The sequence below is a fragment of the Hibiscus syriacus genome, unplaced genomic scaffold, assembly GCF_006381635.1.
Source record: "Hibiscus syriacus cultivar Baekdansim isolate YM2019G1 unplaced genomic scaffold, ASM638163v2 tig00111280_pilon, whole genome shotgun sequence".
Classification (NCBI taxonomy): Eukaryota; Viridiplantae; Streptophyta; class Magnoliopsida; order Malvales; family Malvaceae; genus Hibiscus; species Hibiscus syriacus.
The window spans coordinates 312,638-456,816 of record NW_024063046.1 but is presented as its reverse complement, the minus strand read 5'-3'; the positions used below and the strand labels follow the sequence as shown (position 1 = coordinate 456,816).

The window sequence follows — 144,179 nt, the reverse complement described above, 5'->3', positions numbered from 1 at the left end:
ACAATCAATTTCAACTCTAATACGAAGATAATCTCCCATCCTGCCTTCCCCGGACCGATCATCTATTGCAATGGTCTTTTCAATCTTGTTTCCAATTTTTTCCACCGTCTCCTGCCGCATCAGTCCCAAAGGGAGTTCATAGATTCTCACCCATACTACTAGTTGCTGGAAATCGAACACCTCCAAACTTAATGTGGAATCGAAATATGTTATTGCCAGAAGATTCCCTTCGAAACTCCAGGGCGTACGCTTGAGAATAGCTTGCTTGTCACTTAGGGTCTTGAACTTGAACAAAAACATATTTGCTTTCAAGATGCTGGAATCCAGAAGCCTTCTATTGCCCCATATAGTTCTGAAAACTCGCAATCTACCTTCTTGTAGCCGATGATTTTAGCAACTACCCACTTGTCCATCTTCATGAGATCATCCTCAGAAATGACTCTCGACGGGGAGATATCCTCCGATTTTTCCTCTGTAAAATTCAGTTGTTGCATCATATGTACTACTTCTTCTAATATTATGAGATCAAGCAGAGCGGTTGTGGATTTTTGGTTGGAGGTAAAAATTGTTTGAAGATACACGTATAACAGAACACGGCAACAAGTTTCCAAAGCTAGAGCAAAATACTTCTCTTTGTGAAAGTGTGAAAGGTGTAACATCTCTATCTTCCTTAGACATAGTCTCCTCTCATGACTCGGTTTCCAACCAATTTGAACAATTTTTCCAGCCTTTGGCTTTTTCTGATATCCGTGTTTCTCACCAACTTCCTTCAGCTCTTTTATCCAACATGTAAAAAACTCCATCATATCAGTAGTTCCTTTTTCGTGTAAGAACCATCTATCCCGTACATCTTTTAGCATTTTGCCGACTTTGTGCACAGTGTGTCTGCTGCTTCTATAGAGATCCTGTTGCAAGATACACAAGATCCCTAAATTCCTGCTACACTCGTTCCAGCTGGCTGCTTCCACTACCAGTACAGAACCACGATCTGTCATACCACGATAAATCAGAACATCCTCGGATACTCCCCTTTTTCCTCGATACCAAGGTTTCAACCCTTTCCCGCCTTGAAATATCTCTTTATCAGTCTTCCTATCAGTATTTCCAGCATATTTCCCCGTACCTGAAGTCTCCCAAAACCCATCCCCATCCTTCCTATAAGATTTAGAAAATCCTCCTTCGAGAACTGGGCTTCTACCTTTTTCCTTTTCTCTTATGTAATATCCCTACCACCCCTATTCAACTTTGGAAACCGTAACTCCCATTCACAAACATAGTACGTTGGCAGCCCTAAGAATCTTCATTTTCTCTCTCAACAAAGATCCTCGTAACTCCTTCCCTATCTTTGTCTTTGTGAGTTGAATATTTCCTTCCTAAATACTCTTTCCACGTTCTTTTTGGCACCTTGGGCAGCGAGACCTTTTGACACCAAAAAGGAAACACCAGGAAGAGCCATACTACAACATCTTTTAGAATCATCCTATTATTGTACCTCCCTGATATTCCATATCCTCTCTTGGAATGTGTGCTTCTCATATATTCCTCATTCCCTCTATCGAAAACCTCGCTATTCTCCCAGCCCGAACTCCGCCTTACACGGTGGTTGTACTCTAAAAATTTCAAAAAATACCAAGTTTTGGCCTTTGAACTGAAGCACTTCAAAGATATCCTTCCCTTATTGCACATACGAGGCCATTTCTTACTCACTATCTTCCTCATATCTCTCTCCAATCCAACCTTAAAGAATTTTCCATTATGAGGACTCTTTTGAGTGTTCACTATATCCACCACACCTCTCTTAAACACTCTTCGGTGCCGACGCCCTTTAAGGAGATTCTGTAAAACACATAAATCAAGTAACTAACACCAATAGAATCAAATGACTCTTACCTTCAACTTTTTCACGAAGGATGATGAACTATAAGGACATTGGACGAAGAACTCTCGACCCAAACCAAGATCCTTGACACCACCGTTTAAATCCAACAGTTTGGAGATCCATCACGAGATCTTGATGACCTTGTTTCCATGGATTAACATGGAGGAGACCAGTAAAAACCGACGAGGACACCCACAAAGAATGAAGACCTCTAGAGAGAAGGGAGAGGATATTCTCTCACTAGAAACGCTACGTTGCCACCAGTAGTTGTGGCTTAGACCTCTATTTGTTGTATAAATGGGACTAAAATCTTGATGGTTAACCAATTTTATCTTACCTTAACATCTGATACGACGAAAGGTGTGGGTTACCTTTATAACACCTTAACCTTGTATGGACTTAAGGTGGGCCACCGAAATGACTATTATTATAAAAAATTTCAAATAATTATAAACAATTAAAATTTTATGAATTTAAAAATTATAAAATAAAATAATAATGTTAACAATCAATAATCTAAAAAATAATATAGATAATATTAATATTTGTAAAATTATTCAAATGGTCTTATTATAAAATATATGAAAATATTTGTTAGAATTAAATAATATTATTTTGAAGTTTAATTATTTTTAGTTTTATAGTGAAGTAAATATATTAAATAAATAAAATTAACTTTTTAAAAGCATCTCTTTTAGTAAGGGACTTAGGCTACTAAAACCATCTCTTAAAATTGATCCGTAAATTTTGAGATTCGAAAAATCTCGATAAAAATAAATATATTTTTTTGAAATATCTCACACAAAGCATACTCTAAAATTCATATCGCATTCTTACATTAGATCTTCTTATCTTAAAATAAATTTGTTCATAGATCGGGTTGAGAAAATAATATTTGTTTATAATATTTTTAACCATTGACAACGCACACACACCTTTCATATCATTTACTAAAATCCAAAACCTTGATGATAACAATACTCTTTTAACCACAAAAACTATTTAATATATTTAAATTTAAATTTTTGAGTTAATTACATCATATGTCCTCAAAGTATGCCCATCATTTTAAATTGGTCCCTAAACTTTTAAATATTCTAATTTTATCTCCAAACTATTACTATCATTCTAAATTATTCCTTAAATTTTTGAACATTTCAATTTCATCCCCAAACTATAACTTTCATTCTAAATTAGTCCCCAAACTTTTTAAACATTCCAATTTCATCCCAAACCATACGTATATACTAATCACATCCCGTGTCAATAAAACCGGTGGGCCAAGTTAGATTTTATATGTTTGAAAAAACAAAATTTATGTTAAATTAGGGTTGGAACTAATTACATATTGGATGAAATTAGGATGAAATTGGAATATTCAAAAAGTTTAGGGACTAATTTAGAAAGAGGGTCATAGTGTAGGGATGAAATTGAAATGTCAAATGTTTAAAGACTAGTTTAGAATGATAGTCAAAGTTTGGGGATGAAATTAAATACTCAAAAGTTTAAAGACCAATTTAAAATGAGGGTTATAATTTGGGACATATGATGCTATTAACTCTTATTTTCTTTTTATGAAATAAACTTCAATATGAATAAATGGCAGAAGCAGAAGGTGGGGCAAGTCTCTCCATCCTCCGATCAAATTTCTTGCCTTGATTTGCATTAATGTTGGCATATTCTTAGCCTTCTTACCGGATCAAAGACCCCAATAATTCATTTTATATCTTTTTAAACAAATAATCAATCATACACTATTACTTCATCTATTATATTATAAGTCAAGCCAACTCAATCATAGAATAAACCAAAATTCTTAAATACAATTATTTTAATACATGTACAAGATTAAGACCAAGCAATTGATATCGTTTAAACAAGTCTCAAGGTCAAGTTTTTATGTATGTAGAAAATCTCCGTTGGATGGTTCACTTATCAAAATCAGGTATACGACTCGAGTCAGTACATATTAGTCAAAGAATAACCTTGAGAACTGAAATGGCTACAAAAAAAACTAAGTGTGGATAAATATAAAATAATTATTTTTATTTTTTTCAAAAAAAATTTGAAATAAAAAAAATCCACCCACGTATTTAGTATGTCAAATTCGTGGCACCTAATGAGTGCATGTAAAGAAATATTAATAAATATGTCCCATTCTTCTACATGTATAAATAAACTACGCATGAAGCTGCACTAATGTCTCAACAAAGCATTTCACCCATGGCGTCCACTTGCGATGGTTCTTTTAGGGAAGAACGAGACACTTTCGGCCCCATTAGTGTCCCTTCTGATAAGTTCGTTTTCTCCTTCTCGTCGGATCTTCTTCTTTTTCTTCTTCTTTAACGACTGACAGTGTTAATTGCTGTTGTTGTAGATTATGGGGAGCACAAACTCAGAGATCGTTACAGAATTTCAATATTGGAGGTCCGCGAGAACGGATGCCCGAACCTATCATCCGTGCATTTGGCATCCTCAAGAAATGTGCATCCAAGGTGAACATGGAGTACGGTCTTGATCCGTCTATCGGAAAAGCCATAATGGACGCGGCACAAGAAGTAGCCGAAGGAAAACTCAACGACCACTTTCCTCTTGTTGTCTGGCAAACCGGAAGTGGTACTCAGAGTAACATGAATGCCAATGAGGTAAACATGGATCGTGTATGAATTTTTAGACCGAAAACACATCAATATAAATTTTATCGTAAAAACCGTAATTTTTGTCTTGAAACTTTGAAAATTTCCTAGGTTATTGCAAACAGAGCAGCTGAGATTCTGGGACATAAACGTGGTGAAAAGTTTTTACATCCTAATGATCACGTCAACAAATCTCAATCTTCCAACGATACATTTCCAACCGTAAGTAAAAGTTAACTGATCTATTTTATCGATTTCTGATCTTTCAGATTAGATTTAATTCGATTCAAGTTAATTTAAAAAACCAGAAATCTCTTTCTAGGATCCAAATCTAAAATCAGCCAAAAACCCATTTCCTACCACTACATTTATGGCCATATTAATTTTTTTGAACCAACTAAGCCTCTCTCTTTTCATGGTGAAATGAAGAAAATTTAACGTAAAAAGGGTGAAAAAGAGTGGAGATGATGAGACATAAGATGGACCGACATCCATAATGGATAATTTTCAATATTCATAAATCCAATAGGGTGAATTTGGACAAGGCAATACCTGCCCTACCTTTCTCCATTATTACCACCAATGAAGCTCATGATTCATGGTGGAGAGGGACTAGTGTCTTTTTCTTCTTATGTTCTTTGAACTTTAAAAAGAAAATGAAAATGAACGAGTGGCTTAGATTTAACAAGTAAAGCCGACACGGGTTTCAATTGAAAGTCAATTTTGATTTTCATAAATAATGTAAAAAAAATTGTGGAAAAGTTGGTGTGCTCGTCAGGATGAATAGAAGAAGAAGTATTAAATTTTTTCTGAAAATTTTAAATTAACTTTAATATAAAAAATATCTAAATTATATGTATTTTTTATTTAAATATTTAATTTTTTTCGGTTAATCCAAGTACTAATATTACAACATTATCATTTTATATGTTTCGGTCGTAACCGTTGTAAAAATATCCCGTTAAATTAAGTGATATTTTTATATTTATATAATTTTGAAAAAAATATTTAAAATAAGAAAAGCTTAAAATTATATATTTAAAAAAAACCCAAAATGTTCTCAAATCTTAAAAAAATCTAAAACTTTGACAACTATAATTTCAATCATTATGTCCACGCTGACCACCGTCAATTGTCGTTGTTGCCATCGATCGAACCTCCACCTGATGGCAAGACGAACTCAATCACTCATAACCCAAAAACTCATAGCGAAATTAGATACTAGGAAGTTTTAGGAGTTTGGAGTTTTGTTTGTTTTGATTTTTTTAATTTTAGAGAAATTAGAGTTTTTTAAAATATTAATCTTTTATTTAAATAAAATTTTCAAAATTATTTGAATATGACATGTGTCACTTAATAAACTTTTTTAACATATGTTATAGCAGAGACACTTAAAATGATAACGTTTGTAACTTTAGGCACCTAGATTGGCTGGAAAAAAAAGTTTAGGTACCTAAATGAGTAAAATGATATAGTTTGAATATTTTATTTTATTAAGCCTTTAAATTATTATATTTTATAGATTTTTTTATATTTTTATTAGTAATATTTCCTTTACCTCAAGAATAGGTGTGTAAATGAATCCGTTTGAAAGAACAAGTATGTGTTCATGTTCGTTTATTAATTTTTAAAGGTGTTTATGTTTGGTTAATGTTCTTTTAATTTTTTAATATAATATTTATGTTCGTTTTTTTTTGAAGATATTCATGTTCATTCGTTTAACGTTAATGAACATGTTCGTTTAACGCTTGCGAACATGTTCCTTTAAGGTTCGTTTATATGTTTGGGAACATGTTCATTTGCAAGCTAAAATGATAAAATTACGTTACTAGTGCTTAAACACTTTAAGCTTCATAGTTTAAACTCTAAATTTCACAATGTGTTCAATTTAATCCCTACATTTACCAATATTTAAAATGTAAAAAATGAAATAAAAAAGTAAACGAGTTTGTTAATAAACACAAACGAACGACCCGATAAACGAGCTTGTCCATGAACATAAACGAATGACCTGATAAACGAGCTTGTTCGTGAACATAAACGAATGACCTGATAAAGGAGCTTGTACGTGAACATAAATGAACGAACACATCGATATTCATGTTCGTTCGTTTATTAAATGAACATAATTTTTTTGTTCGTACTTGGTTATTTAGCTTAATAAATGAATGTTATACAAACTACAAATAATTCACCGAACGTTCTGTTCATTTACAACCCTACTCAAAAATTTTAAAAGTTATTCCCGTAAGATAAGATATTGCGTCTATCCATGATGATCACTCTAACATGCTATATCTTCTTTTTTTCCGGGTTCTTTTTGTCAAGGATCATGGTATGTCTCACGCCTATTTAATATGTTTATCTTACTTTTATATATACATTTTGCTTTTCCAGGTAATGCACATTGCAGCAGCAATGGAAATAAACACAAGATTAATACCTGACTTAAAGAATTTGCATTCTACTCTTCAATCAAAGGTTTTGCACATTCCCTTACTATATTAACTTATTATAAACTGAATTATTAACTTATTGTGTTGTTATTTATTTATTTTGGACAGTCTAATGAATTCAAGGATATTGTTAAAATTGGTCGCACTCACACTCAAGATGCCACACCTTTGACTCTTGGACAGAGTTTAGTGGCTATGTTACACAGGCAAGTTCTTCTTTTACCCTACTTTGGATTCGAATCTAATTCGATTTGTTCGGTTCAATCATTTTATTTCGAATTAAACTGAATTCAGATAAACATATTTAATATTAATGCATCTAATTTATACTCGATTTAATCTAATACATAGAAATATATTAATATTTATTTTGGGGTTGGATTGTAGGTAAAATATGGAATCGATAGAGTTTCCGGTACCCTGCCACGATTATATCAGGTTAGTCATTGTTTTTTCTTTTTTCGAATAGTCTAGAATGATTATAAAATAATATATTCATAATATATATAAACGAATGCTTGATATATGACAGCTTGCGCAAGGTGGTACCGCCGTAGGGACAGGATTGAATACAAAGAAAGGGTATGTTTTGTTATGTTTTAAGATCCGGTTGGACCCAACTACGTTAAATTAAAATTCGTGTATCATATTTTATATCGAATAAAATTTATACATAATTTTAAAAATATCACAACGCAAGAGTGTGTAATGGTAAGAACAATCTCAGGTTTGATGTAAAAATAGCTGCTGCAGTAGCTGAGGAAACAAAGTTGCCATTCGTTACAGCAGAAAATAAGTTCGAAGCTCTGGTTAAGTCTCTCAACTTCTTTTATTTTTTTAGAAAAAATCTTATCTGACGTATTTTTATATTCGACATTCACATTCAAAATCGAATAAACATCTTTTCAGGCTGCACATGACGCCATTGTTGAAGCTAGTGGAGCTTTGAATACTTTAGCTGCATCATTCATGAAGATTGCAAATGACATTCGTTTCCTGGGGAGGTTATTTTTTTTAATATTTTTCATAATTTTTTGGGACTAAAATAACATTTAACCCTATTTTTTTTAAAAAAAAATTTATTTTTGTTGTTTAGCAAAATTATTCTGATGGTTTCAACAATCTTAATCTTCCTTATCCAGTGGTCCTCGATGTGGGATTGGTGAGCTTATTCTTCCTGAAAATGAGCCTGGCAGCAGTATTATGCCTGTATAATTCTCATTTTATACATCGATTTATTAAAACGAATATGAATATGATATGATAGGCTACAAATAAAATAATTCATAAAATTTAATTTTCTTTTTTCAGGGAAAGGTGAATCCTACCCAATGTGAGGCCCTTACTATGGTATGTGGCCAGGTCATGGGCAACCATGTGGCTATCACAGTGGGTGGATCAAATGGTCACTTTGAACTCAACGTGTTCAAGCCATTGATGGCTAATGCACTCTTACATGTACGTTGTCGTTGTTGTTTTTTTCTCTCGTAATAATCCATTCTTATTTTCATGTATCCGACATACATGAATGTCGGATACTCGTCCGTACTTCGGATATTACTGCGAAAGAATTTGCGATTTAACAGCTTTTCTTTTCTTTTTATTGGTATCAGTCCATAAGGTTGCTGGGTGATGCAGCTGCTTCCTTTGAGAAGAACTGTGTGAAGGGAATTCAAGCTAACAAGGAAAGAATTTCGAAATTACTGCATGAGGTCTGTTTCCTTTTAATGTTAAACTTTGATTAGAGATGATAATAAGTAATGTGAATTCTGATAACATTTCGATTTGAATATTACGATGCAGTCTCTAATGCTTGTGACATCCTTGAATCCCGTAAGTTTTCGTATTCTTGTTGTTCATATCAAATAAGACTCTTTGTAATTCGAATCGAATTTCTAATCGGTTGTTGAATCTTTGTGTTTGTAGAAAATTGGGTACGATAATGCTGCAAAAGTTGCCAAGACAGCACACAAGAAGGCTGCTCCTTGAAGGAGGCGGCCACCACGAAGCTCGGTGTGCTGACACAAGAAGAATTTGAAAGTCTTGTGGTGCCTGAAAAAATGATCGGTCCATCTGATTGAACTCTTAGATTTCATTCGAACCCGTTTTTCTCAATCGGTCCATGTTCTGATTTAAGAAAATCGAATTGATCGAGTTTTTTATTGTTATTGTAATTTTTTTAAGTATTTTATGTACTAAGAGAATAATCTTTTAATCGATGAATAATGAAAATATCTATATTAGAAATCAATCCATTCTATAATTAATAGATGAAGAATTAAAACTTAAATACATGTTATTTTAACGTATATTATATAAGTCCAAATGACTCCTTTCCTAATTAAAAATAAATATTTAATAATAAAGACTTTATTTTCTATTTTCTATAAATGAATTTTATTTTTAATTTAATGCATCTAAAAGTTTACTTAAAAATACTTAAATATACACTAAATTAAAGTAATAAGCTTTAAGCATCTATAAATAATTATCTTTAAATTAAAAACAAAATATCTTATTAAAAATTCATTTATAATCAAGTCACAACATGACATGGTCCAAACAGTAAAAAAGTGCGCTAAAGGTATATATTTTCACAAAAATATAGGGCGTAAATGAATTGTGATTTAACATATAATGTTGTTTTTATATTCGTTTATTTATTTTTGAAGTATTCGTGCTTGATTCATTTAACGCTCGCGAACATAAATATATTCATCAACATGTTTGTGTAACGTTCGTCAACATATTCGTTTATATAATTTGAGTTCCCTTCTCAACTAACACTCTATTTTCATCCTTTTATTTGCAAGTCAAAAATAAATGTAAAATTATATCACTAGTCTTTATGTTCTTTAGGCTTAACGGTTTGAACTACAAAGTCCACCTTGTATTCAATTTAGTTTATACCTTCATCAATATTTAAAATGTAAAAAAAAATGAAATGAAAAAAAATAACCGAGTAAACGAGCTTAAATGAGTTCATAAAAGAGCTTATAAAAGAGTCAATTAATAAGTTTGTTCGTGAATATAAATGAACCCAACATACATATGTTCGTGTTCATTCGTTTACTAAATAAACATAAAAATTTTGTTTATACTCATTTATTTAACTACATAAACGAACGTTATACGAACGATTCACAAACAGTTCATCAAATGTTCCGTTCAATTACACCCGTACGAAAGCATAACATAATCTAAATACACACGAACAACACCAAGCCAAAAAAAAAAACAAACGAACAACAACAAGCCAAACCGATCAACAAAGGGACCAGAAAAAAAAAACACAATGAAACAAAGATAAATAGCAAATTATAATAGTAATTCAAGATAATAAAATATCCGTTCCTTCCTTATTATATGTCATGCAGTACGTTGATGAGTACATATATAGTTTCTTTTCTATTACAACACAAATGAAAGTTGACTTGGAAGGATTTCATACAAATGAAGCATTTATTTTAGTAAGGTTTTTGACCGATAAAATTGCCTGGAGGAGCATAGTTGCAACCGATGAAAGTTCCGCCATTGTTGCACCTCACCTTAGCACAACCGAGGCGAACAGAGTCACGCCAAACCACTTGAGTGTAATGCCCGCAGACCTTTTCCGGTGCACAACTGTTGGAATTGTAATCGTAGTCGGCCCTCTCATCAACCCACAATCGTACAGCATCGGTGCCAGAGAGGTCGACACTACTCCCAGCTAGGTTCTCACCGTATTGTCCACCGCCACCGGAGTGCACAAGGTTGCAATCGGCGATGCGTTGATTAGCATAGTCCCGTGCAAAGCCAGCAACGGTCTCATCCCAAGTCATAGGACCGACATTGACGGCGGATCGAGCCTCGTTGTGAGCGTTGAGGTAGTCTTGTGGTGAGTCTTGGGCATGGGAGGGAAGTATCAAGGTAAAGGCGAAGAGGCAAGTAAGAGCTAAGGAAGAAAACTCCATATGTTTGATTGGATAAGAATAATTGCAATGTAAATATGTTTATGGGATGATTTTTATGCATCTTTGAGGGATGTATTTATAGACATTATTAGTTTGGCAGCTGAATGTTCAAACTATACAACTACTTGTCAAGAATTGTTTTGTGAATTTTCTATAGAATAAAACCAAAGAATTTTAGAGTTGTAGCTTCGAAGTAATTCATAATTTACCAAAATAATAATAATAAGGGTAAAGTACACAAATGGTCCTCCAACTATAGAGTGTTGTTTTATTGAGTCCCCTGACTATTAAAAATTACGAAATGGTCCTTTGACTATAAGGTATTGTTTTGTTGAGTCCCCTGAATATTAAAAGTTATAAAATGATTGTCCAACTATTCATATGTTCTAAACTCGTCCCTTACATTTAAAAAATTGACGGTGATATGACCTGAATGTTAACCTACTGACCGGGATATGATAAATTTTGATCTCAGAATCTCAAACGACTATCATATCTTAGTCAGCATGTTAACGTCCGACTCAAATGACCGCCAATTTTTTAACGAAAAATGATGAGTTTGGAACATACGAATAGTCGGTGACCATTTTATAACTTTTAATAGTCGAAGACTCAACAAAACAACACACTATAATCGGGAGATCATTTACGTACTTTACCCTAATAACAATAAAACTCATATTTGCAATATATATATATATATATGTGTGTGTGTGTGTTCTTGATAAATGAAAAAGAGAAAAGAAGAAGAATAAAAAAGTATTGGAAGAAATATAAAGAAATGAAAAGAGTCGAGATTGACCCTCAAGACACCATCGTCGTCAATCGACTAAATTTATTACCTTTAACTAATAAAATAAGTTTACAATTAAGCCAATATGATATGAGTTTATCTCTTAAGATTTCAAGATACTTTCTCTTTCAAAAATACATTTTACCATATATACAATTAAATAAATATATATATATATATATATATATATATATATATATATATATATATATGTTCCACTTTAAATGGATTTATGATTGTGGATGCTCAATGTGTTAATGAAATACACACTTAGATAAAAAAACTAATTCACAGAAACATTTTGTCAAACAGTTGGTGTGCGTACAGAAACATCAATATTTCAATTAAAACTAATCCTGATCAAATGCTAAATCCATAAATTTGATTCATTAAATTCGAAAAAACATAATTCCTAATCAGAATATAAATCAAAATAGATCAAACACTCAAATTTTGAACAAAAAATTCAAGAACAGTAAACACATCAAGTGAAGTCTTTTTCACTAAAAAAACCACATAGGAAAGTCAACATACCAGTACCAGAGATAGATTGATGGAAGATTACACCTGCAAAGGCCGAGCATATGATATTGATATCAAGCAGTACAAGTTCCCAAGTTGCAATAGCAAGAGCTAAGAGGCCAGAGGGCTAGAGTTCGAAAGTAGTAGGTTTAGTATTTTGGACTTTAAACTAAATTGAAACGAAATAGACAAGGTCCGTTTTATAGCCTTTTTTGTTACTGTTTAGAAGTAAAACAGTTTGCACATTTTATTTGATGAATGAAATTCAATGACTGCAGTTGGGATTTTATGTTCTTTACGCCCCCTCAATACATGTTGTCCTGGGCTAAGGCCCAGGTGGCACAGGTATTGGGGCCAGCCTTGGAGATGAGCTAAAGAAGGTGATAGAGGGAGAGTCCAAGAGAGTCTCCTTTCTTCCAACCATATATGGTGATATATATACATATTCTTAGTGTTGGTGGCAAGCTTAGGGTGATGATGATTATTTATAGATTGAAATGACAAATAAATTTGAGTGCTAGATAAAAGATTTAGATCTAATAAATCACGAGTCTCCAGTGATCATGTCATATGATCGTAACTGGTCGGAGAATTAAAATTTTAAAAGTTTCGAAGAATTCCAGAAAAATGACTACAAAGATATGACTCGAGAAAAAGATTAGAAAGAGATACAACATTTATTAAGAAAAGTAATATCGATCCATTGCTGAAACATAATTTTAGCTATCTCTATAATAAAAGCTCGGCCTGATAAAGCTAAAGGATTTTGGGTTCAATAAGTTATATCAAATTTATAATATTTAAGGGAAAAGATTATTGGTAAGGGGAATTTTGACGTCTGTTTTGAGAATTCTACTTCTTCCTTATTTCTCTTCTTGCATTTCTTTTCTGTAATTACTTTGGATCTTGTTGGTATAGCGATCGTCTTTCGGTTGGGCCCGAAATTGAGCTTCGACTTGAACAAATGGATTAGGAGTCGCCACCGATCATTTATTTTAAAAAAAATGGGTTGATCAGATACCTTATTTCTTACCGGATCTGCGTCTTACCAAAGATGTGTCGGATTCGGGAGTCAATTACAGGCAAAGAAGGGTTAGCACCCTTGAACTGCCCTTTCGGTACTACGTAATTTCCATTTGTCTTTAGTTAAGAAAATTGTAATTTAAATTAAAATGTACATATGATCCAAATTATTTACTAATTAGTTATCTAATCATTAATCATACTTAGCTCAAACATGCCTAATTTAAATATGTATCAACATTATCAAATTTTAACTGAGGCCAAAGGAGTTATAATTATCAAATTTCCAAATTTTTCTTAAGTTAATTATAAGAATAAGAGTGTCTAGGTGTCAAATTAATCGGTTAACAAGATTAAAAATATTAATAAAAGAATTACAATAAACAAAATTAATGCATTGACAACCAAACTATGGAGATGGAATTCAACACGTTAATCAACCTAAATCTAGCACATTGATTCACAGTTCACTAACCACGAGATAAAAAATTATTAAGTCATGCCACATTCCAAGCAAGGAAATCGGGATGCTCAATGCACTTTTCACACCAAGTTTGATTCAATTGAAGAAAATTAATAATTTGATGACACAAATTCATCTTGCTAAGAAGTCAGATACATGGAATTCAATGGTGATCAGCAAATCCAGGGATTAAATAGCATTAAGCGCTATATTACACGGCAACATGACATTAATTAAGTCTAATTACGAGACCAAATTGAATTCATTCTAAAAACGGAAGGATCTGGCACATTGTTTCCCAGAAAAAGAAAACAACACGCGGGTTAAAAGACTCTAAGGGGGTGTTTGGTTGGCCGGGAATATCATTCCCGGTAATATTTTATTACCAATAGTAGATTTTTTGGGGTATATTACCGGGAATGTCATTACCTCCCTTCCCTTAGGTATTGTAACATTACCAGCGTTTTGGACTAAAATGCCCTTAAATTTTTATTTTTTTTCAAAAATATCATTCTTCTGTCATTGAATAATAAAAATTCTACGAAGGTTAAATTACAAATTTATCCTTAAATTATTTTAGATTTACAAAAAAAAGTCTATAATTAAAAGTTTATATGAAGTTCAGGGGTTAAATTTTTTTTACCCTTTCATTAAACCTTTTTTATATTTTTTATTTTGTAAAAAAAAAGTATATAAATATTATGAATTTATTTTTTTAAAGAAAATATAAATTTTACAATTTGTAATATTATAAAATATAATAAGGACAATTTGGTCAAATATGCATTCCAACAATCTTTTATTCCTTTAACCAAACACAGTAATCTTACATTCCTGCTAAACCAACCAAACACAAAATACATTCCCATTAATCCTATTCCCTGGTAATCTTTTATTCCCTCTGGTAATCTTACATTCCGTGAACCAAACGCACCCTAAATGAATCGGGTAACATCTAAATGGGTTTATTATAAGTTATTTTAAAACCCAATTTCACTTTTGTCTAATTTCTAAGATTTCAGCTATCTCCCCCCTTTCAAATGCTTTGGTATTTTCAGTTGGGTTGCTTTCTAATTGTTGTAGCGAGCCTGTTACAAACAAAAAAAATGACATATAAATATGAAATATTTATAATAATTTTATATATTATATAATATAATGAATTTAAATCAAATGAAATTTGGTGTCTTCAGCTGCCCTCTTTGTCTTTTTTCGTGGAACGAAAAAATAGGACAAAGATAAAAAGACACAAATTTTCGTTCAGTGGAGTAAAAAATTAATTTCAATTAAGAATAACTCCATGTCGAATTATGTTTGGGAGGACTCATTCATCGCGAAGTAGAGTCCACCTTGAGATGATATGAGACTGAGGCCGTAATTCAGTATCGAAATGTGGCTTCTCGTTGCCAAATTGTAGTCAACTGCAGTCTTCTTCTCGGTTTAAAGACCTGGTTTGAAAATTCGACTGGAAAATAATTCTTGACTTCACCAAGTGGTTGATAGGCACTCAAGTGAATAGATCGAACTCGAAAGGTCTTCGTGACAGATAGCTTTTCTCGACTTAAGTTATACTGCAACCGATGTGCCTTGAGCTGAGCGTAATGACTTGAAGGTTTTGTGTTTCAAGAGAAACATTTCAAAGGTTTTTGTGTTTCAAGAGAAACTGTCTCGAGAGAGATGAAATTGTTTAATGGAAAACAGATTCAAATATTTTGTTTCAAGGGAAACTGTCTCAAGAGAGACAAAATTTAGTTCTAAAAGAAACTATCTCAAGAGAGACGAATTTGTTTCAAGGAAAACAGATTCAGAGATTTTGTTTCAAGAGAAACTGTCTCAGAGAGACAAAATTTGTTTTACGAGAAATGTCTCAAGAGAGACAAAAATAGAAAATGTCTCAAGAGAGGCGACATTTGTTCAAGGAAACAGATTCAGAGATTGTTTCAAGAGAAACGGTCTCAAGAGAGAAAATTTGTTTACGAGAAAATGTCTCAAGAGAGACAAAATTTAGTCTAAAAGAAACTGTCTCAAGAGAAACAAAATTTGTTTAAAGGAAAATAGATTCAAAGATTTTGTTTCAAGGGAAACTGTCTCGAGAGAAAACAATTTGTTTTAAGAGAAGTCGTCTCGAGAGAGACAAATTTATTTTAAGAGAACTATCTCAAGAGAGACAACACTTTATTTTGGTAAATTAGTCTTAAGCGAGACGACCCCTTGTTTCGAGAGAAACAATCTCAAAGGTGATCGATAATTGCTTGTTCATGCATGTTGAAGAATCCTTTCAGAAGCTCTAATCATTGACTTAAGGAAGTCAAATCTGGATGACATGTTTGTTGTGACACTAAATCACTTCATCGGGCATGATATCATTATTTGTGAAGTTGAAATCGTGGATGGCTCATTTGTTGTGAAATTGAGCTTTTAATTGGATGTCCTTCGTTGTGAAGTTAAAAATAAGAAACTGTCTCAAGAGAGACGACATTTGTTTCAAGGAAAACAGATTCAGAGATTTTGTTTCAAGAGAAACTATCTCAAGAGAGACAAAATTTGTTTTACGAGAAAATGTCTCAAGAGAGACAAAATTTATTTCTAAAAGAAACTGTCTCAAGAGAGACGAAATTTGTTAAAGGAAAACAGATTCAAAGATTTTGTTTCAAGGGAAACTGTCTCGAGAGAAACAAAATTTATTTTAAGAGAAATCGTTTCAGAGAGACAAAATTTGTTTTAAGAGAAACTGTCTCAAGAGAGACAAAACTTTATTTTGAGTAAATTAGTCTTAAGCGAGACGACCCCTTGTTTCGAGAGAAACAATCTCAAAGGTGATCGATAATCTGCTTGTTCATGCATGTTGAAGAAATCCTTTTAGAAGCTCTAATCGTTGACTTAAGGAAGTCAAATCTGTGGATGACATGTTATTGTGACACTAAATCATTCATCGGGCACGATATCCTTCTTCGTGAAGTTGAAATCATGGATGGTCATTTGTTGTGAAATTGAGCTTTTAATTGGATGTCCTTCGTTGTGAAGTTAAATCCACACATGTAAATTGCATCTCTGTCTAGTTCAATATCTTCGCTGGGAAGTTGAAATTGACTCTAACATGAATCTGTAAAATTATGCACAATATGTGATGCTATGGATGCAATGCTCTTATGTATGTCTAAAATGTATATGAAATATGTTAGGGTTTGGAGAGAAATCTCAATCTTTGGTTGTCAGTCTGATGACTCTTGATTCTGAATCTGAATTTCTGATTCTTGATCTTGGATTCTTCAACATGCTTAATATGATGTTCAGAATGTTGATCTGTGAAGGGAATTGCGTGAGCAGTCTTCATTCTCTCAGTTTGTCTTCATTTCCAACGGGGTGTATCTTGTAAACCTCAACCTAAGACAATTTATTTTCCTTTCCTTATCAATTTTGCCCTAAAAATGGCTTCCTTTGCCCCAGCTTCAATCTTGAGCTTCGGAGGGATATTTTTTTAATTCTAAGACATACTTTCAGAGAACTTATCTTGTTTAAAAATGCTTTTCTCCTTTGACTTTTCAAAATTTTGAAAAATATACTCCTTCTAGGTTTCACAATTGAAGCAAATCATAAACATGAGTTCATTGGATATCAAAAGAATCAAATGCTCTTTAATCTTTGATAGTTGCAAACCTTTGACAAATGTCAAGATCAAAAAGTTGGTTTAGAGGGGGTTATTAAGGTTGGTTCATCGATTCGGTCATCGTGAAGATCATGACATACCCTTCTTTCTTGATTTGGCATTTTGATCGGAGGTGAACAAAATGACACAACTAGCATAATCAATGGCTTGGCCTTTCAGAACACTTATATTTCAGTTTTTGAAATCTTCCATTGTCAAGTTTAAGCTCTTCTAACAAAGGTAGTGCAGAAATATCGGTCTAAAAATGAAATTCTTGAGTGTTCGTGTGAATTTAACTATAACAGGTGTTCCTTAACTCCCTTAGTCTTTTTACCGAAACTCCTTATTTAAATAAATTAATTCGCCATTGTCTGGCTAGCTGAATCCATAAAGCCTGTACGTTTAACCAATGCTCCGGAGGGACATCTCAACATATAATATCTTTATCAGGTTAGCTGAATCTTATCCATAAAGCCGGGGCGTTTAACCAATTGCCTTAGAGGGACAACTCAAACTTTATTGTATAGTATAATCACCTTATCAAGCTAGCTGAATATTATCCATAAAGTCGGGGCGTTAACCAATTGCTCTAGAGGGACAACTCAAGCTTTATTGTATATATATAATATTATAATGTGGGTATACGGGCCAATTTCTTAAGTTTGTTAAGAAGAACCTATTATAGTCTAGGTGTTTTGAAAGTTAGAAAATTCATCGTTAGAGTTCAATTCCCAAGCAACTGACCTAAACTAGGTTCACCTACTTACCATTCCATCTGAGAAGATCTGATCATCATTGAACGTCATTAATAGAAGTATAAACCAATTAGTTTGCAATCTCATGTGCTAGTTGCCCCATTATGTGCTCCTACACATACATGGATACTAAACCTTTGATTGACTCTTCATGAGAAGAGAAACTAACTCGGTCCTGTAAGAGAAGAGCATGTAGTCTGATGTATCTTTTAAATTAGACCAAGGGGTCTTTGTTTTGCAGGGTTGAATCTTGTCATTTGTTAAAGATTTACAACCTCAATTATTAAACATCTTTTAATTAAGGTGATATTCAAGGAATTCAATATCAAAATTTGCTCATTTCCTTAGAAGGAAAAATTTTATTTAAAATGTTTGAACATCAAGTGACTTTAAAAATAAGAAGAACAAAACAAAAATAATTTCAAACAAGATGAGAACACAACAAAACTCCTGATGGATGCCCCAATCAATTCGATCAGAATGCCCCATTACACATTGAAAGTCAATGCCCTAAATCGATCAGATATTGGACCTTACGTTTCAATGCCCCACAATTCTCAGTGGTGTGCCCTGTGCTCCCAATATGATAGTTGCATATGGCGTTAATATCATGGCCTTCAGGATATGGGGCCTCTCTAGGTTTGGATTGAACTGGAGTCACAAGATTATTCTCAACTAGCGTTGGGAGCAATCCTCATATGTCATTGGGATTGGACTGATGCGAGTCTTTTTATGGAAGACATTATGAGGTCTAATCCCTAGATTAGTCATGTAATATTCCCTTTCATTCCCTGGTTCTTTCTGAGTTTGTTTAGAAGTACCGGATGGTACAGCTGCAGTGGCTGAGATCGTAACACCTCTGTTAGCGTAGTAGGTATTGACATTGTTGATATCTCGCTCTTTGTTCCTCATGGGAGGCTTCTCACTGGAGTCACTTCCCTCAATTTTTCCTGTTTTATAGCTAGCTCGATCATCTCACCAGCCATAACCAGATCTGAGAAAGTTCCCAATGTAATTGCCACCAAGTGCCCAAAGTAAGGTGTCTTCAGGGTCTGTACAAATAGCTTCTGGTTTCCTTTTCATCCAAAGGTGGATGAACTTGCACAGCCAAATCCCTCCTTGTGCGTATTGTCGAAAACTTTAATTGTGTTTTTCTCCAAGCTTTGTAGCATAACCCGGTCAGGTCTCATATCATTGATATGCTTGTACTATTCTAAGGAAGACTTGGCTAAGTCTTTTTATGTCTTGATATGAGTTCGGCTGAGCTGGTTGTACTACCGGATAGCTGAACCGGACAAGCTCTTGAAAGCAGTGAATCAGGAGTTGGTTATTTTCCCATATCCCGTCATCTTCCGACATAAAAGTAATGTGGGTTGAGGGAAAGCTATTCCATCGAACTTCTCGAACTCAGGGACCTTAACTTTGGTGGAAGCACCAAATCTGGAACCAGGCTCAGTTCCATACGTCTACTCCAAATAATCATGGTCCCCTTGGACCATCTTCATCTATCTTCTAACATCTTGATATTTTCTTTATCTTCTTTGCCTTATCCCCCTCGTCAAATCGGGATATGATAGTCTTGGATGATTATCAGTGTTGGTTGCGGAAGCTTGTATTTGCACCAGATATGGCTTTCCACTTGATAGCAAATGAGTCCACTTGTAATACGGGTGATCCCAGGTGAGACAACCACTTGTGGGATTGGTGGTATAGTGACTCTTTCAGATGAACTTCCCTAGTATACTGGCTTGTTGGAGACCCGATAACTTGGCCATAATTTGATCGACCAAGGACCTGGTTCTTCTTGATGGACTCCAGGGTATTTTGACTGTTCTGAGTCATCTTATCCTCCAGTTCTTTCTGCAGTTTTGCCATATTCTCTTCGAATTATATGATTCTAGCCTTCATTCGCCTATTTTTTAAGCGGGAAGTTATGCGGATGGGGTGTGTCCAACGCTTGAGGTGGTGTATCCAGATTTATTCCTTTATTTTGAAGCATTATTTCGTTAGTTAATGCGAATGCAAAGAAAATAACAGAATGCAAAATATTTCTAAATGCATGATACATGAAACATCCGAGGCATTGATCCCAAAAATGTGTTTGTTATTATGAATAATCTTTTTTGGGGACAAAATTGTTTTATGTTAGGATTTTCGGAAGCTCGAATCGACAACTAGAACGGTTTGTAAAGAGGGGTCAGAACGGTTTTATGTTTAGAGAGTAAGGAGATTGAAAGATAGAGAATTGCACATCGATTTATAGTGGTTCGACTTTCTCAACCAAAGTCTATGTCCACTACCTTAGCTCCTCATCAAGGATTTTCCAACAAATTCACTAATTTGTTCTTTCTTTTGAGGATAAAGAGTAACCTTACAAACTCCTTAGTTTTTCCGGGCTAAACTATAACATTTCCCTAGCTTTTACACTGGATTAGCTAGAACATTTCCCCTTTACAAAAGGATAAGAAATGAAACAAGAAAACCACTCTAAGGTATGTGTTTACAAGAATTAATCTCACAAGAACAAAATATTTATAAGAGAAAGATGAAATAAGAATGAAAACTCTTCTCTTGTGTTTGATTGCTTGGATGGTTGTTCTCATCATTCTTCAAGTGTCCTTAGCTTGTATTTATAGCTTGGAATGTGTTTGAAGTCGTATATAGTTGTTGGGGATCTTTTGGAGCCATTTGGGGATGAGAATCAATTAATAAAATAGCTTGGAGCGTGGGGGGAATCGGTACCCCCTCATAGGGAATCGATTCCCTCTGGACAATCTGGAATTTTTGGCTTTGAAACGGTTCGAAATACTTTGTAAAATTGTTTTGAAATTATTTTAACATTAAAACTTAATTTTACACTTGAGTAAGGATTAAAAATGACATTTAAAAGATTTGGAGTAATATTTTGATATTCGAATAATTATATCGAATATACTTAGAAAATCTTTTGTAAAATCTTAAAATTCATTTAACTTAATTTGTTATATCGAAATATCAAAATGTTTTCAATAATCTCCCCTTTTTGATATAACAAAACATTTTAGTAATTTTAAGATTTTGAAATCAAGTTTAAAAATTACACTTTGAAAAATTACCCCTCCTCACTCTAACACTCCTCCCTCTTATTACTTCTCCCCCCTTTTTGATAAATCAAAAAGATTTTAAAATGTTTTAAACAAGGTTTTGAAAAGCATAGCCAATTGATTATAACTATAGCTTAAGCTGTTAAGATCAGAGATTAAGAGAAAAGTTAGCCATTAGTTTCATAATCCAATTGTTGAATTTAAGATCAAATGCATAAAGTTTAAAAAAAATGTTATGCAAAACACTTTTTGATATTAATTGTTAGAGAGATATCATTTTCATTTAAACCACATGCATAAACATTCAAATTTAGGTCAAAAATTAAAATTTGTAAAATCAAATTATTTGAAAATTTTGATATCAATTGTTAGAGATATATCATTTGCATTAAAACCAATTTTGACCAAAATTTTATTATGATGAACTAAAATTATAAAAATCATTAAAATTTAAAATGTTCATCACAACCAATTTTTTTAACATAATGAGATTAAAAACAATGCATAATCATTTAAAATCAAACTCATGCATGCTTAAAATCAACGAGCAACCAAATAACCAAAATTAAAAGCATTAAGCTTAGAGGTTACCCATTCCTTTTTTTCATGTGTGGCTAGAATATCTTGAATATTATCACTTTCATCACCATTTCTCCACACACCTACAAGAGACATTTAAGTAGATTTTGGTATCCAAATTGTTTGGATCCTTGAACGTTAGTTTCAATGCCTCTTGTTCCTTTAGAAATCCACACTTGTCTAATTTTAAAACGTTTTCCTTTCTTCAAAGGACAAGTATGTTCCATATGACCATGATAATGGCAATGTGAGCATTTTGCCATATTTAAACATAATAGGTTGTTTTTAGAAATTAATTCTTTTTCTTTTATTAAGCTTTCAAGATTAACTCCTAACTCAAAATTTTCTTTTTCTAAATCATTTATTTTGATTTTTGAAAGCTCTAAATTATTTTTCAAAATTTCATTTTGATTTTCAAAATCAACTTTTGCTTTCAAAATCAAATTATCTTTAATTTTGAGTTTTGAAATTAATTTTGTATATTTGGAATTCATGGTCTCGAATTCTTCTTGAGTGGTCATGAGGCATAAGTTGACTACTTCATCTTCATCATTGGAATCATCTTCATCGCTCCAAGATGCAACAAATGCCTTCTTCCCCTTTTCTTTAAAGAGGACATTCATACTTGACATGCCCCTTTTTTGACAATTGAGCAAACCGAGGGACTCTTCTTCTTGGTTGATTCATGTTTCACTTCCTTGGAAATCATGAATCTCTTGAGTTCCCTCAAGAGATTGACCATCTCTTCTTCTTGTTCATCATTATCTTCATCCACCTCATCACTTGAATCTTGATAGCTTTCATTGGTGGATTTGAAGGCAATGCCTACCTCCTCATTCTTCTTATTCTTCTTTTTTTCTTCTCTTCCCTTTCTTCATCTTCTTTCACCATCATCTAATGAGTGAAAAGGGAGCCAATTAGCTCATCGAGAGTGAGAGACTTTAGGTTTCTTGCTTCGATAATGTTTTAGATTGCCACTCCTTTGGAAGAGAGTAGATCATCTTCCTCACAAGCTTCTCATTTGGGATTACTTCTTCATATCCCTTGAGACCGTTGAAAATCACGAAAAATCTATCCGTCATAGCTTTGATGTCTTCATCGAGTTTCATCTTGAAGTTCTCATAGCTATGGTTGAGAAGACTTTTCTTTGATTCCCTCACTTCGTTGGTTCCTTCATGAGTAACTTGGAGCTTATCCCAAATCTATTTGGCACTGGAACAAGATGATATTCTTCCATATTCATTTGGGCCTAAAGCACATAATAGAATATGTATAGCCTTAGAATTAAGCTGAAAATTTCTCTGCTCTTCTCTACTCCAATCATTGTACTTGCCGGGTGGAGAGGAGTAACCATCTATAATTGAGCTCCAAGCTCCTAGATTGTAGGATTGAATAAAGTACACCATTATTCTTCCAATGTGCATAATTTGCTCCATTGAAGAAGGGTGGCTTGTTGACCGGTTGTGAATCCATAATAGGGTATTCTTCAATAATAAGCACCGGAGGAAAAAGTCATTTCTTTGTCGGTGGATCGGGAATTGGTAGAGCTTATTCGAGGATAGTCTCAAGGTGGTTAAACCTTCTTAACGAGTAAGGCTCTGATACCAATTGCTAGGATTTTCGGAAGCTCGAATCGACAACCGGAACGGTTTGCAAAGAGGGGTCGGAACGGTTTTGTGTTTAGGGAGTAAAGAGATTGAAAGATAGAGAATTGTACAGCGATTTATAGTTGTTCGACTTTCTCAACTAAAGTCTACGTACACTACCTTAGCTCCTCACCAAGGATTTTCCAACAAATTCATTAATTTGTTTTTTTTAGGATAAAGAGTAACCTTATAAACTCCCTAGTTTTTCTGGGCTAAATTAGAAACTTTCCCTAGCTTTTACACGGGATTAGCTAGAACATTTCCCCTTTACAAAAGGATAAGAAATGTAAACAAGAAAACCTCTCTAAGGTAGATGTTTACAAGAATTAAGCTCACAAGAACAAAATATTTACAAGAGAAAAATAAAATAAGAATGAAAAACTCTTCTTGTGTTTGATTGCTTGGATGGTTGTTCTCATCATTCTTCAAGTGTTCTTAGCTTGTATTTATAGCTTGGAATGTGTTTGAAGTCGTATATAGCTGTTGGAGATGTTTTGGAGCCGTTTAGAGAGGATAATCAATTAATAAAATAGCTTGGAGCGTGGGGGGAATCGGTACCCCCTCATAGGGAATCGATTCCCTCTGGACAATCTGGAATTTTTGGCTTTAAAACGGTTCGAAATACTTTGTAAAATTGTTTTGAAATTATTTTAACATTAAAACTTAATTTTACACTTGAGTAAGGATTAAAAATGACATTTGAAAGATTTGGAGTAATATTTTAATATTCGAATAATTATATCGAATATACTTAGAAAATCTTTTGTAAAATCTTAAAATTCATTTAACTTAATTTGTTATATCGAAATATCAAAATGTTTTCAACAATCTCCCCCTTTTTGATATAACAAAACATTTTAGTAATTTTAAAATTTTGAAACCAAGTTTGAAAAATTACTCTTTGAAAAATTACTCCCCCTTACTCTATCATTCCTCCCTCTTATTACTTCTCCCCCCTTTTTGTTAAATCAAAAAGATTTTAAAATGTTTTAAACAAGGTTTTGAAAAGCATAGCCAATTGATTATAACTATAGCTTAAGCTGTTAAGATCAGAGATTAAGAGAAAAGTTAGTCATTAGTTCTATAATCCAATTGTTGAATTTAAGATCATATGCATAAAGTTTTCAAAAAAAATGTTATGCAAAAAAATATTTATAGCAATTGTTAGAGAGATATCATTTTCATTTAAACCACATGCATAAACATTCAAATTTAGGTCAAAAATTAAAATTTGTAAAATCAAAGTATTTGAAAATTTTGATATCAATTGTTAGAGATATATCATTTGCATTAAAACCAATTTTGACCAAAATTTTATTATGATGAACTAAAAATTATAAAAAAATCATTAAAATTTAAAATGTTCATCACAACCAATTTTTTTTAACATACATGAGATTAAAAACAATGAATAATCATTTAAAATAAAAAATCATGCATGCTTAAAATCAAATGAGCAACCAAATAACCAAAATTAAAAGCATTAAGCTTAAAGGTTACCCATTACTTTTTTTCATGTGTGGCTAGAGCATCTTGAATATCATCACTTTCATCACCATTGCTCCCACACACCTAAAAGAGACATTTAAGTAGATTTTGGTATCCAAATTGTTTTGGATCCTTGAACGTTAGTTTCAATGCCTCTTGTTCCTTTAGAAATCCACACTTGTCTAATTTTAAAACGTTTTCCTTTCTTCAAAGGACAAGTATGTTCCATATGACCATGATAATGGCAATGTGAGCATTTTGCCATATTTAAACATAATAGGTTGTTTTTAGAAATTAATTCTTTTTCTTTTATTAAGCTTTCAAGCTTAACTCCTAACTCAAAATTTTCTTTTTCTAAATCATTTATTTTGATTTTTGAAAGCTCTAAATTATTTTTCAAAATTTCATTTTGGTTTTCAAAATCAACTTTTGCTTTCAAAATCAAATTATCTTTAATTTTGAGTTTTGAAATTAATTTTGTATATTTGGAATTCATGGTCTCGAATCCTTCTTGAGTGGTCATGAGGCATAGGTTAACTACTTCATCTTCATCATTGGAAACAAATGTCTTCTTCTCCTTTTTTCTTTAGAAGAGGCATTCATACTTGACATGCCCCTTTTTTGACAATTGAAGCAAACCGGGGACTCTCTTCTTGGTTGATTCATGTTCACTTCTTGGAAATCATGAATCTCTTGAGTTCCTTCAAGAGATTGATCTTCTTCTTGTTCATCATCATCTTCATCCACCTCATCACTTGAATCTTGATAGCTTTCATTGGTGGATTTGAAGGCAATGCCTACCTCCTCATTCTTTTTTTCTTCTCTTTCCTTTCTTCATCTTCTTTCACCATCATCTAATGAGTTAGAAGTGAACCAATTTGCTCGTCGAGAGTGAGAGACTTTAGGTTTCTTGCTTCAATAATGGTTGTCTTCTTCGATTTCCACTCATTTGGAAGAGAGTAGATCATCCTCCTCACAAGCTTCTCATTTGGGATTACTTCTTCATATCCCTTGAGACCGTTGAAAATCACGGAAAATCTATTCGTCATAGCTTTGATGTCTTCATCGAGTTTCATCTTGAAGTTCTCGTAGCTATGGTTGAGAAGACTTTTCTTTGATTCCATCACTTCGTTGGTTCCTTCATGAGTAACTTGGAGCTTATCCCAAATCTATTTGGCACTGGAACAAGATGATATCTTCCATATTTGGGCCTAAAGCACATAATAGAATATGTATAGCCTTAGAATTAAGCTGAAAATTTCTCTGCTCTTCTCTACTCCAATCGTTGTACTTGCCGGGTGGAGAGGAGTAACCATCCATGATTGAGTTCCAAGCTCCTAGATTGTAGGATTGAATAAAGTACATCATCTTATTCTTCCAATGTGCATAATTTTCTCCATTGAAGAATGGTGGCTTGTTGACCGGTTGTGAATCCATAATAGGATATTCTTCAAGATAATAAGCACCGGAGGAAAAAGTCATTTCTTTGTCGGTTGCGTCAGAAATTAGTAGAGCTTCTTTGAGGATCGTCTCAAGGTGGTTAAACCTTCTTAATGAGTTAGGCTCTGATAAAAAGTCATTCTTTGTCGGTTTGCGTCAGAAATAGTAGAGCTTCTTTGAGGATCGTCTCAAGGTGGTTAAACCTTCTTAATGAGTTAGGCTCTGATACCAATTGTTAGGATTTTCGGAAGCTCGAATCGACAACAGGAACGGTTTGCATAGAGGGGCCGGAACGGTTTTGTGTTTAGGGAGTAAGGAGATTGAAAGATAGAGAATTGCACAGCGATTTATAGTTGTTCGACTTTCTCAACTAAAGTCTACGTCCACTACCTTAGCTCCTCACCAAGGATTTTCTAATAAATTCACTAATTTGTTCTTTCTTTTGAGGATAAAGAGTAACCTTACAAACTCCCTAGTTTTTCCAATCTAAACTAGAACCTTTCCCTAGCTTTTACACGGGATTAACTAAAACATTTCCCTTTACAAAAGGATAAGAAATGTAAACAAGAAAACCTCTCTAAGGTAGATGTTTACAAGAATTAAGCTCACAAAAAAAATATTTACAAAGAAAGATGAAATAAGAATGAAAAACTCTTCTCTTGTGTTTGATTGCTTGGATAGTTGTTCTCATAATTCTTCAAGTGTTCTTAGCTTGTATTTATAGCTTGGAATGTGTTTGAAGTCGTATATAGATGTTGGAGATGTTTTGGAGCTATTTAGAGAGGAGAATCAATTAATAAAACAGCTTGGAGCGTGGGGGGAATCGGTACCCCCTCATAGAGAATCGGTACCCCCTCATAGGGAATCGATTCCCTCTGGACAATCTGGAATTTTTTGCTTTGAAACGGTTCGAAATACTTTGTAAAATTGTTTTGAAATTATTTTAACATTAAAACTTAATTTTACACTTGAGTAAGGATTAAAAATGACATTTGAAATATTTGGAGTAATATTTTGATATTTGAATAATTATATCGAATATACTTAGAAAATCTTTTGTAAAATCTTAAAATTCATTTAACTTAATGTTATATCGAAATATCAAAATGTTTCAACAATCTTTTAAGAGACAAAAATATCATGACAGCTTCTGACATGTTGACCAGTCTTCTGCCTTCGTCTGTCACTGGTTGAATAACCTGTCGAACCGCTCCGGCTTCTCTGGATGAACCGTGCAAATGTTGAGTTACTTTTTGTACTAGCCCAAGAAGTCTCGAATGACTGTATCTTGGGCATTTATCTTTTGTTGAGCCTATTCCCAACGAATACGTCATTGAATCCCTTAAATGATAGGAACTATGTGAAGTCCATTTGTCTGTTTCTTGAATTCGTCAACAATGGTCTCCAATTTCAGCTATCGTTTTGTTATTGTTGTCTTTGAAGGGACTCCCAAGATCAGTGACCTTCATCTTGCCCCTGCAACCTCTGCCAGTCAATTCTTCCAAGATAGACTTTCATTGTGCTTGATGTAGACTCGATTCATTCTAAGTCCTTTATAACGCAGCAGAGTGATATACTCTTCAACTGTGGGCGTTACGTCTTCTGAATTGAATGTGACACATAGTCGCTTGTAGACTGTCCTCTGTATTTTCATCTCTTGTATTACAACCCCTTTGTCCATTAATGCATATTATTCATGTTTAACAAACATGTTTTTGGTGGATCAACACATCTTTTAAATGATGCGAATTATGAAAACAAAATAAAAGAGAAAAATAAAAAGAGTTAGTGAGGTAAATCAAAACAATAATAAAAATGAAAAATCCTAACCCACATGATATCTACCCCACATGCTTATTATTCCTACCCGGACATGATCTCTATCCCGCATGCTAATTTCAAACAAATCTTAACCTCATATTTGTCTAGTTCGTATGCTTTGAATGGAAAGTAAAGCAGAAATAAATCAGTCATCCTAAGGTTTGAAATGAGGTTTTAGGGTGGGCTCTAATTCTCCATAGTCTCCCGGTTTAGGTTCTAAAAAAACGGTACCCGAGTTCTCCTTGCCGATGCCCCCTTGGGCTTGCCAGACCCTTAATCCTAAACCCATCACAGGCTTGTGTGGACTAAGTTAAACTCGAGATGACACATTCCCTTATGCCCGCACGGTGAATAAATTCACACGAAGACATAAGGTATATGAATCTCGAAGGCTACTTGCTAGGCCCGCACGGTGAATAAATTCACACGAAGACGTCGCTTTCACCCCATTTAAATAGGGTTCAGAGCTCGGGTATAGAGCCTGAGATGAAAAACGAGTTTGGAAGACTGAAATCATTAGAAAACGGTTAGTACAACTATTTACTTGAAAACATAATCAAAAGTAAGCAATAAGGATCGAAATGTTACCTTAAAATTAAACTTACCCTTTTCGTTAAAAAGACAACTGGAAATTACCTTAGCCTGACTCACTTACCGTCCCCAGGGAAGTCGCCAAGCTATCGCGACTGTCTTTCGGTTGGGCCCAAAATTGAGCTTCGACTTGAACAAATGGATTAGGAGTCGCCACCGATCATTTATTTTAAAAAAAATGGGTTGATCGGATACCTTATTTCTTATCGGGTTTGCGTCTTACCAAAGATGTGTTGGATTCGGGAGTCGGTTACAGTCAAGGAAGGGTTAGCACCCTTGAACTGTCATTTAGGTACTACGTAATTTTCACTTGTCTTTAGTTAAGAAAATTGCAATTTAAATTAAAAGGTAACATATGATCCAAATTATTTACTAATTAGTTATCTAATCATTAATCAATACTTAGCTCAAACACGCCTAATTTAAACATGTATCAACATTATTATTCAAATTTTTAACTGAGGCCAAAGGAGATATAATTATCAAATTTCCAAATTTTTTCTTAAGTTTAATTATAAATAAGAATAAGAGTGTCTAGGTGTCAAAATTAATCGGTTAACAAGATTAAAAATTTATTAATAAAAGAATTACAATTAAACAAAATTAATGCATTGACAACCAAAACTATGGAGATGGAATTCAAACACGTTAATCAATCTAAATCTAGACACGTTGATTCACAGTTCACTAACCACAAGATAAAAAATTATTAAGTCAGGCACATTCCAAGCAAGGAAATCGGGATGCTCAATGCACTTTTCACACCAAGTTTGATTCAATTGAAGACAATTAATAATTTGATGACACAAATTCATCTTGCTAAGAAGTCATATACATGGAATTCAATCGCGATCAACAAATCCAGATTAAATAACATTAGCGCTATATTACACGGCAACATGACATTAATTAAGGCTAATTACGAGATCCAAATTGAATTCATTCTAAAAACGAAAGGATCTGACACATTGTTTCCCAGAAAAAGAAAACAACACGCGGGTTAAAAGACTCTAAATGAATCGGGTAACATCTAAATGGGTTTATTATAAGTTATTTTTAAAACCTAATTTCACTTCTGTCTAATTTCTAAGATTTCAGCTATCTCCCCCCTTTCAAATGCTTTGGTATTTTCAGACATAGCTGGAAAATCAGTTTTCACAAACGATTGATGACCACCGTCGTCGGTGACTGGAAATTTACAAAGTTCGTCCTTTTAAACGTTTTAAAGCCTGAACTACAAATCTAAAGTTGGTTTTTCAAGTAATCAAAGCAGAATCCAGTAGATCTAACAAAAAGATTACGTTTTTTACTTTCTTTAAACATAGAGATCCTTTATCGGATGCTAGCTTGCTCGGAGTTTAAAGGTTTGTTCGCCGTTTTAATACTTTGATTCTCCTTTCGCAGACTTTCCTTCTCACAATCGTATGTTTTTTCTTTTTTTTTTTTTTTCAGCTCGAAACTTTTTGCTCGTATTTCATATCATTTCTGTGTACAATGGGGTGTTGAGTACATCATTTTATAGTAAAATAATTTGCTATTTTTAGAGTCTGATTCGGACTCAATTATTTCATTTTTCAGTGTTTTATTTACACTAGAATGCTTCTTGACGCCTTGTTTGTTATTTGTGGCCGAGTAAAACAGCGATGATTGTGGGTTGTTGGGGCGAGACGTGCGGCATTGTGGAAGGTTCACGAGATGGAAGCTTCGACTGAGGAAACGACACACTAGGGTTTGGCTTGGAGCGATTCGGGTAGGGTTCCACGTGGGCTGCTCCAGCGGATGCGAGTCCAGGTTCCAAGTTGGTCACCAGACGGGTCTACTACTGGGCCCCTTTTCGTTTGGGCTGCTTTGTAATTGTTGTATCGGGCCTGTTACAAACAAAAAAAGATAACATATAAATATGAATATTATATAATATAATGAATTTAAATCAGATGAAATTTGGTGTCTGGTTTGAGAAACTCCATCCAAAAAGAAGACAGAGCCTCCATTGAAGCCTTCACTATCTTTTCAAATGGATGTCATCTTCGAAACCCAAAGTGGCAAAGCATTTTCCATTGAAGTTGATTTCTTCGATACAGTTCTTGAAATCAAAGGGAAAGTGCAGAAATACGAGGGAACACCTGTAGATAATCAAACCCTAATCTTCAATGGCCAAGTCCTTCAAAACGAACGTGACGTCGAGTACTGTGAAATCCTACAATACTCACGCATTCAACTACGAGTGGCTCCTGCTTCGGATATTAAAAATAAACAACAACGACGAAGTTCATCGCCGTTGAAGGAAGTGCAACTCAACGCAGATACCCCGTTGTCGGAATCCTCGTTCCCTTTTGAAATCGACGACCACGACATGGCTTTACTTATTTCAACTGATGCCGAGTTGCGAGGTATTATGTCACCAGGGAACTACACGGTGACGGAGAATAACAATGTGGATGTGAACATCAAGAAGTCGTCGAACTCGGAAACCTCAGTCCCTCTTGAAATTGATGACTAAGACATCAAGGTTGTGCTTCAATCGAGTGGTGCCGAGTTGCATGGTGATATGTCACCAGGGGACTGCATGCTGACGGAGAATGACAATGTCGATGTGAACATCAAGAAGTAGTCGGAAACCTCGGTCCCTCTTGAAATCGAAGATACGACATCGAGGTTTTAGTTAAATCAATTGGTGTTGAGTTGCATGGTGATATGTCACCAGGGGAGTGCCTGCTGACAGAGAATAACAATGTCGATGTGAACATCAAGAAGTCATTGGAAACCTTGGTCCCTCTTGAAATCGAAGGCTTCGACGTCAGGTTTTACTTCAATTGAGTGGTGCCGAGTTACATGATGATATGTCACCAGGGACTGCTTGCTGACAGAGAATGAAAATGTCGATATGAACATCAAGAAGTCATCGGAAACCTCGATCCATCTCGAAATCGACAAGAGCGACAACGTTTTACTTCAATCGAGTGGTGCCGAGTTGCAAGGTGATATGTCACCAGGGGACTGCATGCTGGCCGAGAAGAACAATGTCAATGTCAATGTCAATGTGACTATCAAGAAGCCGCCGTTGCCACCGCGTTCGAGGAAGGTGTCACCAACTGCGGCTGCCTTGACGGGAGCGGCAATGGCTACTAGAGGTTCGAAGAAGATGAAGCTGTGGGTGTTGCCGATGTATGGGACGAAGAAGATACCTGTGGCGATGAATGCGAATGATAACGTTGGGGAGCTGAGGAAAGAGCTGCAAAAGTTGCAGAAAAAGCTGCATTTTGATTTATCAGAAGAAGGGTATTTTTTCATTCATAAACAGAATGTGATGGAGGATGATCGGTCGTTTAAGTGGCATCAAGTTGTCGAAGGTGATACCATTGAGATCTTTAATGATAGAGTTACTGATGGACCATGTGATTAGGGTTATGATGAGAATGCTTTATCATGTGAGGGAATGATATTGAAATACTTTTAGAAATAAATTTACCCTATAAGTATGAATGAAAAAATACACTTCTGATAAATCAAAATGCAGCGTCCCAACGTTATCATTCGCATTATTGCCACCGGTATCTTCTTCGTCCCGTACATCGGCAACACCCACAGCTTCATCTTCTTTGAACCTCTAGCAGCCGTTGCTGCTCCCGTCACCGCAACCACAGTCAGTGACGTCTTCCCCGAACACGGAGCGGCTTCTTGATAGTCACATTGACATTGTTATTCTCCGTCAGCTTGCAGTCCCATGGTGACATATCATCTTGCAACTCGGCATCACTCGTTTGAAGTAAAACCTCGATGACATAGTCTTCGACTTATAATTTATTTTAAGGGCACATGCGTTTGATATAATTATAAAGTAGTATTTATTTATAATTTTTAAAGTACTGTTAAATAAATTCTTTTGAAGAAATGAAACATGCAATTGAGATTTTAAAGAAAATTTTGTTCTCTTCCAATTCTCAAAATTTTGTCCTAATTAATCTAGATCGAGGCGTATGTCACACATTAATTTTAATAAATAAATCTTTTAATAAATTTTTTTATATACACAAAAATTATAACGAACTTTCAGACATCAATTTCCGCATAAATCCATAATGTGCAGATCTCCATTAAAGGTTGAATGTGTTGCCTACTTGTTTGGGCACACGTCCCAAAAACATGCATAGGTAGGATCAAAACTCTTCGGTGGCAATCCCTTTGATTACTTTTCTGAGTAAACTAAACAAATGGTCACTAATGTTTAGTAATTTTCTATTTTTCTCATTGAAGTTTCAAAAGTAATAAATTGATCACTAACATTACTGTTTTATAACAAAATGGTCACTCCACCGTCATTCTTGTTTAATTGATGATGTGGCAACATTAACAAAATGGTAAATATTTATTTTTACTCCTAAACTACTGCTAAAACATCAAATAGGTCATTGAACAATGATTTTATATTTAACTTATCCCAAAAACTTTCTAATTTAAAAAAAAAACTTAAATTATAATTATATTTAATTAAATTTAAAAAATTAAAACACTAAAAAAATTAAAAATTAAAAATATTAAAAAGTGATGAGTTTATAAGAAAATAAATAGTAAATATATTTTTATTCCTTTAAATAACCTCAATTTATCGAAGATTTTCAGATACCCTCGAGGAGAATAAACTAGCTACAATTGCGACAGCAACTCTCATAACAAGAAAAAAATCTCATCTTGCTCTCAGATAATGAAATCAATTCCCCCTTTGCTCTCGTGGTGAAAGATTGCAGCATTCACTCAACACACTGCCACCAACCATGATAAACACTAAGCTAGATGCATCACTAGTCATCACTGGTTACTTTATAGCAAAGGTATTTCGAGTTTTCTGTCACTCACCCAGCAACCGTGACATAAGTGATGGTGAAGATACCATGATATTATTCTAAATAGCGCACCACAACTGCCCAAATTGGGGTTAATTATAATTTTTTATTTTTTAAAAAAATTAAAAAGATTTTAAGATAAATTAGATATAAAGTTATTGTTCAATTACCTATTTGATGTTTTAATAGTAGTTTATGAGTAAAACTAAATATTTACCTTTTTGTTAATATTGCCACATCATCAATTAAACAAGAATACAGTGGAGTGACCATTTTGTTACAAATCGATAATATTAATGACCATTTTGTTACAAATCGATAATATTAATGATCATTTTTGTTACAAATCGATAACATTATAGATCAATTTATTATTTTTGAAATTTCGATGAGAAAAACAAAAACTTACTCAAATATTACTTTTGGAACAACGACAAGCCAAACCGATCAACAAAGGGACCAAAAAAAAACACAATGAAACAAAGATAAATAGCAAATTATAATAGTAATTCAAGATAATAAAATATCCGTTCCTTCCTTATTATATGTCATGCAGTACTTTGATGAGTACATATATAGTTTCTTTTCTACTACAACACAAATGAAAGTTGACTTGGAAGGATTTCATACAAATGAAGCATTTATTTTAGTAAGGTTTTTGACAACCGAGGCGAACCGAGTCGCGCCAAACAACTTGAGTGTAATGCCCGCAGACCTTTCCCGATGCACAATGTTGGAGTTGTAATCGTAGTCGGCCCTCTCATCAACCCACAATCGTACAACATCGGTGCCAGAGAGGTCGACACTACTCCCAGCTAGGTTCTTACCGTATTGTCCACCGCCACCGGAGTGCGCAAGGTTGCAATCGGCGATGCGTTAATTAGCATAGTCCCGTGCAAAGGCAGAACGGTCTCATCCCAAGACATAGGACCGACACTGACGGCGGCTCGAGCCTCGTTGTGAGCGTTGAGGTTGAGGTAGTCTTGTGGTGAGTCTTGGGCATGGGAGGGAAGTATCAAGGTAAAGGCCATGAGGCAAGTAAGAGCTAAGGAAGAAAACTCCATATGTTTGATTGGATAAGAATAATTGCAATGTAAATATGTTTATGGTATGATTTTTTGCATCTTTGAGGGATGTATTTATAGACATTATTAGTTTGGCAGCTGAATGTTCAAACTATAGAATTACTTGTAAAGAATTGTTTTGTGAATTTTCTATAGAATAAAACCAAAGAATTTTATAGTTGTAGCTTCAAAGTAATTCATAATTTACCATAATAATAATAATAATAATAATAATAAGGGTAAAGTACACAAATGGTCCCCCAACTATAGAGTATTCTATTGAGTCCCTTGACTATTAAAAGTTACAACATGATCCTTTGACTATAGGGTATTGTTTTGTTGAGTCCCCTGACTATTAAAAGTTATAAAATGATCGCCCAACTATTCATATGTTCCAAACTTGTCCCTTACATTTAAAAAATGACGGTAATATGAGTTGAATGTTAACATACTGACCGGGATATGATAAATTTGATCTCAGAATCTCAAACTTTTAATAGTCGAGAGATTCATCAAAACAATACCCTATAATTGAAGGACCATTTTATAACTTTTAATAGTTGGAGACTCAATAAAACAACACACTATAATCGGGAATCATAATAACAGTAAACTCTATTTGCATATATATATATATATATATATATAATATATATATATATATATAATAATAATAATAATAAGTTCTTGATAAATGAAAAACAGAAAAGAAGAATAAAAAGTATTGGGCTCCATCAACTGATGTATGCGATGATCAACGACTATAGACACAACGGTCGGCGAGTCCATCCGTTAAATTTTTAATAATATGATATTAAAATGAAATAAAAACTAAATATTAGTTATAATTTTGAAAAATAAAATAAAAGTTTAGGTACTAAAACAGATCAAACTGATAATTAAGGTAGTAAACGCATAATATACCAAAAACATTATTCAAATCAAATTGAGTTATTCAAGTTTTTGTTTAAGTTTATTCTTAAATATTTATAATATTATGATATTAATTCATTTCAATTTAAATAAATTTTTATAATTATATATGATATGTATATATATTTCTTCATTTTTTATGTACGATATGCATATATTATGAAAAGTTAAAGAGTTTGACTCGAATTTGAATACTCATACACTAATTATTAAAAATTGAGTTATTATTTTAGAACAAGATTTAAATTTAAATATTTTTAAATTAAATCAAATTTATAAAATTATAAATAAAATAAAGTTTTTTTAGCATCGATCCAAATAAAAATAATAATGTTTTCGAATCCAATTCAATTTTACTCACCCATAAAGACAAGGAGCAACGGTTCTATGTTGCGTTGACACGTGGATGTTTGAAATTGGAGAAGCTTTGGTCTTAAAGAGAAAATAATCTCAGTGACCAAAAATGCCTTATAATATACGATTTTAACCAACTTTTTTTGGATTTGCCAAAATGACCAACTAAATCGCAATGCGATCGATAATTTGCAACGCGATCTCCGGTATCGCAAATCAGTTTCCAGATTCGCAACGCGATTCTGACTATCGCATTGCGATTTTCCAAATTCACGTTGCGATTTTCCTAATTCGCAATGCGAATACGTAAATCGCAACGCGAATTTGGAAAATCGCAATGCGAATACGTAAATCGCAATGCGAATACGTAAATCACAATGCGAATATGTAAATCGCAATGCAAATTTGACTATCGCAATGTGAATCTGACTATCGCAATGCGATTTACATAGCGCCATTCGTATCCAACGCGTATTTTTTTTTCAAATTCCAAACACGAATATATTAATATATCGGAACACTGAACCGTCCACAGTATATCCCGTATCGCAACTCATAACCTAAACCCTAAATCACAACTCAGACTCTCCATCTCTCACTCTCTAAGGCGACATCCGTCCCCATCTCCGACGAAATCAGTCCCCATCTCCGACGATATCAGTCTCCATCTCCGGCGAAATCATTCACGGTCAGAAATGGAAATCAACCAAATCAACCACCGAGGGTTAGTTTTTTAATTATTTATTTTGATATTTTTGCATTATTATTAGGTTTTTCATATTGAAATTGATGATAAGTTTACTGGTGTTTTCAATAATAGATTAACCATTTCACTTAGATTGCTTATTATATTCATTCGATTGCTGTCAATACTGCTAAACTGTTTAGTCTAAGTAATGCAGTCCATTCAAGTTTCTTTCAATTTTAGTATTTGAAACCGAGAATGACTATCGCAATGCGATTCTGTCGTTGCGATTTTCATTTCGCGTTGCGATTCTTGCGTTGCGATAGTCAAATTCGCGTTGCGATAGTCATTTTCGTTGTTGCGATTTTCATTTTCGTGTTGCGATTTAAAGTTTCAAACTATTCTTCTTCTGCAAATTGAAACTTGAATAAATTGCATACTTCAACCAAAAAACAAATACTAAATTTACAGTGTTGCAATTTAAGTTTGAAGAATAAACTACTACTCTTATGTTTATTGTTCATATCTTCACAGTAGTTTTTGGTATATCTAAATTGGTATGTTTATTTTTTGCATAACTTTTATTCGGCTCAATTGACCTTAAGAAATAAAGTAAGCCTGGCCAAAATAATTGCGTCGAAGCTTTCACCTGCACAAAGAAAAATATTTGAGGATACTTGCTTCGGGCCATGGCTGAAAGTACAACATCCGGGTGGAGATGCTATGTTGACCCATCTGTTTCTTCAAACCATGACTAGCGATCTACCAGAGACTATACAATGTCGTGATGAAGAGATATGGTTTGATTTTCCACCGGCGTATACGTGTTTTGGGCTGGAGGAGTTTTGCTTAATCACCAGTCTACGCTTCGGACACGATGATGTAGATCGGTACACTAGACATATACTCGCCTATCATGGTTTTCCTGGGTTTTTCCTGAGCTGTCAACGGAGAAGTCGAATTTACCGTGGAAGACTTGACGAGATTATTGAATAAAAGATGGTTTTACTCGGATGGATGACGTCGATGTTGTCCGAGTATGCCTTCTAATACTTTTGAAGCTGGCTTTTTAGGCAAGAGGCCCGACAACCTATTCCTAATGATCTAATTAAATTGGTAGAGGACCTAAATGCATGGAACCTGTTTCCGTGGGGTTCATATCTATGGAGAGCTACATGGAATAAGTTGTCGTCTGCCTTTAATGATCGGAAAAGTTTGCGTGGCGATGGTTCCAAATACACTTTGCCAGGCTTTATTTGGGCCTTTAAGGTAATAATTTTTTATATAATGTTTCCAAAATTATAATTAATTCTTTAACAATTACTAATGTTTGTTATTATATTGTTTGTAGATTTGGATATTTGAGGTCTTTCCCGCCATGCAGACATATGCATTAAAAACTTCTAATGATATTCCTATGGCTATTTCCTGAAAGAGGAAACGGTCCTTGCAGCAATGGGAAGATTTACTACCGTATACTACAATAAATAATATAAGTTAACACAAATACTACCATATGTTTATAAACAAGTTATTACTAGTACACGTTTAACTTTGTTTGAGCTTTTATATTGTTAAGAGGCCAACACTCCATTACAGAGGCTGACACCCACGGAAGTTATTACTAGGCCACTGATTGGTGGCAAGCTAGTAAGTTTTTTTATGGCATGGATGATGAGCAGCCACCACTTCGAGAGCCATCACCTCACCCAGAGCCATCACCTGATCGACCCGAATATACACCTCCACAACGAGAGTCATCACCTATTTTGTCACATCATTGAGCCTCTTCTCCACCATCACCTCATGATAGGCGACCGGCAAAGATGCCACGACGTTTATCTCCCTGTTCTCCACCTCCACGGGATGAGTTAGGGGAGTTACGTAATGCGGTCAATGCCTTGCGTGAGGAGGTCACTACTTTACGCGATAACAATGGTGCATGGCGTGTTGAGGTGTCTACTTTACGTGGTGAGGTAGCAGCTCTACGTGAGATTGTAGCATCGTTGCAGAATGAGGTTCATACTCTACGCAACGAGGTAAGTTTAATATTTTTCATATTTAACTTGATGTTAAATTTACTCTTAATTTCACTTAGATTGCTTAGTAAATTCATTCGGTTGCTGCCAATACTGTTTAACTGTTTATTCTTTAACCCTATGAAGTTAGTATTTGTTTTTGGTTGTCTTTTGGTTGAAGTAATGCAATCCATTCAAAGTTTCAATTTGCAGAAGAAGAATAGTTTATTATCGCAATACGAAAATGACTATCGCAACAAGAGAATCGCAATGCGAAATGAAAATCGCAACTCGAAAATGACTATCACAATGAGAAAATGACTATCGTAATGCGAAAATGACTATCGCAATGCGAATTTGATTATCACAACGAAAGAATCGCAATGCGAAATGAAAATCGCAATGCGAAATGAAAATCGCATTACGATTCTCTCGTTGCGATAGTTAAATTCGCATTGCGATAGTCAAATTCGCATTGCGATAGTCATTTTCGCATTGCGATAGTCATTTTTGCGTTGCGATAGTCATTTTCGCGTTGCGATTTTAAGTTTCAGATTCTATTCTTCTTCTGCAAATTGAAACTTGAATGAATTGCATTACTTCAACCAAAAGATAAATACTAACTTCACAGTGTTGAAAATTTAAGTTTCAAGAATAAACTACTACTCTTTATGTTGTCATTGAACCTGCACTAGACCTATATGTTGTCCTTTTAAATGTTTATATAAGTGCTTACTTCTAGAATGTTATCTGATGCATTTTTTGAACAATGATATAATAATGACTTGGGTGAATACCGTGCAAGTTTGAAATATATTTATCTTTGTTTTCACTGTTTAATATCATGTCTGTTTATTTACTGATTTATGTATTAATTTATTTTTAGCGGCCCGCTAAGGTGGATGCTCTACGTTGGGTTTTTCTTGCAAGACGGAGTTCACGCATCAGACGGCGTGCATGTGCCATTACGTCTCCGTTCACCCCAATAGTGCGAAGAATCCGTAAGAAAAAAGCCCGACTCACCTGTCATCGTTCAAGAGGCCTCCCCTATCGTTCAAGAGGCCCCTATCATCCCTCAAGAGTCCCCTCCCATCGTTCAAGAGGCCACTGTCATCGTTGAAGAGGTCCCTCCCAACATTCTAGAGCCCGATTCACATGGCGTAATATATCGAATTATTGAGAAGCCCCCTCACGTGCCGGACATGATGGATGACTGTTGGCTTTCGTATAAGTTACCGGCCAGTACCATTCCCGTAGATGAAGTGGAGAGGAAACAACTACCGGAAATAATTCTGGATAATACCCTTTGGGCTAAGACCGCAGTTGATTTTTATCTACATGAGCGGAGCCAAGGTTTGTTACGCTGACATATACAAACTCAACGATGATATGCATTTGTTGATTGAACGTTCTTGGTGGGGGTATATTATTAGGGGTTGAAGACAACGGCTATTTCGATGGGGGGTAAGTCTTATATTTCTTCTTATATTTCAGTTTGATTAATTTTTTTAAAAATTTATGTAATTCACTAATATATGTCTTTTTTTGTAAAACAGCATATTGATGCATGGGTGACACGTCTTCTAATTATAAGGAAATTGAAGAAAAATATAAAAAACGCGATATACAATTATGCCGACGTCTTTTCACGTAGTTCACTTGAAGAATCAACGACAGGAATCATATGTGTTGGCTAATGGACAAGCTAAACTTTATCCTGCATGGTGGGAGGTCGATAAGGTTAGTATATTTGTTTAAATATTTTAAAAGTGTTCATAAATAAGTGCGCAATTTGAATTATTACATTTCGATGCAGGTGTTTATCCCTGTTTTGGACCGTACTCATTGGCTTTTCGTCGAGCTTCAGCTCCCATCCCTAAAGACAATAGTATATGACAGCATGATAAATTACATATCATTGTATAATTTGAGAGATATTATTAAGGGATGGAGCTCTCATTTGGCTAAATTCTTGGATGCAATTAATTATTGGACTAAGTCTGGAAACAAGAGAAGCCAAAGAAGTTCAATGTTACAGTTATCAGAGATGAGACCGCGCCACAACAAACGAAGGAAGCCAGAAGGGATTGTGGTCCTCTCGTATGCATGTGCTTGGAGCGTTTGACGACAGGAAGTACACAGTTTCTACCTCCCACCGATAGAGATAGAGGTGCAGTAGGCTTGTGGTTTCGGCATTTTATGGCTAGAGCGATATATGTGAGACGCTGCCTACCTGCATCCGCGTTATGAAAGTGTCCATAAACAATTTTCAAGTCAAATGCAAGTGTTGTTAAACATATATACTCTTTTTGGTTTGAAAATGTTTGGTTAAGTAGCTAGAATTCAATAATTTGGTTTGTAGGTTTTAGATGTGTAGAAAGTGTTTTGATTCAATGTTTGGTTTCTGCAGGTTAATCCTGAAGTGAGCTGCGTGAAATGGATGTATGGGTGCAAAAGTTGATTCAATAATTGATGAGGAAATAATTCATTATTATTTTTTGATTGTTTAATTGATTTGTAAAAGATGATTTGTAAATGTTGATTTGTTTAATTGATGTGTACATAATTATTATTTGTGCTTGTTTAATTGATTGAAATGTAATAGTTGATTTGTTGATTTCAATCTGCATTATGTTGAATGCAAAACAGACTATCGCAACGCGGAAATGACTATCGCAACGAGAGAATCGCAATGCGAAATGAAAATCGCAACAAGAGAATCGCAATGCGAAAATGAAAATCGTAACGCGAAACTAAATTCATGTTGCGATTTTCATTTTCGCATTGCGATTCACTCGTTGCGATTTTCATTTCGCATTGCGATTCTCTCGTTGCGATAGTCATTTCCGTGTTGCGATAGTCAAATTCACGTTGCGATTGCGCTGATAGTCAAATGAATGTCTAATAAGATAACAACTGAACATATCATAGCAATGTTCAAACTCAAGTTACTAATATATGCCTAATTGAAAATGTTAAAAGTTCACACATAATATACACATAATACAACGTTTGCATTTAAAAATCACCTAAGTTAACAGTCCCAAAGGTGAAGCCGGTTGTGATTGGGATTTTGATGAGGATCCATATTTTGGTAGAGGAAAAGATGATTGTGATGGCACTGGTGATCCACATGTCAACCTTGTTATACACTAATACAACGTTTGCATTTAAAATCACCTAAGTTAACAGTCCCAAAGGTGAAGCCGGTTGTGATTGGGATTTTGATGAGGATCCATATTTTGGTAGGAAAATGATGATTGTGATGGCATGGTGATCCACATGTCAACCTTGTATGACCACTTTCCTTGCACCGACTACATGTCGATCTCTTTCTCTTCACCCTTAGACGGTATACGATCGTGACTTTTTGGTCGGCCAGGTAGCCTTCTGTCCATGGTGGCAAACTGTTTGTAAGTCATCTGGTATGTCCCACTCAGAAGGATGTGGAATAGGGTAGACAATCTACATAAGTCTGTCGATATACTCTGTAGTGTAGCAATCCATAGCCTATGCGCTTGAATCATCTTGGTTTAGATGAAGAGAAACTTTTACAACATGGCCACACGGATAACCAGATGTTGCCATTTCATACAACTACACGTTTGCATTTAGATCGACAAGCCCATTTAAGTTATTATCCAGTACTTCAAACAAAGTGTTGAACAGGTTCAACTCTCCATGACGTTGACTTCACAACCGTTTCGTTATCTTTTTTCAGTCCATGGTGTACCACGATGTTCCAATGTTCCTTTAAATTTAAATAAATAATACTTAAAATATATGATAAGTTACGAATTTAAAGAAATAATACATGCATGGTTTCTTTTCTTGTAGTACCACTGTTGAATAGAGGCTCGAAAAAACTCCATTAACATAGTAATGGGTAATTTTCCGGGAATGACGACTTAGAGCGTTGATTGATTCTGCACTATTAGACGTCATGAAACCATATCTTGCTCCAAGTTGATGTACTCTTGACCATCTTTCAAACCCGACATCTTCTAGTGTTTGAGCACACTGAGGCAAAACACCGTCTTAAACAGTTTATATGCTTATTAAAATCCACTTCCGATAAGCTTTTACAAGCCTTCCAGTATGTCATTTGTGATTTTTTATACCAGCAGACCTTGATTTTAGATTTCTATACAAATGAACACCACAAAGTCCATGAAAAGCATCTGGAAAACACCTTCTAACAGCGTTGTCAATTGAGTTTGCCCTATCGGATATGATTGTCAGATTGCTAATAGGACCTATGCAATCCCTAAGATCCCCATAAACCATGTCCATGAATCAGAGGTTTCAGATTTGCCAACCCGTAAGCTATTGGCAGTATCCCATGTTAGCATTCATGGCTACTGCTAATAAGTTTACTCCAAGGTATCGACCTTTTAAATGTGCTCCGTCAACTATAATAATTGGGCGCATGCAAGTAATAAACGAACGAATCTACAAAATCATATACACAAGAAATATAATTATTTAAATATGAAATGCATGTAACTAACAAAAATGAGTCAACAAAATTATATTGATTTATTAACCGCCACCAATGGCGATAAATAGCAACTCAAAGCGTCCATCTCTATCTAGTTATCTGTTTGATATGAGTTACCGACCCAGGATTTTTCAGCTTTAAATTGTGATAAAAGCCGGCAGTTGGGCAAACGATGCTTCTGGCGACCACCTCAACAATTCCAAGGCATAACATTTGGCTCTCCAAGCTTGAGAATATGAGATACTAATCTTGAACCGAGCATCCATGTCAGTCATAATTTCATGTCCCTGATATACCCTGCCATTCAAAAACATTAACTCGGCCAGAAAACCACCCAACACCTTTTGTTGCCTGTCTATGGTGAGGAAAAACATGGGTTCTTGAACATGTTGTTTATATAAAAGTCCTAACTTGAAACATTTGCAATCTTTTATCCTCTTTGCAATAATACGCCACGTACAGTTTTTGTCAATCATACACCTTGTTTCGAAACGATCTTTGCTTGATTTGTTAACTTGTAGTTGATAGTCATCTTCCACACATTTCGTATACAAAGCTATCTTCAAGTCTTCATTTGTATCAAAACAATCATCTTTCTTGATACGAATAATTTTTGTGTAACAATCAACTGCTATCTTTACCAACTCTTCTTCCGGTATCTGAAGTAATTCTGGCATATTCCAGTTATACTCCCTTGGCATTTTCTTCGGGGACTTTTCTTTGGGGATTTCTTCTTCTTCTTCTTCTTTTTTAGGGTTATATGAATTACAGAATGGATGTTCAACATGTTCATTTACAGTCGTAACTTCCTCCTCATTATCATCAACAACATCTTCCTCAGCAACAGCTGTTTCATCATCAAAATTCGGGTATTGACCAATATCAAAATCATTACGCATGGTCTTTCTTCTTCTGAAAAATCATCAAAATCGAGTATTGACCAAGATCAAAGTCCGGGTATTGACTAAGATCAAATTTCGAATACTGACTAGTACTCATAATTTTTTCTGTTGGCTCATCATCGTCTAACTGGTCAATACGAAAACCAGAATTTGGTGCTAAAAGTTGATTGGGATTTGGATTAGGGAAATGTTGTGGGTTTTGAGATTGTGTTTGGTATTGGAAATGTGGTGAAACAATATTTGCTTGGTGATGAAATTGTGGTAGAACCATTAAATTTTGAGCACCATAAACTGGGGTTGAAAAACTTAGTTGATTACTACCCGCTATTGACCCAACTTCACTACTTCTAGGTTCAACAACATACAATGTAACATTATCACTTGAAACACTAATGTAAGCAATGAATCGCTCAATATCTTCATTGTCGGTTAAAAAATAAACTTTACCATTTCTCTGATAAGATAGCCTAAATCCACTTAGGGGCTCTAAATTCAATTTATTTGCAATACGTAACATTAGAGTTCATAAGTTAACTTTTTTAATGACAGTTTTAGTTGAAGATTCATGGGTAAAGGCATATATTGTAAAACACCATGAACATTCTCCCATGACCCTCCAAAACACAAATCTATCCAAACATGATCAACATTAGATTTCATTATTGTAATTAATTTACTAAACAAACGAGCTGCGAAACTAAAACATGTTGGATGGGGAAGGATGTCGTTGGATATAGGAACGGATGTCAGAGAGAGTGATAGATGGAGATGGAATGAGTTGTGATTTAGGGATTTAGGTTATGAGTTGTTGATGCTGCATAGTTATATACCCAAAACATTTGTGTTGCGAAACTAAAACCTGTTGCGAATTCAGAAATCGAGTTGCGAATATGAAATTCAGTATTGTGATAGTTAGAATCTCGTTGCGATAGTCAGAATCTCATTGCGATAGTCAGATTCGCATTGCGATAGTCAGATTCGCATTGCGATTTAAGTATTCGCGTTGCGATTTACGTATTCGCATTGCGAATTAAGAAAATCGCAACGCGAATTTGGAAAATCGCAATGCGATAGTCAGAATCGTGTTGCGAATCTGGAAACTGATTTGCGATACCGGAGATCGCGTTGCAAATTATCGATCGCATTGCGATTTAGTTGGTCATTTTGGCAAATCCAAAAAAAGTTGGTTAAAATCGTATATTATAAGGCATTTTTTGTCACTGAGGTTATTTTCTCGGTCTTAAATGGGTTGAGTCTAAAAGAAGAAAGGGGTGAGTCTCCTAGGTTGACGGATTCTTAACCGTTGGATTTGGAGCTGATGGCGATATCGCACCCGTTCACGCGCGAAAGAGAGTCGTCAGTTATTAAGAGAGGCGGCGGGGCTTCTTTTCTTCGTGAGTAAATTGTAATCTACACGCGGGTTTGACAAATAATTCGTGAATAAACTATTATTTTTAAGTTAAATAAATAAATAAATAAATAATATTTAGTATTATCAAGTATAGATCATGATAATTATCTATAAATCATTTGGTCACATAAATTTAACTCTGAAAGATTATATGGATATTTGTTAGGAATTTGTAAAGATGAATTCAATAAACAACTGCATTCTTTCTCATATCTTACTTGATACGGGATACATTGTTTATATAGCTTTGAGTTGATGAACAATGAAGCAACATTTCTAACAGAATTGACAAAGATAATTGCTCCTAACTTGAGCTATTCCAAACAGTCTGAGGTTGTAATCATCTCATACATCACATTCCTTGCATATGAACCTGACTGCAACCTTCTTAAACCTTCTCCATGCATTACATTCAACTGACCAGTTGCACAATCATTCATCTAACATTCCTCCTACTTATCTTCTCTTCCTTCATTTGCTAGACAAACATCCACCTTCTCTCTGAATAATGCAAAAGCTAATTTTGACAGTGGTTTTGTGAAACCATCAGCAAGCTGATGTGCTGCTGGAACATAGCTAATAAACAACTGATTTCCAGTAATCTTTTCTTGACAAAATGTACATCTAAATCTACATGTTTATGTGAATGTTGAACATGATTAGCACTTAAGGATATCGCACTTGTGTTATCACACCATATGATTGGTCTTTCATGCCTTATTACTCCAATATCATTCAACAATGCATCAATCCAGGTAACTTATGCAACCGTATCTGCTAGGCTGCAATATTCTGCTTCCATGGTGGATCTGAAGACAACTTTATGATTTTTGCACTCCAGGATACTAAGTGTCGTAACCGTTTTCGGGGGATAATCGTTTAATTGTTTTAAAAACTGTTACGATTTTAATTTTAAAAATTAGTGATTTTGAATTAAATTGGATAAAATCAAAAAGAGTCGCCATCAACTTTTGAGTTAGGTAGGTCGAATACCTAAAAACATCTTTTAAAAACAATTTTAAGAAAAATTATTTTTTAGACAAAAGCTGATCTGCGTTTACCAAAGATTCGATTAAAACAGGTTCGGGAGTCGGTTACGCGTGGGGAAGGATTAGCACCCCCACATCGTCCAAAATTGGTACTGTATCACTTACACGTCGTAAATGGTAGAAATAATGAATCAAATATAAAGCTAAATTATGATTCATTTATTGAATATTAATTAATTACTTTAAATTAATAACTTAAATGAGGAAATTCAAACTACTGGAGTAAAACAAATAAATATACAAATCTAAATACAAAATAGCAATATATATATATATATATATATATATATTTAAATTTATAAGGACCAAAATAAAAAACTTTAGGAATCAAAATTAGAAAATTAAAAGGCTAAAATGACACAAACAGAAATTTAAAGACTAGAATAGTAAAAATATAAATTTTGAAAACCATTTTTGAGTATATATATATATATTAAGGAAAATGTATATTCCAAACGAACTAAAATATAAATAAGTTCAACCAAAATATCATAAATTAATTAAAATTTATTATTAATACGTATTAAGTATATATATATATATATATGCACACACAAATATATCATAATATTAATTCTTGCTAGAAAAAAAATAAAGTAAATTAAAACTCAACATAAATAGTAAAATATTAAACATATAATTAACAAATAATCTAAACAATAACAAGACCAAACAAGCAAATACATCCAAAATGGAATGAATGCATTCAAAATAATGGTGGACCTCGTATAGTGGTGGAATTTCAAAATAATGGATTCTTGATATCAGGTATTTGAAAATGGGTGCCACTAAAACTAAAAAATAGCCTAGGTGCTCATCTCAAGGTTTTTAAAAATTAAATACGCACAACATGGGTGAAATTTAAATATTGATGAAAAATATACCAATTATGTTAAGGAAAAAATATGTATAATATAATATGGTCGAATTGAAACAAATAATATTTTAATGAAAACTCTATAAATAAATAAACCTGAAACAAATAATATTATAACAATAACATGACTAAAATAGGATATTTAAAATTTTAGTGGTTAAATTGAAAATAACCGAAAATATTATAACAATATAAATCAGTGACTAAGATACAATAATTCCAAACATTATAGCTAAAGTCAAATAATAATATAACATATAATAGTGTGACTAAAATATAAATATAAAAATAAAATACTTAAAACAAAATAAACATAACTTTATTTTATGACTTGAAAATAAGAATACAAATGCAGAAGGACTAAAAAGAAACATGCAGAAAATTAAAAATCAAATGTATAAACAAACAGAAACTAATTACATTACCAATTACGACTGAAATTAAATTCGGGTAAAGCATGGAGGCAATATTAGAAATATAAAAATATTGATTTAAGGACTATAATATATAAAACCGAAATGTTAAAACTCAAAATAAGATAAATAAAACTTCATTTAATGACTATAAGGTATGGATACAAATCAAAAGGGACTAAACGTATGGTTATTCCATGACTGAAAAACATGGTAATGATTGGGCTAAAACGACCGTGTTTTGTCAATCATATATAAGCCTAATCATAGGCAAAAATTTCAATCCTTTCTCATTTCTTTTACTTTTAGCAGAATGAGAGAGAGCCTGAGAAAAATGCTCTCAGTTCTCTCTTCAGTGAGTTCACCGGCGGCGTATAGTCCACGGTGGCCGGCGCGGCGGCCGGCGCGGCGGCGTAGGGACCGAATGTCCCCAAAATTTCTCTCGTCACCCTCGACCCAAAACCGAACCTCTCTTAAACTAAAACCTCCTATAAAACTGTAGATCTTAAGAGTTTACCTCTCGAATATAAGTTGAGATTCAGTGACTTTTGATGTTCCAGCGCTTCCAACGATTCTCCCTCGGTAAGATCTCTTTTGAATGCTTCATGTTCCGATTTCTTACTGGTTTTTTTTCTGTGTCTCTATTCGAATATGGCCTTCGGTTCGAATCTGTCCTCCCCTTTCGGGTCCTTGCATGCACCATTTATACTGAATATTTGGTGCGTTTTCCACTAATTTTTCAAGTAGTGGTAGAGTAGATATCAACACCGAATTTTTTAGATTTGGCTTGATAAAATAATATGCCCAGTGGATTCAACATTTATTTGGTCTGATTTTATTATTTTTGGTTGCATGTTGACATATGCAATGACGATGGTGTTGCTCGATGGCTTGTCGGTGATGGCTGGTCCGGTGGCTCGATCGGAGCGTTCGGCTGGAACATGCGGCGGCGTGCTCGGTGGCGTGGACTGGACTGGTCACTGGCGGCGGTGCTGGATGACTATAGGGTAAAACCCTAATATCTACTAGCTGAGGACCGTTGGATCTTCATTAGATCCAACGGCTGCAAGGGCGACGGCGGCTGGATGTTGTAGTTTTAGGGTTTCAAAACCTAATCTATAATGGGCCAGTCTGGATCCAAGTCTTATAATTGTTGGATCTTGTATTGGACTGTTGGGTCTTGATCCAGTTTGTTGCATTGTAACTTGTAATCTGGACTGAATTGTAACTGGAATTGGGCTGCAAGCTGTAATAATTTTATTAATATTAAATATAGTAATATTAATAATATTAATAAAATTAATAAAAAAAATTTAAGTCTGATCAAAAACGGGTGTCTACACTAAGTTACCACCAACTAGAACACACTGGCCAGACATGGATCTTTGATCATCCATGCAACCACCCCAATCAGCATCTGCAATCACTGCTTTTGATGGTTAAAAACTAAACCATATTCGATAGTGTCAGCTAGATATCGTAAGATGCATTTGACAGCCAATAGGTGATTCTCACGAGCAACTTTCTTGAACCTTCTCCATGCATTCCATGTAACGTGGCCAGCTGGACAATCATTCATCTAAAATATTTGAATATCACATCGAAAGAATAATTAAAAATGATCATTCAGCTCAGTTGATAGAGCATAAGGCTCTTATCCTTGGGGTTGTGGGATCGAGTCCACGGAGGTATTTATAATTCAGAGGTCTCCTACAGAAGTTGTTCTCACCCTGACGTTGGGGGCACTACTATTACTCCCCCTTACTTCCATTACATATGAAATAAGGGTCAGCTAATATCGAAAGAATAATTAAAATTTGGAGAATATAAAACTTTAAAAGATGATAGCAAGTCGGAGAATATATAACTTCGAATATACAAATAAAGTATATCAATATGTAAATTTAATAGCTGTGCATTTAAATCTTAAATAATATTTTTAGTTGCTTTATTTAATAATTTATATAAAATATATGAAAAGAAAAAGGAATTTGTATAATAATATTAATAATGATTTGCAGAAAGATGTCTTAATCATTTCACATTTAACTTAAGAAATTTAATTAACGGATGATACTAATTCAATCATATATATTATTTTTTTAAGATGATAATATAATTATAAAGTAATGCATGTGTTCGATTTTAAATATAGATAAATTTAAATATATATAGATAAAATCACTTAAATCAAATCTCTTTGTGAGAACAATGTTTCCTTTATTATTATGATTGTTCCTTGAGTTCAATTATGCATATTATAAACTATATAAATATTGAAATATTTAATTATATATATTAAGTTATGTTCATAAAAAGCAGGGGGAAAGAGTGTGCGCGATCGCCGTGCTTTTGTATTTAGATAAATTTTAGGGTAAACTACATTAAACACCATCAAACTTTAGGTGTTGTACCATTAATTTTGTCAATTACAACACTAAACTTTGATTTTCGTTGCAATTATATCATTAAATCGTTAAATCATTAACGGCATATTGATGTGACTGATGGCTATCAACGTAGACACCTCCTCAAAATAACGTCGTTTTGATCCGACCGTTAACGATTTAACGACCCAGTGATATAATTGAAACGAAAATCAAAATTCAGTGCTATAATTGATAAAATTGAAAGTTTAGTGGTATAGAAGATACAATGCCTAAAGTTTGGTGGTATCCGGTGTAATTTACCCTAACATTTTATGTAAATAATCAATTTATTTTATTTTTATTTATATAAAATTTGTCCGTCGTAAAAAATATATTATATTTATATTTGATTTGGTAATGTATTTTAGCAAAATTTCAAATATTTATAAGAGTTTTTTTGTTATACTTCAAATAACCTAATTTGGTTTCTATATAAAAAATACAAAATATTTATTTAAAGAACTTGTGTATGTGTTCACTTACACAATGTAAAACTCTTTAATTTTACATATATTTAGAACTGTTGGATGAGTGAAAATAGATAACTGAGATTACTCATTTTTTTCCAGTGAATATCTTCTCATTTCTTATTGTTAATCTCATTCATATATTTTCACTCATTCAGTGATCTAAATCTGTGTAAAACTAAAAGAGTTTTTGTTGAACTAAATTTTGTTATAACAATTTATGGAAAAATGTGTTTTGGACTTGAATTGAATTTTTTTAAAGTTTTCAAAAATAATTCAAAGTCCATTTAACTTGGAATTGAGCACAAAAATGTTTTTTTGAACCAGAAGTATCGATATAATTCTTACAGTATCGATACCTTATGAACTGTATTGATATTGTTCATATAATACGGATACCAAAGGTAAGGAAGTATCGATACTCACTAGGTAGTACTGATACTAACAGTACTGCTCAAATTCCAGAATGCAAAAATGGTACTGATACCCGAAGGGGTACTGATACTACTTTACATAGTAGTATTGATACCATAGGCTTAGTACGATACCGTCAGGCCAACGGCTAGTAACGACTAGTTTTATTTAAAAATAACAAAAGTAGTACCGATACTCCATATATGAGTATCAATACTCTCTATACTGGACAGTTTTATTTTACAGAGAAAAACATCTCCAACGGCTCCAAATCACTCCCAACAGCTAGAAACGACCATAAACTCATTTCAACATATAAGTACAAGTTGAGAACACTTGAAAAAGAGTTAGAACATCTATCCAAGCAATCAAACACAAGAGAAGAGTTTTTCATTCATATTTTACTTTCTCTTGTAAATATTTTATTTTTGTGAGCTAAATTTTGTAAACACCTTCCTTTTTAGAGGTTTTCATTGTTTACATTTTTTTTTTGTAAAGGGGTTTTTGCTTCTAGCTGAGCCTTTGAAAAAGCTATGGAGTCTTGTAAAGGTTATCTATTTGTCCTTGAAAATAAAGAACAAATTAGTGAATTAGGAGCTAAGGTATTGAAGATAGACTTAGTTGAGAAGTCGAACTACTATAAATCTTTATACCAAATTTTCTATCTTTTACTATCCTTACTCCCTAAACAGTTTTGTCAATTCACCCCCTTAAGCAATTTTTGGTTGTCACAAATTGAGCTTCGAAATCCCAACAGTTTTACATTACTTAGTTGAAGTCGAACTACTATAAATCTTTATACAAAATTTTCTATCTTTTACTATCCTTACTCCCTAAACAGGTTTTGTCAATTCACCCCCTTAAGCAATTTTTGGTTGTCACAAATTGAGCTTCGAAAATCCCAACAGTTTTACATTGTATAACAGGATTATATATATATATATATATAATATCTATTTGTAGAAAGCATTAAGCATCCTCATTTAATATCTTTTAGACAATTTGAGCCTATCGAAATCAATTTTTCGCAAACTTTTCTGAATACAACTTCTTGTATTTGTTGTTTACGCTTCTATTTTCATTTTTCCCCCAAAGCCTCTTGTAGCTACGAGTTAATTATTATTGATTTAATTTAAAATATTAAAAATTAGGGATGAGTATAGATTAGTTATGATCATGTTTTTGACTTATTCAAGCTTGACTAAAAAATTTAATATTTGACTTGATCGAATTCGATATTTGATGATTTTTTTATTTTATTCGTACCTGATTAAAAATTTTTAGGTTAAAACTCATCTCGACCCGAAACAAACAAAAAAATTTCTATTTTCATTCAAACAAGGATAATAAAAAATAAAAAAGAAGTTATATTAAATATCATTATTTTCCTCCTTTTCATTCGATAAAAAAAGGAGTTGATTGAAAAATATAAAGTGAAATATATTATAGTAATTATTTATAGATATATATTAGAGAAATGTACTAATATCTTGAAAATGTATTTTTCACCCTAAACTAGAAATCGACCACGACCCAAACCCAAATTGTTTTTTTAAAAAATAGATCCAATAAAACTCAATCAAATCAAAACTTTTCTAATTCGAATCTCATACTCATCTCTAACGAAAATGCCTTTTTTTAATGATAAAATATTTTTATAATTATGTTTTCATCTTTTCATATGCTTACATAATTTTTTATTAACCTGAGATGATTACAATGTAATATATGTTTTAAAGATTCTAAATCATTCCATAACGAACGCTCAAACACCTTTGCAGGCGCTAGTGCGTAAACTCGAGTCTTATAGGAACAACAATCATCCCTTTAAACACTGAGATAACTTGGTTCGTACTACACTTACATAATTTTTAAATAAAACAATAAAATATCATACATATAAGAATTGAACATGTTTAATATTAAATTACATTTACCAACCATAATTTTCCCCATTTCTTCATAAAAGTCAACGCCACCACTTTTTACTAAGGATTGAAATGAATAAAAAAGACTATTTCAAAGGATTAGAGATGCAATTGCCCTAGGCACAACATTTTTTTAGTTGCTCTCCAATTTCCAAGGCTTCGCCTTGACTGGTCCGGATCGACTCGCATCGCACCTAACTTTGATGAGTGAGTCTTCCAACAATAATTTTCTACATACACAAGAATTCAAACTCAATACCTTACTTAAACGATATCAAACTACTTACTACTTGAATCACCCCTATACTATAATATACTACGTACTTAGTCACAACTCTGAATTGCTAGCGTCCATGACATTTATCTTTGCCAAGTTTTACAAAACTAGTACTACTCTAGGACAAGTTGAAATTCATAGTATAAGTTTTTTTTTTTTTTCCCTTTTTTCAATTTAGGTCCGGTAATACCAGACAATATATAAAATATCAACATGAACATACATAAATGTCAAAATCTATTTAATATAAAGGGTAATTTGTTTCATAAATTAATAATATATATTTGTTTCATACAATAATAATATATATTTTTTCGCAAATAATTATAATTTACTACGATGATAACAAATCTAAAAATATTTTTGAGGATGAGTACATATATTAACAAAAAAAATTGTATGAGATACATACAATTAAAATTTCAGAGTTGACACAATCAATAAAATAAATAATTAACTAAAGAAAATTCAGATTTCAATGTGATTACCTTTTTCTTTTATTTAATCTGGAGTGAGTACGAGGTAGTACTTGTTCAAAGACTCTCAATCATTTGACATTGAACGCACGTACCCCGACATACATGGTGTTCGAATCTGGAATTTCAAGGAATAATAATAATTCCTTAATTACTAAAGTCGTTTGAATCTACATTTCAAGGTGAGCACTTACCTAATTATTCATCCTAAATCATATGTGGATCCACTTCTAATATAGTGTCATGTATTTCTAATAAAAATTAAAATAAATAAAATACATTGTGTATTAGGATTGATTACAAAACTAAGTAATAGGTGGGTGATCAAATAAGGTAGTTCATCATGTAAATTATTAAGAGTTAATTGCACTACATGTTTCTAAACTATGACCCTCAGTCTGAATTAATCCTTAATTTTTTGAATATCTCAAATTCATCTTCAAACTATGACTTTATTCTAAGTTGGTCCCTAAACTTTTGAATATTCAAATTCCATCTAAAAATTTTGAATGATTTTGAGGATGTTATTGGAATGTTCAAAAGTTTGGGGACCAAATTAGAATGAATATCATAATTTGGAGAATGAATCTAGAATCTTTGAAAAGTTAGGAATCAATTTAGAATAAGAGACATCATTTAAAGATTTATAGTGTAATTAACTAAAACATTAACTTATAAAATATATTTTTAAAAGATAATGCATGCGTGTAGACTACACTACTCGAACTCATATTACCTAAGAAGAACAATTTTTTTTAATAGAAGTTGCTAGTCTAATTAAAAAGTAAAATACCAAAAATTACAATAAAGTTTACAACTATCATCGTAAATTAAATATATAACTTGGATATTTTCTTATAACATTGAAGCTAGCCACCTTAAATCATATAAGAACAATACATTGAAAAGGTTAAAAATCCAACAAAAAAACTTAAAAAAAATATATACAAACAAATCTGACTTTATCGATAAACGAATCACAAAAGTGGATTAAGCTATTGAAGGACTATCGAAAACTGCAATTAGAGCCAAGCGTCGTGGGAAACTATCCACAAACGTAAAATTACGTATCAACATTCAATTCAAGTGTCTATGGCACAAAAGATCAACAGGATTACAAATAAGCGTCATCTTGATCAGTCGCAGTGTCGTCAAATCCAACCCTAAGAAAACATAAAATAAAAAGAACATCCAAATGATCGAGAAAGAAGACAAAAAATGAGCTACAAAAGCAAGAAAAATGCCACAAATGTAAAATTATTCTTATTAAAAAACTAAAAAAGAAAAAAAAAGAGAGAAGAGAACCGAAGGTCGGTAATAAATATCAAAATTGGTACCACCACCGACTAAATAAAATCAAAGAAGAAAAAATTGATGTGATTTATAAAAAAAAAGGTATAGACTAAAAAAAGAGAAACAACTAAGGTTTTTATGACTCTTATTTGAGAATAAAATTCTCTTAACCACTAAAATCACTCAAATTCATATATATACATAGAGTAATATTCATTATTTTAATTTTTTATTATTACAAATAATAAATTAAATATCTAAACCTATTATTCAAATTAAAATTTCAAAATTATCGATGTAGTTTCACAATCCTTAATAGTTCGGGCCCATAAGATCTGAGTGAAAACCCTAAATCCAAAACCAAAACCAAAGAAGCCACAGTGGGGCCAGTTTTTAAGGTTACGGTTAGGCTAAGCAGACCCTTTGATGACGACGATGATTACGATAATGATTTTGAACCGTCCGATGTCAATAATCGAACGACGCTGATGCAATAAAAAAACTCATTAAAAACATCAAAAAGTTCTAAAATAGAAAGTACTAGAAGCAGGAACCTTTCTTCACCCTCAAACATAAAATAAAAAACTTGAGAAACCAAAGGCCAAAGCTTGTCTGGTTCCATTGCACTTCTCTTGCACATTGTTATCATTACCAGTTTGCTGCTTCTCTTAGGGTTTTACAGTCCATTCTTTCTTCTCCATAACCATGAGGTAAGCTTTAAAATCTCTCCTTTTTCTCTTCATTTCTTTTTTTACATGTTCTGATGTTGTGTTTCTCCATTTCGGTTTCGATTGCTGTAATGATTTTTCCATTGTTGTCGTCAATGTTCTTTGTCTCTTTCAAAATGTTTTTTGTTTGTTTTTGAATCTGTTCTTGAAATCTGAGTCGACAACATAGGGAATGTTTGAACATTGTTGGTAAAATAAATTTATTTAATTAGTTTGTTAGGGTTTGTTAATTAATTATTGGAAATAAATGCTGTAATGGGGTTTTGATTAGATTGCCTATTTGGAATTTTTACATCTCCAATTGCTGATTTTGGGGCTTTCTTTTTCTTGTTGTAGTCGTCATCCTGAGTTGAAGTGGGCTGAAAGAGCTGACAAGGTTTACATTACGGTGCTATTACCGGATTCGAAGAATGCCAAGGTCAATCTCGAGCCCGAGGGAGTGTTCACTTTTTCGGCTAATGCCGGAGCTGACAATAACCTTTATGAATTGAAGTTGGATCTTCATGATAAGGTCAATGTGGAGGTAAGATACTCTTCTACAATAACTTCTAAGAGTCGACATCGCATTTGCCTCATATTTTAGGGTTTTTGATTATTCAATGTCAATTATGATCGATAGTACTCATAGATTTATTCTGACGATTCGTTGATTCTAAATGATTTGAAACATTTGCTAACCAGCTAATTGTCTCTCGGTGCTCATTTTCACAGCTCACCTCTTTCTCGAGCTGCTAGATTTTGTAAAGTCATGGTTCGGGTGTGTTAGTATACTTTCTATCATAGATCACACACGGTTGAACAATGTTTTACATTTTCTGGACACGTGTGTTCCGGATATGAGGATGAGTCTTGATTATCGAAGATGATGATTGGTGGATGGCACCGGTAGTATTATGCTGCTGATTGGTGTTTATTTTCAGGGATCCTTTCTTCCCAAAACTGCTAGGTTTTGTAAACACAATTTTTCAGGTGTATTAGTGTACCTAATATTGATTATATGATCGAACAATCTCCTCTGTTTTCGAACATTTTGCATGGTATTGCCTTGTTGATGCCCCTGATGCTTGTCTTACTATAAACATTTTGCACTTTGAACGTTTGGTAGTTGTTGTGATATTGATTTCTAAGCAAGTTTTCTTCCGAAATTTTCTTATCGTATGCTTATTTATTTAATTATTTATTTCGGGACAAAAGGAAAGCAAAATTAGTGTAGGGGTTCGGAACATCGTCTGCGTATTGGAGAAGGTTGAGAAAGTGTGGTGGAAAAAACTATTGCGCGGTGATGGCAAGACTCCCCATTATATTAAAGTCGACTGGGACAAATGGGTTGATGAAGATGAAGACAATGGTGAGTCCTTTATTACTGATGCTCCTCCTTTATTATTCCGATCTTCATTTTTAATACCTATTTCGATACTTGTTTCTGATGTATCCATATATGGTATGAGAATATGATCATCAAAGGACCCTCCAAAGTATTAAGGAAATTGACATACTCATATCCAAAACCCGCATCCAAGTCTACATGTAAAATAGTGCTTTTTTGTTCAGATTGAGTTGATTTAAATGTTTGTACAATTTAAGCTGGTAATTTACCGATTGCTAATTGTTTTAATTAGGTCCTGGCGATGTTGACTTCGGAGGAATGGACTTCTCGGTACGGATATATTGTACTTGGTCGACATTTTTCTTAATATTTCCTTTCTGACCGAATAAATCGCGGTGTTTTTCAGAGCTTTGGTAATATGGGAGGCATGGACGGTGGCATGGATGACTCCGAAAACAGCAGCGACGACGAAGGTAAGAACTCCGCGATACGTTGCCATTGAACATCCTTTTCTCTTTGCTGGTTCGTTGGTTTCAATGTTGGCTAAAACGTCTCATCATCCATAGAGCAAGAAGTGACGAAGCCGGCAGAGCCGGACAGAAAGATGGTGGACGGAAATGCTAAGCCGGAGGAGCAAGGTGGCGGGGATTCGGAAAAAAAGGAAGCCGATGCAAGCACATGATCCGATGTTAGCCAAGGATAAATGTCAAGTTGTGGTAAACCTTCTAGAAAGTGTGCTGTTTTATGAACTGATTCTCGCATTAATCAAAATTTGATCGACAATCATAAATTTAGCGTTCATTGTTTATGCATCTACAAAATGTATTGGGAGAAAGGGCTTAAAGTTATAGGAAATTATAAATTTAGCCCTCATCTCAATCAAAGAAAGGACATAAGTTTTCTAACCGGGAGAGCGATTAAACTTTTAATTATTTTATTTTTTTTACCTAGTCTTTTATCAATTAAGAGGTACTTATTTAATCTATGTCATAAATCCGTTAGAAAACTAATGGTCGAGTGAATAAAATAATTTAATCTATAAAATTCAATTAGTAAATTGGAAAAACTGAAAGTTTAGTGAATAAAATATGAAAGAGAGTAAAGTTTAATGAGAAAAGATGGAATTTACCTTTTTTTAAAATATAATGTATAAGAATGTTTGTGAAACAACAAATGTTTGATAGCTATACCAATACACTTTACAAGAAAACACATTTATATTGTAAAAAAGTATATAAATTTTCTTTTATTAGTCTAGATTATAAAATAGTATATGTTTAAGAATTTTATAGTCAATTGATAACAAGTCTTGTATATAATAGTTATTCAAACTCGGAACATTTAGAGAACAACTCCCTTTCACCATTAAGATTGCTAAAACGATTTGATAAACCTTAAATATAAATCATAAAATGAGCGTGGAATAAAAAGTAAAAAAATAAACACACTTCCCTTTACAATTCTAGATAATTTTTTTAAAATAATAAATTAAAAAACTAATTTTACTCGACAGTTTGACGCGATGCATTAAAACCAAATGTTGTATCTCCATTAATCAATTGTTTTATCACAACTAACTAGGGAGAGCAATAGATATAGCAAGTTTAAATATTTACAAACTTAAATATTCAAATATTATGATTAATATTCATTATCCAAATATTGCAATTATAATTCATTCGGATATCCGAATGCATAATGATCCTCTAAATACACAAATAATTTCTAAAAATATCAACTATATTCGTATCAGATACATATCCTTACCCAACACTTAAACCCAAATCCACGTAACATAAAAAATAGAGAAACCATCCAAACATATTTTATAGACACAAGAATCAGAATGGGACCAAAGTGAATTAGATTCAGAAAATAGAGAAACCTGCAGCCTGGGAAAACTCAGAGAAATGCAAATTCAGACTACAACTTCTTAATGGAGATGGTCCAAAGAAGATTGGAATCCGATTGCACCGTGACTTTCTCTCCTTCGATTACATTCGACGTGCTTACTAAACCACCGAATTTCATCTCCGTATTATCTGGAACGAGATAATATTAATAATAAGTCATATCGGTAATGTCGAAGCCGACTCTTGGGTGAAATTATGAGAACGGTAGAAAGGAATGATCCCATATGCTAGCAATAGCATGTTAGATGATGAGTTATATATGTGAATACCGCAAAATAGGTACTTACTAAAACAGCAGACTGAAGTTCAAATATAGTCACTAACACACTAGTGCGTTGGTTATAAATGTTTCTATCCACGTTACGCGGGTTCACGGTGACGGCACCGTCACCATCGGTGTGCGTGAATAGAGGATAGAAGAGAATGACACAGAAACGATAACAGGAAAGAAGCTATTTTAAGTGACATTTGATATCTACCACCACCCAAAAACAAGCCAATATCCCCTTAGTAGTTTGGCTCATTATATAATCACGGGCAGAGCCGGATCCAACATCGGGAGGGGCCAAATTACTGAACTTCAAAAACACACGGGCTCATTAAGTATTTAAACTCAAACTTTGGAGGAAACAAGGCCTAATTTGTCTAATATTTAAACTTATAGAGATTCAAATTGTCATTAGACCAATAAATTTGAAGGGGCACGCCCCCATCCTATCCCTTTTTTTTTATTTTAATTCCGTCCCCGTATGTAATGACACAGATAACATCATTCTAAACAGGTATAAGATTTACCGATATTTATTAGTGAATGGATGGGATACATAATAAAGCATATAGAATCAAATTAGTTTCTTTGACTACATGTACATGCAAAGCAACATAATAAGGCATGCAGAACTGATAACACGAGTAAAACATGAAATTATGTCTACGGTTAATGTAATCATATACTTACTCAGATTCCATTGAAGCCCAGTTGTAGTACTACTACTTGACGGCATCCCGAGTGGGATGAGTCCACAGTGTGGTCCCTCGACAGAAGTTTGAATATGTATCTCGTGACGGTGAGTCCTAGGAAGAAGGTAGACGAGACTGTCATTGGATAAAAGGACTATTCGCAGGGATGAGAAACAATACAGGACATTTAGGTTTCCGATCTCATGGTCAAATCGTCCACCAAGGGCTCCAGCAACAAGAATGCAAAGCTGCCATTAAATCCGGAAAAAGAAACGATAAATTAACAGTCAAAACACACAACAAATACCAGCTACCAGAACCACTATTGAAGTACTCGTGATAATAAACATAAAATAAAAGCAAAATGAATGTTCATAAACAATCTAGAGCATTTAAATTTAACATACATTAGATTTGTTCACATCCGAAGAGGAGTCCCGAATGTATGTTATGCATTTATGTAGATCTGTGGTGTCTTGATCATGAGATTTGTCAATAATCTTTGTTCCCTGCACCAAAGAAGCAAGTGAAAATGTCTGAGCAACCGCATATAAACTAGAGAGATGGTAACAAGTTAACTACAAGGAAAAAGACACTGGTATTTTCAATTGGTAAAAGACTAATGCTTATAAAAACTAGAGGGATGTAACATGTTAACCCCAAGGAAAAAGATGCTAATGCTCACAGAAAAACGAGACCGGCAAAGAACAAGTGAGAGCAACCTTAAGCATGGAAGGAAAACACCATCAACATGATCTACAAAGAGAAATTTGAAAACTTACTATGCTCTTGTAAAAATCAAGTACATCCTTTCGTATAGAGTCCATATCTCCTTTAATTGCATCCGGTTTGTATCTGCTATGAAGCAAAGCGCCTATGTTATCACATCATTTAAATTAACTACAACCAAAGCATTTTCCCAGAATCAGCTAACATCAAATATAAGATCCCTTTTAGCTTTTCTGTTGGCATAATTTTTTAGGTCTAAAACTGCATTTCATTATAAATGCAACGCTAAACGAGTAAAAAATTTCAACTATTGCGAATAAGATCATGATTTGGCAATCCAAGCCAAATAACAAGAAAATTGAGCCTTTTTTTCATTTGAATTTTAAGTTTTTAAATAAAATATTATTCTCGAAGTTCTAAACATTAACTTCATAAATAAATTTTATATTTCTTTTATATTTCAAAGTTCTAAAGAACTTTCTCACGTCAATTTTCCGAACACTTGAAATCATTAAACCGCAATTATTTCACCACAATTTTTGCACTCTAATGATTTTCTGAATCAAATCTTGATGAAACTCAAAAACTTCTAAACTAATGCAAGTATTCAAATCACATGATGCAGACAGTGCCGATTTAATGGATTCCAATTGAATCGCATAAGAAAACCACAAAAGCAGCAAAGAGATACAAAAAAGAACCTGCGTCGAACATCGGAAGCATTTTCCTTAGGGAAGAACAGAGGCATTTCATCGAATAGACGGTTGGCGCCACCATCAGCACAGAGGTGAAGCCGGGCTGCACTAAACAAAAAGGAAAAGGACAAGATATTAATCCAGGAAAAAAAGGACAGAAACAAATAAAACAAAGGGGAAAAAGGAGGGTGCAAGATAAGTACCTTGCTGCCAAAGCAGAGGAGTGAATCTGGGGAGGCTCTGGTTAAGAACCACAAGGGCGTATGTTAGAGGAGGGCGGTGGCTGTCGACGGGAATGGAGGGGAGGAGGAAAGTGGAGGAATGGTGCATAAGGTCCATGGCTAACGTGCGTAGAAGAGGAGAGGTGAGAGATGTTTGAATTTTTGTAGCATAATTCGTAGATCAAAATAAATGGAGTTTTTGAAAACAAATAAATTAATAAATAAATGAGAAATGAGGAGGAGAAGAAGAAAATGATTTGACTTTTTCTCAAATAAATTAATTGCAGGATTGTTTATAGGTAAATTATAAATTTTGTGACTCAATTTTATTTTCGTTCTTGTTTTGTTTATTAAAATTTAGAACATTTTAATTTAATCACTTAATTTTTAAAAATTTGTTTGTTTATGTTATTCAATAGTTATCTCTTTAACTCTCTTCTAACTTTATTTTATTTTTATTAATGTTTGAGTTATGTAGACATTAACTCAAATTTTAACCACTGCTCATTGTAATTGATCACCTTATCGATCGACCACAATCTTTAATAAATGTTAAATCCAAAATTTTCAGATCGTCATATTCTAATCTTTTATATTAAAATCTAACCTCCCATCACCTAAATTTTAAGGCCATCGTCATCTAGGGCCACCACCCCCGAGACTTTCAGTAGGTTTCATCGCTTTCTTTAACCACAAAACTTTTATGCTTCTTTAGATTGAACAGATAATTTTAAGAGTTGACCCAATGATTGAAGATTCTTTTGGCAAAAATATTAGGCATAATATCAAAAGTAGCCCCTAATATTCATCAAAATAGTCATTTTGACTCATATCCTTTTTTTAGAGCATTTTGGCCCTCAACGTTTCATTTTGGGACAAAAAGCTCCCTCTATATATGAAAACTATTAGATAACACACGATTAACGCTTCAAAATAAAAACATTTTTAACCTCAAATAAAACATTGAGGGCTAAAATGCTCCAAAAAAATAAGAGGCAAAATGATTAGTTTGTTAAAATATTAGGGGCCTCTTTGTTATAAAATGGAATAGAGGGTAAAATGACTATTTTAGTAAACATTAGGGGATGATTTTGATATTATTCCAAAATAATTAAGTTATTGATTTTGGGTCTCATTTTTTTATTGGCTTAAAAGAATAATTTTATTTTGACGAAATCAAACATAGAAATGATTGGTCAAAGTTGTTCTTAGACATGGTGGATTAACCTTAAAATCTAAAAGCTAGTAGGTTTTTTATGAATGGTGTTTGTTCATGTGTTTAAAGACTTGAAAATGATTTTTGGGTTGGATTTATTAAATTTCAAATATCTTTAAAAAAAGAAAAATACAAGAGAAATACGATTTTTATAATTTTTATTTGAAGATTTCAACGGTGAAAAACAGTATATCTTTGTTCTGATTTTATTTAACGACGAATTATAAAAACTAAAAAGTTAATAATTATAGTGTTTAATGATATATTTATAGATTTTGGTATGTGTTTTAACTAAAGAGACGTCAAAGGTTGTAAAAATTAATCTGATGAAATTTTTTCGATTTATTGGTAGTTAACCCTGGCGTAACGTATTGGGGATCGAAATCTGAGTTAGTTTAGATAAAGGGAGAGAAAATGAGAATAAAGAAGAATAGTAGGAAAGTGAAGAGTAATCTTGTAAGTTTTTATAAGGATTGAAAACGATTATCGTTCTTATGACTTTTCTAAAGACTCAAAACAATATCATTAACTAATTTATTATTTTATCACATTATTTATGATCTAAAGGTTGAATGATTAGAAACAATATAATACTAAAATATTGAATAATAAAACTAAAAAAATATTTTAATGACTAAAAGAATAAAATTAATTGATTAAATTTATAATTTACACTTGTTTATGAGGAAGATTCACGACGTGGGATTCACGGTCAAATAAAGTACCCCGGCCCCACCAATATGGTACCGCCATCCCCAGTTCATGAGCTGGACGGAGAGGTGTGGTTCCATTTGTAGTCAAAGTTGGATAAGCTGATTTGAATTAAAAATTTAATGATAAAAAATGATATTATTATTAAATTAAAAAGAGTTATTACATCAATCTCAGTTATGATAATATTTATTAATTGTTTTCCGTATATTACGATTATATGGCGTTCTCAATTACCTTGTTAAACTACCATAGCATCTAATTAATAGGTAAATTGTAACTTTCATCCCTCAATTTTTTTCATATCTTTTTTATGGAAATTTTCTTTCAAATCTTAACAACGAAACTGGTGAAAAAGAATGAAGTGAGTTATATAATGTAATTTTAAATCAATTGGATGATGGATATTATAGATTAAAGTGGTTTGAGGTTGAGTTTCATGTATGGATCGATGAGACGAGTTCGTCGAAGTCTTGAGTGATTGGAGAAGATATTAGAGGATAGTGATTCTAGTGTCTCTAGAGTTTATATCGTTTTCTATAGATTATATTAACTTTTTCTTCTTTGATTTTATTTAGCTGGTGGCGACATTGGTTTTGATGTTGGTTGTCGACCGTCGATTATCTTCTCTCTTTGTTTCTTTATTTCTTTTTTAATAAAAATATTTGTCTTTGTGACATTTTTTCTGTGCCTTTATGACACATTTTTTCTGCCTTTGTGGTATGTTTTTCGCATTCTTTCTTGGTCGTTTGACTGTTTTTTTTATTCTATGTTTTATCAAGGTTAGATTTAACGACGCCACGACTGATCAAGATGATACTTATTTGTAATCTTGTTAATCTTTCCTGCTATGGACCCTCAGATTGAATTTGGATACGCGACTGTGTTCGTGGATAGTTTCTCGCGACGCTCGATTCTGATTTGTTGATGCAGTCATATTTGTTTGTATATATTTTTACATTTTCCATATATGATCCTTATATAATTTAAAGTGGCAATTTCAATGTTATAGAAAAATATCTAAATTATGTATTTAATTTACGATGATAGTTGTAAACCCATTGTAATTTTGGATATTTATACTTTTTAATAAGACTAGAGACTTTTATTCAAAAAAACAATATGTGTTAATTACTTGATTGTCAATCAATTAACAGTTTATATACAATATTAATTATTTTGATAAAAAATTAAAATGTTATTAAAAAATAGGAGATAAAAATAGTTTTCTGTATAAATATTGAGGGTTACTTTTGTCGCCAACTAAAATTAGGGACTAAAGCAATATATTAACCCAACTTTATAGGAGTTTTGTATAAGAAAGTCGAAGATAAGAGTCAAAGTGTCTACATCAAAGGTCTAAAAAAATAGCTTAAATATGAAACAAAATGAAATTAAAAATCAAATCATTCATTTTCGCATTTTTCTAAATTTTTGTTTTCAAAAGTATAAAAAAAATCTATAAAGCCTATATTCTGTGCTAAAGAAGATGTTCAAAGAATATGCGATAATATAAAAATAAACTATAAAGTCATTGAAAATTCTGTTAAAAAAATACTAACTCACAACTTAAAATTATGTGATTAAAATATAAAGTTATTCATAATTTAATGATTAAATATAAATTCACTCAATAAAATGAATATCATAAAAGTGAGATGATTTTTATTAATAGATAAATAAAATAATTTAATGGTGACTTTTAGAATATTATAATTCAACTATAGATTCTTTATAAAATAATAAATTATGGTGTAATTTTAAACAGTGATATCAATTAAATTTGAATTGGTTATAAACAATGTTTAGTTCCATTAAACAATTTTAAAACAGGAATTATCTGTTAAAAAATAAAGAATGAGGGACTGTAAAAAAGTTTCAAACGACAAATGAAACCCTCGCCGACACATCGCGCCGCGTCGGGTCCCGACAGCTGTCTTAACAATTTCCTGTCTGAAAAATAATTCAAAGCGCCATTTTCATCCCCCAACAAAGGGAAAAAATATTCTGGAAATATTTAAAATAAACTTTGAATTATTCGTTCAACTCAGTTGATAGAGTAAAAGACTCTTTATTTTATAATCGTGGATCTAGTCTTATAATGAACAATTTATAATTATTAGAGGTATCTCAACCTAATGTTAGAGCAACCTACCATCCTACCTCCCTTATCTCATTACATATAAAAATATGATCAGCTAATTTTCGAAAAGCTTTCAAATTCCAATTCCTAGGTTTTTCACTTCTCTGTTCTACAATTCGGGCATTGTTAGGCACTGAAGTTAAGATCAGGTCGGGTCTGGGAACAGGAAGATGATAGACAATTGTTTGGGAGCTCAAAGATCTAGGAAGATCCGGAGAGCTTTACGTCACTTCCAGGTCACGATCTTCTGCCTCGTTCTCACCGTCGTCGTCCTACGTGGCACTATCGGAGCCGGGAAATTCGGGACTCCGGGGCAAGACTTCGCCGATATCCGCGACCACCTCCACCTCTATTCCCGGAAACGCGCCGAGCCGCATCGCGTACTTGAAGAAGTCCAAACAACGTCGTCGAATGAAAACGTCGGCGCCGACACGAACGCCGGGACCAACAACTACAACGAGTTCGACATTAATAAGATTTTACTCGACGAGGAGTCCGACGAGTCGAAACGCGACCCTAACGTCCCCTTTTCTCTCGGGCCCAAAATCTCTGATTGGGACGAGCAACGATCTAGATGGCTGGAAGAAAACCCTAATTACCCAAATTTCATCGGTCCGAACAAGCCTAGAGTTCTCTTAGTCACTGGGTCGTCTCCCAAACCTTGTGAGAACCCTGTCGGTGATCATTATTTATTGAAATCGATCAAGAACAAGATCGATTACTGTAGATTACACGGGATCGAGATATTTTACAACATGGCGCTTTTGGATGCGGAAATGGCAGGGTTTTGGGCGAAATTACCACTGATTCGGAAACTTCTGCTCTCGCATCCGGAGGTGGAGTTCTTGTGGTGGATGGATAGTGACGCCATGTTTACTGATATGGCATTTGAAGTTCCTTGGGAACGATATAAAGACTCCAACTTTGTTATGCACGGCTGGAATGAGATGGTTTATGATCAAAAGAATTGGATTGGGCTAAATACTGGGAGCTTTTTGTTGAGGAATGGACAATGGGCACTTGATATTCTCGATGCTTGGGCTCCGATGGGACCTAAAGGCAAGGTTAGAGAAGAAGCAGGAAAGGTTTTGACCCGGGAACTTAAGGATCGCCCGGTTTTCGAAGCTGATGATCAGTCTGCAATGGTGTATTTGTTGGCTACTCAAAGAGAGATGTGGGGTGATAAGGTTTACTTAGAGAGTGCTTATTATTTGCACGGTTATTGGGGGATCTTGGTTGATAGATATGAGGAAATGATTGAGAATTATCATCCAGGTTTAGGTGATCATCGTTGGCCGTTGGTGACTCACTTTGTGGGATGTAAACCTTGTGGGAAGTTCGGGGATTACTCGGTCGAGAGGTGCTTGAAGCAGATGGATAGAGCATTCAACTTTGGGGATAATCAGATTCTTCAGATGTATGGATTTACTAACAAAGCTTTGGGTAGTAGAAGGGTTAAGAGAGTTCGAAACGAGACCGGTAACCCCCTCGAGGTGAAAGATGAGCTTGGACTACTTCATCCGGCTTTTAAAGCCGTTAAGGTATCATCCTCTTGATGATATATGCTTTATATGATATCTTATCATGCTAAGTGATAGTTTGTGTATGCGGTGAGAATCTTATGTTTTAGGTCTGGAGAAATAGTTGCTATTGGTCTGGTGTATGGAGCTTCGTCTCCTTTTATTCGAATCTTCCATGACCTGATTATGTTCAGAGAAAAAAAAGGGTCTGGAGAAAAAAAAAGGGTCTGGAGAAATAGTATTCTTTGTTCCTTATCTAAGTTATGAGTTCGTTAATCAATGCTTTCCAGAGGAAAACTTAGCCCATACTTTTGTACGCAGCTATTTGTATTTGTAGCATATCAGCAAACTTGGTTCTGTCAATATTTGAACATGGTGATACATTGTCGATCGAATATGCTTCTAGGGCAAGTTAAATGAAAATAGATTGCGGCGGATGCTCCGATTTTAGAAACATGTAGTTGAATGAGGCATTTAACGGTGATCATTAGTCTCTTTCTCGTTCGTTATCATTTGTTCCTTTGGTTAGGACTATTTTAGATCCCTATGAAGGAAACTGAGGTTAAGAATGAGGAATAGGAGATGAGTCTTGCAAGGAAGAAGATGATAGCATGCTCTGCAGTTTCTCACTTTTTATCATTTTAATGGCTGATACTTATGTTGCTCCAGCTCTCTCTTTTTCTTCGAATACCTGTCAAATATTCGTGTTTGATACATATCTAGATATGGGTGTCAGGAATGTGTCGGGGTATGATATCCTAAACACACGGAAAATCGAATAGACTCATGTCGAATATATAACCTTACCATATACCAGGGTAGTTCACAAGTATAAATAGCTGTAATAAGCGAACATCTTTTCTGTTCATCATGGACTTATTCATTCTCGTTTTAAGTATGGATGTCGGACACTTGCGTTTGATAGTCATTTAAATACGAATGTATACGTACTTATATCTGATGACCTTTCTATATTCGTGAAAAAACTTGAACATATTCGTATTGAACACGTACTTAAATCTGATACTCAAGTAGTAAAATAGCTGAAGAATGTGTGGTTCCTTTTTCAGCTTATTTTGACGTCCATGGGCAGGGTAGGTAAATAGGCTTCGGCCGGCTACTATAGATGAACTTAAGATAATAAAATTCCAAACCCCTCCCCCCCTCCCACCACACAAAAGGGTAGATTACATTTTTAACACATAACCTATATGTTTCGATCCGTTTTAATATCTAAGTTTTTAATTTTTTTTAATATCTAAGCTTTCAATTTTTTCAAAATCATACTTAACGTTTAGTTTATGTTTCGTTTTAAGAGCTGTTAAAAACTTAATGGGTGAGTGACACATTTTTTATGGGTAAATTATATCATTCATCACTCAAGTATCTTCTCACTCTTATTTTGGTAAATAAAGTTTAATTTTTTTTTAAATTTAATTACTTAACTTTCAAATTATTCCTAATTTAATCACTCCAACTTTCATTTTTAACTAGATATTAATAAAATAATAATAAAAATGTTGTGTCATAAAAATTATTAATAAAATAAATTAGAGTGATTAAAATAGGAGCAATTTGAAAGTTGAGTAGTTAAATTGAATTTTTTTAAACTTTTAATAAAATCATTATGTCAATCTATATTATTATATGTTTGGGAAAAAAGGTTAAACTATGATTTAATCTAATTACATATATAAATGAAATTGAAATATTTAAAAGTTTAGATATCAATTTAATATTAGGTATGCCTTCTCTGAATAGGAGGAGTCACTCCTAACCTAAACTTTTATGTAAAAAAAAACTAAACATAATATTTTTTTTCGTGCCACGATGTAACATTGTAACTTATAAAATTGTCTAGAACTGAATTAATATAATAAATCAGCTAACTAAATATGATTTGTTAGGTTTATTTTATTTTTATATTTTATGTATCTTTTTTGTTTTTCATATTCAAATTTAAATTATCCCGTACAAAATATAATATACCTTACTATTTCATGCAATACTCCTTATTGCCCTCCATTTTCATGTTTGGTTCATAATTTGCCATTGCGTGTTGCAGTTACAAAACAGGGTTGACCAGAATCCACATACACATACAAAAAGAAAAGAAAAAACGCCTGATCAATCAAATATTATACTAGAAAAGGGGGGGGGGGAACAGATACAAACAGACTAAAATGAGATAAAAATATTAGTTTTTTTCCTTAACATAAATCGTTAGTATTATTAAAAACTAAAAATATTCAAAATTATAATAAGGATTTATAACTATCGTCATAAATTAAATATATAATTTGAACATTTTTCTATAACAATGAAATTAACCACTTTAGATCATAAAAGACATACATGAAAAATGTTAAAAATCTAACTAAACTACTCGAACAAAGAATAATTACAAACAAATTTGACTGCATCGGCAAACAAACTACTAAAGAAGATTAAACTATTGAAAGACCACTGAAAACCGCAAACTAGAGCTAAGTGTAGTGAAAAACTATCTACGAACGCAAAATCACGTATCCAAATTCAATCCGAAAATCCATTGCATAAGAGATCAATTGGATTACAAATAAACGCCATCTTCATCAATCGTGATATCTTTAAATCCAACAAAAATATTGAAAAAACGTGCTATAAAGATAGAAATAAATGTGTCACCAACACAAAATTATTCTTATTAAAAATTAAAAAATGAGATAAAGAGAGAAGAAAACCAAATTGACAGTGGACAATAATATCAAATTTAATGACGTTGTTTATTAAATAAAATCAAAGAAGAAAAATTTTGATAAACTTGTAAGAAGGCTAGAAAATGTAAACCACCAAATTAAACAACAGAGAAACGATGACATATATACATATGTATGTCTTATACATATCTTCATCACACCAGAAGGGGAAGCTTCATACTCTCTAACTAAGATTATCCATTTATTGCAACTGTTTTTCCATTTTACAAACGAAGAAACAGGAGACGGCGTCGGCGGACAACATTTAACCCCGGCAGCGAGCTATGGCGCTGCAGCCTCGGTTGTATGGGTTGGCTTGCGCTCCCGGCTGACAGTTATAATACGACGCGCCCCTTAGAGAGCACGGCACAGTGTCCCTCTGAAGTGCTCCGTAGCTTATGTACTGTGTGTTCGCCGTTTGCAACATGCGCCTGGTTAACTCAAGCCCATCATCCATGTCGTTTGCCATGCACTCGGCTGTTGACCCCCGACAGCTGCTTCCGGACTCGTTCGTCGTCGTCGGTATCCAGGTCAAGCCGTGCACGCCGCTTGCAGAGTAGGCCGACACGGAGGTGATATGAGTCGCGGTGCCGAGGAGGAGTAAGGAAATGGTGAGGAGAAAACCAGAGGTACTAGCCATTGCTTTGTTTTTTTGTATATATTGCAGTTTGTTCAACTGGCAGAATGGTGTGCAACTTGTTTTTAAAGCGAATGATAAAAGGAGTTTGAAGAATGGCATTGACGAACTCGTTATTTACTAAAATGCCACTTTACATGACCCCCACCAATTGACCAGGGGTAATAAATTTGGGATTTGGCACATTAAATATTTTATATAAATGTATATCTACGATTGCGTATTTAATTGAATTTGTAAAAAAAAGTATTTGATCGAATTAAGTCAAAAAATTTCAAGTTAATTGAATTGACAAATCATATTTTTTTATTTAAATTTCTTTTGACTTCGGTTTATGAAAATTTGAGTTAATATTTTAAGTTTTTGTTTAAATTTATTTGTAAATATTTATAATTTTTCTAATTTAAACAACTTCCTATAGTCATATATATAATTTGCATCATATTTTTCACATGTGATACACACATCATGCAAAATTGAGGGACTTGAAAATCAATCCATTAATTTCTAAAAATTTGAATTATTCGAGTTCTATTTTATAATTCAAATTTTATTTAAAAATATTCGAGTCTAATTGAAAATTTTAATTTTTTTCGAATCGAGTTAAATTTTTCTTACTTCTACATAAACTACATATTAATTTGCGTTTGATTGGTCGAATATTGTATTATATTTTGTTATATTATACTTTAAAATGATATTAATATTTTGAAAATTCCATAAGTTTTCAATTTTTTTATTTATCTATCGATCAAATGAACCAACTGAAATAAATTAAATAATATATTATATCCAATAATCCACCTTGTAATCTTAGATTCTCCTATTCTTATTACAAAGCCTAATCTTACATTCCTTAATGTAAATATGAAGAAAAATGATGGTTTATCGGCACAAAGGAAACAAATGCAAAGTTCTCAAAGTGGTTTCAAATATCCTTAGTTCTACCCAACAACCTTAAATGGTTTGCCTGTCCAAATCCTTTGACTATTAATAACAGTAATGAGAAAGCTTAACCTAACCCACCAATCGAGATAAATTCGTGTCCACCCTAAAATATAAATTTCTTTAGGTTAGTAGTTCATTTTACTGAGGGCGTTTATCCTGAAATTTTATTTGTGTCAACTTCATATAAAAAATTTATGTTATTAATACACACGTGACCACCCTAAAAAATATTTCTGGATTCACCGCTATTAACGATGGAAGAAGCAAAGATATGATTTACTACTCTTTTTTTCATTCTTCAATAAACCTCATTAGTTCAATTGACTCATTTACATGTTCAACAAACGCCTAGATAACTATTTTGAAAGTTATTGGGAAATTCTTTTTATATTTTTGTTAGCCTTTCCTAAACCTAATTCAAGAAAATGACTCAATCAATGGTGATGTTTTTAAAATCCTAGAGGTTTGGACAAAAGATAATGGGTTGGAATTTTTTACCATTCTTTTTTTTTTGGTCAGAACTGTTAATCTAAATTTATTTATGTCTTAACTTGAAAAATTTATGATTCGAACTCGATATAAATTCATTAAAAAAAAATCACGATTCAAATATATTATTTTATCTTTATTTTTTTAGTTAAAAATAATAATTAAATAACTACAATAGAAATGTGAGAATAAAGAAGTAACCAAATAGATAATTTATCTGTAATTAAATGATTTAATTTCATTTATAAAATTAAAGAATACTCATTAGAATCTCAGTAAAAATCAAGATTTAGATCTCACCAGTGATCCTATTCAATTTTTAAAAGAATAAAAATGATTGCATTAGATGGTTTTTTTTCTTTTGTTGCATTTCCTAAGATAAGAAATGGAATGTTATTTTTGTGCTTTATCTTAAAATAAAAGTAATATTTTTTATAAGTTTGAGTTGATTTTAAGATGAATTTGTTTAAAAATTTTCTGAATTATTAACAACGCACACACATCCTACATAAATCATCTTAAAATAAAATAATGTTTTGATATTTTCTCTCGCATTTTAATAGCTTGATTTCTTAAAATTTAATGTTTTCTATTTAATTATTCACTAATTTTTAAGAAATAAATTATGTACATCTGGATTTGATCACCAAGTAGTTGTTCTTCACTTGGTTGGTCCAAATATCAGTCCTTTGGCAACGAATTCATCTGTGCGTTTGTTTGAATACTAATACTATTTTTAAATGGTTTATTGGATGCCACGAGCGAAAGGGTTGAGATGGCCGAGTTGGTCTAAGGCGCCGGATTAAGGTTCTGGTCCGAAGGGCGTGAGTTCAAATCCCACTCTCAACGAGTTCTAATTTTTACTTCTTCCTTTCGTTTGTTGTTTTTCAATGGGTTAATTACATAACATAACCTTAAGCTAACATGTGGAGTTATTATGGTGTAAGTGACCTTTCCCTAGATTCATGTGAAATCTAAGTGCGTGGGCATTGAGATCAAGTGGATGGTACGATACCTCTCTAGGATAAATTCATAGGGACGATTTAGGACCGTAAGTGACCTTTTCCTAGATTCATGTGAAGTCTAAGTGTGTGGACAATGAGATCAAGTGGATGGTACGATATCTCTCTAAGATAAACTCATAGGGACGGTTTGGGGCCTGTTGGTCTCATATCACGCTCTTGGTTGAAGAATGGAGTTACCCTCTAACGTTTGTTATGTCCTGGGATATCTCCCTTTCAAGAGTATTTGGGCTTTGAGATTATATCGTGGCTTATGTACTTGGAAAAGTTAATGCAAATTGACTAACGAATTGAGACCTTGAGCTAGCATGTGGAGTTATTATGGTGTAATTGATTTTCTTCTAGGTTCAAGTGGAGTCTAGGTGTGTGGACATTTGGTTCAAGTGGATGATACGATATCTCTCTAAGATAAATTCATAGGGATAGTTTGGGCCTATGGGTCCCATATCACACTATTGGTTGAGGAGTATGATTGCCCTTTAGTATTCACTATGTCTCGCGAGATCTCCCTTTCAAGAGTACTTGTGACTTTAAGATTATATTGCGACTTATGGACTATAATACGTGACTTGTCTACTTGGATAAAATAACATGGATTGACTAACGAATTAAGGGAATAATTATTGTCAAGTGTGATCGATTTTGTGAGAGTTAATATAAGACATGAATCATTGTGAGGAAAGTTGACTTGTTTGAGAATTGTCCCACTCAAATATCGCACGGTGTAGTAATAGGACCGAAAAATTATGTCTGTAACAAATTTATCAAAGCTTTTAATATAATAACTCTACTTTTTTTTCTCCCGTTCCATTTGTTGTTTTTTAATTAGATAATGATGGAATAAAATATCTTAGAATGGCAGGACATGATAAGTGGATAGATTTTAGATAGGGATTAATTAATAAAATACAGAGATATAACAAATAATACGTATAAATTGTCATATAATGTTATGTTTTTCGAGAGAAGTTCAATGGAGGAGAGAAATAAATTAAAATTAATTGTTACGCAATAAATTAACAAAACTATTAACAATGTACTATTTTGATTAACCGCTAATTACCGTGTCCTAATTTCACTACAACAATAAATATCTGCACTATGAAGATTTTGATTAATTAGTTAATAGATCGGATATCAATTAATTTTCACTGTTAATTTGGCATGTTAATAGGTGCGGCTTAGCATTCGAATATCGATTTCCACTCGTTTCGAGTTCTGTGGTAGATGAATATTACTCTTTTGGATAATGGCATAGAAGACATCCGAGATGAATCCGCTGAAAAATTACATGTTACTGTTCCCTTCCAGTGGTGATTCCTCGTGTTGGAGGTCAGTCCGCATCCGGTAATGCGCAATGAGAGTAGGGTTGCACATTTGTCGGATTTCAATCCGATCCGGTTCGGTTTTTATCCGATCCGGTTTTTTCCCATAGAAAAAAAACCGGTTTATAAAATAACTGGTTCGGTTTCTAACCGGTTTGGAGGGCCGTATATCCTAACCGGTGTAACCGGTTTCGGTTTTAAAAAAACCGATTTTTTTAAAAAACCGGTTATAAAAAAACCGATTTTAATATTCCAGATTGCTCATAGGGAAACCGATTTCCCCCCAAGGGGGTACCGATTCCTCACTGAATGGTTTGGCTCCGAGATTTCCAGAATGCTCGGAGGGAACCGATTCCCCCATAGGGGTACCGATTCCCCCCTATTCAACGGTCGAAATATTTGAATTTTACACTTAGGGAACCGATTCCCTATGAGAGGAAACTGATTCCCTATGAGAGGGTACCGATTCCCCCACGCTCCAAGCATTTTTATTAAATGTTTTCACACTTAAACGGCTATATTATCTTCATTAATTATCACTAAAGTTCAGAAGTAATTCAAGGTGTATTTAAGCAAGCTTAGAAGCCATTGATCAAAGACAAGAAACATCAAGCAACTAGAATCAAGAGAGAATCAAAGAGAAAGCATCAAACCTCAAGTTCGATAAATTTAAATACTTAATTGAAATACTTAATTAACTCAACATAATTGAAATACTTAAATACTTCCAAGTTTGATAAATTCAAATACTTAAAAAACTTCCAAGTTCGATAAATTCAAATACTTAAAAACTTCAAGTTCGATAATTGAAACAAAGTTTACGATAATTGAAATAAAGTTATAAAATAAACTACATTGCCATCTCTTCTTCATCATCTTCGCCTTCTTCGTTTGGAGGGGATATTCCAAGTTCAACTTCTTCAATGTGTAAGTTTGCTTCCAAATCGGCATCAATTGCATCTTCTAGGGTGGTGATATGTTGCTTACGAGCCGCTCCATCCAAATAATCCTTTAAACAAATGCATACTTCCACCGACTCGGGACTTAGTCTTGATCTCCGTTGCGATATAACCCTGCCACTAACAGAAAAAGCGGATTCCGAAGCTACCGTAGAAGCTTGGACGGTTAGTAAATCACGGGCCATGGCGGCTAGAATCGGAAATTGTGCTTCCTTTTCTTTCCACCAAGCCAAAATATCCAAACCTTCAAACTCTTCAAATGTCATTTTTTATAGAAAATCGCATGACATGTAATTTCCCAACTCGCTACTTGGGGTGGTAGTACGTGATCGTTTGGATTGGGAATTTACAAGAGTGTTAAAAAGATTCAAATTTATGTTACTTGGACGTATACTAGATGATTCCGCATTCATTCTCATTTGATCGTGTATTACACTACTTGATCCGTATTTAGTTAAATAAATTGCAAACATGTCTCGAAAACATTTGTTAAAATAATTTATTTGGTTTTGGACAAAGTTGGGTTCATCATCGGTTAGATTAAAAGCAAACGCAATTTGTTCAATTAGTGTTTCAACCCCACCAACATTTAACGTTGGGTTTAAAGCGGCGGCACAAGTAAAAATGGGGGGAATCTCCTTAAAATATTTTAAAAGTTTTTCCTTCATTGCAAAGCCAATTTCTTGGAAAACTTCGGTTTCAAATTCAAAGTCATTTAGTCGGGTAGCCAACAAAATATTTGATTAAGAACCACGGGCTAGTAGGGTAATAAAAACCGGATAAAAAGTTGTTGCATTTTAAAACCTCAAGCAAATCGGTTATTTTGGCTATAGTTTCCAACTCGAATCCGGAAAATGTTTGGGACATGACCCCTCGAAAAGCCGATCGTGAAATGTTTGCAATGTTTCCCTTTGCTTTAAGGCAGTATGCATCATCATCCAAGTTGAGTTCCAACGAGTTGGACAATCCAAATTAGGACCCAAAGCTTTTTTATTAACGGACTTACAAAATCGTTTATAATCATTTAGTCTTTTGTTGTTGTTACAAAGAACCGATTTTATCATTGTTTTAAATTCTAATCTAATCGGCTCAATAACCTCCAAACTGGCTTGCACGGATAAATTAATTATGTGTGCAACGCAACGGGTATGAAAAAACGCACCGTCTAAAATCGGTGAAAGTAATATTTTCAATCTTGGAACCGCGTTTGTATTATTCGATGCATTATCAAAGGATATAGAAAAAACTTTATTTTCTAATTTATAAAGACAAATTACCCTTTTTAAAAGTGTAAATAAATTAGCACCGGTATGCGGCTCACCGAATAATTCAAACGCGATTGTTCTTTTCATCATTTGCCAATTATCTTGATCTAACCAATGTGATGTAACGGCTAAAAAAGAATTTCCGGTATTATGAGGGGAACTTCAAACGTCACATGTAAGCGACACACCATAACGGTGTTCTTCGAATCCTAAAATCATTTTTTCCCTCGCCGTACGCCATATTTTTATAGCATCTCTTCTAAGGGTAGTAATACTTACTTGAGTATAACGTGGTTGCATTAGTTGTTGAATTGTTGTCGTGAAATCTTCATCATCAAAGTGGTCGAACGACAATGCTTTTGTAATCACGAACTTTGTAAACGCTTCTTGTAATTTTTCGTTGTCGTAAACAAAAACACCACCTTGCGGTGTAAGATTCGATTGACTAGGATCCGATCTTGAGCGAAGTGCCTTGCATGATTTTGTCAAATGGTTCTTCAACGTTTGTGTTTCCTTCCGATGCAAGAAACTTTAGACAAAGTTTACAACACGCCATCCTCGATCCATTTGACATCTCACATAAATCGTAGTGATCCCAAATGTCTTTGTTTCGAGTGTGTTCGATCACTCTCACGACTTCAAGGTTTCCCCCGACGGAAGATTCAGTCGTGTTACTCATGATGAACAAAAAATTACAAAAATAAGATTTGAGAGATGTTTAAGTGTTGTGTAATAAGATTTGAGGAATTTGTAATCAACCAAATACATCTCCAACCTATTTATACATGTTTAGGGTGGTAAAATGGTAATTTTTTAAAGAAAAAAACGGTCAAAAACGGTCACAAAATCCCCCCCAACGGCTATATTAACGGCTAGTTTTTTAAACCCAGACCGGTTTTTTTTCCCGGATAAAAACCGGTTTTTTAATCGGTTTTTTTCAAACCGGTTTTTTATCCGGTAAAAAAACCGGTCTAGGTTTTTTTCTCCAAACCGGTTAAAATAACCGGTTTAAAAAAATCCGATCCGGTTAAAAAAAACCGGTTTTTCCCAAATCCGGTTTCGGATATTTTTTTTGCAAAATCGGATATTCGGATTTTTTGTGCACCCCTAAATGAGAGGCTAAATGCATGGAACCGACCATTGAAAGTTAGGTATCACTTTGAAAAATAAAATAATTAGTTGATCAAAACGTAACTGTGAAAATACTTGGGTGACTAAATATGTAGTTTATCATCATAGCTTTTTTAACATAGGGGTAGAATCGTAAAATGGCTTGTCCATTTCTCCCTCAACGAACCCTAACCCTAATTTGAATTTTTTTGCTATATATATGCGCGATAGCAGAAACTAATTTCGCAGTTGAAAGACAACGCCATTGATTTGCAACTTGTTTAATTTTTTCAAATCTCTAATTCTGTCCAATTTCTTCCGTTTAGTTTTATCTACGCTTGTTTTTTTTCTCCTTCTTCTCTTCGTTAGCATTTTTTTAATGAAAAATGGATGAAGGGGGCGATGATGTTGAAAACTACCTATTTTATGAATGGGTTTTCACCATTTTTCGTGATTAGAAATTCACCAATGGATCCTTCTGAGCCGCCTTCTTTCTTCTTCTTCCTCTTCTTTGGTTAATTTCGTGATGGCTCTATCTCAATTTTCTCTTTCTTTTCTATAAGGGGGCGATGATTGAAAACTACCTATTTTATGAATGGGTTTTCACCATTTTTCGTGATTAGAAATTCACCAATGGATCCTTCTGAGCCGCCTTCTTTCTTCTTCTTCCTCTTCTTTGGTTAATTTCGTGATGCTCAGAGCCGTTGAGATGAGGATATCTTTGTTCTGAATTTTTTTTTATTAATGTTGACTTGCAAATCAGACTACAATTATCTGATCATATGGCTCTATCTCAATTTTCTCTTTCTTTTCTATAAAGTTATTTCTCAAAATTATATGTTTTCATTCGATTTTTTTCTAATTAGTTTTGAAATAATTTTAAAAAAATAATTTTGGGATAATAAATAATTTGATTATTAGAATCAAATTTCATATATTCTTATTATAAATATTTTTTTTAATAATTATAATATAATATCCGTTTTAAAAAATTTCCCATTCATAAGCTATGCGCTTAACATATTCACTTATAAGTATGGTTGCTTAATTTCAAAAGACATCAACATTTTCTTTTACCACCAGGGATAATTTTCAAATATTTGTTTAGCATTATTTATGAATACAAACACTTAAGATTATGCTGAATGGAACCCTAAAAGTAGGCAAAATTTTCAACTGTAAAACGTCACCGGGGTGGACAATAACAGATATATTTCTAGTTGAAATAATGGGGAAAACAAACAATTTTGAGATATTATCACTGGTGTTTGAATTCCAGTTGGGAAATGAACACCATAGCCATTGAACCTTATGCAGCTTCCCTGTTTATGCAACTGCACAATTCATTCCACCTGAAATCAGATGAATCAGCAACAAACTCATCAAATTTGGCCACAACTCAGACTAACTTGACGATGATAGAAGAAACATCTCTCCCACAAACAGCATAACCAAGGATAAACCATCAAAAGGGAAAATTCCTCCTACTATAAGGTTATGCTTATCAACTAGTTTTTCTTTTTTTAATGGCCAATCAAGAGCCTTTTTCACAGAATATATAACTTCCTCATTTTCATTCCTCGACAAACTTGATTTAGCATGTGCAAAAGCAACTCGTGATTTCCTTGAAGCTTCCATGGCATAATTTACATCCTGTGCCTGCAAAATGTATCACATTTGGTTTTGGTCACCATGGACATGGATCACTAAACTTGTAGAGGATATACAAACCAATAAAGAATAAAATGACATAATCGATGATAATTCATTAGCAAGACTTAAGAACCTCTTGTGCTTTAAAAGCACAAGTTTCGAAACATGTGTTCAATTTTAGCCTACAGAAACCAGTAGGTATAGGGGGTAGAAAAGGTTTGCGAGAACGTGAAAAAAAAGCTTTTGGGCATTAGACCACAAAAAAATTGTTATGGGGGAAAAGTTTAGTATGTGTTGGTGAGACGGGAATGTTCAGTAATGCTTTATCACTCATAACATTAAAACCACATGAATTGCACTTTCAAAATCACATAACTACACTTACAAAATTGAGCAACCGCACAAAGTTAGGACGATTTCCAGCGACCTGGGGAGAGCTAACACCTTTTGGAAAAGCAATTTTGTCAGCTGCTGTTGGGTGGTTTAAATTATCAACATCAGAGGCAGAAGAAGAAGGAGACCCACCTGATATTGAAACATCCATCAATATCAAGAAAAAGGTAATTAGCTGTCATTTCTTCTCATTCAGCAAAACTTAAAAGTATTTATAAAGCACTTTAATGTCCACAGATTAGCATATAGCAGAAAGAAAAAAAAGAAGGGGGGGATCTAGGGAGAGAGATGACCAGGCTTGAAAATATCTTTTATGTAAAGCCTAAATTTAGGTCCAAAGGCAAATTTGTAAAACCATGTTATATGTCAAATAGCAACTACAACACTAAATTCATCTTCCCCACTTCCTATAGACAAATGGAAACACATTCATGGTGTGTAAGCAAGTAAACTACTCGTTTAAGCAAAGCTATCAATTTCTGCTCTGCTTCTAAAATGTAACCTTCTCATGCAGAGGTATCTTCACAGATTAAGCAACAAGATTCCAGAATAAATACGAGAGGCTGCTGCTCCTTGAACACTAAGTGCAGAAGAACCAGTGACAACGATTACAAGTTTATGGGCTAGACAGACAAGCAACAAGGAATACAGCAGGTATAATCACTGGGTTCTTAGAATTACCAGGAGGAAACATTTGTAAAGCTGTCTGCAACTCACGCCGATCTCTACTTGCATTGGCATGAGAGACATGTTGGAAGGAAAAGTAAAAAAAAGGGGGCTTATTTTTTTTAGAAATTGGGCACCGGCTTGGGTTTTCAACAATGGGATTTTTAATTAAAATAGAAATAGGGTTAATTACAAGATTAATCTCTAAGCTTCAACTAGAAATACCCTAGTTCATTTAGCTTCAAAATCATCCCAAAATCATTTCTTTCTCCCAATATTAGAGAGCTTTCTTGTGAGTAGTGAGTGTTTTATAAACACCTGTAAATTTTCTCTTTAGTAAAAGATCTGCAGCAGTCCGGAGACGTAGGCATAATTGGTTGAACTTCGTTATCAATTTCGGGTATTATTTTTCCGCTTTTATTTCGCATTCTCACTAATCTGGTTATAGGAAAATTACTCGTACTCGGTTTATTTCCTAACAACTGGTAATCAGAGCTTTTGATTGTGAATTTTGTCAATTTTTTGTGAGGTACTATTAATTACTATTCACGTGAATAGTGAATTTTGTGAATAGTAAAAATTTTGTCGACGATACGAATTTGTCGACGGAGGTGTTTTAATACACTGTGGTTCATAAGAATTGTCGAAAACAATTCAAACGAAGCTATATTCGAGTGGGAGCGATGACTGCAGACGAAGGGAAGGTGAAAATTGAAAAGTTCGATGGTGTGGACTTTGATTTTTGGAAGATGCAGATTGAAGATTTTTTGTACCAGAAAAATCTATATCAACCTCTCTCAGGAAAGCAACTAGAGGGTATGAAAAATGAAGACTAGGCTCTTCTCGACAGACAAGCCCTCGGAGTTATCCGACTGATGTTGTCCCGAAATGTTGCTTTCAGCATAGCAAAGGAAAAGACCACGACGAGTCTTATGGCGGCTCTCTCCAGTATGTATGAGAAGCCATCAACTTCGAACAAAGTTCACTTGATGAGGCGATTATTCAATTTGCAGATGGCGGAAGGGGCATCAGTGGCTCAACACCTAAATGAACTCAATACAATCACAACGCAGTTGAGTTCAGTGGAAATTGAATTCGATGAAGAAGTTCGAGCTTTAATTCTCTTATCATCTCTACTAGACAGTTGGAATGCTACTGTTACAATAGTCAACAGCTCGCCGGAAAACAACAAATTAAAATTCGACGATATTCGAGATCTGGCATTGAGTGAAGAAATTCGACGGAGAGAATCGGGTGAAGCATCAAGCTCCTCAGCCTTGCACACGGAGTCTAGAGGGAGAACTTCAAAAAGAAATTCAAATCGTGACAGATCGAAATCCAGAAAGGGAAAATCAAGAAATGGAAAAAAATATTTTACCTGTTATAATTGTGGCAAGAAGGGTCACTTTAAAAGAGATTGTCGAGCACTGAAGAAAGATACCGGCGTACATGAATCTGCAACATGACAAAGGAGACAGGTGATGCCATGATTCTAAGCGTCAACAGTTCGATTGAATCATAGATCTTGGATTCAGGGGCATCTTTCCATTCTACCCCATGCTAAGAAATCATGGAGAACTATGTCAGTGGTGATTTTGGGAATGTTCATCTAGCTGATGATGAAACCTTAAAGATTGTAACACCCTTAACCCATACCCGACCAGGATACGAGTCCAGGATGTCACATTGACCAGTCAAAGCATATACTTTTATAAAAACCCATAGAAAATTTAAAACTTCTATTCTATAAAGTAATTCTTTTACATAAACATGTTTAAAACCTTAACAAACTCCATCAGAGCGTACATGTATAATGACTTAGTTACATGCCAACATACTAAATTATATGACAAGACATACTTTACAAAATATTTCTGATCTGAACTTTGCGCGGAGATATGCTGCTTTACGGATCTGAAGCTTAATCTTCTGACTTATCCACACCTGCGTGTAAGACACTTACACGCTAAGTCATAGACTTAGTGAGACATGTAAATACACAATGCAAACTACTAAATACATACATATATCATATAATACACACTTTAATTACATATCTATTGAACCAATCATTACTTATTTTCTTGTCATTAATTCTATTCTATCAAATGAACATATATTGAACATAAACACATAATATAACTTCAAAACGCAACAATACATGAATAATTACTATGATCATATCATACATAACCACATAACATCTCATATCACCGTTACACATATGCACTTGTTACCATTATTATCATGTAATCCTAACATATCAATTATACATGTCACATATCACATGTACCATTTCACGAGAAACACACATATCATTATATCCAATTATGTTTTCTTTTCAAAGCCCATACACACTATTGAGAACTTAAGGTATGTGAGTACATAGAGGTTGTGCACAATGCTGTCACCACAACTCGTATAAATCCCATTAGGGGCGCGTAGAATTTGTCCCGAAGGACCACTTAGATGTCCCGAAGGATCACATATAACACATATATCCCGAAGGACCACTATGTCCCGAAGGACCGCGTAGACCCTCGACTCTTGGCATGCCAACTATACCTATAGCTCTCATAAAACATGACATGGGCATTATCTTTTACCTCATTACACATTCACATATTCATATCACATAGTTCTTTCACATAGCTCTTTATCACATTTCATATGATCACATAGTCACGTAGTTTACTTTCACATAACAATTTTTTCATGAATTTCACATTATTCATCCTTTTCACACATGGTCACATCACGTAGTTCACGTATACCTTTTTTCTCATATGCATATAACATATTATTTTTTATCTTTTAACTTATATTACATATGCATGTAATCTTATGACTTATTATCAATATCTCATAGATCACTATCATACAACACATATTCGCATATACATGTTCTCATACAATCCCGTTATTCAATTATAACATCTAATATATCTTATTATACTAACATGTATTCATGTCATTCATTTCACATACATAACATATCATAGAGCATTCTAATAGAAACACATATGAGTCATATTATTTTCACATATATTTTATCAGATATCTCATGATCACATGACCTATTATCATAAATACAAACATTTACATAGTTCACACATAAAGATGCATTCAACAATTAGACATATGCATTTTCTCATATACCATACATCTAACACCATATCACTACATGTTTATGCTTTAGCACTTATATCATATAATATCAGAATTAGACTCATCGCAAGTCTTAATTCCTTAAAATAATGTACACTTACTATCATGTACCCACCTGATCACCAATAACACTACCAAGCTATTTCTCTTTCTTGTGTATCTTACTCTGACGACCTATCCGAACTTTGCTTTCGATCGATGTCTACACAATCATGTATTAATACTTATCAGTATCCAATTCTATACATATGTAAGCCTTCTTATAACACTATAACAGTTCACTATCCCTCATAATCCACCATAATTCTTGAATCAAAGAATTTCATCAAATTTTCCATGTATTCTCAATTCAATTCTATCACCCCTAACTTCTTAATTAACCCTTTGACAAATCAAATCCATTATTAGAACTTCAAAAACATTTCTATAACAATAGTTCATTTCTGAACTCTTAATAGAAATTCCTTTCTATTTCTTTATTCTTGGTGTTTTAAACTTATATAAGCTTTCCTTAAGCTTATATAACACTCAAAGAATAAAACACAACTCAAATATTCAAGAATTAACCATCAAAATTAAAACTCACCTTTGAGGCTTGAGCATGAACACACGAGAAGAAGAAATAAAGAAGAAAAAAGAAGAGTTCCAGATAACTCTCCAAACCCACGTGTTTCACTCTTATAAAAGGGAGGAAAAATATCTTTTAAGCTAAAATTACCATAATGCCCTTATAATACTTTCATATTTACCCTTTATCCAATATTAAAATATTCTTATAAAAATCCTTGAATTTTTAAATTTTCATAAATTGATCTCCAAAATTTGACTAAAATTTCATTTTAGTCACTGACCCAGATTTCGGGATGTTACAAAGATCGTCGGAAAAGGAGACATCCGACTAAATTTGCCAAACCAGACCACCTGGAATCTGAAAGGAGTGAGACATATTCCTGGCCTCAAAAGAAATTTGATTTCTGTAGGACAGTTTGATGGAGAAGGATATAGTACAACCTTTTCAGGTTGTGAATGGAAGATTACCAAAGGAGCACTCGTCATTGCTCGTGGTAAGAAGATTGGTACTCTCTATGTAACCTCAAATTTAGAGAATATCATTGCAGTAACAGTTACTGATGGAAAATCAAACATATGGCACCAAAGGCTTGGCCATATGAGCGAGAAAGGGATGAAGACACTTTTGTCAAAAGGGAAGCTGTCGGATCTAAAGAATGTAAATGTCGGACTATGTGAGGATTACATCTTTGGCAAATAAAAGAAAGTCAGTTTTGCAAATATTGACAAGAAACCAAAAGCAGAAAAGTTAGAGTTGGTTCATACTGATGTATGGGGACCATCTCCAGTTCCATCTCTTGCAGGCTCACTATATTATGTCATCTTCATCGATGATTCTACGAGGAAGGTGTGAGTTTATTTTCTGAAGAGGAAATCAGAAGTCTTTGATAAATTCATAAAATGGAAGGCCATGGTGGAAAATGAAACTGGTTTGAAAGTCAAGTGGTTGAGGTTTGACAATGGAGGAGAGTGCATAAATAGTAGATTCAGAGATATCTGCGCAAATAATGGGATCAAAATGGAGACAACAGTTGCCATGACACTGCAACAAAATGGTGTAGCAGAGCGCATGAACAGAACTATGAATGAACATGCCAGAAGCATGAAGATACATGTCGGATTGCCCAAATTGTTATGGGCTGAAGCTATCAACACTACAGCTTACCTGATCAACCGTGGGCCCTCAGTTCCCTTGGATGGCGGAATACCAGAGGAAGTTTGGAGCAGAAAAGAAATAAACCTTTCACACTTGAGAGTGTTTGGTTGTATTTCTTATGTACACATAAATTCTGCTGAAAGAAGTAAACTTGATGCCAAGTCCAACAAATGTGTCTTTGTTGGTTATGGTGGTGATAAGTCCGGTTACCGGTTTTAGGACTACGAAAATCGAAAGATCATCAGAAGCAGAGACGTCATTTTCAATGAGAATGTGATGTACAAAGACATGTCAACCGTAGAATCAAGTAGCTCCAATATCGAAGCTGAAACAAAGGAATTTTTTGAGTTCGAGGAGATTTTTGGAAATGATGTTCAGATCAGTCCTGAAGTAGTTCAAGAAGAACCAGACACACCAGAACTAAGATGCTCCTCTAGAATTCCTAAACCAACCCAGCGTTATTCGCCTTCTTTGCATTACTTGTTGCTGACTGACAATGGTGAACCAGAGTGCTATGATGAAACAAAGCAGGTGGAGGATTTAGTCAAGTGGGATTCTTCCATGAAAGATGAGATGGACTCGTTTATGTCAAATCAGACGTGGGAATTAGCTGAATTACCATCAGGCAAGAAAGCACTTCATAACAAGTGGATTTACAGGATCAAAGAAGAGCACGATGAGAGCAAACGCTACAAAGCAAGATTGGTTGTCAAAGGTTTTCATCAAAAAGAAGATATTGACTACAATGAAATTTTCTCTCCAGTTGTGAAGCTGTCTACAATCAGACTGGTGTTGCAAATTGTAGCCGTAGAGAATTTACATCTTGAACAGTTAGATGTAAAGACAACTTTCCTTCATGGTGATTTGGAGGAAAAAATCTATATGAGGCAGCCAGAAGGCTTCATAGAGGCATGCAAGAAAAACCTGGTATGCAGGTTGAAGAAGAGCTTGTATGGTTTAAAACAAACTCCTAGACAGTGGTACAAGAAGTTTGATAGCTTCATGAGTAGCAATGGTTTTACCAGATTCCAAGCAGATCATTGTTGCTACATCAAGAGGTTCGACAACAACTTCATTATTTTATTATTATACGTTGATGACATGCTCATTGCAGGCTCATACATGCAAGAGATTATACACTTGAAGAAAAAATTATCGAAGCAGTTTGCTATGAAGGATCTGAGCGTTGCAAAGCAGATTCTTGGGATGAGGATTAAGAGAGACAAAAAGTCGGGGACTTTGATGTTATCACATGCTGAGTACATCAACAAAGTACTCTCCAGGTTCAACATGCAGGATGCTAAACCAGTAAGTACACCTTTAGTTGTTCATTTTAGACTCTCCAAAGAACAATCACCAAAGACGGAGGAAGAACGTGCACACATGGTGAATGTACCGTATGCCTTAACAATTGGAAGTCTGATGTATGCCATGGTTTGTACTAGACCAGATATTACTCATGCAGTGGGAGCTATTAGCAGGTACATGAATAATCTGGGCACTGGGAAGCAGTCAAATGGATCATTAGATATCTGCGGGGTACCACAAACAAAGCACTTTGTTTCAAAGGTGGAGATGCGATACTGACATGCTATGTAGATACTGACTTAGCCAGAAATGTCGACATCATAAGAAGCACTACAGGGTATGTCTATACACTAGGAGGAACCGCAGTGAGTTGGGTTTCTCAACTACAGAAGATAATTGCCCTCTCCACAACTGAAGCAGAATATATCGCTGTTACGAAAGCCAACAAGGAGATAGTCTGGCTCCAAAGTTTCTTGGAAGAGTTAGGCAAGAAACAAGAAAACAATGTCTTGTATTGCGATAGTCAAAGTGCTATCTATTTAGCAAAGAATCTATCTTTTCATTCCAGGACGAAGCACATACAATTGCGATATCATTTTATCCGGTCTCTTCTGGAAGATGGGATTTTGAAACTTGAAAAGATTAGTGGAGCTCAAAATCCGGTAGACATGTTGACAAAGACGGTGACCACGATCAGTTGGCATGCTAGAATAACAAGACTAGAAATGCTGTTGCATTGATCGAGGTGAGAATACATATTAAAATTAGTCTTCAAGTGGGAGATTGTTGGAAGGAAAAGTAAAAAAAAGGGCTTGACTTTTTTCAGAAATTGGAGGCACTGGCTTGGGTTTTCAACAATGGGGGCATCGAATTCGGTGCCCTAATTTTTAATTAAAATAGAAATAGGGTTAATTATGAGATTAGTCCCTAAGCTTCAACTATAAATACCTTAACTCATTTAGCTTCAAAATCATCCCAAAATCATTTCTTTCTCCTAATACTAGAGAGCTTTCTTGTGAGTAGTAAGTGTTTTGTAAACACCAGTAAAGTGTCTCTTTAGTAAAAGATCTGCAGCAGTCTGGAGACGTAGGCATAATTGGCTAAACTCCGTTATCAATTTCGAGTATTATTTTTTCGCTTTTATTTCGCATTTATTTCGCATTCTCACTAATCTGGTTATAGGGAAATTACTCATTACTCGTTTATTTCCCAACAAGACATAGATGACTCTAATATATGCCACCTCTGTACACTTGTAGGCCAAAGAAGAAGAAGACATGTCATTTAATCTCTCATATTCATGGGCACAAAACCTGAAAGATCAAAACAGACAAACAAAGATTAAAAGGTTAAGAAATAAACCATTCCAAAATAAAATGCAATAACATAATATTCCATGTTGCAAGAAACTTTTTAGCGAAACGAGATTAAGTTCCAAAAAAATGTTATAGAAAAATGTACTGTAGCACCTAAATATTTAACTTACTTGCAGAGGTTTGCAGTGCTACTATATATTTGCATAGACTGAAACATCTCTCCCTGTTTAGTATCCTCACTGTTGCAAGATTCTAGTAGAGAAGCACTATGTAGAAACTTCAATGTTGCCTGGAAGTAAGTGCAGTGCTCTCCTCATTTGATCCAGAGTTCTAATAGAAATTTTCAAAAGAAAAAAAAAGAAAAAAAAAGAAAAAAGAAGATAAAATCAAGCTTGATAGAGGCTAGGACAAAATGAAATTGCAACTAGGAAGCAACTGGGAAATAACAAGGAACAAACCTTGAGACTATCAGCTATGTGCTTTAAATCTTTAGCCTCCTTCAAGGCATTGGAAGATGCCTGATTTGAGGAATCCTTTCTCATTGGACTACGGGCATCAATGTCCCTGACCCTATGCCCACCAGATGTAGTATGTCTAGAACTACCATGTTGAGTCTCATTTTGATGATCAGCCTTCTTTATTTGTTTTTGTACCTTCTTCAATGCATCACCACCTAGAGATCCATCAGCTCCATTTCCCTTTTGGGATCCAGTAGGGCCGGGGCAGTGAGTCAGCATCTCATTCGGAATTCCTCCAAAGGGTGGTAATGACAGCGAGTTCCCTATCCCAGAAGCAATTTCAGCATGATCAGATTTGTCAGAGTGGGATCTCTTCATATACTTGCTAGCATTGCCATCCTGCGCAACATTCTGCTTTACAGTAGACATTACATCTTGACCTCCACTGACATCTCGTTTAGCATCTGAACAACCAATATTTGATCGACTCTCTCTTTTACTACTCTTACTGGAAGGTTTTCCCACAGATTCTTTATTATCATCAAAAAATCTCTTCTCACTTTCATTAGACTTAACTCCGAGCCTCTCCTGAAAATCATTTCTACTATCCCAAGGTTTTCCCTTCCGTGAAGGCACACGATCATCCGGTTCATCAACAGAATCAGATTTAAGTTTATGACTTCTATCCTTATACTTTGAGGAACCCTTGCCCTATTTTCTTCGCTGAGAGGCAACACCATTACCATGTTTTTTATTCCTATTTTCTTCATCATGGTGTTTATCCACTGTTGTCAATTCCCCAGCATATTTTGCCTCTTGGCCTAAATAATCAACAGTCCCATTCATAAATTGACCTCTTTTGAAATCAGGAGAAGATTCAATTGAAGCCTTAGCTCTACTTCCACCTAAATGATCATCATCCTTAACCTGAACATCAAGTATAGAAGAGTCAGGGGACCCATGTTGAGTTGCAAGAGAAGTTTTTCCCTTCCTTATACCAGACTTGTCACTCTGACCCTTATCTTCACAATCTGAGCACCTACTTGGAGTACCTGCACCAAAGAGACCAGCATCATGGGACTCATATTTACCTGTAACATTCTTCTTGATAATGGAAGCTTATCTGGATCAGCAGGTCTCATTGAAGATGAGGAAACAGATTTTTCAGGTGTGTCTTTTGTTTCAAGGATGCCAGGCTTTGATTTATGTGAATAAGAAAGCTTATATGAGCTTGTGGTTGATGCCAAGGAATGTTGGGAAGATGCAAAATCCCTTTTCAGTGAATCTGTACCACACAAGTTACCTTGGGACAGAGTGCTATCTAGTTCTTTCCCACTACGGTGATTCTTTGAATGTATATTTTTTTTCTCCAGCTTGCTACTTCTTTTACTTGCAGAGGAGGAATCCTTCCCCCCAGAAATAGATGTTCTGACCTTCTTTTCCTGCCTGTAGCCATTTTTGCTGAACTCTTCTTTCACAAACTCTCCGCTATCATCAACAACTTTCCTCTTTCTTGAAACTTCCCCACCATCAAAATTCACCAGATTGACTGATCCATCAGCCAAGGGAACCTGAACATTTTTCTTTGGTTTTTTACCTGAGACCCGTTGTCTGTCCTCCTTATCCAACTCTGGATCATTATAAGAAAGAAGGTCTCTATGTTTAAGATGATCCTTTCCTATTCATGTGGTTGGCAGATCGTTACTTGTGCTAGGACCCTTACCAGCCTGCTCAGACATACAATCTTCATGAGCAAGATGTGAACTTTCAGACTTAATTTTCTTGGACACCCTTAAAGAATTTTGATCAGAGGTCCTTTGTCTTTTCATCTTTGAAGTTTTGGCATCACCTAATTGGATGTGTTTAATAAAAGCAACATATTATATAATTTCAAAAAGAAACTCTAGATGTACAACAAATATATGTTAATAAAACATACCTCCACCAGCTCTGGGTTCTGACACTTTATGCTTCTCTTTCTGCTTACTTTTGTGTTTCTTGGCAATTAAATCACATTTTTTAGGATCATGCAAACCAAGTTCACTTACCACAGGAGATTTAGTTATATCAGTTAAACATCCGGATAGAATTGATGTATGCATGTTCTTCATAGGAATTGGCTCATCTTTATATATTGCATTTGATATTTCTTTTGAACCATGTTTCTTCCTTCCAGGAGGCATAGCATGTGAACCAAAACATTGTTGGTTTTGTTCAGGTTGCAGGGCATCAGCTGATTGTAATCTGGACATAGTACCGTCAGGATTATTTTGACTTGCTACAGCAGAAACTTGATACAATGCAAAAACAAGCTTTTGTAGTTTCCTCCTCATCAACACTGCAGTGGTTCATTCCAGGCCTAAAAATTTACAGGACAAACAATGTCAGAGAAGAAGAGGTATTTCTCTACAATCCATCACAAAGTAAATCACCAAAACAATTTCATGTTCATTGCAACACCATTTTAACAATATATATATGTATGAAAAATTTGGGAATCTGAACTCTGAACCATTAAATTATATTTAAAAGTTTTTAGAAGGGATGATAAAAAGAACTTACAGCCAGTTAAGCATGCTGCATGACCACTTCTCAGGTAAATCAATAGGCTTTATGCTTATTGGAAGAAGACGCCACTTCATGCACTTATCACAAGAAACCCAGTTTTCTTTAATCAATACAGGATCTGCAGTTCCAAGGCAAGCACCAGCAGCATTCACATTACCAGAGATAGAAGCATCATCCAGGGTATGACTTCCTTACCAGTAAATCATCACTTTTCTTAACACTTCGCCTGTCATTATGTGCATTGTTAATGGATAGTGTATTTTTTTCAATCTTATCATTTTCCTTCACCCGATTTTTAGAATGAATTTCTGATGTACTTGTTAGGTTCTCTTCCTGTTCTGCTTCTAAAACTCCAAAAAATTCTCTATACCCATCTTCAGCCCTTTGTAAAACTATTGCTAATTTTTGGTCTCCCGAATCCCTTTTGTTTGTATTATTGTTCACATGAGCAGTCTGCTTATTCTTCAGCATCAAAGAAGAACCAACCCTCAAGCTTTCTTTTGGTACCTCAGCAGCTAGAATGTCTTGACCATGATTGCCTTTTGATTTATTTTTTCCACCAGAAGAGGTATGCTTCTTGGCAGGAGGCCACTTCATATTGTCTTGCCCGTGCAACATAGCTCTCTGACTGCTCTTCTTCCTAAGAGGATCTACTGGTTCACTCTTTAGAGCTTTGCTACTTTTTTGAGTATTAGACTCAGATTTGACAAAATCACAAGTGTTTTCCGCTTGAATATACTCATCTTTTCTCGTAAAGCCTGAATTATCATCAAGAAACTTTTGAGCTGAACTAGCCCATATATTCTCCAAGCCAATATTTTGTGCAGGTATTGGCTCCACCGACTCCTCCATAGCTATATAATGGGCACCAGTATTTCTTGTCATGCTCTTATCTTTTACCTTGTCAACAGCAGAATGTGCCTTGGCAAAAGATGAAGTTTCAATGGTTTTGAAACAAGCTCCTTACAAGCCAGTGTGTCAATATCTACTTCTTTCTTTGACATGATACCATTGTCATTCCTTATTTCTCTTTTACTGCCACCTTTCCTTTCTACTGTGAAGTCCTTTTTCTCCACTGAATTTGCTTTCTCGTCTCCCAATAATATTTGATCACCCTTTCCAGAATTTGACACATTCTCCTTTAGAGTTTTCTCCTTTTCATTCAAGTAAAGTAGATGATCAGGTAGAGGTGACAGTAGGGCTTCCCCAGGAACTGGGAAGGAAGTCATCAACTGCTCAAGAATATCCAGAAAAAGAAAATATTCTGATCAATTCAGGTTCATCAGATGTAAGAAAATACAGGATTAGAGAAAAAGCAAAACATTCTTTATATGAGAATAATAATAAATATTAAATGTTGGAGATTCTAATAACTGTTCTTGAGTCTCCTGATACATCCCTTCACTTTCAGAAGGACTCTCATCTAAGGAAGAAGATGGTGAGACATCAAGGCCAAGACCACTGTAGATTGCAGCCTTTTTTCGTGTCAACAAGTTATCTGAATCCACTTTGATTCGTAGCTTCAATATTTTCTGCTCTGGCATATTGGCAGCTTTCTTGTCTGCATATTTGCACCTAGAAGCAAGCTCATGAGCATGAGTCAATGTTATGCTGATGTCTTGCTTAATCGAATCATTTGCAGGTGATGCCTTTAAAGCAGGGAGAGGTCCAAAATTTGTAGGATGACGTCCATCCTATATAACAAAACAAAGAAACTGCTCACTTTAACTTTGACTTCTCAAATCAACCAAGATCCATCAAAAGATTCCTACCTTATACAAGATGAAATATAATTTCAAGGGAGGAGAAGAGACGGAGAGGAAAACTCTTACCTCAACTTGTATCTTGTTAGGAGATCTAGGTGCATTGCAGCTCTTAACTTTTGACGGACTTTTCAGATGAGACCTGCTAGGAGATCGTGTATATGTAGGTAAGAACGATCCATATCCACCAAATTTTGCCCCTGCAAGAATGTCCAGATTCCCAAATTCATCTATTTCAAATTATGAACTCCAACTTATGTTGACTCTTCACTTTACGAGAACCATTGTTCTCTTTTTCTTCGAACTTACCTAGGTTTTCTGCAGATACTCCACCTTCAAAATCTTTTTGAAAATGTCCAAGAACATGTTGAATTTTCTCATCCTTAAAAAACAATACAGGAGCCACATCACTATAAATATCATGAAATAAAAGATGAGAGAATCAGATCAAGCATCAGAAAAGTGATAACACCCTGGGAAAGGTCTATGAACATATAATCCTACATCATAAATCATAATGTTAGCACTTGAAGCTAATCCTCTAAAAGCATTTATACTATAGCGAGACTCTATAAGCTAACCACTGAGCTAGAATCTCTTAACTTTAAATAATGAAATTCCCAGAACTTACCATAATAAAACACCATCAACCTTACATGGAAACTGATAGAAGCAGGGATAATGATACGTAGGAACAGCAATCTAAGGAATCAAAAAGAAATCTTTATTGGATAAATTCACTGATAAAGGCAGTCTGTATGGGAAGGACCAAAATCCTAATACAAAGATGATAAAGAAATCATAGATGAAAAACAAGGCTAGGACCCATTAGCATATTGATAACCAAATAGCTTTGAGGGGTCAGTTATTTACAGTGGAACAGAAAAAACGAGAAGCAAGTGATGCAGTTGGATGAAGTAGTGGGATGTGTGACTTAGGGAAGTAGATGATCAGTGTGAAACCTCCCTACTCCCAACAGATTCTTATATGGGTCTTCAGACAAGTCACTCCTCAAGTGGGGCATAGCTGTAAGTTTATTCACCCACGTGGCTTCCTAAAGTACGTGTGCACCGGTGGCAATATATCAGAAACAACCGTTACAAAATATGCTGTGCTAACTTCCCATTTTGAACGTTACATTCAAGATTACCATGATCAAACATCACCAGCCTTACACGGAAGCAAAGTTACAAGCAATGCCTTCTCCAGTAAACATTTGTCCAACTCACATCCAACAATTAAAAGTTAAGGTGCATGAATCTTACTCTTCTAAGTTCCAACTATCAAATCCCCAAGGTTATATTAAAAAATTACCACAATAAAACATCACCAACCTTACATTAAAACAAAAGTTCAAAAGAATGCCAAATGAATCTTACTTTGTTAACTTCCAATTACAAACGTTACATTCATTAAACATCACCAACATTGAACGGCAACGAAGTTATGAGCAATGCCTTCTCTGGTAAACATGTCTCTAACTCACATCTGACAACTTGAAAAACCCTAAACTATAAACACACCACTACATACACACACTAAACAAAACCCTTAATTTATGACCACGGTAGACATGTTGTGGAGAACAATTCTATTTACTTAACTAAACCTCTTAAAACTAGTTTCTCTGGATCCCCAAAGTTATATAAAAAATTACCACAATAAAACATCATCGAGCTTACATTAAAACAAAAGTTGCAAAGAACGCCATTTGAATCTTGCTCTGCTAACTTCCAATTACAAAAGATACATTCAAGATTACAATAATTAGCCATCGCCAACATTTCACGGCAACGAAGTTATGAGCAAGGCCTTCTCCGGTAAACATGCTCACATCCGACAACTTGAAAACTCTAAAACTATAAACACGCCACTACATATACACACTAAACAAAACCCTTCATCTATGACCACACTAGACATGTGGAAAACAATTCTATTCACTTAATTAAACCTCTTAAAAACTAAATTATCTACATCCATGCATCATAAAAAATAAAAAAACTTGCAATTTTGGAATAAAAAGCTAAAATGCCAACAATATCTTGTACAGAAAGTAACAGAGTTAGACAGTAAAAACATTTAAAGTTAAGTTATAATATCTAAATTGCAATTTATCCACGTAGAAATCCTTAATTTGGATCTAAAACCTATGTTGCACTGATACGGATGCGGGGACGGGGACGAGAAATGATAATTTTTAAAATTACAGGGTACGGGGACGACAAGAGTACGACATATAAAATAATAAGTTTTTTTATATAAAAAGAAAATTTTTTATTATCTTGGTATTGAATCAAGTGTGTGTTTGTTTGAAGGTAAAGTGGACAAAGAAAGGGAGGAAGTAGAACCAAAAGAAGTTTTCAAAGAATTATTTACCATTTTCTTCTCCAAACCTCACTCTTGCACTCCAGAAAGCATCATCAAACCGTCACTACAGCAAAACTGTTCTGTAGCGGCGTTTGGAGATAAAACGCTACAAAAGTGTTACATATAGCAACGTTTTCAATCCAAACGCCACAAATTGAGACTTTAGCGGCGTTTTTTGTGAAAACGCTGCAATAGAGTATAAATATAGCGACGTTTTTAACAAAACACCGCCATAGTATGGTATATAGTGGCATTTTTTAACAAACGTTGCAATTATTAACAGTTTTTGCGGCATTTTTAGACAAACGCCACGGAAAGGTTAATCAATAGCGGCGTTTATAGTAAAAATACCGCAATAGAGTAGACATTTAGCGACGTTTTAGCCAAAGCGCCGTAATAGAGTGTTAAAGTAGCGGCGTTTATACCACAAACGCCGCAATATAGTGGTAAATTAGCAGCGTTTATACCACAAACGCCGTAATAGAATGGTAAATTAGAGGCGTTTATATGTAAAACGCCACAATATGGTTGTTTAAGTGGCATTTTTTTTGTATAAACGCCGCCAAAAACATGTGATATAGTGGCGTTTTTATAAAAAAAACGCCGTAAAATGTTAAATATATTGTCCTCCCTTTTCTCCCACCTAAACCCTAAAATCATTTCAACTCTTCTTCCCTCACAGTTTCTTCTTTGGTACAACAAAGTTCCTCACACGATTCCAAGTGACGTCGTCTTTTGTCTATCCCGGCGACAAATCGGCCCTCTCACCGACGAACTATAACACAATTCCACAGTTTGATCCCTCTTATCACTAATGATCTTTTTCATTTTTGTTTTGGTTGGTATTATGAAAATGGGGAAAACCCAGAAAGCTAACGTATTTGAGAAAAAAAAGAGTAGGTCTTGCATTGAGTAAGAGAAATTATCGTCGGAATGTCTACGTGGCGTCTTTGCTCTGATGATGGATCAAATTATTGTTGGGAGGCTATCGGTCCGGTCTCGCTGTCGAAACTCAATGATGACTCGAAAGGAACTCATATTGCTCCATACCCTTCCATGACCGATCTCCTACTTGAAGGTAATATTCTATGAATCTTTATGCCGCTATATTTCCCTTTTTGTACGCTCACTCAAATTTCATAGATCATACGCATGTAGGATCTTCGAAGCTTATTGAGAACGATGATAGAGGAATGGATAAATACCCTATGTTTAGAACCGAATTTGGTAACTCTGTGGCGTTGAAATAATCTTCAATTGCAAAAGCAGTAGCGATCCTCAATGAAGACGATGTTGTCTCTACTGTTACTCCAAGTAAACGTTTATATCATCTATTTAAATTTATTTTAATGTTTGATTCAATACCTAAGCCACTTCCAATCAAGTTTGATACTGTAGGTAGAGGGTCGTTATCTGTTTCAAGTGAAGCACTGAAGCGCGCAAGGAGTCTTATTGGTGAACCGGAGGTAAGGGATTTATTTGGTGAAATAGATGAAGAGTTTCTCCATATAGAGTTTACACGGAGGAAAAACTTAACGATGCGTCGTCAAACAAGGAAAACAACTTTCCTACGTCATTTCCCCATGAAGGAGCAATGAAGACTAAATTGTAGTAAACAATATGGTGAAGACTGTTTATGCATAAGTACTTTAATGTTTATAAATTATAATATATTTTGTTGTTAAGTAGTTTTATGCATAAGTACTTCTGTCTTAATTAAAATGTATGGTTGTAAATTTAGGTTATGTATAGAAGAAATGAAATATTTAAAATATGTTAATATTATATAAATAAAGGTATTTAGCGGCGTTTGTATCAAAAAACGCCGCTATATATCTAACCTTTTGCGGCGTTTATATCCAAAAATGCTGCTAATGAGCAGTATATTAGCGACATTTTTATACAAACGCCACAATAGGTGCAATATATAGTGGCGTTTTTGGATACAAACGCCGCAACATATTTGTAATTTAGTGGTGTTTTTAAACGCAAATGCCGTAAAAAATTATATATTAGTGGTGTTTATAACAAACGCCGCAATAGGTATACTATATAGTGGCGTTTTCACCAAACACAACAATATATTTGAATTATTATGGCATTTCTAGGCACAAACGCCGCAATATATAGACATTAGTTGCATTTATTAAAAAACGCCGCAATAGAGTATAAATATAACTGCGTTTTGATTACAAACGCCGCAATTGTTGTCGTCCCATACCATTTTGCCAGAGCATTTCCCCCTTGAAATCTAATTCTAAACCTAATTTCATCGAAAACAACGGCTCCCCGTTGCCATTCGAAGCCGTCATCACCAACACCGTCGTTGCCCGGTACTCAACTGCTGCTCGTCGCTGCTTGAAGGGTCCTTTCCTGCTACTGCTTGTCATTGCCTACACCGTCGCTGCTACTGCTCCCCTTTCCTGCTGCTGCTTGTCATCCCCTTTTAATCTACTCCTCTTTTTGGGGGTTTTTTACTCTCAAAGAACTATTTGTTTTTCTTTGATTTTTTGGATCTGGGTTCTGCTTGCTTTCAGATTATCATCTCCAACCTCAACACCAGCTAATTATTATTTCTATCTCAAAGCTATGTTTTTTTGTTGCTTTATCAAATGGAATTCTATGAGAGCCTAAGCTTGGTCTTAGCTGATTTATTTAAGATTTGTCTTTGATTTGATCTTATTCGAATGCCACCCATGCTAAAATTAGCTCTACGGTTTAAAACGAGACTAAGAATTCGAACGAGAGCTGATAAAAAGAAGATAAAAGAGGGAATGTATAGGCCATTGGAACTTTGGATTATGAGTCCTTAACGTCTGAACTAGTTAGACAGATTTAACTATTGGTACTCTTACCGGTCAGTAGCTGTTTTGGGTCCATAATGAAGAATTTTGTAGATATTTCACCATTTTTTCCAGGAAAAAAAGGTAGGAAATAACAATGAAGCTTCGTGATCTTTCTTTTTTGGCAATCAGATAAGAGATGTGGGTGGTTTCTGTTAATTATTGATAAAGTGTTTGATGTGGAAATGGAATACAATGATAGATTATGTACATTTAGCATTGGCTTTGTAGAGCAGTGCTAGGCATTCTTCTACCTAATGAATAACTAATATGAATACACATTCCAAATTTGGTGCTTAATTTTTTGCTTTCATAATCTCGTTTATCGTGATTAGATGTGGTGTGATATCTGGTTATTAGAAAACATTGCTTCCAACATAATCATGAATTTAGTGTAATTTGTATTCCATAATCTCTTTGAATGATTTTTCATTCAATAAATTTGATTTCATTTTCAATAAAATACCATGAACAGTGTTGTTAGATAGTTTTTTGTTCTTTAGATTCTCTTGCTGCAGTAATTTATTTATCTATATAACTAATGGTGAGAATTATGTTTCAGGTTAAATCCATTACTTCCTTCAAGCTTAAGGCCCAGAAGATCAAAACATAAATTTAAAGCTACATAAGAGGTATGGCGAAATTTAGATCTCGTTATTAATTAACTTTCCAGGGTAAACCATTTTAACATACTCGATGAGTCCTGCTTCGTCCCCTTCAAATTTGCCTAAACCAAATTAGCTTTTACAATTTCAACGAGTGATTCATACTACCACTCAAATTAGCTTAACTTTCTGGTGCACGAAATTAGCTTTTAACTTGGTCATGTACACTGTAGTAAATAAAAGCTAATCGCCAGATTTTTGGCATGCCAATTTAAAAATATCCTTCAAGCTTAGACAATAATTCAATCATTGAATATATTTGAAATGTTGGGAGCTAATTTTGCTGTGAATTGATTGTAGATAATCCTCTAGTTCTTCGATCTGTGAATTCAAGAAACTTAAGAGTCGACTTGACTTAATGGACATGAGAATTCGTCATGATCTTCATTCGCAATTACATCCGAATGGAAGATATTTCTCGCCGCCTTCTATTTTTTCTCTTTCGAAGAAAGAAAAAAAAGTGTTTTTCACGGTGTTGAAGGATATAAAGGTCCCAGATGGGTATGCATCAAACATTTCTCGATGTTTCAGTGTTAAAGATCGAAGACTTTATGGTTTAAAGTCACATGATTATCACATATTAATGCAAGATTTACTATCAGTAGCTGTTCGCGGTTGCATGTAGAGTAAGGTGACATTTTGTATCATTGAACTTTCTAATATAATGAAAGTCATATGTGAGAAAGTTCTGATGGTTGAAGAACTTGATAAACTACAAGATCGAGTCGCCTTGACTTTATGCAACTTGGAGAAGATATTTCCGCCTTCATTCTTCACAATTATGGTGCATCTTCTAATTCATCTTCCGCACGAAGCAACAATTGGTAGACCGGTTTTCTATCGATGGATGTACCCTATAGAGAGGTGTTAATTGAATTATACGTTTAAAATTACTACTGATTATACCTTTTAAATAAATGTATTTACGTAGTATGTTCTTTTGTGTATAGGTTCTTGGGCAAGTTGAAGTCTTACTGTCGTAATAAGCGTTATCCGGAAGGATCAATTGCTGAAGGGTATTTGGCAAATGAATGTATGACATTTTGCTCTAGATATTTGGAAGATGTTGAAACAAGATGGAATAGACCATATCGAAATGATGTGTTAAGTACTAATGACTTACCTGAACATTATTTGTTTGGAAGTTATGGTCAACCATTAGGGAAAGTTGAAATTGCACACTTAGATGACACGTCTTGGGTACAAGCACACAAATATGTTCTTTTCCATCACGATTCAATAGATCCCTTTCGCACGTAAGTTTTTCGGACCCAAGCTATATGAAATCTCTTAATCTTTTATATATATATATCAATTTTTAACGACATTATATACTTTATAGTAAGTTTGAAGAAGTATTGAGATCTCGTGCACGCTCCCGAAGATTAAATCAGCGAGAGATGCATAAGTTATTCACATAAACTTTTCATGAATGGTTAGGCCAGATGGTAAGAAACTAAATCTTACGGAATACTTATAAATAATATATGTCTTGCTTTTTATATCGACATCAATGCAAATTAATTCACCATTCATGTGTAATAGGTTTGGAGTGGGAGAGAAGTTAGTGAAGATGTTAAATGGCTTTCTCAAGGTCCGAATAGAATAGTTAAAAGATATAATGCCTTCCTCATTAATGGTTTCAGGTTCCACACGAAATCTCGTGAAAGATTAAGGAGGACACAAAATTGTGGAGTCGTAGTTACTTCGTCAACTACAAGTTATGCTACTGTCAGGGACAATACGGACATTATTGAGTTAGATTATTATAGAAAACGAAAGGTTGTGTTGTTTCGGTGTGACTGGGTTGATGTAAACAGATGCATAAAAATAAATAAATTCGGGTTTACAATGGTGAATTTCTCTCGATTAATTCACATGGGTCAACGTTTGATGGATGAACCATATGTATTTTCTTCGCAAGTGAAACAAGTATTTTATTGTCACGATCCAATGGATGATGGTTGGTATGTTGTGCTCCGAAATACTCCCAGAGACTTGTTAGACATCGGGGATGGAAGTAGAGATAAAATTGAAACAAGATCAGAATGTTTACCTCTACTACCACAAAACTTAGATGAAACTATCATAAATACAACACAATTTCAATGGGTTCGGGAGGACGTTGATGAAGATATTTATGACAACTGACATTACATAAGAATGTCGTACGATTTTATATCTTTATTTATTTATGTATAATGTTATAATATTTAACATGTTGTCTTTCAATATATTCATTAATTAGTGAGTTTTTTTAATTATGTATGTTTGTTTATTACAGATATCATGTCGAGGAGAAAAATTACTGATTTGTGGGTTGTTCGAGCTTCTGAAGACCATGAAGAAAGAAATAACGAGGAATCGAATGCACCTGAGTCTTCCGAAGTTCCTGAAACTGTTGAAGAAGAAGTAGAAATTCAAGGTAATCTTCGAAACTTTATTTACAACTTTGTTCATTTTCAAAGCTGACATTTAATAATTTATTATATAGTTGAAAATGCTGGAACGCGCAAGACTCGAGGATGTACAACTTTGAAGGAATTATATCAACTTCCTACTGGGCATTGTGTCAAAGTTTCAAGAAACGATGTATGTCAACCTATTGGCCCAGAAGTACGTCTTCTAGCAGGTTACGTAGGCATAGTTGGACGTAATGCAAATCTGTTACCGATCAATTATGAGTCATGGCGCGAAATGCCTAATAGTAACAAAAATCAGGCGTTGGATTTTGTTAAGGTAATAATGTCATCATTAGTATATACTCTATAGAAATTCAATACTAATGTATTCTTACGGTGGACACTTATTTGCTGTATAGGAGAAATTTTCTTTAGAGGTCTCTAACGATTATGTGAAGCAAGCGTTAGGGAAGAGATGGAGGGACCACAAGAGCTCCTTAAAGAAGAAATACTTCAAGAATGATCTCAGCCTAGAAGAAAAGTTGCAAACAGTCCCACATGGAATGCTCAGGTACCAATGGGAAGATGTAGTAAGATTTTGGAGTTCACAAAAAGGACATGTATGATGTATTTTTCATTAATAATTGTAACGAATTATAAATCATCATTAAAAGTGTTTGTTTGACATTGTAGGACCGAGAGCATGTTGGTGTTGCTAGCAGGCAACAACAAAAGTTTACGCTCACAGCTGGATCAAGAGCTTTTCTTGTATAGCTAATGAGGAGGTATTATAGATTATTGACATTGTTATTTGTATTCCATGTACATACTAAGTCATAGTAATTATATTATGGTGCATTGTAGGAAAATACACCCGGTTCTAAAGTTGGCCAAATCCAACTATTCGACATGACACATACGAAGAAGGATGACACTCCTATGACTGTTGAAGCTGCAGAAATTATTGTACGTTTATTGGGTAAATGTTTTAATTATTTATATTTGTACCATGACATTTTTTATTTTAATTATTTATTCACCTTATTATTAGGAAAAATTGAGGGAGAAAATGGCGGAGTATCACGCTACTAGTTCGAGTCAAGGTCTTGTTAATGATGATGAAATTGAAAACTGAGCTATTAATGACGTTTTGGGTCCTGAAAGATATAGTCGGGTGCGCTGTCAAGGATCATTTGTTACTCCCACTAAATATTTTGGATCCAGTTCATCACAGTACACGTGATCACAGTCTCAATCTTCCCAATTAGAAGTTAGTCGTTTAAAACAAAAGTAGGCTGATATGGATCAACAACTGGCTAACATGAAAGCGAAAAATGAAGCAAGGGAAACAACAGCAGCACAGAGAGAAGCAACGACAACACAGAGAGAAGCAACATATCAGCAGAGATGTGAAGAATTTGAAAAACGACTCAATGATATGATGCAAATGATACATAAAACTCAACCTCAAAATCCACCATCATAGTCTCGTTTATGTTATCAGCATTCTGTTAATGTTACTGAACCGTGTTTAACTGAACTTATATTACGTTAATAAAAACTTTTATTTATTATATTGGATTTGATGTTGCTTGTTATTGATATAGAGTTTGATGTTATTGCTGTCATGTTTGTTGGATAATGGAACAGGTTGGAAAAATAGATTTGGGGTAATTGACAATAAATTTTTAATTGTTTAAATTCTGTGTTATTTAGCGACGTTTGTAAAAAATGCCGCAATATATCATACATTTAGCGGCGTTTTTATTAAAAAAATACTACGAAATATTAACACCTATTGCGGCGTTTATATAAAAAACGCCGCTATATACCAACCTTTAGCGACGTTTGTATCCTAAAAACGCCGCTAAATACCAGAATATTAACGGTATTTTCATCAAAAAACGCCACTAAATATCAAAACTTATTGCTGCGTTTGTGATAAAAAGGCCACTAAATCTCAACACCTATTGAGGCGTTTTTAAGACAAACGCCTATCAGAACTTATTGCGGCGTTTGTTTAAAAAAAACGCCGCTAAATATCAATACTTATTGCGGTGTTTTTTAAACAAACGCCGCTATATATCTTTACCTATTGCGACGTTTTTTGTTAACAAACACCGCGAACTTTAGCGGCGCTGTTTTCAGCGGCGCTTTTTGTGGCGTTTGTTAAAGCGCCGCAGTTATTTTTTGCGGCACTTAAAAACGCTGCTATAGGTAAAAAACGCCGAAAATAGCCAGTTTTGCTGTAGTGCGTCTCGTTTCGGATGAGTCAACTCAGCTTTTTTGTTATTGCCAACAGGAAAAGGGAATAGTGTGATACGTGAATATACAATCATACAACACAATTGAACTAGAAGAGAGTCTCTTGTACTCTTATAACATGATTTGAAGATCATCATCGGTTAAAATGGAGATGAGCGAGTCAAGGTCGCTTGCCCAGTCTCCTCCATCCATTCTTAAACTTAAAACATTTTTCATGAACATGGTAGAGAAAAATGCAGCCTTCCTCCTTGAGCTTGTTTGATCTCTTATCAACCTAAAATACTGGAGGTCCTAAAAGGTGGTTTGTTTTAATACTAAAATAAGCCACGACTTCACTATGTTACCTTGAAAACGATGGAGCGAAAAAAAATCTTAATGTGTAAAGTTTAATGAATATATTGAAAAAACAAAATATACAGTAAATAAAATAAAAAAAAAGTAAAATTCAATAATCAGATATTATTTGATTATTTCATTGTTTGGGCCATAAAAATATAAAAACATCAAACATGGTCTTAAGTGTCATGAATCAAAAACCAAGGGGCGCGAAAGGCACACCACAAATCCTTGGGCCATGCATCCATACTCAGAAAGAAACAGAGTAATCAAGAGCGGCTATTGGAGATCACACGTGTCAGTATTCGATTCACAGACCCAGATTTCGTTGGATGAGAGATTCAATCAACTGTCCCTCGCTATAACTCAAACACCTTCTCCTTCAACATCCTAGCTTCTGTCTTCACCGTCTCCACAAAAAATGGCAACTGAAATGGCACTCGTAAAGCCTATCTCCAAGTTCAGTTCAAGCACTCCAATCTTCACCAACTCACGTTATGTGAAGTTCACCACCATCAGGATGTCATCCACTTCGCAGCCAACAACAAAGATCGCCGTCAAGGGCGGCAAGAAAGTCGCCAAAACATCAATCAAAAAGACCCTTCTGACGCCGAGGTTCTACACTACCGACTTCGACGAGATGGAGACTCTTTTTAACACCGAAATCAACAAGAACCTCAACCAGTCCGAGTTCGAGGCGCTACTTCAAGAGTTCAAGACGGATTACAACCAGACACACTTCGTGAGGAACAAGAAGCTCAAGGAGGCTGCTGATAACTATGTTGCATGGGGACGGTAGAGGAAGGCCGTCCCTGAAACGTCTCCAACGAGCATCGAAACGTCTTCTGTATCGTTCGGCCGTATCCTGTCACCGTGGCACATCCTCGTACCCCGACCATCCCCGTACTGTCCCGTGCTAGAGACGTTTCAAGTACTTGAAACGATGTTCCTCTGCCGTCCCCGTGCAACATAGTCTAAAACCCAATAACAAAATAAAAACGAGTCAAAACAACATAATTAAACATCAATTAAAAACACAAGAGACAACTTTCTGCAGCTAAGATGACATAAAATGACCCCATTCAGAAGATAGATCATTCTCGGGGCCGGTTGTGGCATCATCATATTCATCGTTATAAGAGCATGTATCTCCTTCAAGCTCAGGCTCTTCCATTTCTCTTGCACCATACCCTAACCCTAGCCCCTTTCTCGCATCGTTACACCCTAATGAAATAATTCAACAACAAGATGGCAAAAATAAACATACAAAACGAGAATAAATCCCACCCGAATTACCAAATTCTCAAACATAATTTTCTATTATTCGAATCCCACAATTATTTTTCAGACCATTTTGAACAACTCACTGAAACCCACCATGAGGAAATGGGCACTTTTACCCTACTTTCCATTAAAAACGAAACTGGATCACGAATCCAAACACCTAATCAAAATTTTAGAACGGTTGAATTTCCAAAAAGGATAAAGCATTCAAACACAAGAATCTACCGAAATTTTATTGTTTTTAAGAGATTTTTTATGCTTATTTTCATTTGATCTTCTCGATGCGATCTCTTAGCTGGAATGTATTGGCACACAGAATGGAAATGAGAGAGAAAGAACGACTCTCTCTGATTTTTGGTGTACATTGCAGCCGCCTTTTATTTAGTTTTTAGGGTAAACTACGCAGTTAATATCTAAAATTTCACGTTTAATCTGATTTAGTACTTGAACTTTTAATTATTTTAAAATTATATTTAATATTTAATTTTTGTTTCAATTTAGTACACATCCTTAAAAACTTAAAGGTGGACCTGACGTGGCACGGGATAATAGTTTTTTAATAATTTTCAAATTCCCATGTAAGTAATTAAATAACATGTTTTTATTATTTTTATTTAACCAATAGGGTGATGAGACCCTCTTGATTGATTGTATTCAAAAGCTTAGCCACTGCACTAAGCTGGTTACTTATATCAGATTCACCATAACATTTATTTAATTGTTACTCCATTACAAAACAAAACATTTCAATTAAAACTAAGACTAAAAAAAAATTAGTGTCAAACCATTATGTTAGTCTATAAAATTTAATTTATATATTGTATAATTAAAAATTAAATTATTAAATTATTTAAAAATATAAAATGTTTTTCATTATAAACCAAATTATTTAATTAAAAATTAAATTATTTTAACTTTATTTTGGAATAAAGATAATTAAATAAATATTTTTAAAAAATCAATATTAAACTATTAATAATTAAATTTAAAATATTTATTTATAATATAATATAAATTTAAAAATAAATAAAAATAAAAAATATTTTTATCATAAATAATTTAAAATTTATATTAAATTAATAGTGGATTTATGAATTTCAAAAATAGTGTTTATTTTAATGATTTAATATTTTTATATAGCTTATACTAAAAAATATTTTACGTAATTCAGTCTTTAATTAAACAATTGTATAAATTAAATATAAAATTGATCTTATATAAATAATTGAAATATCTTGTTTGTGGTGGTAATGAAGTTTAAATTAAATACAGGTTGTGGTAAAATAGTAACCATTAGGTTACTTAGCCTAGTGGCCAAGCCATTTGCGACCTTCTTGGGAGGTCGTGGGTTTAATACCCTAGTTGCATAAAAATGTGTTGATTTTTTTTTTATTTTGATAAGGTGGTAACATGTATCACCGTCCTATTAGTTAAATAATTAAAAGTTATTATTTAATTGTTGACGTGAAAATTTAAAATATACTAAATCTACAACTTATACATAATACAGTCACTAATAGCAGAACATAACATAGGTTTCACATTACACATAAATGCTAGAATTATATACATGATAACATATTCTACATCTTTAGGTCATGATTTTTTGTGTAAATTTGGGTAATTTGTTGCATCTTACTTGTTAATATACATTGCATTTGTCGAGACGGTTTTCTGCCCGACAAAAACAAGTGTCATTGCTTTCTAAATCTCGTCTCGAAAAAGTAAATGTTTTTCTTCTGGTATAAGATAAAACACAATTTTTAGAGTCGCCACCAATCATTTTATTGAGGTGTGATTGGTCACCAAAAGTGTTATGTTATTTTAATAAAATTTATAAAAATAATATTAAAATAACACAAAAAGGGTCTGCTTACCAGAAAATGAGTTCGAGAGTCGGTTATGTGTGGGGAAGGATTATCACCCTCACAACGCCCAAAATTGCTACCTTTGTTTATTAAATAATGTATTTGCAATAAATTAACAAATTTGTATTTAATTTCAATTTATGATCCCATAAAAATAGTAAGGATATTATTTTATACCAATTAAATATAATAATTTTAATGATTTAATCAAGAAAATATAAAAATTAAGGTTATTATTATAACTACTTAATATGCAAAGTACTATAGTTGTAAATAATCCTCTAATAATATGAAAATATTAAAATTAAGAGAATAAAATACATATTTCAAGAAAACAAATAAAAAATGAAGCATTATAATTAATTAAAATAAAAAACGTGGGTTTATTAAAATATTTGTAGACACAACTTAGTGGAATGTATTTTAAAATTGAACACCATAATTATAGTGCTCCACTTTCTAATTTTTATTATTGCTTTTAATAATGATATTATTTTATGTTATTATTATTATTTTTCTATTCATTATATTATTTTATTTTAAGAACTAATATATATTATTAGGATACACATATATGAATAAAATAATAAATAAGTACTAGATTTAAAATATTTAAACATAAAAGGTAATAATAAAATAAAAATTGCAATTAAATAATAACCAAAATAATAATATAGGATTAAGTTAAAAAATATATAAATTATTTGTCAATATTTGAAATATTATAAAATATATATTAAAAGTGTAAATAATCCTAAAATATTATTTAAATATATGTAAATATACGGTAGTGACTAAAATAAAAAAATAAAATACGAAGACAAAATTAAAAGATATAGAAACCTGAGTTTGGTGACTATAATGGAAGATTATAGAATACAGGGACCACAGACGGGGTTAAACCAATTCTGAAATTACACAGACACTCCCTCCCCAAAACGACGTAGTTTTGATAAGTGTATAAATAGACCAATATAAGCCTAAAATCATTAATTCTTCTCATTTGTAATTTTTTGCTCTCTCTCTAAAGGGAGAGAAGCTCTCCCTTCTCTCTAATCTCCCTCACTGGAGGAAGCTCCGTTCATCGACCGACCACCGGCTAGTCACTATTCATGTCGTCGGTCACTATTCCGATGGAAAAAATAAAAATAGCTCAAATCGTAGATCGACTCACCCTAAACCCGAAACCATCCACATTTTTTTCTTAAAAAACTTCAAAACGACCTAGTTATAAGATTTTACCTTCGGTAAAATAAATTTTCCGACGACGTTTGGGCTTCGACGAAGGTAATATCTCCTTTCTTTTCTTCTCATTTTGGTTTGTTTGTTGCTTGTTGGTGTTGTTTGCTCTCTTCCCGTTGCCGTTGTCGTTCTCCTCCTCCCATTTTTTTGCTTTGCGAGATCGACTTTTTATAGGCCTCAGAAAGCCTTGGACGACCGTTCATTTGGTGAGTCACCGGATCTACAATGGTGACTCACCATAGAGTAGAAAGGTGTGCGGCTACCCTCGTTTCTTCTGGAGTCTTTTGGTGAGATCTGATGGTGACAGCGGCAGTGGTGAGGTGTTACTGGAGGCGGCGGCGTCGTGGCAGTCACCGGTTGGGGCACCTGGAGGCGGTAGTCGGAATAGCTTTAGGATTGGTGAACCCTAAAGTTTTTCCTAGATTGGATCAGGAAAATGGGCCTCTGTATTTGTAAACGGGCCTCCGGGATTAGGCCTTTATTTTTATTGTATTATTTGTAATAATAATATAATTATTATAATAATAATAGTATAAAAATACGGGATAAAAATGACTGTCGACAGCTGCCCCTCTTTGCTCATTTTTGTGTTAACAAGAATAGAGGAAAGATAAAAAGACAAGGAATTTTCGTCCAGTTGACTTCATATTTTGATGGGAAATTCGTTCCATTCTTCATGGGAGAGATCCAACTGGTGTATGACATTATTCCTTCATGATGAGGACGTCTGGCCATATTTGAAGATATTTGAGATAACACGGTTCCTTCGTGATGAGGACATCTGGCTATCTAATAATAACTCGGCTCCTACGTGATGAGGAGTTCTGATCGGTGGATGACATTGTTCCTTCGTGATGAGGACATCTGGTCATCTTTAAAGATATTTGAGATAACATAGTTCCTTCGTGATGAGGATGTCTGGTTATCTAAGGATGACACGACTCCTTCGTGATGAGGAGTTCTGATTGGTAGATGACATTGTTCCTTCGTGATGAGGACATCTGACCATCTTTAAATATATTTGAGATAACATAGTTCCTTCGTGATGAGGATGTCTGGTTATCTAAGGATGACACGACTCCTAAGTGATGAAGAGTTTTGATTGGTAGATGACTTTGTTCCTTCGTGATGAGGACGTATGGTCATCTTTAAAGATATTTGAGATAACATAGTTCCTTCGTGATGAGGATGTCTGGTTATTTAAGGATGACACAACTCCTTCGTGATGAGGAGTTCTGATTGGTAGATGACATTGTTCCTTCGTGATGAGGATATCTGTCCATCTTTAAATATATTTGAGATAACATAGTTCCTTCATGATGAGGATGTCTGGTTATCTAAGGATGAATCGACTCCTTCGTGATGAAGAGTTCTGATTGGTAGATGACATTGTTCCTTCGTGATGAGGACATCTGGCCATCTTTAAGACATCTGGCCATCTTTAAGATATCTGAGATAACATAGTTCCTTTGTGATGAGGACATTTGGCTATCTAAGGATGATGTTGCTCCTTTTTTCTCTTAATTTTCTTTCGGTTTAATTTGCTTTTTTTCTATGTTATTTTTCCTTTGCTTCCTCTCTTATGGATGCTAAGATTGCTTTGCTTCACTACTCTTATGTGGAGCCTAGGATGGCTTTGCTTCACTACTCTTCTGTGGAGGCTATGATGGCTTTGCTTCACTACTCTTCCATGGAGGCTAAGATGGCTTTGCTTCACTACTCTTCCGTGAAGGGTAAGATGGCTTTGCTTCACTACTCTTTCGTGGAGGCTAAGATTGCTTTGCTTCACTACTCTTCCGTGGAGGCTAAGATGGCTTTGCTTCATTACTCTTCCGTGAAGGCTAAGATGGCTTTGCTTCACTACTCTTCCATGGAGGCTAAGATTGCTTTGCTTCACTACTCTTCCGTGGAGGCTAAGATGGCTTTGCTTCACTACACTTCCGTGAAGGCTAAGATGGCTTTGCTTCACTACTCTTCCGTGGAGGCTAAGATTGCTTTGCTTCAGTACTCTTCCGTGGAGGCTAAGATTGCTTTGCTTCAGTACTCTTCCGTGAAGGCTAAGATGGCTTTGCTTCACTACTCTTCCGTGAAGGCTAAGATGGCTTTGCTTCACTACTCTTCCGTGGAGGCTAAGATTGAAATAAGAAGAATATGTTCCAGTACTCTTCCGTGAAGATCAAATTCGAGGTTGATTTGCTTCCACTACTCTTCTGTGAAGACCAAATCTGACCTAATTTACTTCATTTCTATTTATGAATATCAAATTAAAAGATTGATTTCTCTTTAAGAGAAAATCAAAGATTAGTTCCTCTGGGGAATAAGAAATAATAAAGGTTAACTTATCTTCACGATGAAGTCAAAATTTGACTCTACTGGGGAGTCAGGAATAATAAATGTTGACTTATCTTCATTAGGAAGTCAAATATTGACTCTACTGAGGAGTCAGAAATAATAAAGGTTGACTTCTCTTCACGAGGAAGTCAAATATTGACTCTACTGAGGAGTCGGGAATAATAAATGTTGACTTCTTTTCACGAGGGAGTCAAATATTGACTCTATTGAGGAGCCAGAAATAACAAATGTTGACTTCTCTTCACGAGGGAGTCAAATATTGACTCTACTGAGGATTCAGAAATAATAAAGGTTGACTTCTCTTCACGAGGAAGTCAAAAATTGATTCTACTAAGGAGTCAGAAATAATAAAGGTTGACTTCTCTTCACGAGGAAGTCAAAAATTGATTCTAGGAAACAAGATTAAGTTTCCTAAAAAAAATTTCCCATAAAGCCACGATTGGAATTCTAGGGAAACTATCAAAAGAAAAACAAAATTAATCCAAGCATAAAAATGTATCGTGGATGTATGAAATGATGTATGATGCAACGACATATATTATGTAAGTTTTTTTTGTGAAGGGATGACTTCAAAGGTGATCTTCATTAACGTGCACTCTTGCAAGTTTTGAGATGTGTTAATTCCTTCTTGCCCCAGCAAGTCCTTTTCTCTGATAAGGTTGGCTTTATTTACCTGAACTTGTGTAGAAATCCAATAAAGCTCTTATCTTTGAAATGAGAATGTATCATATTTGAAGAATGTAGATGTAACTATACCAAACTCGGTAAATACCAATGAGATATCAGCATCCATTCTGATTTGAATCTCATGATCCCTACAAGGTCCAACTTTGATAATGCCTCATTGTGAGTACTTGTAGCTCTCTTCGTGACCAAATCTGTTATTCTTGAATGCTCTCATTCCATTATTACTAAACAACAATGTTGTTAAGTAACTTGAGGGATTCTCTTCATGTTGTCTCCATAAACATTTAAGAAGTAATCAATCATTCTGACAGAAATGTCTGATATATGTGTCTCTTCTAAATGAGGTGATTATCTCATTCTTAATTTAGTCACATTCTTGCCTTTTTTGCTATGCACTGGGATATATGTCCTTTTTGAATAGGGTAATCCTTCTTGATGAATTGCTGATAATGTCATAAAAGAGTGTTTACAAGTGCAATTCTCCAGACTTTCTAGCTTATTGAACCACTTGCTTTCAAGAATGTGAAGTGCTTCATTATTCTGGCATTTCTTATTCTTTTTCTCCGATAGAGGTAGAATAAGTGTCAACTTGCTTCAAATACCTTTTTCCTTTGAGACTATCCTGTTTGGAAATGTTTTTCCTCATTTCTTTATCAAAGAATGAAAGAATTTTGTAAAATATTGCCCCTTACAGGTTCACAATTGAATCAAATCATAAGCATGAGTTCAAAGAATTTCAAATAAATAAACTAATCTTTTAAATCATTCAAAAATCATAGTCCAATGGCATGTGTCAAAATTATTGATTGGTTTAAGGTGTAGGTTAATTCTGGAAAGGTAAGTTCTTTCAGGTTGGTCTAGTATATATGTCTCTTTGAGCGTCCACTAACTTGAAGAAATAGTTGTTATGCTCGTCTCATAGAGATACTTCTTGATTCCAGAATCTCAGAAACATCTTTGGGATGTGCGGTTCTTCATCAAGAGCTTATTATCGTCTCTTATGTCATTGTTGCACCATTCAGTATTCGAGCTGCCTTTTCAGGTTTTCAACTCGAATCCTCCTTTGATTTCAAGATGTTATTTAGAAATTTTACATCTTAAACCCCCTTTTATCATTTTTCATATCATGCATTAAATATTTTAAAAACCAATTTTTGCAAATAAAAAATCAATCGTGAGAGGCGGAATGAAATCTGAAGATAATCTCTTTTAAATAGAAATCCATGTATGATTAGAATGGACTTTTCAGGTACATAATGTAGGCCATGGCTTATGGTTATTAAAGAAAGGGATAAAAAGGTCCAAACAAGTGTTTAAGGGTAATTGAACCGAGGATCAATTCATTATGATGCCTTCAATCTTGCCTTGCTTGACTTGGATCTGCTTTGCTTCTTGTATTTTTTTCTGGATCCCTCTAGACTGTCAATTTTTGGGTTCATTTCCATTTTCTTATATTTTCGGCATTTTTTGCACTTCTTGTTGAATATAAATCTTTGAACTGATTGCACTTGATCAACCTTGTAACTTGAAGCTCAATGAGTCATCCATCTTAATTCAATTTCTTTTCTTTTTTTTATTTCTTTTTTTTTCCTTTTTTTTCTTTTTTCCTTTTTTTTTCTTTTTTTCTTTTTTTCTTTTTTTCTTTTTTTCTTTTTTTTTTTTTTTTTTTTTTCTTTTTTTTCTTTTTTTTCTTTTTTTTCTTTTTTCTTTTCTTTTTCTTTTTCCCCTGATGGATGAGTATAGGACTAAAATCTCATTTGAGCACCTCCTTTTCTTCTTGCATTTCAGAAATTCTTTTGTTATTCTTGAATGGATTGATCTTCAAGCAATTTGTATTTGATCTACCTTGTAACTTTTTGATATTTCTCACTTTATTTCACCATGATTTACTTTTGTAGCGAAATTTGGATTGATGATCGTAACTCATGCAAACAGATGTGTTTCATCTTTGCCCCTTAGTGTGGATGGTGATCCTTGGTTAGGGTTGAATCAGAAGAAAATTATTTCATACACAAAAGTCTTTGTAAAAAGAGGTATCCCCAGGGGATGAATATTCAGGATTAACTTTATTTACATGAAACAATGTAATTAATGCATGATATAATTATTTAAATCAATCCCCTTATTTTTTTCTTTTTGCTTTGAGCATGCCCTAATTACTCAAAATTCTCTTCGACACGTTGATCCATGATGCCTTATCTTATCTCTTCTTGCAGGAAGATTCATGGATAATTTAAAGTTTGGTTCTTTTGAGGTTTTGGTTTTACCAGTATGATGGTTTTGTATCTGGAAGGATAAATGTATGACTTTTGAAGTCGTGTATATGGTGGAATGTTATAAACTAATCAACTCTACCCAAAAAGGTAAACATATGGATTTGGTGTCTCAAAAACAGGTAGACACATTATTTCAGAGTCTTAGATAAATGTAGTGTCAGGATTTGGTTTTTGTAAGGATCAAATAATTGGCGTTGGATGCGATATGGAAGGTATAATTTTACCACTTGCCAAAGATCTATGACTCTTGAAAATTAAAAGAATATTTAATTTACTTGATACTTAAAAAACTTCAAGATTAAAATTTGATTCCTTGCTCATAACCATAAAAACAACACAAATTTATTTATCACAAAAAGACGGAGAAAGGAACAAGAAAAACATGATCGAACAAGATGCTGAAAATAGAAAGTACTACAGTGGTAGATAACAACTTCCACTTGTTTATTAGGCTTACCCTATCATTCCTAGAATGTTGGGTTTATAATTGGACCAGAGTCTTTGTCCTCAATTGCCCCCCATCTTTTGATCATTTCTCTTATCTGGGCTCGTTTGGATGATTCCTCAGACGCACCAGTTTATACTTCTTTCTTAGCAGTTTTTTGCTCAGATCTCATCTCATCGTTTATCAATTTGAAGTTGGGCTCAAAACAATTCTCATTGGTGAAAATAGCTTTATCCTGGTTCTGAACACATATTGCAGCTGTGATGGTCGCAATAGTCTTCAGGTTCTCAAAACTGCCCAAAGCCCCATCTGTCCTCAGGAAGTCTGATATGGGTGTTTGAGATGTTTTCATGGTGGCATCTTTACAGTTTATTTTTAAACCTATGGGCCAATCTCGAATTACATCCATGGGAGCCTTTTTACTTTGATTTATTTTCCCATTTTCTTGCATCTGATATTCTTCACAGGATTTGATCACATTATTCTCTGTCGAGGCAATGATTTCTGAGCATTGAACCTTAACCCCTTCTTCTACCTTGTACTTTTGAATTGCTTGCTCTAAAGGATCTTGAAAATTTCCCTCAAGGTTACTAGGAACCTTAGTTGAACAATTTGGAGTTCCAGTCTCGTTTATCCAAGGAACCTCCTTATAGGTCCACTTTTCATTTGGAGGCCACTGTGGCTGGACATATCGTGGAGTAATTAATTCTGCTGAGAGCATTTTTGAATGCAAATTTTCACTCGAAAAGTGGAAGGGATGGAATTGAAAACCCTGCATATTCTTTTTCTTCTTGATCAACCTTTGACCCTTTTCTATGCCCCTCTTCTTTGGGTAAAGCTTATCTCTCACAAGGGAACTTTTTTCTTTCATTGATTCTTCATTCACCATTAATTCACCAATGCCCCCTGGGACCAAATCTTGAAGCTGTCTTAAATTATCATGCTCCCTAATAGGTTATTGATCATCAGACAATATCACTTCGAACTCATCATTATCATTCAAAACCTTATTCACAACCTTCACAGCAGGATCCTCTAAGGGTTTCTCTCCATGGATCACAACATTCACCAGGTCCATTAACGTGGTCATTTGTTCTTTTGAATCATCCTGGAACTTTTTTGCATGATCAGTCATTTCTTGTTGAATCTTGATAAATTGCTCTTTCAGTTTCTCGATTCTACCAACCCTTGCTAAAATCTCATTCATGACTCTTATCCTTCTCTAGGAAGACCAAGTTAGCTCCAATTTGATTTCGGAAATTCTGTCATGAAATCCTCCACAAATTATTCCCATATTTTTATGATTAAATGCATGTAAAATAGTTTGAAACAAAATACAAATGCATGATGTAAGATTGAAATTATAAATATAACTATGCAAAGATGCAAATGTAAAATGAAAATGTAAAAAATGCAGAAATGCAAAAATAAGAATGCGAATTGTGCAATGCAAATGCATGTATGTAAAAAGGTGTTGATACTGAACTGATTCCTTAGAACAACTTTTATACTAAAACGAAGTTTTAAACATATTACAGATATATCTGCAATATTTTCTACTTCATGTAGGACTCTTCGTTCTATATTTCTAGCCTTCTATATGAACATCAATCATGAATCAACACCATGGTATGAAAAATGTAATGCATAATGAAAATGAAAAAAAAACCAAAGGAAAATTAGGTAGTAATATCATAAAAATCCTAACCTCATGTAATCTAGTTCCATGCTTTATTTGGAGAAATAAATCTAACCGCATGATTTCTAGTTCGTATGCATTTATTCAGAAAATAAAGTAATAATGCGTAAATTGAAAGACACAACATGCTTTTCCTTGTGTATTTATTCTTACAAAACTTAATCAGGTTAGGTTCCACCTAGACTCCAGTTCTAGGCTTTATTATATGCTGGGTTTGGATTTAAGGTAAAAAGGTCATCAAATTGTCTTTTATTGGTGTCCCCTTGGGCTATCAAACCTCAATCCTGGTCCTTCATAGACTTTCAAATTGAGTTCAATTTGAAGGAACACACTTCCTTATGTCCATACGGAGGTGAAACCACACGAGGAAAATAAGGTGTGAGCTCAAAGAATGGTCCCCTATCCCATACGGAGGTGAAAACCACACGAGGGAGTAGTTTCTCATTCAAACTAAATATGATAAGAGCGGGGTTTTAGCTCATGTCATGAATACAGTGCTCAGTGCGTGAGGAAAAACAGAAAACACACAAATTTATTCTTTAAATCTAAAGAAACAAATAATGTACAAGACACAATTTTTTTTAAAATCTGAAAACATTAACAAACAAGTTAGTTGGACTATTTAATTATTAATTAATTCACAAAAAATGGTTATTAAAATAATCAAGGAAAAAATAAATTAAAGTAAATTTATAATTTTACTGCAAAGACAATTAATTAATAAACTAGTGGCTTGACTCTCTAAAAATGGTCCCCAGCAAAGTCGCCAAGCTATCGAGACGGTTTTCCGCCCGGCGAAAACAAGTTTCGTTGCTTTCTAAATCTCGTCTCGAAAAAGTAAATGTTTTTCTTCTGGTATAAGATAAAACACAATTTGTAGAGTCGCCACCAATCATTTTATTGAGGTGTGATTGGTCACCAAAATTGTTATGTTATTTTAATAAAATTTATAAAAATAATATTAAAATAACACAAAAAGGGTCTGCTTACCAGAAAATGAGTTCGGGACTCGGTTACGTGTGGGGAAGGATTAGCACCCCCACAACACCCAAAATTGGTACCTTTGTTTATTAAATAATGTCTTTGCAATAAATTAACAAATTTGTATTTAATTTCAATTTATGATCCCATAAAAATAGTAAGGATATTATTTTTATACCAATTAAATATAATAATTTTAATGATTTAATCAAGAAAATATAAAAATTAAGGTTATTATTATAACTACTTAATATGCAAAGTACTATAGTTGTAAATAATCCTCTAATAATATGAAAATATTAAAATTAAGAGAATAAAATACATATTTCAAGAAAACAAATAAAAAATGAAGAATTATAATTAATTAAAATAAAAAAACGTGGGTTTATTAAAACATTTGTACACACAACTTAGTGGAATGCATTTTAAAATTGAACACCATAATTATAGTGCTCCACTTTCTAATTTTTATTATTGCTTTTAATAATGATATTATTTTATGTTATTATTATTATTTTTTCTATTCATTATATTATTTTATTTTAAGCACTAATATATATTATTAGGATACACATATATGAATAAAATAATAAATAAGTACTAGATTTAAAATATTTAAACATAAAAGGTAATAATAAAATAAAAATTGCAATTAAATAATAACCAAAATAATAATATAGGATTAAATTAAAAAATATATAAATTATTTGTTAATATTCGAAATTTTATAAAATATATATATTAAAAGTGTAAATAATCCTAAAATATTATTTAAAATATATGTAAATGTATGGTAGTGACTAAAATAAAAATAAATAAAATACGAAGACAAAATTAAAAGATATAGAAACCTGAGTTTGGTGTTTATAATGGAAGATTACAGAATACAAGGACCACAGACGGGGTTAAACCAATTCTAAAATTACACTGACACTCCCTCCTCAAAACGACGTAGTTTTGATAAGTGTATAAATATGCCAATATAAGCTTAAAATCATTAATTCTTCTCATTTGTAATTTTTTGCTCTCTCTCTAAAGGGAGAGCTTCTCTCCCTTCTCTCTAAACTCCCTCACTGGAGGAAGCTCCGTTCACCGGTCGGTCACTATTCAAGTTGCCGATCACTATTTTGGTTACTATTCACGACCGGAAAAAATAAAAATAGCTCAAATCGTAGATCGGCTCACCCTAAACCCGAAACCACCCTCATTTGTTTCCTAAAAATAGCCTCCTTCGGTAAAACAAATTTTCCGACGACGTTTGGGCTTCGACGAAGGTAAAATCTCCTTTCTTCTCCTTTTGGTTTGTTTGTTGCTTGTTGGTGTTGTTTGCTCTCTTCCCGTTGCCGTTGTCGTTCTCCTCCTCCCTTTTTTTGCTTTGCTGGATCGACTTTTTATAGGCCTCAGAAGGCCTTGGACGACCGTTCATTTTGGTGAGTCATCGGATCTACAATGGTGACTCACCATAGAGTAGAAAGGTGTGCGGCTACCCTCGTTTCTTCTGGAGTCTTCTGGTGAGATCTGATGGTGACTGCGGCGGTGGTGAGGTGTTACTGGAGGCGGCAGCGTCGTGGCAGGCATCGGTTGGGGCACCTGGAGGCGACAGCCGAAATAACTTTAGGGTTGGTGAACCCTAAAGTTTTTTCTTGATTGAATCTGGAAAACGGGTCTCTGTATTTGTAAACGGGCCTCCGAAATTGGGCCTTTATTTTTATTGTATTATTTGTAATAATAATATAATTATTATAATAATAATAATATAAAAATACGGGACGAAAATGACTGTCGACAACATTACATTATATTTAGCTTTCGCATTGAATGAAGGGGTTAAGCCCGTTTTCTACATTTTTGTCTCCACATCGTCGATACTTTCATCTCAACTATACTATACTTGTGTATTTCACAATGTTTCAAAATTTAGATACACTGCAGTGAGTTGAGGGCTTGTTGTGGATCGAGAGTTAGAGCGCATTGGAAAGTACAAGTCTATTGTAAGAGAATATTCCAACTGTCATGGAGGAGCCTAACGATTAAGGACACCTAAAATTTATTATTGTTAGACGATGCAATCCGCGTGACGCATGAGTTGACTTGAAAGATTATAAGAACACGATAATTATTCTCTCAAAAAAAAACTTCTTCTTTGTCTTGTCCGACTTTGCTCTCTCGAGTTCGGTTTAGGGTGAAAAATATTTGATCCGAGAAAAACATATAATTTTATCTTTATATTTATGGATAATTGCAATAATACCCATCTATATATTATTATTTTTAATTAAATTCCTATTTTTATGAATGAAAATAATTTTTTTTTAATAAATATATTGTTTCGGGCCGGATTCAGATTTTATCTCAAAAAGTCAGGTCGGGTCGGTTTCGAGTGGAAGATGTATAATTTTCAGGTCAGATTGAATTGACCGGAAATCTGACTCATGCCCATCCCTAATCGTGATATGCTTTGATGCATTTAAAAGGAGCCCTCGAGTAGTAATTGATCTAGTGTTTTTGGGATTGTGGATGATTTTAACTTTGATTTAATGAATGCTATTTTTTTTATTTATCAGCTTAGAATTTTTGTTGTTATTTACTTTTTGAGTTGATGACTTGCACTTTATTTGTTTAAGCATTCACTAGGAGGTTATGTTTATTTTTATACTCCAGCGTATCGATAGATGATAGAGTATCTTAGAAGAGCATCAAGAGTTATTTGATAGTTGAGAGAAATTTAGTTATCTTTGAGAGTCGTGATATTTGTTAGGTTAGGCATACTTTTGTCAGGTGTGTTTAGTGGGGTGGCAGCGAGAGAGTCACTTCTCTAGTCGAGACCTTATTTCAAGCGTGTTGATACTTACCATATCCTTTTGGGTCAGATCATATATGTTCCCAGGTCTATTCAGTTGTGAGTTACAAACTTAGGTGCAAGAGCCTTCTATCACATTTCTTATCTACTTAGAGTGTTTATCCATTCAATTAATTTATCTTGATGGATTGGTTAACCACACTATTTTATGTGAGATCGATACCTCACACACGAGAGTGTATCCACTTTATTACTTGAAGCGATAATCCAAACTTACACTTGTCGATACACACATCAATACCAAATTGTACGTACCAAAAAAATTAGATATGTATAAATAATAAAGTTAAGTATATATTTAATCATAAAGAAACTTTTTCAACAAACAAATTTTAAAAAGTTGAATTTATTTATAAACATAATGAGAATAAGGCATTGGCTTATGGGAGGTTAACACTTATTTAAGTTTTAATATATATATATATATATCATGTGTGAATTTTCTTTGAAGATTTTATCTTAATTTTAAATTTATTATATGTGAGTGTTGTTCAGATACATTTTGGTTATTAGTTTAATTATTAATGTGTATTTGTATAATTCTCTTAGGTGGCGTTTGGTTCGCAGGAATTCCTTGGAATTAGGGAGAATTGGAATCCAATTCCACCACTTTCCCATATTTGGTTCAAGTTTTCAAAGGGAATTGGAATCCTAAATGACTTCAACTTTCCATTAAAGGGGGGAAATTAAATTTCATCCATAACATGAGGGAATTAAAATCTTTTTGAGGAGGGAATGTGAAATTTGACCATACTACCATCATCAATCTTTTGGTAACTTATTAACATATTTTGATTGTGATTAGTGATGGCCACTCAACCCGGACCCGACGGGTTCCGATCCGACCCGACCCGACCTGATCGGGTCAGATTTTTTTAAAAACAATTTGGGTTCGAGTCGGGTCGGGTTGGGTTTTTTAAGTGTGATATTCGGGTCGGGTCGGTTTTGGGTTTAGGGTGAAAAATACCCAACCCGACCCGAAAAAATATATAATTTTACCTTATATATTTAGGAATAATTACAATAATACCCATATATATATATTTTCAATTAAGTCGTTGTTTTTATTGAATAAAAATAATTTTTTTATTATTTCGGGTTGGGTTTCTAATTCATATATTCAGGTCGGGTCGGGTGAAACTTTATTTTGGTCGGGTCGAGTCGGGTTTCGGGTGGAAGTTCTCTTGTTCTCGGGTCGGGTCGGGTGTACCAAATACCCAACCCAACCCATGGCCATTCCTAATTGGGATGATTTTAACTTATGATGTTTATTAGCATGATTTTTATAATTTATTGAAATGAATAATCAATCAATAAAATAAAAATTTAATATTTTTTAAATTTTTATAATATATTGCTACATGTAAGTTATAAAACAAACTAAAATTAAGCAAAAAAAAAGAAGGACAATTATGTCATTTTACATTACTTAAATCAAATTCATCTAACATGTCTACGAACCAAACAAAATATGTAATTAGATTCCAATTCAATTTCCTGCCAACCAAACATGTTTCAGATTCAGATTCCAATTCCTGACAGATTCCAATTCCTTCACAGATTCCAATTCCCTCAGAAATATTCCAACAAACCAAACGCCACCTTATTCATTCATTTTTTAAGAAATAAATTATCTACATCTCGATTCGACTACTAGTTGTTTTGGTCCAAATACCAACTAGTTTTTTTCCAAATATCATTTCTTCAGCAATGAGTGTTTAAATATTACAGAACCGAACCCTGTACTTTAGTCCATCAATGTAGTACCTCCCTCTGATGTTTTTTAATGGGATGATTGAGAGACCCTTTTACTTTATCAAGCCTTTTAATTTAGTCCATACGATATATAAACATACACAAAAAAATATATTGGGCCATGGTATAAGGTAGGCCCAGGATAATATGGAATCAAGAATCAAACTGCTTCTTCTCCAATCTCCCATAACTGTTCCCGCTCTCCCATCTGAATATCTGATCCCCATTACCATTCTCGTTTCTTTCTCGGGCAGCCGTTGAATCTCCGTTCAAGGACCGGTGGAACACCGCCCAGGAACTGCCAACGCCGGTCACAAGGCTTCTTTCAAGCAAAAACGCTGGCAAGATAATATTCCACGAATACAGAGTTTTTGCCATTGATCTTAGTAAACGGGTGAGCAAGATAATATTCCAAGAATCTCTGAAATGGTCTCTTTAAATTGTTGTTCATAGGTTAACGAGAGTCTTTAAATTTTTGTCCATAGGTTAAGCAGAGTCTTCACTCACATATGGCTGATTTGGTTCAAAGACTATCCAAGAAAAGGAGCGTGGAAAAAGAAAAGGGTCAAAAACACATTGATCAACTTAGCAACCTACCAGACTCCATTATTTGCCACATCCTTTCCTTTCTCCCCACCAAATTGTCAGTTGCCACCGGTACCTTGTCAAAGCGATGGAAGCATTTATGGACTGCTGTTCCCGTCCTCTCCTTCAGTTCAGCTGAATTCATTGGTACATTGGGCAGCTTTGTGGATTCTATAGGTAAGTTTTTAACCAACTGTCAAGCTCAAAATGTGTACCAGTTTACCATAGACTTTAAACCTTTCTTGGAAGTGGATGAAGAGAATCTGGGTACATGGGTTGCTGCTGCAGTTGAAAGGAATGTTCAAGAGCTGAAACTCAGCCTCAATTTTTCACATGTACCAACGGTTAGACTGCCTGGTCGTTTATTTGCTTGCAGAACACTCGTATCTCTCAAGCTGATTGATAATATTTTCATCGATCTCCCTGAAAATGTTTGTTTACAAAGTCTAAGGACTCTGCAACTGGAGCGATTACACTACGCAAATGAAGGGTCTTTCAACATCCTACTTTCTGGTTGTCCAGTTCTTGAGGACTTGGTTGTTTGGAGGATTTTGGATGATGGGATTCTTGATATGGTCATCAATATTGCTTCATTGAAGAGACTGAATCTGAGGAATAGTAATTATGAAGCTAATCATCACGGTTTACTGATCATCGCTCCGCTCTTGGAAAGGATAGAGCTGTCGCAGAATGTTTTGGATTTTCAGATAGATTCTTCCAGCTTGGTGGAAGCAATCATAAATATCCATGGAACATGTGATTCCATTGAAGCGTTCGATAATCTTGAATTTCTGTCTTTATCACAATATGCCTTACATGGTATGGCGTTTCATGAGTTCCATAATCTGGTATGCCTGGAAACTACAACAAGCTGTGCACAATGGGATGATCTGGAAGAGTTGCTTCACGGCTCAAACAATCTCAAGACTTTGGTATATCACATTGAAGTACCAATACTCCACAGGGGTCACATGTGTGATAAGTCATTTTCGAAGACTGTTCCGGTGTGTGTGTCTGCGAGTTTGAAGGCCCTTAAACTGACGGGATTCATCAATCAAAACTGTAACTGGACATTCATTCAATATATGCTGAAGAACGCCAAATTCTTGGAGGAAGTGAAGATCAGGACTTCCTCAATGTTGAAGAAACGACGCAGGCATATTAGAAACATGTTGAACTGCCCTAGGGCCTCAACAGAATGCCAGATTCGTTTTTTCTTGGACTCGACAGGCGAAGAATATCGGTTCTGATTGAAGATCTCTGCATTCTGGTTTTGTAAATGTAGTTGCTTGTGAATATTGCTTGTTTGAGTGTTGAACACTGAATGAACTGAACAGGTACATTTGATAATAGTAGTCCCTGACTCCCTGCTATAATCTACAAAGTTGCTTGTTTGCGAATATTATCTCTTGTTCATAATCTGAACAGGTACAAAGTGTTTTTGATGAGTCAACTCCTTCGCTAATTAATGCTGCAAATACCTTTTCTTTCTGTTTTTTAACTTGTTCCTTTTTCTTTTACATCCATGTAGTTTATGTTTTGTAATAATCAAAACTAACAACAAACGGGATATATAGAAAAATCCAAATGAAAAATATAACCAATGAAGGAACGAATATCACCTCTTGTGCTGCTATGTTTGGTATAATGTTTATTTCCATGATTTTAGACAACTTTAATTCAAGGAGCTTTCTATTATGATATCAGATAAGAGGATAAAGGAGATTGGGACAATAGTCATAATTAATTTTAAATATACGAGTAATTTTTTATGTAAATTATATAAATTAAAATTTATATAATCATAATTATTTGAAATATAAATCTTAAATCTTAAACTCTAAGTCTTAACTAATAGACTGTGTATAAAATTTCCCTAAATATATTTATCAATATTTATTTATAAATCTTCCATGAAACTTTTTATTTATTAATTGATAAAGTGACATTTTATGATTTACCGAAATATATAAGACTTACTATCAACAATACACTAAAATATTATCTCTATAAATAAAATGAAAAAAAAACCCAACAAATTAAGTAATGTTTGAAATTGTTGATATACTATAGGTGATTATGTTAGTTGATGACAATACATCTCTTTTAATTTTGGTGGAAAGTTGTAGTCAATAATTTATCGATAATCAGTCAGCTTTTGACGGTAGAGCAACAAGATAAGGTCACATACTTACACCGGTGTAAAGTGTTACAATTAACACATACTCACACCTTAAATAAACAAATGGTCCCCTAACTATATGATACTACTTTGGTGAGTCATTGACTATTAAAAGTTATAAAATGGTCCCTCGACTATAAGAAGTTGTTTTGTTGAGTCATCAGGCTATTAAAAGTTACAAAATGGTCACCCGACTATTCATTATGTTCCAAACTCGTCATTTTCTGTTAAAACATTAACGACAATCTGAGTTGGATGTTAAACTGCTGACTGAGATATAATAAAACTTTATCTTAAAATCTCAAACGACTATCATATCTCAGTCGACATGTTAATTTCTAAAGCAGATGACCGTTAATGTATCAACAAAAAGGGATGAGTTTAGAACATAATGAATAGTCGGGTGATCATTTTGTACTTTTAATATTTGAGGGACTCAACAAAGCAACTCCCTATAATCGGGCTACCATTTTATAACTTTTAATAGTCGAAAGACTCAACAAAGAAACTCCCTATAGAACATAGGTGATTGTGTCAGTTGATGACAATACATCTCTTTTAATTTTGGTAGAAAGTCATAGTCGATAATTTATCGATAGGATGATGCTGACACGCTCGACGAGCGTTGATGAGTACGGTAAACGATGAGCACCATTAAATTAAATTATAAAAGCTTTAAATCATAAAGTACTAAACGTATAATTATAAATTAGTTAAAATCTAAATGTAATTTAATTAAAATATAATATTTATAAAACATTATTTTTAGGGTAAACTATTCCATTGACCATAACTATCTATCCTTTTTACTTTAACCATTGATTTTTCAATTTTATCAATCGGGTGACCTAACTATTTAAATATTGTCAATCAAGTCACCTGCCGTTAAATATTAACAGAGGAGATGATGTGTGCATGTGGCAGTTAATAAAATTTATATAATTATACATTTAGTCTTCATTACTTACACTTTCTATTAATTTGGTCCTAACTTTTATTTGATTAAATAAATTTAATCTTCAATTCGATGGTGACATGTGTCATTGTGTAATTGGATTTTTTTAATATTTTTTATTTAATAAATTTTCCATTCAATCAAGTAGTTCCATGTGTTGACCAATTGAATGAATGGAAAAATAAATTAAATCAATAACCATTATTAGTGGGATTTGAACCTGAGACACAAGTTGAAAAACTAAGTGTCTTAACCATTAAGCTAGACCACTAAATTTATCTAGTATACAAAACATAAATTTATAATAAAGTTAATGGTAATAAATGACCTTATAAAGACTCAAACATGAGATAATTGAATAGTATAAATAAAAGTTATGATCAACTCAACAAAGCAACTCCCTATAGTTGGGCTACCATTTTATAACTTTTAATAGTCGAGGGACTCAATAAAGAAACTCCATATAGAACATAGGTGATTGTGTTAGTTGATGACAGTACAATCTCTTTTAATTTTGGTGGAAAGTCGTAGGCAATAATTTATCGATAATCAGTCGGCTTTTCATGGTAGAGCAACAACATGTTAAGGTCACATACTTACACTGGTGTAAAGGGTTATAATTAACACATACTTACACCGGTGTAAAGTGTTACATACATTGATTTAACTTTATTTTATGGTAAAGTACACAAATGGTCCCCTAATTATAGATACTACTTTGATGAGTCCTTGACTATTAAAAGTCATAAAATGGTCCCTCGACTATAGGAAGTTGCTTTGTTGAGTCATTCGGCTATTAAAAGTTACAAAATAGTCATCCGACTATTCATTATGTCTAAACTCGTCATTTTCTATTAAAAATTAACAACATTCTAAGCTGGATGTTAATCTGCTGACCAAGATATGATAAAACTTCTTCTCAAATTCTCAAACGATTATCATATCTTAGCAATTAACACATACTTACCCTGGTGTATGTACATCTCTCAATATCTTAGCAATTAACATATACTTGCACCGGTGTAAGTATGTACATTTCGCAATACCTTAGCAATCAACACATACTTACACCGGTGTAAGTATGTACATCTCTCAATATCGTAGCAATTAACGCATATTTATACTGGTGTAAGTATGTACATCTCTCAATATCTTAGTACCTAGAAATAAACACATAATTTTATTGGTGTAAGTATGTTTCTATATTTTTAAAAAATTAAAAAATATATATTAAGTTATTTGTGTATAAATTTTATTGAATATATATATATATATATTAGAGAATATAAAATTATATTTTCTATGAAATTCTGTGTAAATATTTTGACTTTAATATTAAAAAATTAACTTGTTAAAAAAGAAAGTATATCTCAAGTACACCTTGGTAAAACATACATTTTTCTTATCTTATATTCCTTCAAACAAAAATTATAATCTTACATTGTTGCCAAACAAATCAAACAAAGTAATACAACATTCTCATTCATATGTTAAGTAATGTAATATTCCAATAATCTTATTTCTAATAGTAATCTTATATTTTGTGAACCAAATTATGATGACTACTCATAGGGATGAACTAGAGGGGCTGTTGCCAGGGACAGTCCCCTGCAAATTTCAAATGGTCATATATTTTAAATATTTTCTATTGATAATTTGTTTTCGTTCCCTAACATAAAATCTTTTGTTCGTCCCTAATCACTCTTAAGTTGACATGATAGGCAAATCTTGTTGTTGTGGTCGGTTGTTAATCAACTTTGATTCTATCAAATCAAGTAGGGTATGCTAGAAATTATGTCAAAAGATTATGATTTTTTTAGGAATACAATACGCCAGGTCCATTACATCTTATGTTGAGATGTTCTTCCGTGGAGACTTTCTTCTGAAAACACAATCCAAATGTGTTAACGTGCAGAGTAAAGGAGCTTTGTAAGGGGTATAATCATAGTAAAAAAAATCAACAAAGAATATGTATGTATTAAGTGATGCACCGAGACACCGACAATAAACAAAATTTCTTTTTTTAGAAAACGAATACGTACTTACACCGATGTAAAGTGTTGTATACATTGATATAAATTTATTTTAGGGTAAAGTACGCAAATGGTACCTAACTATAGGAGACTATTTTGATGAGTCTCATGACTATTAAAATTTATAAATGATCCTTCGACTATAGGATGTTGCTTTGTTGAGTTATTCGACAATTAAAATTTACAAAATAGTCACCCAACTATTCATTATGTTCCAAACTCGTACTTTTCTGTTAAAAAATTAACAACAATATGAGTTGGATGTTAAAATGTTGACTGAGATATGATAAAGCTTGATCTCAAAATCTCAAACGACCATCGTATCTTAGTCAGCATGTTAATTTCCAACTCAGACATCGTTAATGTTTCAACAAAAAATGATGAGTTTAGAACATAATGAATAACCGGGTGATCTTTTTGTAACTTTTAATATTTGAGGGACTCAACAAAGAAACTCCTTATAGTCGAGTGACCATTTTATAACTTTTAATAGTCGGAAGACTCAACAAAGCAATATCATATGGTCAGGGGACCATTTATGTAATTTACCCTTTATTTTATTTTTTTGGTTTTCTATCGTGGTTCTAAATCTTTTAATATTTGTTATTATAAAATAATATGATGCATACAATAAAAAGTAAAAAAATACTAATTTTTTATTTTATTTTGAGTATTTATTATGTATGTGTTTGATTCAAGTTTTATTTTTATATGTATTTTGTTGAGTTTAGTTTTTAGTATTAATTTTCATAAAATGTTTTCTATATTATAATTTTTTATGTTTTATGTTAATTTTATCAAATAATTTGATATGATATTTCGTTGTACAACTCATACATGTAGCATGTATAAAATAAAAAAGTGTAACAATTATCACATACTTACACCGACGTAAATATGTACATTTCTCAATATTTTAGCAATTAAAACATACTTATATCAGTATAAACACGTTCATTTATTCTCTTATATGCAATATATTTTTAGTTTTTGGTGCTCGAGGAGGTAAAAAAAGTGTGGGGAAGGGAGAGTGAAGAAAAGACTAGTCAAAATGATTATTTTTATGGTTAAATTGTGTCACCTCAGTAGTTAACAAACCATATTAGCTTTATGTCACCCAAGTTAACAACTACTAATATTGATGGATGAATTTTTTATAAATCGATAATGTTAGTGATTAATTTATTATAAACTAATAACATTAATGACTAATTCATTAGTTTTGAAACTCCGATGAGAAAACGAAAGATTAGTGACAATTTATGTAGTTACCCTTATTTAAAATAAAGATGATTTTAATCACCGAACATAAAGAAGAGGTTTGGAGCAACCATGTCTCTCTACCTCACCTGCTGACTATAGCACTCAATATGCTTTTAATCTAAAGAGGCAAAAACGGTGCTAAAAAGAACGAGAGTGACCTACATAGGAAGCTGGGACCTCTCTCCACCTCACCTGCTGCAGCAGTTAGTTACTATTTAATTCCCCCTAAAGAAGCAGAAGCGGTGCTAAAAGAAAGAAACTAAAATAACAGGCTTAGACTAACTATATCTCTCTATCTCACCTCCTGCATCATTCCCTCTTCTTTTTAATTCCCAATTCTCTAATTCCCTAAAGAGGTGGAAGCGGTAGACCCAACGCATCTTCAAAAAGTGTTCGCCTTTAAGCGCCTGAGAGAGCCTTTCGTTGGTCGCTTATGGCTTTAGAGGCGTTTAGTTCTGTACCTATAAGCGCCCCACACTTTAGGCGCGCCTTTTAGGTCTGGTTCTTTGAGTTTTCTACCATTAAAATTTTGTAGTTCGTGTATAGATTTATGTTTCTATTAGGATTTCGAATCTTTTTTTTGGGAGTTTATAATTGTGATATAGATAGTAGAGGAAGGTATCCACCAGGGATCGGCGATGGTCGAGGAGGTGGACTGAACGCGAACTCTGGCTTTCATTCGAGGCCGTCACAACATCAGTACGTGCAGAGGATTTTTTTGATAGAATAGGGAAACCTCATTAAAAACCCCCTTCATACTCAACGAAATATGAATGTTTCATCGAACATTGGAAGGAGCAAAAGAGTGTCTCATAAATTTTATTGAACCATTGAAAATTACAACTTAGATTACATCAGAAACATACAACCACAAAACCAAACGAAACAAAACCCCTCATAACTACACCTTAGGGCCTACAAACAACCCTTCTCATCCAATGCCTTCTTTAGCAAACTTATCAGCCTCCCAATTTTCCCCTCTAGGAATATGCCTGATCATCACATCTTTATCCCTAATAAACTCTAAAATTCCATTCAACAACAAACACAACTGATTCGGACAACCCTCAAATTCTTAATCCAATTAACCATAACAAGACTATCACACTCAATAATCAAATTCTTAATCCAATTAACCATAACAAGACTATCACACTCAATAACAAGTCTACCTTTGCTACCCTATTGGAAATCAAAGAAAATATTCAAACCCTTAATAATGGCCAACATTTCAGCAGCTGTAGGAGGCCTTTTACCTACAACCTCAGAGAATGAAGCCAACGTAGAACCCCTTGAATCTTTAATAATCCCTCCTATGCAACCTTTCATCCAATCATCCGTGACAACACCATCCACATTTAATTTGAAGAAATCTTCAGGAGGCGGAACCCACCGAACCCGATTGAGCACCCTATTCCCCTAACTTCCATATCTATCCGTAATTGAAGGATCCCCCATAAGAGAATCGAAGAACCTCAAAAACTCTTTGTATTTTGCAGTGTACCATGCCTCCAGTCTGTATCTAGCTAGGAAAAACAGATTGATCTGATCCAAAGACCCACCTTCAAACACTATCATATTTCTGTACTTCCAAATAGACCATAAAACAGCCCCGAGAATAACTTTCCAAATATCAGAGTTCAAAACCAATCCCCACCAAACTTATATGAAAAAATCAGGGCCAAAATGTAAACATGATTGAACATTCCAAATTCTTAAGAATCTACACCACAACATCCAAGAAACATTACATGTAAAAAATATATGTGAAATCGTTTCAAGAAACAACCCACAAAATGGGCACAACGAATCAACTAAACATGGAACCTTTCTCTTCACTAACTCGTACTTCACAACCAACTTTTTGTTTAGAACCTGCCATAGGAAAGATTATAACCTAGGAGGAACTAGGCCACTCCACACCATCGGACTCCAAACTTGTTCAACCCCCACTATCTCAAACCAACCCAAAAGGAACCAAAATGAAATAAATTTCCCATCCATGAAATCCACTTTTCACCAAACCTATTCCTGTTGTGACCACTTAAATTTGTAAATGCTTTCCAAGCTCCTTGCACACTTGCGATGTCTGCAAGCCAATTCATGTGGAACAGTATAACTGCAAAAACACATACATTGAGAAAAACAAGAAACTAACACATTAATGTAAAAACATCCAAGAGAAGCATTGACAACTCTTTGGCGAAAAGTAAGATATAAAATTGAAAAGGGAGGTATGAAATTAATTTGTTTCTCAAATTAAGACAAACTGAGTTCAAATGTATAACTTATTTGGGTAGGCTAAAGAAAGATAATGTTAATGCCTGGACGGATGCAAAAAACTTGAACCTATTTGCAAGAAGGAAGACTTAATGCACTTGCTTCAGGAACTGGTAAGAATATTGTCTCTCTAGACTATGAACATCCATGATAAAGCATTCAAACTTTAGTTAACTATATTCACGATGGTATATCTCTTTTCACTATTTGATCGACAAACAGATCATTGGGCCTAAAATTGATGCACGTAGAATATTATGAAAAACAGTGGATGAAGATTTAACCTTGAATAAATTCTTTTCTTGGTCAATTTTTTCCAAGGCGGGAATGCAAAATGCTGCTGTCTTTCCAGTTCTGTTATGGCTCTGGCAGAATATCACTTCCAGTTAAAGCAATGGGAATACCCTCTTCCTGAATAGGTGAAGGTCTTTCAAACCCTTCTCAAACTCATTTCCCTTTGTAGCTGTCACATCCTGGATATTAGATTGTGTCAGAAAAAAATCATTAGACTTCATTAAAAAATTCATGCATTTCCAAATACTAGTGGTACCACTCTTTCCCCTAGACATTAGATGTGCAGAAAATACAATAGTTTGCTTACAGATATTGTCTCTCACTAGACTATGAACATCCATGATAAAGCATTCAAACTTTAGTTAACTATATGCACAGATGGTAATCTCTTTTCTACTATTTGATCGACAAACAGATCAATTGGGCCTAAAATGATGCACGTAGAATATATATGAAAAACAGTGGATGAAGATTTAACCTTGAATAAAATTCTTTTCTTGGTCAATTTTTTCAAGGCGGGAATGCAAAATGCTGCTGTCTTTCCAGTTCTGTTTATGGCTCTGGCAAGAATATCACTTCCAGTTAAAGCAATGGGAATACCCTCTTCCTGAATAGGTGAAGGTCTTTCAAAACCCTTCTCAAACTCATTTCCCTTTGTAGCTGTCACATCCTGGATATTAGATATGTGTCAGAAAAAAAATCATTAGACTTCATTAAAAAAATTCATGCATTTCCAAATACTAGTGGTACCACTCTTTCCCCTAGACATTAGATATGTGCAGAAAAAATACAATAGTTATGCTAGCAAAGATTAACTAAGCCAGATGAACTCAACGTCAGTGAACTACGTATCACTCTGCCCAAGTTAGATATATCATAGGATAAGAGGAATTAAAGAAAGTACACCTGCATTACCAGAATAATATAAGAGAACAATTTGTCCTTTGCACCATTCTAAAGATCTTAGAATAATTTATTTGTCCTATGCTGAAATTGCCTTCTAAACTATCCAATATAAACAGAGCCTTCAATGAATTGTTAAATGACAGTTCAGCTATACAGGTTAATAACAAGGAAATAGAAAATCTAATACATACATGACAAAAATATCATTTACGAACACACCACTGTTGTATATGGTGGCATCTTTAGCCTTGCCTTCCAATCATGTGAACTGAAAGTGGATGGAGTAAAAAGGTAAACAATTGTAAAACGACGCACAATAAACATGAACTTTCAGTCTATGGAATATAAATTGTCAAATCAATGGAACATACATAGTTATATTTTTATAAATCAACGAAGTAAATAGTAGGAGCAATTCATAAATTTGCCAAGCCACATTAAGTCCTTCCTAACAAATTGGAAGTTCAGGGCTAAATCAAACCAAAAGTTATAGCTCTATCCGGCAACGCAGGACACAACACGATAGGGGGAATAACTAAAATGTGATACTAAAATGAACATAAATTCGACACTGAGTAAGTAGTAATATTCCAGAAGAGATAATGCCAGAAATACAAATAAGGGAATTACAACAAAACAAGAAGAAACCAAAATGAACCTCGAGTCAGTGGCTTCGGATTGTATGGTCTTCTCGACCTCGTCCACGACATTGGAGTCATTGCCGCCAGGAAACTGGTTTCTCCTGAGCCAGTGCTGATGTTGTTGTTGAAAGTGGTGGTGATTATGAGTAAAATTTGAATGTTTCTGTCTTCCGGTGAGGAATGGACGGCGTTTGTGGACTATCTGAGTAAAAGGGTGTCTAGGAGAGTTGTCAGGGAACTTTTTCAACACCATGGTCGTGTATTAAGGGTTTACATTCCGATCGGATCCATTAAACTAAAGTATAGGAACCAGGGATTTAAATAGCGTTCGCGATCGCGTTTTCGGTCGCGTCGCGTTTATCGCGGTTGCGGACATAACAGATGCCATCGCGGTCATTGCGGGTGTCGCGGTCGTGAATTTTTTTAAATTTCACACAACTTATCCTAAAACATAAGAATTATAGTTATAATGTTAAGGAGTATTTTTTTAATGACTTTTAGAATGTTTTCTAAGCGAAAAATGACATATATTAATAATATATATCAACACTATAAGCAAGAAAAACAACACATACCTTAGAAATGAGGTAGTAATAGTTTCACCAATTAGGATTAAATTCAATAAAAACTAAAATTTACATTCTAAAATAAGGATTAAATAATAAATTTTTAAAGGTGGGAGGATAACAAATTAATATATTCCTTAAAAGCATATCCTAGGAATTATTTAAAATAATTAAAAAACTCTAATTCTCCCTTCTGACACGTATGACATATATATTTTAGTTTTTTATATTATTTTTTTGTTTACTCTAAAAAATCTAACCGTGATTTGGGTTTGGGGTAGTCTTCTCTTCAACCCCATCTTCATTCTTCCACTTTTTCTTATTCCTTTCTCTTCTCTGTTTTGCATTTTCTATTTGATCTACATCTACTATTTCTATTTTTCTTATATTTATGGCTTATCGTCTTATTGTTTTTTCTTCTTGTTTGCGTTCTGATTTTTTTCTAATTCTTCTGAACTTAGATCTAGGGATTTCTTACCTTGTCAAATGGAAGCCAAAGCTTTGTTCTTGGCCTGCTCAACTTCTTCTAGGCTTATTCCCTTCCTGGTTTGGTCTTTACCTTGGTCAATGGTGAGTCTTACTTGCTCAATTGCTATCTCTTTTTTTGAGTTAACAAAACTTTTTGTTTGGAACTTTGGATTTCTTTCTTTTGTACTAATTTTGCAGAATTTTTTGTTTTGTTTTTCTTTATTTTCAATTAGCTTTTGCTGCCATTTTTTACTTGTTATGTTTTTTTAAGTCACGGTTGAATAACGGGAATAGCGTCCCGTTATCGACGCTATTTACTGTTAAACGTTAAATTGTGATCGTAACGGACTGCTATTGTCGTGATTCCGCTACCCACCGCAATTTTCCTGAATAGCGGTTTCGGACGGTGGCGCTACCGTGAAATCGTGGCCGCTATAGTGTTTTCGAAACGCTATTTGATACCCTGATAGGAACCATACTTTTGCCTTTGTTCAATTCAAGAAAGAGGAGGGGTTAAAGAAAGCGATTGAGAAGGTAAATGGTACATGGATTGATGGAAAGTGAGTCTTTGTTGGGGTTGCGAAATATAAGAGTAAGAGGGATATGTTAGCAGTTGGGAGTACGTCCAAGTTGATTGCTGAGAAGTTGAATAAGGGTGAGGATGGTAAGAAGAGAGAAGAAATAGTTGCTTTGAACATATTAAGGGATGTATTGGTTTTAAATGAATGGAGAAGGAATGAAAAATTTCCTATGGATAAAAGAGAAGGATGTTCCAGAAGGGATGTAGGGGTGAAGAATGTATGGGAGATGTACATCCCCTCGGGTGATTCAGATTGGGTAAAACATTCTCTTACAGGGATCATTAAACCATTATTTGAGTTGGGGTTGGTTCAAAAGAGATTGAAAAGTGATGGGATAAAGGTGAAAGTTTCCAGATGGGGTTATGCATGGAAATCATGCATGGTTACCTTTGGTTCGGTTAAAGAGCTTGAAGAAACGTGGTCGAAGAAGAAGGAGGAGTTAATGTTCTGGTTCAATTGGTTGGAACCCCTTCTGAATGATGAAGGTATTACAATGGCTTTTTGCTTGGTAGAATTATATGGCATTCCATTGTTATGTTGGAATGCTTCATTTTTGGAGAAGCTGGTTGGAAGAAACTGATGTGTATTATGTATAGCACGTTGAATAGGTTGGATTTGTCGGTGGTAAGGGTGTTGTTGAGGGTGGGAAGCCCCTTTGACGTAAAGAATTGGATAACTTTAGGTGCTTATGGGAGATCATACAAAGTTACAATTAAGAAACGGTCTTCTTCTAGGATGCCGGTGGTACCGTCAGAATTAATTTCAGAGAGGGGGTCGAAAAATAGTGTTGGTGATGGTGCAGCTTTCGGCAAGGAGGGGGAAGGTAGAGAAGTTGGGGTGGTTTAAAAAAGTAATCTGGAAGCAAAGGAAACATGTCTAAGGGTTGACAAGTGGCTTGGTGGGACTGGGGTAGCTGGAAATTCTGGCGGCGGAGAAGCTTGATGTCAACGCAATAGGAAAATCATGGGGAACATGATGAGAGAAGGGTGTCATATTTTTTTGACTTAAGAAGGGACTCTAGAGGGGACTTTGAGGGGATTGGTCTGAGGGAAAATTTGAATTTGGGGGCTAGTGGTCAAGCCCACTCCAATAAAACCAGTGAGCCCACCTCTCCCATAGGAAAAATAATTCCATCTGGGCCTACTGTTAATTACAGATTATGGGCATTGAGAAGTATATGGCTGGTAGTGAGGAACATATAAGTGAGCTGGATGGTATGGGTAAGGTCGGAGATAATGAAGTTAAGGAAATAGGAAAAATTGGTATTACTTGTAATTCGACAGATAAGGGGAGTGGATCAAGGAAAGAATATGCAACATTAGTTTCTTCACAGGGGCATTTGGGAGAAAAATCATTGGAGAATGAAACTTCACGTTCTGAGTGCAATGGATATGCTAGAGATTTTGTAAGGAACAACAATAAAGATAAGAGATATGAGAGAGTTTATAGAAGAGTCGGGTGTGTTAAAGACAAATGTCAATTTGAAGTGGGGATATGAATTTTATAGTTTCAGAAGATGATGAAGAAATTAATGCTACATGGGAAGTGGGAAATCTCTTAGGTATATCTTTTAGGGGGGAAAGTGGTGGCTGAAAAATTAGCTAAAATGAGTAAAATGTGTGGGGAGGAGGAAGGTCGATAGACTTTTCTTCATATGAAAGGGGTGGTATTGTATTAATGTTAAAATTTTCTGTTTTGTCTTGGAATGTACGAGGTTTAGGGAGGAAGGAGAAAGTGAGGGCGGTTAGGAGAAAGATAGGGGAAAAGAAGTCGTTAGTGGTATTCCTGTATGAAACTAAAATGCAATTGATGAACCAATCGTTGTTGAGGAGAGTGGGAGGGAGTTTCTTAAAAGGTAGTGTGGTTACTCATTCAGTGGGGACTGCAGGGGGTTATTTATTCTGTGGAATAAAGAGAAGATTGATGTTGAGGACCAGGTTGTGAATAGGAGATTTGTTGTGGTTTTAGAAATATTTAATGATCCGGATATTAAATGCTTGTTTGTTAATGTCTATGGTCCTACAATTGAAGTGGAGAATGAAGGTTTTTTACTGAGTTGTTGTCGTTTGTTGAACAAGATGGTGGACCTATTTGTGTAGGAGGAGATTTCAACTCTTATTTGATTCTTGAAGAGAAATTAGGTATGAATCAGAATTTTCATTCAATGAAGGTTTTTTTTCCAGATTTTATTCAAATGTCGGATTTGATTGATCTTCCTATGAGTGGGGGTACGTTCACTTGGGGAAATAATGGAGAGGAACAATCAGTTGTGAGGTTGGATAGGTTTCTGGTGGATTTGGTGTTTTTAAATTTGTTTTTGAGAATTTCTCAAATATTACAGCCATGTTCTATTTCTGACCATAATCTTGTTTTATTGGAGAATGTTTCGTTTGATTGGGGTCCTCAGCCTTTTAAGTTATTTAATTATTTGTTGGAGGACGTTAGCTTCCAAGAGATGATAAAATTTAAGCTTGGGGATTTGAAGAGGAGGAATAGGCGCAGAGGAATTTTTTGGTTATTGAAACATATTAAGGTGGATGTTAAATAATGGTCTGAAAGTAAGCATTTTGGACTCTCAAAAGGAATAATAGAGTTGGAAAATTCAATACATGAGATGGATTTGGTGAGGCAGAAGAGTGCAAAATCGGTGGATTTCGATCGGATTGTTATAACAAAGAATGAATTATGGAAGCTTTACCAAAGTGATGAATGAATATGGCATCAGAAATCGAGGTGTAAATGGTTTTTGGAAGGGGATCGTAATTATTGGTTCTTCCATCAATGTGCAGCAAACATGGGTAGGGTAAATTCTATTGTTTCCTTAAAGATTAATGGGGCGAAATGTTCGAATCCTAAAGAAATTAAAGCCCATATTCATGATCATTTTAAAGAGGCTTATAATTCAAGGAAAACGTTAGAGGCAGTGGAGATTAATGTGGACTTTGTTAAGATTTGTCCATATATGGCTCAGAGGTTAGAAGTGGAATTTACAGAGGAGGAAATATAGGGCATTGTATCTGAGGCAGATTCGAATAAAGCCTCTGGGCTAGACATGATGAATTTGGGATTCTTAAAAAAAAATTGGACTTAATTAAGGATGAGGTAATGAGATTTTGCAGGGATATTTTTGCTGGAAAACAATGGGAGAGAGGAATTAATCATTCTTTTATTACATTAATTCCTAATAAAGTGGGTCCTTATTGCATTGATGATTTTCGTCCCATTAGTCTCGTTGGGGCTCTTTATAAAATCTTATCAAAGACGTTAGCTAGAAGACTTAGAGGGTGCATGGAGTATTTAATAGGATCTTCACAGTTCACGTTTATTCTGGGAAGATATATTCTGGATTGTTCTTTCATTGCTAATGAGGGTATTGATTATTGGAGGGAAAAAGGGTTAGCAGGTGTTGCATTCAAAGTTGATTTTAGGAAAGCATATGATTTGGTTGACTACTCTTTTCTTATAAAAGTCATGGAGCTAATGGAGTTTGGTGAAAAGTGGATTTCATGGATTAGAAAGTGTATTTCAACTGCTCCGGTTTTTGTTCTTGTAAATGGTTCACCTACAGAGGAATTTAAAATATCTAAAGGTCTTCGCCAAGGGTGTTCCCTATCACCCCTTCTTTTTAACTTGGTGTGAGAGCTTCTTAGCCGTATGTTGTCAAAAGCGGTGAATTTGGGTTTGTTTGCTGGTTTTACCATAGAAAATCATGGGCAGGCTTTTAATATTTCCCATTTACAATTTGCTGATGATCTTTTGATATTTTGTGGAGCTTCGATCCATCAATTGAAGAATGTTAGGAGGGTATTGTTGATTTTTGAATTATTATCAGTTCTTGAGATAAATTTGGTTAAAAGTAAGATTTTTGGGATTAATGTGGAGGAGGGGGTGTTAAACGAATGGGTTGATTCTATTGGTTGTTTAGTAGGTTCTTTCCCATCCGATTATCTGGGTATTCCTCTAGGCGCTAAGAGAAATTCAACAGCCTTGTGGGAACTAGTAGTGAGGAGATTTAAATCTAAATTATCCGGATGGAAAGCTTCATCGCTTTCGTTGGCTGGCAGAACCGTGCTTGTTAAGTTGGCGTTGAGCTCTCTGCCATTTATTTTTTGTTAATCTTTAAAATTCTTGCCTCAGTTTTGAGAGTTTTAAATTCTATTATGGCAAGATTTATGTGGAGAGAGTCGGGTGAGAGAAAAATATATATTTGATGAAGTGGTCTTCGGTGTGTTTGCCTAAGAATTGTGGTGGGCTAGGGATCCCTAATATACAACTAGTTAATAGAGCTTTATTAGGCAAATGGATTTGGAAATTTTCTGATAAAAAAGATCTGGATGGAAACAACTGATCTGTTTTGATTGTTTCAATTTAGTCATTTTATATATTTTAATTGCCTTTAATTATTTTATCCTTTTAATTTAATCCTTGATAGATCACTTGTATCCTTAATTTATTCTTTGAATTTAGATTCCTTTCGATTTGGTCCTTAGAGTTTTTTTTAATTTAGATGAATAATTTCATAATTGATTAAAATTAATTAGGATTAATATTAGAGCCTCCATCATAGGCCTAGTTTCACATTCATCCTTAAATTAGGTGAATTTTTTACTCAATCCTCGTTTTTGCTTGAGATTCCATTTTAATTATTCGAATCAAATAATTGGTTAAGATTGACTAGATTAATATTGTAGAGCCTCAATTTTAGGTTTATTTTCACTTAGTCCTGTAATTTAGGAGAATTTTCGATTTGGTCTTCGTTTATGTTCAAGGTTCCATTTTGACTATTCGATTCAATAATTCATTAAAAGTGATTAGGATTAATATTAGAGCTTACACTTTTAGGTTTAATCCCTTAAGTTCTTTAAATTTCATAATTTGACACTTTAAGTTTGAGAGAAGCTTTGATTTATTAATTTAGTATAATTAGGTTCCATAACCGATTGCTTGACTGAATTTCGATTTTTAAATAAGGCAATGTTCATTTATTAGAGGTTAATATTGTATCCTCCGCTTTTGCCCAGGGGTGACCGCTGTTGATTGTCGAAGTAAATTAACATCATTTTCAAAACCTTCATCATGTTTTCTAAAATCATTAAGGTAATGTTTATTTATTGGGGTTGGTAACGAAGCTTTCACTTTTGCTTGGGGTGGTTGTTATTGATCTTGGTAAGTCGATTTCCTTTTCGAACTTTGCATACATAGTGGATTTTAAATTAAATAAGATTTTGAACTCAAAATCTCCAATTTTAAAATATAGGGTAATCGATTAGGTACCAATTTTGGATGCTGCGGGGTGCTAATCATTCTCCACGCGTATTTTTGATAAAAATAAAATGTTATTTGATTGTCTTGTAGTGTACTTGTTTTAATTTTTTCATCTGCACAGTTTGATGTTATGTGTTTTGGTTTCTTTCAGGCAGATAAACTTCTGTCTCCTGAGTTTCAACCTTCTGTAGAGCAGCTGATTTGATTTCTGACAGCAAATCGCCAAATTTTGATGTTTTCAGCCACATATCCAGTTACAGTTAAGGACTTTAAAGCCAGATATCTACAAAAACCTTATATTATTAATCTAATGGATGAACTTGCCCTAAAGGGTATTACACAATATTATGCTTTTGTGGAAGAAAGGCAGAAAGTCCACTGCTTAATACTCTTTCCCTAAGGTTTTCCTTGAATAAACTTCTTATCTAATCTTCTCTCTTTTCCTTTTGTTTTCATGGTATGTGAATATATTTATATACAGCTGCAAAAAAACCAATCAATCATTTTCTGCAACTCGGTAAATCGAGTGGAGTTGTTGGCCAAGAAAATTACAGAACTTGGCTATTCTTGCTTTTATATACATGAAAAGATGCTACAAGGCCATCGTAACAGGGTATTTCATGATTTCCGCAATGGAGCATGCAGGAACCTTGTCTGTACTGGTATGTTATGCTGTGGGTTTATCATACGAGCTAATCTTCTTGGATAATTCGATTATTTAACTAGGAAAAGTGTAGATTGTTGGACTTCCATTTGCTGTATTTCTTGTAGGCTTTTTTTCTTTAGATATACTCTTGCAGGCATTTGTTTTCTTCTCATCCTCTTTCATTTTCAGATGCTGAAATGTATAACCTACTACCCGAACCCTCTACTGCTTAACTTTTTCAGTGCTATTCCACACTTTTAGCTTTGATGTCTCTCTTTCGCAAAATCCTAAAGTAAGACATTAATTATGTGAATATTGGAACTTGAATGATTGCCAACATATGGTGGTACATGTTAAGCAATATGGAAGTTTTGGTTTTGATATTTTATTGTTTCGTGTAGCATTCTTCTAATTTTAGTTTCACTAGTATTAACTCCCTAGTGCAGAAAATGGTTTTGCTCTTAATAAAGCATTCTGTAATACTCGTTATTGAAGAATGATTTCATAATAAATGATGTAAGTATACTTGCTGCAGATCTTTTCACAAGTGGTATAGATATTCAAGCGGTGAATGTTGTTATTAACTTTGACTTCTCCAAGAACTCTGAAACCTACCTTCACCGAGTATGTTTGCTAAAATATTTTCTCTATTTTAAGTTGCAGCATTGATCTTTATTTTCTCTATTTTAAGTTGCAGCATTGATCTTTATTTTTGGTAATCCTCACGGACGTCCACTTAATGAGCAGGTTGGTCGATCAGGAAGGTTTGGTCATCTTGGATTAGCAGTGAATTTGTTCAGTTACGAGGACAGCATTAACTTGTATGTTATCATATCTCTAGCTGGGTTGAAACTTTTAGTACAATATACATTGAATTTGAAATGATTCATTGATTATATGTCCCCCCCCCCTAACAGGTAGAGGATTGAACAAGAACTTGGGACTGAAATAAAGAAAATTCAGGCCATTTACTGCGGTGATTTGTTTGGGATGTTTCCTTAGACTACAGTTGTAACAATGGTGAGCAACCGTTTTAGATTATATGTATATGTTTGAAAAGATTGGGCCATTTGTTTGGGCCTTTAAAAATCAAATCAAATGTAATGGGCATATACTAATAAAGTGGACTCTCTTTTTGGTTTTTGATTTTTCAAAAACAAAAATAAAAGTGAAATGGCCTAATCTAATGTGGATTATTCTAACAAGAAAATGCTAATTATTTAACTATATTAATTATTTAATGCAACAATATAACATACACCTATTTAACAAAACTATATAATATGCAATATATATGCAACTACCTAATGAACTACATAACATATAATATGCAATGACCTAATGAACTATGTAACATGTAACAATCTAATGAGCTATATAATATGACATGATACATGATCTTTAATGAAAACTATATACTCACTAAACTATATTGCTATGATACTCAACATGCAAACTATATCCTTATATACTACATAAACTAAATTCTATATGCTCATACATTTATTTCATTAAAAGCCTTTATATTATTATACCGTATAATATGTCACGTGCCACCACTCGTCATCCAGATAAAATAACACTGTAATACTTGAATTTTGTCTGAACATTTCGAGACAGATTGAAGGAAATCAAGAATCAACTTAAAAATGTTCGGATTTTGAGATCGAATTGATTTTTAAGTTCGGATTTTGAGATCAAATTAATTCAAGTGGCACTGGCGGTGGAAATGAAAATTAGTTCATGGAATATTTGCAATGGATCAACGGGCTTTGAGAAATTTCCAACATATAGTGTTTGTAAACCTTAAGTAACCATCTATTCATTTTAGGTGTTTAAAGTCCAAATTATAGCTTGTTATTACTTACAACCAAAATACCAAATAATATCAAAAATCCAAAATAAATGTCCAATTTTACAAAAACATTCTGCCCCAAATAGCTATAGACTCATAACCAGCAGCCCATTAAATTTACATCAAGCCCAACGAGCCCACATATTTAGGGTAACCAAAAACCCTTACTGATTCGTTTAATCCTAGCCACCGCCAGCCATGACCTTTTGGCTCCCACATGTAACCCCAACGACCTGAGCGTGCAGCAGCCTGTGACCCCTGCTCCGCGCCACCTCATCATCGACCCAGCAGTGGTCCCGAACGGTTCCATGCAGCTCGCATCAATGACCACGTACGGCAGCCACGTGAACAACTCCCCACGTCGGCAACAAGCGTGCCACATTCAGTAGCCATGTCGCGACCAGTGGACCAAATCAACCCCAACAGTGGTCCCTCCAAGCCACAGCAGTCCCCCAGTGCCAAATCGGTCATGCAAGACAAAAGAAAGGACACAAATCAGTAAAATCTTTTTTTTTTGTTTTTCACTTGTAAAGGGAAATATAAGACCCATCAAAATCCCCATTGTAATTTTTACCCGTAGAAAAAAAATCAAAAAGTAACATCAAAAGGCAAAAGCCTTTCCTTCGAAAGGTATTCTAGGTTTCTTCCTTTTTGTTTTTTTTGGTTGATGCATGTGGGTATAGAAAAACAAAATAGAGTAGAGGAGGAAAGTGACTTACCCTCGCCGTTCGCGACCTTTGGTGGAGTCTAGGTCGTCGGCTTGCACATCGGAAGCTTAGGGGGGTCTCGGTTCTTAGAGGTTTGGGCCGGGAAGAGAGTTTGGTAAAAAAGAGTGGAGCTTAGGGTCATTTTTTGGTGGCGCTCGGGCTCCTTGGTTGCTCGGGTTGCCGGTCAGAGGGTAGTGGCCACCATAGTAGTGGCCACCATAATAGTGGCCAGCGTTGAAAGCCTTAGGCTTTTATGGAGTGGTCGGCCGTATGGTTTGGGAGCTTTGTTACAGAAAAAGGAAAGGGGAAAGGCTTTTTTTGGCTGGGTTAATTTTTTAGCCAAATATGGTTAAAACATGAATATATAGGCTTAGTTTTGGGTTAATACCCACTTAGGTCCCTATATCTTAGCCGAGTTCTTCTATTTCAGTCACTAGGTCCTTGTTTGCTATTTTCTTTGATTTTGACACTCTATTTTGCTTTGCTTTAATTTAGTCACTATTTTGCTCTGCCATTTGTTTAAAATTAGTTACTGATTTTTATTTTGTTCTATTTTAGCCACTAATCGATTTTGTGTCTTTATTTTATTTATGAATATGACGTGATAGTTTCAATTTATGCATTTTGGTCACTGTTTATTCATATTTGGCTACCTTTTATATTTCTATTACATTTTGATCCCTGTTATTAAATTCCGAATATAAACTTTAATACGACCATGTGGTGACCCACCCTGGGGTATGATTCACATTATTTATGGTCCGGGTAAAATTCTATTTTTTAACTGCTAATTTTGCTAATTTCTAACCGCTAACCCGCTAATTTTCTAACTTCTAACTTTTATAAAATGTATACGAATTATTCTACGACTTCGTGATGACGCGCCCTACGGTATGATTCACATTATTTATGATCCGAGTAAAATTCTAATTATTAACCCCTAACTTCTAAATTTATTCGATTGATTTATTTTCTGTTATTTACTTTTTTGCCTTTAATTTTCTGCACCTTTAATTTATGCCTTTAAATTTCTGGTATTTACATTTCAGTCCTTTAAATTGTAGCTTTTAATTTTCTGCACTGTTTTAATTTAAGCTTTATATTCTGATTTCTTTCATTTTAGTCATTTATTTAATATTTCAATTTTAATTCTATTTTTTAAATTGTTTTAATTTAGTCATTTTATATATTTTAATTGCCTTTAATTATTTTATCCTTTTAATTTAATCCTTGATAGATCACTTGTATCCTTAATTTATTCTTTGAATTTAGATTCCTTTCGATTTGGTCCTTAGAGTTTTTTTAATTTAGATGAATAATTTCATAATTGATTAAAATTAATTAGGATTAATATTAGAGCCTCCATCATAGGCCTAGTTTCACATTCATCCTTAAATTATGTGAATTTTTTACTCGATCCTCGTTTTTGCTTGAGATTCCATTTTAATTATTCGAATCAAATAATTGGTTAAGATTGACTAGATTAATATTGTAGAGCCTCAATTTTAGGTTTATTTTCACTTAGTCTTGTAATTTAGGAGAATTTTCGATTTGGTCTTCGTTTATGTTCAAGGTTCCATTTTGACTATTCGATTCAATAATTCATTAAAAGTGATTAGGATTAATATTAGAGCTTACACTTTTAGGTTTTAATCCCTTAAGTTCTTTAAATTTCATAATTTGACACTTTAAGTTTGAGAGAAGCTTTGATTTATTAATTTAGTATAATTAGGTTCCATAACCGATTGCTTGACTGAATTTCGATTTTTAAATAAGGCAATGTTCATTTATTAGAGGTTAATATTGTATCCTCCGCTTTTGCCAAGGGGTGACCGCTGTTG

The 144,179-nt window shown here is 34.0% G+C and overlaps 9 protein-coding genes, 4 non-coding genes and 2 pseudogenes across 13 annotated transcripts; 9 read left to right on the top strand and 6 right to left on the bottom strand.

The window, feature by feature from the left end:
- Positions 1-4,068: 4,068 nt before the first annotated feature.
- LOC120157947 lies at positions 4,069-9,125 on the top strand (annotated as a pseudogene).
- A 1,270-nt stretch (positions 9,126-10,395) lies between these two features.
- On the bottom strand, positions 10,396-10,969 carry LOC120157937 (pathogenesis-related protein PR-1 type-like). Its single transcript, XM_039168903.1, has one exon. It carries the CDS (start codon positions 10,922-10,924, stop codon positions 10,439-10,441), a length of 486 nt encoding a protein of 161 aa, XP_039024834.1. The 5' UTR covers positions 10,925-10,969; the 3' UTR covers positions 10,396-10,438.
- Positions 10,970-30,788: 19,819 nt separating this feature from the next.
- LOC120157962 (ubiquitin domain-containing protein 7SL RNA1-like) lies at positions 30,789-32,456 on the top strand. Its single transcript, XM_039168916.1, has 4 exons — positions 30,789-31,164; positions 31,276-31,381; positions 31,853-32,153; positions 32,292-32,456. Exons 1-4 carry the CDS (start codon positions 30,789-30,791, stop codon positions 32,454-32,456), a joined length of 948 nt encoding a protein of 315 aa, XP_039024847.1.
- A 1,805-nt stretch (positions 32,457-34,261) lies between these two features.
- LOC120157961 lies at positions 34,262-34,713 on the bottom strand (annotated as a pseudogene).
- Positions 34,714-55,622: 20,909 nt separating this feature from the next.
- Positions 55,623-57,951, top strand: LOC120157945 (uncharacterized protein OsI_027940-like). The gene is made up of 6 exons (XM_039168907.1): positions 55,623-55,816; positions 56,171-56,357; positions 57,029-57,182; positions 57,454-57,491; positions 57,568-57,634; positions 57,728-57,951. The coding sequence occupies exons 1-6, from the start codon at positions 55,812-55,814 to the stop codon at positions 57,841-57,843; spliced, it is 567 nt and encodes a 188-aa protein (XP_039024838.1). The 5' UTR covers positions 55,623-55,811; the 3' UTR covers positions 57,844-57,951.
- A 974-nt stretch (positions 57,952-58,925) lies between these two features.
- Positions 58,926-61,860, bottom strand: LOC120157949 (thiamine pyrophosphokinase 1-like). Its single transcript, XM_039168908.1, has 6 exons — positions 61,662-61,860; positions 61,465-61,561; positions 60,817-60,889; positions 60,442-60,543; positions 60,033-60,282; positions 58,926-59,203 (listed from the first exon to the last, which is right to left on the bottom strand). The coding sequence occupies exons 1-6, from the start codon at positions 61,795-61,797 to the stop codon at positions 59,085-59,087; spliced, it is 777 nt and encodes a 258-aa protein (XP_039024839.1). The 5' UTR covers positions 61,798-61,860; the 3' UTR covers positions 58,926-59,084.
- Positions 61,861-65,838: 3,978 nt separating this feature from the next.
- Positions 65,839-67,870, top strand: LOC120157969 (xyloglucan 6-xylosyltransferase 2-like). Its single transcript, XM_039168919.1, has 2 exons — positions 65,839-67,290; positions 67,810-67,870. Exons 1-2 carry the CDS (start codon positions 65,920-65,922, stop codon positions 67,846-67,848), a joined length of 1,410 nt encoding a protein of 469 aa, XP_039024850.1. The 5' UTR covers positions 65,839-65,919; the 3' UTR covers positions 67,849-67,870.
- Positions 67,871-70,272: 2,402 nt separating this feature from the next.
- On the bottom strand, positions 70,273-70,647 carry LOC120157960 (protein RALF-like 1). The gene has a single exon (XM_039168915.1). The coding sequence runs from the start codon at positions 70,645-70,647 to the stop codon at positions 70,273-70,275; it is 375 nt and encodes a 124-aa protein (XP_039024846.1).
- A 2,203-nt stretch (positions 70,648-72,850) lies between these two features.
- On the top strand, positions 72,851-72,930 carry TRNAL-AAG. The gene has a single exon. It is a non-coding gene; the product is annotated as a tRNA-Leu (tRNA).
- A 5,225-nt stretch (positions 72,931-78,155) lies between these two features.
- LOC120157979 lies at positions 78,156-78,251 on the top strand. The gene has a single exon (XR_005519185.1). It is a non-coding gene; the product is annotated as a small nucleolar RNA R41 (small nucleolar RNA).
- A 71-nt stretch (positions 78,252-78,322) lies between these two features.
- On the top strand, positions 78,323-78,416 carry LOC120157980. Its single transcript, XR_005519186.1, has one exon. It is a non-coding gene; the product is annotated as a small nucleolar RNA R41 (small nucleolar RNA).
- Positions 78,417-78,464: 48 nt separating this feature from the next.
- On the top strand, positions 78,465-78,547 carry LOC120157981. The gene has a single exon (XR_005519187.1). It is a non-coding gene; the product is annotated as a small nucleolar RNA Z155 (small nucleolar RNA).
- Positions 78,548-79,071: 524 nt separating this feature from the next.
- On the bottom strand, positions 79,072-80,567 carry LOC120157959 (cysteine-tryptophan domain-containing zinc finger protein 3-like). Its single transcript, XM_039168914.1, has 4 exons — positions 80,490-80,567; positions 79,801-79,940; positions 79,207-79,421; positions 79,072-79,114 (listed from the first exon to the last, which is right to left on the bottom strand). The coding sequence occupies exons 1-4, from the start codon at positions 80,500-80,502 to the stop codon at positions 79,072-79,074; spliced, it is 411 nt and encodes a 136-aa protein (XP_039024845.1). The 5' UTR covers positions 80,503-80,567.
- Positions 80,568-87,895: 7,328 nt separating this feature from the next.
- On the bottom strand, positions 87,896-89,177 carry LOC120157970 (cysteine-tryptophan domain-containing zinc finger protein 7-like). The gene is made up of 3 exons (XM_039168920.1): positions 88,451-89,177; positions 88,163-88,322; positions 87,896-87,989 (listed from the first exon to the last, which is right to left on the bottom strand). The coding sequence occupies exons 1-2, from the start codon at positions 88,877-88,879 to the stop codon at positions 88,272-88,274; spliced, it is 480 nt and encodes a 159-aa protein (XP_039024851.1). The 5' UTR covers positions 88,880-89,177; the 3' UTR covers positions 87,896-87,989; positions 88,163-88,271.
- Positions 89,178-121,620: 32,443 nt separating this feature from the next.
- On the top strand, positions 121,621-122,946 carry LOC120157958 (F-box/FBD/LRR-repeat protein At3g52680-like). Its single transcript, XM_039168913.1, has one exon. The coding sequence runs from the start codon at positions 121,621-121,623 to the stop codon at positions 122,944-122,946; it is 1,326 nt and encodes a 441-aa protein (XP_039024844.1).
- Positions 122,947-144,179: the final 21,233 nt, after the last annotated feature.

Excerpts from the sequence above, each read along its gene's own strand:
- LOC120157962 (XM_039168916.1), top strand. The coding sequence starts at position 30,789 with ATGGATGTCATCTTCGAAACCCAAAGTGGCAAAGCATTTTCCATTGAA. Across the intron at positions 31,382-31,852 it reads GTCGATGTGAACATCAAGAA|GAAGGTGTCACCAACTGCGG; the intron begins GTAGTCGGAAAC and ends ACCGCGTTCGAG. Across the intron at positions 32,154-32,291 it reads TTGAGATCTTTAATGATAGA|CGTCCCAACGTTATCATTCG; the intron begins GTTACTGATGGA and ends ATCAAAATGCAG.
- LOC120157945 (XM_039168907.1), top strand. Across the intron at positions 56,358-57,028 it reads ATGATAAGGTCAATGTGGAG|GAAAGCAAAATTAGTGTAGG; the intron begins GTAAGATACTCT and ends TCGGGACAAAAG. Across the intron at positions 57,635-57,727 it reads AAACAGCAGCGACGACGAAG|AGCAAGAAGTGACGAAGCCG; the intron begins GTAAGAACTCCG and ends CATCATCCATAG.
- LOC120157937 (XM_039168903.1), bottom strand. The coding sequence starts at position 10,924 with ATGGAGTTTTCTTCCTTAGCTCTTACTTGCCTCTTCGCCTTTACCTTG.
- LOC120157958 (XM_039168913.1), top strand. The coding sequence starts at position 121,621 with ATGGCTGATTTGGTTCAAAGACTATCCAAGAAAAGGAGCGTGGAAAAA.
- LOC120157949 (XM_039168908.1), bottom strand. The coding sequence starts at position 61,797 with ATGGACCTTATGCACCATTCCTCCACTTTCCTCCTCCCCTCCATTCCC. Across the intron at positions 61,562-61,661 it reads TCCTCTGCTTTGGCAGCAAG|CCCGGCTTCACCTCTGTGCT; the intron begins GTACTTATCTTG and ends TGTTTAGTGCAG. Across the intron at positions 60,544-60,816 it reads TTGATTTTTACAAGAGCATA|GGAACAAAGATTATTGACAA; the intron begins GTAAGTTTTCAA and ends TCTTTGGTGCAG.
- LOC120157959 (XM_039168914.1), bottom strand. Across the intron at positions 79,422-79,800 it reads TTGTGCGGTTGCTCAATTTT|GCACAGGATGTAAATTATGC; the intron begins GTAAGTGTAGTT and ends TACATTTTGCAG. Across the intron at positions 79,115-79,206 it reads GGTTTATCCTTGGTTATGCT|GTGGAATGAATTGTGCAGTT; the intron begins GTTTGTGGGAGA and ends ATCTGATTTCAG.
- LOC120157970 (XM_039168920.1), bottom strand. The coding sequence starts at position 88,879 with ATGTCTACTGTAAAGCAGAATGTTGCGCAGGATGGCAATGCTAGCAAG. Across the intron at positions 88,323-88,450 it reads ACATAGCTGATAGTCTCAAG|AACTCTGGATCAAATGAGGA; the intron begins GTTTGTTCCTTG and ends AATTTCTATTAG.
- LOC120157960 (XM_039168915.1), bottom strand. The coding sequence starts at position 70,647 with ATGGCTAGTACCTCTGGTTTTCTCCTCACCATTTCCTTACTCCTCCTC.
- LOC120157969 (XM_039168919.1), top strand. The coding sequence starts at position 65,920 with ATGATAGACAATTGTTTGGGAGCTCAAAGATCTAGGAAGATCCGGAGA. Across the intron at positions 67,291-67,809 it reads CGGCTTTTAAAGCCGTTAAG|ATCCCTATGAAGGAAACTGA; the intron begins GTATCATCCTCT and ends GGACTATTTTAG.